This window comes from Mus musculus, chromosome 5, assembly GCF_000001635.26.
Source record: "Mus musculus strain C57BL/6J chromosome 5, GRCm38.p6 C57BL/6J".
Lineage (NCBI taxonomy): Eukaryota > Metazoa > Chordata > Mammalia > Rodentia > Muridae > Mus > Mus musculus.
Window position 1 is genome coordinate 91,502,945 of NC_000071.6, and position 134,260 is coordinate 91,637,204.

General features: G+C 42.8%; 1 protein-coding gene across 1 annotated transcript; it reads left to right on the forward strand.

Moving 5' to 3' along the window:
- The first annotated feature begins 14,755 nt into the window (after positions 1 to 14,755).
- Parm1 (prostate androgen-regulated mucin-like protein 1) lies at positions 14,756 to 121,067 on the forward strand. Its single transcript, NM_145562.2, has 4 exons — positions 14,756 to 15,013; positions 90,874 to 91,557; positions 110,054 to 110,132; positions 119,989 to 121,067. Exons 1-4 carry the CDS (start codon positions 14,971 to 14,973, stop codon positions 120,071 to 120,073), a joined length of 891 nt encoding a protein of 296 aa, NP_663537.1. The 5' UTR covers positions 14,756 to 14,970; the 3' UTR covers positions 120,074 to 121,067.
- The last annotated feature ends 13,193 nt before the right edge of the window (positions 121,068 to 134,260 follow it).

The following is a 134,260-nucleotide window of genomic DNA, read 5'->3' on the forward strand; positions in this document are numbered from 1 at the left end:
GTTCTCCATCCGATCCCTCAGCAGAGCTCTGGGAATCCCAAGGAAGTGGGGAGGGAAGACTAGGAGTCAGAGGGGGATGGGGGACCCCAGGAGAAAATGGCCCACTGAGTCAACTAAACAGGGATAATAATGCTCTCACAGACACTAAAGCAGCAAGCATGGGGCCTACAGGCATCCATACCGGGTCCTCTGTGTACATGTCATGGCTGTTACCTTGGTGCTTTTATGGGACTTTTAACAGTAGGAGAGGGTGTATCTCTGATTCGTTGTCTCCTCTTGGGGTCCTTTCCCTCCTGTTGGGTTGTCCTGTCCAGTCTCGGTGTAAGGCCTTTTGCCTCGTCTCACTGTATCCTGCTCTGCCATGATTGGTAGTCTGTTAGAGGTCTGCTCTTCTCTGATGGGAAAGCAAAGAGGAGCTGATAGGGGAGAGGAGGGGGGCTGGGAGGGGTGGAGAGAGGGAGCTGTGGTTCAGATGTATTGTATGAGAGAAGAATCTATTTTCAATTACAATTTTTTTCAAAAAATAAAAAAAGAGATAGTGTTAGATGCTAGTAATGATTAATAATCTTCGATCTGTACACATTCTAATCACTGGTAACTTAAGAGTCCATATATTCAAGTAGGAAAGTAGATGTGAAAAGGTTTCCCAAACTCATTATTTCTACAGAATGCCACAGCTCAATAAATGTGGACCACCAGAAACATGGTGTTTCGCTCTCAGAGCATCTCATACTCCTTTTCCGTTCTCTCTTGACAGCCATTCCTCTAAGGAATCTCTATCAACCTTTTTAGAACCACTGCCTTTCCAACACGTAGGCCGAAGCACTAATATATTTCTCTACATTTTCATACATTATGTTTTTTTTAACTTGATCACGTTTATCCCTCATTACCAGCCTGAAGGAGAAATAACAAGAGAACAACACATCATGAAAATGCTGAGAAGGTCGGGCAATCTTCCAGGTCTTTGTTTCTAAAGACCTGATCCCTAAAGCCCAAAGACTAGGGCGCAGACAACGTATAGACGCCAGAATCATGAGAAGAATATAGGTTCCCAGAAACAAGGAAATTCCTGAGGTTAGGAGACTGGGTTAAATAATAAACAGAGACAGTCCTAGGGGTCTGAATAGAGTAAGGATCTGGGATCTACTTCCTAGCCATAGCCCTTGAAGAGTCCACGTCTTTCAGTAAGGAAGTAACCATCTTTGCAAGGATTTTGACAACCTTTGCAGAATGACCCTGGATCTGAAGACTCATGTTGAAAACAGGCTAGTTTTCAGGGCTAACCTGGAGTTTAGACGAGCAGATGACTCAACAGTACAACAGCTTCATTTATACTCAAAAGGTTAGCATCATACAAGATCCTGGGACCATTATTTAAAAAAAAAAAATCCACAAAAATGAGAGTAACTTACATTGAGCAGTGTTAAAGTTTTCTACCAGCCTAAGAAAATGGGAAGCTTAAACTGGATATGAAAGAGTTAGAGGAGGAAAAGGAAACAGTAGAAGGCAGAAGGCAGAAAGATAAAGTATAAAAGACATTCACTTCCTTAAATGCAGAATTTCTAAAAGCCCACCTGCTGCGACAAACTGTCTTTAAAATGTCGGGAAACTACTGTAATCTTTTCATAAATATACAGTCCTGGCCTAAAGAAAGCAAGGCAAAACACAGGGGTCCAAAAAGAGAAGGAAAATGGAACTGTAATTAGGGTGGTCAGAGGCTGTTAAAGCTGCAGACGCCCTAGGTTTAATGGCCTCTTGGGGGACAAGAGATAAGAACTTGGCTCTGTGACCTGGAGTCATGTAATTGGATTCCTTGTCTAATACAAAGGCCTATGCATTAAGAGAGCTTAAAAAGAAAAGGCAGGCTATAAAAATATATCGTGTACTTTAGGCAAAAGATAACACATCGAGTATTCTGTTAAAAACTCACCTCAGCTCCATGTAAAAAACAAACTATGTTGGCTGCAGCAAAATACCAGAGATTGGGCAATGCAGAACAGGAGGTTTAAGACCCCGGTCCTGTGGAGGGTTAATGCCCCAGCGTAGGAGGATGCTGAAGTGGTGGGGCAGGAGAGGGTGAGTGGGTGAGGGAGCACCCTCATGGAGGCAAAGGAGAGGGGAGAGAGGGAGGGTGGGGGATGGAGGAGCTTGTGGAGGGGTAACGGGGAAGTAGACTATCATTTGAGATGTAAATGGATGAAATGATTAATATTAATAAATAAAAAGGAGTCTACATTCTGGAAAGTTAAAAGTTCTCTCATGGACAGCCCTATTTGTTCAACACCCCTGATTGAGTCACATCACAGTGGTGACATCACGACGGGGACCTCAGGCATGAGAAAGATCACACAGCAAGAAAGGGACTCAGAAGGACTTAGGCACTCTCTGTTAGAATGACCCAGTTTTGTGGAATTTTAATCTTCTCTAAGAGTAACCCCAACACCAACAGTGGCCTAGCCTTCCCCTGCTAGACCCCACTGTGCAATTTTTACCACCAAAGACATCCACACTGAAAGGCAGACCTTCAACAGCTGAACCAGAGCAAGAAAACTACATCCAAACTCCAGAGAGCACCAACAGAGAAAACAGACTTCTTCACAGGTCAGAGCCCTCGCCCCAACTCCACACTGATCCGGAGTCAGTTGGAATTTGTTATTACCTACTTTAGAAAATCCAGGCTGATCATTGTTGTTACAGGTTTGAACAAATCTAGACAGAATCTAATGTAGGTCCCTTAGAGCACGGGTTGGTAATCTAGGGTAATTTATGCAAAATTTGTTGCATAAATTCTGTGATCCCAGAGTAGCTGAAGTGAACCGAAGCACTTTTCATGACACATGAAAACGACGTGAAATTCAGATTTCTGCTTGAATCAAAAATATATTGGAATAGCCACTCATTTATGTATCTTTTGATGATTTATAATCTTAAAGTTTTGCCCTGTAACAAAGTATCAACATGAAGTGACTGTGACAGCCCTACATATGTCTCACTACTTCCCAGGGCACTATAAGTCACAGTGATAAAGTCACAGCTTGGAAGCATTCTCAATACTTATTTTCATGGACACTGTCTTTGTCCACTTATGCCACTCCCTCCCAAATGCTAGGATTATAGGTTTGCCCCATTCCTACTATCACAGAATTCACTGCTCCTCTGTTCCTGTGAGAAAGTCATGCCTCGTGCAGCCTTACCACTGAACACTAATGCACTAAGGATTGATTTTTCTCAACAGACTCCATTGTGGGGAGCACATTAAAACCGTGGCACCTATCAGTGCATTCTATTGAACTTGTTACTGTGTACTTTCCATGTAAAAACAGGACAAACAACAAAGAAAGTGAATAGAAAACTAGACTGTAAACTAGACTTGAATTATCCCGCTTCTAAGGTACAATGGAAAATAGAGCATTTGTTAACAAAGCTGAAAAACATTTTTATAAACTTTAATATATTCCTGCTGTGATAAAATAATAGAGTAGATAGTCACGGAAGGAGACTAGAGGTCTGCATAATATACAATGTTCTCAATGAGTTATAAAATTTAGAAATGTAATCCTACTGGGTATAATTTATCCCGATGAAGCTTCAACTAAATTAACTTTCTAAGTGGTTCAATTGTTAAGCAAGTGTGTGACTAGGAATGTCCCCCACGGGTTCATTATTTGAGCACTTGGTCACCAGCTGGTGGCACTGTTTAGGAAGTCCATGGAACTCTTTAGGCATGGGGACTGGCTGGTAAATCTAGGGCCATAGGGTGGGGGCTTACGGTTCTAATCAACATTGCTTGCTGACCTGCTGGCATTGAACAGGCCATGCTGCAAGTCTGTACTATCCCTGAGAGAAATCCCACAGCCAAACTGCAGCCATGGAAATGGGAGCCCAGTAGATCCCTCCTCCTGATAGCCGCATCTGCTAGATATTTGATGGCAGGAACAAGAAAAATAAAAGCACAGAAGAAAATCTATTTACCGTGTGTGACCAAATTAAATTATATTTAATTACAGTAGCCAAAAATAGAGTGCTCAGAGAAAGTAAACGTCACTTAGATAATTAGACTCCCTACAAGAATAGTTCCCTGGGAAGTTAAGAAGAAAAAAAAAGTAAAAGTAAGACATAAGCAATTAATTGCCCATGCTTTCTTTGGCTCTTGATGGGTCACTGGCATTACCAATATTGTTTGTACTCTTTGGTTATTGTTTGTCTTAGTTAGGGTTACTTTTGCTGTGATGAAACACTATGACCAAAAGCAAAGAATGGGTTTTAAGCATTGTATTATATGACATCAAAAATAACACATTTGAAAAGTATAATGTGTTTGTGAAATTCTAACCCACATCATCAGATAATTCTTTTTGTGTATAAAAATACCTTCAGAATACTGTGAAGGTATTACCAAAAGATAATTTTCTTTTAAAGATTTTTAAAGATTTATTTGACTTACAGTTCCATATTGCTGTTCATCATTGAAAGAAGTTGGGACAGGAACTCAAACAAGGCTAGAACTTGGAGGCAGAGCAGAAGCAGAGGCCATGGAGAGGGGCTGCTTACTGGTGTACTCATGGCTTGCTCAGCCTGCTTTCTCATAGAACTTAGTACCACCAACCTAGGGATGACACTGCCCACAGTGGGCTGGGCTCTCTCCCATCAACCACCAACTAAGAAAACGCCCTCTAGGCTTTCTGGAGACAGATCTTATGGAGGCATACAGATCTTGTGGAGGCATTTTCTTAATTGAGGTTTTTCTCCTCTCACATAACACCAGCTTTTGTCACATTAAGATGACATAAAACCACCCAACACATTGCTCCTTGAGAATGTAATACTGAATGTTTTAGGAGATTGAAAAATCAGCCCCTATGAATCTTCTGATCAATACTACAGTCAAAAACACTCTGAAACTTGAGAATGCTTGCAGTCTGTACTACTTGAAGTAGAACATGCTAAGATATGTATAACTTGAGGTCAATATATACAAAGCAAAATAAGATGAACTATCCAAGAGAGCTGACTCAGCAGACAGAGGAGAATGGGCAGGGTCCTGATGTCCTGATCTCTATGCCTGGATCCCATAAGGTGTCAGGAGAGAAGCAAACCCTGGGAAGTGTCCTCTGACCTTCATATGAACCCTGTGGCACATGCATGCAGATTATTCCTGATTTGTAAAATCAAAAGAATTTTTACACTAAGACTAAGATGGTACCCAATACTTTTTTTTTCCTAATTTCCAGTGCCTTAGGACAAATGAAAGCAATAAAATGAAGCTATCCTAGTAATCACAGGGTTCCTACCCATGGAGTGTGACCAGTTTAAAGAGAAAAACAGCAAGTTTGATGTATTAATGCTCTTGGTTCAGAAGTACAGGTCACTGATTTTATTAAAATTTGAATATACACCTTTTTGATATTCTATGTTAAAACTGGGGAAATATGGATTTAAAGTATGCTTCTGAAATACTGAAATAAAATGGTGATTTAGGCAATGCCTTTGTCTGATGACTTTTAAGCTACAGTTATTACTTTTTTTCATGAAATATACTGGTTTTGCTCGGAAGAAAAAAAAATATGGATAAACTGTGATTATTTAGAGCTGGCGATCTGTTAGACACGTTCTCATGAACTTAATCCAGCACACCAGGAAAAACAGTTGGTGGTATTTGGTGGCATAGTATGATTTAGTATTTCAAGGGGGAAATTAAAACTTTAAATGACACTTATCTTTTACTAATACCTTCATAGGTTTCTTATACTTAAAAGAAAATTCTGATGATGTGGGTTAAAGATTTTACAAATGTGTTATACATTTCAAAAGTGTTATTTTTGATGTTGTATAATAAAATGCTTTAAAATTTTAAATAATCTGTAAATCTCAGTGAGACAATGTTTTTCATATGGCCAAAATTTAATATTATAAAAAAAATACCCTGTGAGGATGAAAAACGTAGCTCAAGTGTAGATCAGTCTGATGGATTTTAATAGGACATAATGTGAAAATTACATTATCGTGCTTTCGGTTCCATATCATGGATAACTTGTTGGACATGGATATGGTATTAAAAAAAGAACATCTGCAGACACCTGAAGGGATCTGAAGATGCTGTTCTTACAAAAACATTTCAGGGTTCTTAATAAGTTGCAAGCAGTGCAAAGGCATCTTGAGACATGATCTCTTTTGAGAAATGCTGCCGACAACCCTGCATATGTAGCCTTACAGGGATAACCCGTGCTGTTAGTAGCTTTGAGTAGTAATGAATCTAATTTGTCTAACCACTGCAATGATGCCTGTTATGATTTTATTATTGGAGAGGAATTTTAATCCAACAACATGGCTGCCCTGGCAAGGGATCATATCCAAAGACCCAGGTCGGTGTGATCAGGCTGGAATGCAGACACACCACACACCTGTAATCCCTCTGGCTGGAATACAGACATCCCCCTAGTACACACCTTTAATCCATGACAACGTAGGTAAGGTTAGTAGGTAGAAGAAAGCAGCCATGTTTCAAAGTGATGTCTAATTGAGGGTCAGACAAAGCAACAAATCAGAGAAAGATTTGACAGAATGAGTCATCAAAGAGAGGATATATCCAACTCTTCACAAGAACAGACACGAGAGAAGACCTAAGAGATCAGGGCAGAGAGAAAGGGGGATCATATTAAACGAAGCAGCTGGAAAGGTTTAAGTTGTGCACGTGGCCAGTGTTTTATTTTTATTGGCCAGCACATGTGAGTCTAGAGGTATTAACTCAATTAAGTTTTAACTAGTTTGCCTAAGTGGCTCCATTGTGTGCACAGCCACCGAGAAGCCAGCTTCTTCCTTCTTGAGATATTAAAAGAGTTTTAATCCTTAATTAAAAAAATACTGACACATGGTTTATTGTTCTCAGAGTGCTCACGCAGCTCCAAACACTGCTGCTTCAATCAGGTAAACAATCCCACCTCCTCCTACCCTTTAAAAACCTGCTCAGGTCAAGCACTTCTTTTCCAGCTGAATCACAAATTCACACATCTACACAGTTTGTGTGATCGCCTTTAATTTATTTTGTCATTGACATTAAAAGAAACGTGTTTGTGCTTCAGTTCATGGAGACTGAATGAAGCAAAGAGAAAATAGAGCTGTGGCCTAAGGCGGCTGCATTCCTGCCTTAGAACAGGGGTACTGGTGAGAAGGGACCTTAAGAGGAAGAGAGCCTCTCACCCTGCTCAGCTGCAGCAGCAACAAAGTCACCTCCCAGAGCCCGGCACACAGCTGCCTGTGTCGAGAAGAGCTGCGGTGGGCAGAAATATGTTCTCACTGTCCAGCAATGTTCAATATGTTTTCAAATATCCTCCGAAGCATCTTCTCTAGATATTTATTGCCCCTTAGATATCTGTTCTGCCCTTGGGATGAGGTTGGGAGGTAACTCCCACAAGGTTTCCCCACCCTGTGTTTTGATTGCATATAACTGCTGGTTTCTCCGTGACAGAAGAATTGGACTCAGAATGACTCGTATGTTGAGTCTTATCCATACTTGGTTTAAATGACAGGTGAGAACTTGGATGCAGAGCTGGTGCTGTAAGGGTTAAGAATTCTGGATCTGTTGGAGGTAGGCTACATGGATTGTGCTTGTGAGAGAAAATAATTTTTTGGAGCCAGAAGATGGGATTTATGGACTAAGTTAGTGCTACACACCTATTTCAGATTCATATGTTGACTTCCAATGTGTCTTCCAGTATTTGAAGACAACATTTTGAAGGAAGTAATTAAAAACAAATTAGATCGTAATGGTGGTGCCCCAATCTAATAGGACCAGTGCCCTGGTAAAGGAATAAAACATGAATGTGCACCACAGGTTAAAAAAAAAATCACATTTGAATGTATCCAGAAGGCAGGCATTGCCAAACCAAGGGGAGAGAAAACTGATCATAAATCAACCCTGTAGCACTTAGGTCTTAGCACCAAACTCTGGAACTTTGAAAACTAAATATGTAGGTCTATACTCCCAGCTACTTGGAAGGCTAAAGGAGGAGGATAACAAGTTCAAGGCCACAGTGGGCTACAGAGCAAGTTTAAGGCCAGCCAGAGCAACTTAGCAAGACCCTGTCTTAAAATAGAAAATAAGAAGAAGGTGTGGACACAGTTGAGTGATAGAGAAATTGCCTAGGATACCTGAGGCCCTAGCTTCAATCTTTGGTACTCTGGCACTGGTGTAACAGGCCTCAAGACCTTAGCACAACGGACACCATGTTAGAGGCTCCATTTTAGCCTTAAAACCCAGCACATAGGCCCCATCACCTGCCAAAATGAGAACAAAAACTTAATCTATCAAAGACCTAGTTCGTAGTTCCAGGATTTGGCAGAGTCCCTAACTGTACTAACCTTGCTTTTTGTCTTCTGTAGTTTCACTTTTCCCTAACTGTTCTTGCTGAACAAAATATGTCAACCAGGATGTGGGTTTGTACATGTAAGGAAAAGAATGGTCAGGGTCCAGGATAAATGATTTAGGCAAGTTCTCCATGAAACCAGAAATATATAGACTTTCTATTTGGCTTTTAGAGTGTCTGTGTGTTCTGTGGTGGAATTACCTTACAACACTGGGGAAGAAGGAAAGAAAGAAAGAAAGACAGAAAGACAAGAAGACAGAAAGAAAGAAAGAAAGAAAGAAAGAAAGAAAGAAAGAAAGAAAGAAAGAAAGAAAGAGAGAGAGAGGGGGGGGAGGCAAAGACAGAAGGAGGGAGGGAGGGAGGGAGGGAGGGAGGGAGGGAGGGAGGGAGGGAGGGAAGAAGAGAGAGACAGACAGACAAAGGAAAGAAAGAAAAAAGAAAGAGGGGGAAAGGGTATTATTATAGCACCCTTAGAACATTAATACAAAATCCTACAGGTGCCAAGGGAGTGAGGTCCTTGTTTAGCCAGGTAGAAAGACCAGCACCTCACCCCTAGTCACTGTTACACCACCTCACACAGCTCTATAGCCCAGATTTCTCTTTCCTCAACCATGAGAATATCGTTCCAGAAATAATATTTCTGTGGGGTCTGGCATATCTCACCTAACAGTGTCCATGAAGTACAACACATTCAGATGTCAAAAACTAAGTCAGTCAAGGGCAATGTTTTTGTAAAATGTTGAAAGTCCATAACACTAAAAATTCATTTTAACAATGATCAAAAAGAAATGAAGTCAGTAAAAGGCAGGTTTTCTCAGATTTTATCCCTCAGGAACACTATAAAAGGACCAAGAGAAGTCTCTGAAGAAATCAGCTCTTGATATAAAGGCATAAACAAACGGATGCAGGCATGTTTCATCCCTGACCCCACTGAGGAGGACACGTTCCCTGGTACTGTATATCTTAGCATCCTTCAACTTCTTTCAACTCCAAGTATCTTAACTGATTTTCAAATTTAGGATGCCAGTATCATATGAGAGGAAAAGCAATTTTGACTTTGTCATATAAGCTTAGCTTGGAACCCCTCATATGAAAGGCAGATTAACAGGAGAAAAATTTAAGACCATGCACAGACAACGTAGACATGAGAGATGCTCGGGGAATGAGTAGCTTTCACACAGGAGGCTTGAATTCAGTCTTAACAACCATCTTTAACTGAGTCAGTGAAGATAATTAATACTACTACTACTACTAATAATAATATTATTATTAATTAATAATAACAACAGGAACAGTTAATAATGTTAATGGGTGTTGGGGAAGTAACCAGCAAAAGCTTTGGAAAGCCATGTAAGGTTTGTGACAGACTTAACCCACTTCTCTCTCCATGATCAATGCGTCAAGTAACTTTGTCATCCTTACCTCTCCTAGTACCGAGACAGAGACATCCTTACAAATGCATGTTTCCTTCATAATTTCCCTCTGCAAGAGAGTAACTTCTATCTTATTCTCAGAGCTTCTCTTACTTCTCCCTATTTCTCAAAGTAGTTATTATGCCAAAGAGGTATATTTTGAGGATGGCATATCCTGGTCTCCACTAGTACCTACTTCATAAAGTGCAAACAAATGTGTGTGTGTGTGCACATGAGCACACACACACCATAGAAATTCTCCTAACACACAGCAGTGGTCAATAAATGCTAGATAGTTTCTATAACTCTTAACATAAAATTTTTATTATTACATGTCCTGATTCATCATCATACAAGTAGAAGCCGGCTAGTAGCAGAGACAAAAAAACAACTGTGACACATATCACAACTCTTCCCCATTAGACTTTCTCATCTCTGTCTTGTTCCATGAGTAGATTACATTACATTTCCTTGCTTTCTTGAAGTTGCACTTGGCCATTGACTTGCTTTAGCCCACAGCTGAGAGAAACTGCATAGAGGCATGTAACTGGATATGGGGCTGTAAAAGTATTTGGAGAGGTAATTAATTCAAAGCCAAAAAATGGATCCAAGGTGTTTCTGGTAGACCTTGACTGTGCTGCATCTAGAGACATCACTGAAACCTTGGTAATGAACACACAGCATGTGCATCTAGCATTGGGCATCCATCACACCACCTAATGCCAGCCCGCTCTGCCTGAAACACCTCAGCTCATCCTCAAGACGATTGTACATCAAGAATTCTAGTTTTCTTACTATACACATAGCCTTCTCTTACAGACACATAATGGTTTAATTACAGAAAACAACGACTTCCAATACTTCCCTACTGTTAGCTCCTCAATTCACACGGAGAAAATTGTATCTCTTTGGTTTGTATTGTATTCAAATGTTTGATTTTTTTTTAAATTGCATTTTGAGTTGCTGGAGAGTTTCTTTTAAAAATATCATTAAATGAATTTTGGCTTGGGATTTGGACCGAATCGCCAACAACGTTTCAAATGCCCCGACACATGCTGCTGCCATCTTGTGTTGTGTGTTTATGTGAAGGATGTTTTCATCTTTGAAAGAAGGGTTTCAGAAGGAGAAGGGGTGGCGAGTCAGGGAAATAGGAGGTGACAAGGACTAAAATCCACTGTGTGAATGCATGAGACTGTCAGAGAAAGAGCAATAAGTGAATTACAAGATACTGGTCCTCTCAGAAATGCTAGGGGTGCTCTGTAACCAGCAGAACCAATGTTCAGTGATGGTTCGTTATAGAACCAGCTAAACAAACACACCTGAAGTGGGAATTTCTGGTTTTGTTGGAGACTCAGTTGTGTCATGTGACATTTTTCTGGAGACTGTCTTATGAGAGGAGATTTTGCTGAAGCAGACATATGAACAGACACGTGGTGTTTTTCTAGATGCTGCCTGGTGAAAAAGCATGTGATGTTTGGAAAGAGTATAACTTGTCATGACTTTGTAGAGAGAAATACAGCAAAGAACTTCTGGTGGTATTCCACTATTTTGTCACTGCTGTGGACTGGTGCTGGTTGGTGAAGGCTCAGAGTTTCCTCTGAATCGGAGCTGCTACTGCTGATTCGTGTTTGGTGTTTTGCTGGTAGACTGGACTACTGACAATAAAGATTGGAATCACCTCAAAGAACTACTTCTAAACAGGTCCACAACCCCTGTTTCCTAGTAACCTTTCTTTTTTCTCTACCTCTGGTGGGTGGTGGGCTGGAAGGGAGGTGGTTGAAGTGTTAGAGAACTATAATTAAAGTAGGTTTTGAAAAATCTAAGCCTACAAACCTGTGCCATTTCTATGCTACCTTGCTTTCATCTATAACAAACAGCAAAACTATATTTAACCAGAGAATTGTTTTTAATAAATATATTCATGGATTATGATTAGTAAATGTTTGATTTATGTTATATATGTGGGGTCACATAAAACTTTCTTTGGAAGAAAAAAAAAGAATTTTGAGCCATGCTATAGACAAAGTAATATAGTGTCACTTCTTAGCATAACGTTTAAATGGTGCACCTAATCTTTTCCCTTCTCTCCTCCCCATCTTACTAAGTATGTGAGCAGATGTTCATATACTGGTATAACACAGGGTCCCTGACAAGCCTGTCACTAACCTGACTTAGTAACCTGGAGCTGCAGGAAACTTGGATGATAAATTACCTGTTACTGCCTATCGTTTACTTGTTTCAGCAGTAGAACTTAGTCTACCCCGGATATTACAAAAAATCTATTTCCACAGCCAACCTTAAGGTCTAGTGAACAGCAAACATGCTTTGATTAAATTGATCAATTTAAGTTTTAATTAGCCACCAAAATGAACGATTTTAATAAAAGAAATTATTTCAGCTCAATTCCAATACAATTAAAATCCTTGGCAATCATAACCGGTTAGCATGTGGGAATCAGCCAAGCATCACCACAGCAAGGTTAGAGGGCACAGGCTTTGCACACTAGAGAGAAGTTTGTTGTATTTCAAATGGGTAAATTTTTCTGTAATGTCATCTTCAAAAACCTTTAGATCTGCCAGAGTCACTAACTTAAATCAGTTTGTATAAAGAGACCAGTGACCTTAGATGAAATGCTTGACAGTGGGGAGAGAGAACTTGTAGAGCCCACCTCCAACAGAAAGACTGGCCATCAAGTAAAGAATGGAATTGCTATCCCACAGTCAAAACTCTGACCCATAATTGTTTCTGTCTGAAAGAACTGCAGGGATGGAAATGGAGAGGAGCCTGAGGAAAAGAAGGTCCATTGACAGGCCTAAAATGGGATCCAGCTCAGGGGGAGGTCCCAAGGCCTGGCACTACTAAGACTATGGAGTGCTCACAAAAAGGGACCTATTATGAGTGCCCTCTGAAAGGCGCACCAAGCAGCTAAAAGAGTCAGATGCAGATATTTGCATCCAACCAATGGACAGAAGCTGCTGACCCCTATGGTTGAATTAGGGAAAGCCTGGAAGAAGTTGAGAAGGAGGGCGACCCTGTAGGAAGACCAGCAGTCTCAACTAACCTGGACCCCTGAGATCTCTCAGACACTGGACCACCAACTAGGCAGCATACATGAGCTGATATGAGGGACCCAACATGTATACAGCAGAGGACTGTATGCACCTAACTCTCAAGAGACTGGAGGCCCCAGGGAGTTTAGAGATCTGGTGGAGGGGAGGGGGAGGTGGTGACATCCTCCTGGAGACAGGGGGATGGGGAGGAGGTATGGGATGGGGCACAGTCAGAGGGTGGGCTGGGAGGGGAATAAAAAAAATTAAATAAACTTTTTTTTTAAAAATTAAAAAGAAGAGCACCAGCCTTAAAGAGTGTCACTACCAAGCTCTATCCATGTGTGGTTGCAGACTCTGTGACAAGCAAAGCCCAGATGTCCACAAGCTTCCTAATCACACAGGTTGGCTAGACACGGGAAGGACATGAGGCCAGAAGGCTTCCGGGAATGTGTTTAAGACTCTGCGTCTGCCAGTTCTTCTAACCAGGGAAGCAGGAGAGGCAGTTCAGCTTTTGCTTGCAGTATCGTTTGCTTCCTATACCGACAGGAATCAGTACATGTATAGAGAAGAAGGACAATTATGAGCCCAGTGTAGTCTATTGCGAAAGTACTGCCAAGATCTGGGAGTGGTGCTGGCGAGGTGAGGCTGAGAATTGGCCTGGCTGCTGCTAAAGTGATGAACCCAGGCTGAGAGAGAGCGGGTCCTGTTACAAGATGGAAGACGACACACCAAACGACAGGAAAACAGTTCTGCAGAGCTGCTGAGGGCACCAAATGTTCCAATGCCTTAGGAAGGGTCCCTTTTCTCTTACAACTGTCAGCTCTAGTGACCAGGGGCCACCAGGTTCAGACTGCACCAAGCTGAAGGATGTGGCATGCAGCCCGTATGAGGACTATGAATGTCTGAGGTGCAGGGGGCGCAAAAAGAATGAAATGAAAGGCCAGGTCTGACTCCACTTTGGAGAAGCCCTGATCTTTGGGGAGGCATTCAATATGGAGAAGGAGCCCCCGGTGAAAAAGATCTGATTACCCTTCCCTAACTATAAGGCCTGGGCAAGCACTTAAACTTAAAGTTACTTCCTACCCAGAAAATGAGGATACTTGCCTGTATGAGGATACTACGGGAAGTAAATGACTTGGGTAGTATGTGAATGTACATTGTCCAACACATAGCCTATTGCCATTTCTCAGAAATTATTGTTATCTGTTATTATTGTTTATTAGCACTAATTATTATTACATAAAACTTATTTTATTATTATTATTACATTGTTTTCATAGGCCTGATGTACAAACAATTCTTACAAACTATATGAACATGACACATTCCTTAATTTCTAATGCCTTTGATTTCTTACCTGGGAAATAGTAAGGTTTATGTCTCTGGGTTAGTAGAAGGAACTTTAGCATAGTAACTAATCAGACGGCTGGTTCAGTTATCTGGGGATCATATATATCACCTGATAGTGGTATTTCTTCTGGCTAGGAAGTTGAATAGGCACCAGGAAGTGCGGTGAGAGTTTAATGTACACAGAAGGCTGTTTGCAGAAATGAAGGGAAAAGGTCTTCATCCCATACTTGGAAAGAAATGTGTTGATTCTCTGAGGTGACCTCGAGGTCGCCTCTCTAAGGGTAAGGAGTTTTCATAAGCGACCTAACGGCAGGGACCCACTCACACTTTGTTTTGCCTTAGCTTCCAGGACAGTGCAAAGCTCCCTGAGCTGTGGCTGAATCCACTAAAAGCTCAAGTCTAGCTCCCGCTGTCCAGCAGAGGCCGCTCTGGGCCGGGACTCCTGGGACCTGTGCGCCAGGAGAGAGAAGGCCAGGGGGTGGCCCTGTCCTCGCAGGAGGGCCGGGTGGGAGGGGTTTGGCGACGGCGCAGGCGGGCCCTGGGCTCAGGCAGCTGGGATGGAGCAGAAGTGCGCCTGGCGCCGCAGGGCACACAGCTGACTCTCCGCGCCACCTCCACTTCGCCTTGCGCCGCCAGACACCGAAGCTGCCTGGACTCGTCGCGCCTGGCGTCCCCGCTCCTCCCGTAGCCCACCCGGTCCGAAGAGGAGCTGCCGGTGCCCCGAAGCACTTGGTCAGACCCAGGAAACTCTTCTCTAGTCGCATCCAGCTCGGTACCGAGCACCAGAGTAATATGGTCTGCAAGGTGCTCATCGCCCTCTGCATCTTCACCGCAGGTACTTGGCGCGGTCCTAGGAAGAGCGGGGCATGGGGGAGGCAGCACAGGGTCCGGCTGATGGGAAGAGGGGCGACACCAAGAAATAAGCCACCACTGGAGGGTGGTAGGTCTGCAGGGGTGTGCGCACTTAGATTTGAGGTGTGCGGTTTTGGCAGTCCTGGAAGGGAGGGACGTCTGGGTCTTTGCTGTGGCATCCTGGGCCCCCCACAAATTCGTTCTCTGTGAAACAGGTGGCCGGCTAGCTGGCGCCTTAGAACACAGAATTCCGCACGGAGAGGAAAGGTTTCTGTGGTTTCTCCTTTGCTGGGGTCTCCGGGGAGCACCTGCTACAGCCCCAGACATCACTTCTTGCCAGTGGTTTGTCCGGACGTGGGATACAGAGGCCAGGCAGGGGTCCGACAAAGCTGCTGCTAGGAGGGCTTCATCATGGAGTGCGCTCAACCCGACTGGTTAGCGCTCTGGGACTTAGAGGTCTCTGGAACTCCGGGCGTCCCTTTTACTTAGGCTCAGGGATGATGCGGCACAAACAAGTCACAGGGGCAGCGGCCCAGGTTAGGGTCAAGCTTATGATCATTGTTTGAAGATTGCAGGTCTACTGTGGCCAAGAGCCTTCCAAAACTGTGGCCCTCTGTATGAAACTAGTAACTTGGGTAAAAGTAGGATACACACCCCCTTTTGCCCCATCCGGGTCTGTCTATCTATCTCACCCGGGTCTAGGGACTACTTGCAACCACGACCTTGGGCATTCAAGCCAAGCCGACCCGCGGGCTGCAGAGATGAAACCAGGCACCACCTTCTGGAGTTGGGTACCTAGGTTTTTGTCCAGGAAGAACGTAGCCCAATAAGGACTATGGATTCGGGACTATACTCGGGGTCTGAGGGTGGGCGGGGGAGAGTAACCCAAGAGAGTAGTCCGGTCTGTTTATCCAAGAATGCCCCGAAGCCTCCTAGTACAAGCTGATTGGAGATTCAAGCTTTAGTCCGTGTGTTTCCCCTCTTGAATTGCCTGGGTTCCTGTAAATGTGCCTCCCCACCCCCACTCAAGGAAAGTCACAACTCCTTGAAAAGAAGCTAGAAGCTTCCCTGGGGCTCTCAGAGGATAAGACAGTTTATGGGAAAGTTTCCCAGCTGAGCCAATAGCCTGATGGTGTTTTCCCTACATGCTAATGTCTGAGAGAACCTTTCTGCTCCGGGATCTGCAAGGTCTGGAGACCTGCCTGCGGATCTTTCTGGAACATTCGGCTTCCGTGGCGCAGCCCTCTTGAGAGAGGAGCCCTTAGATATGAAAGTGCAATAGCCTTCTCAGCTGGATTGCTGCCAAAGGTAGTTCCCTGGTCCTCAAAGGATAGATGTTTACAAACGGATGCGGAAGGGAACCCATTCAGGAAGCCTAGAAAACATGCACTTGGCTAATGGATAGATTTTGTTTGCTGAATTGATTTTGCCCCTTTATCCATTTATTTATGTATTTATGTATGTATTTATTTATTTCCTTAATATTTTTGAACATCTCTGTTCAAAATCAAAAGCTGGCAAATCAAAAGCAAAAACGGATTAATCCTAACAAGAAGCTCGAATAAGATGATTTACTGACTAGCTGACTGACTGATTGATTGATTGATTGATTGATTGACTGATTGGCGCATGCTTGATTGGTTGATTCTCTAGTCTTACTGTTCAGCTGTTTTCTGCTGAGAGACAAGCATTGCTCAATCCCCTCCCCCAGAGCCAGGTGGCTGCTGTTTCAGAGACTGGTTGAGCAGCCCCAGCTCTGTGCCCTCCAGGCTTCTAAGTGGGAGCAGAGCCATCAGGGTCATAGGCTGCTGTGGCCGAGGAAGACTTACTGCCTCTTTTTCACTACTTATGCACATTGCTGTCCCATACAGGGAGACAAGAGGCTGAGAGCAGCTTTCTCTGAAGTTTGTGAATTTGAATGAATATTTCCGTGGACAGTTTGTTAATAAAGCTGCTTACCATAAATAGGCTGGAAAATCATGTAAAAATTATCATAAATAGCTCCTGAGAGTCTCTGCATTCCAAAGTAAAGGATTTTCAGGCTGACATATTTTTTTTCTAGAAGGCTCTGGATAACAGCAGGCACGTTCTGGCAGCTTGTAGTGGGGCTCTCATGGCAAGCTATTCACCAGAGGATGCCCCCCTCCCACCCCCACCCTGCCGCCCCTGTTTTCTTTTCTCTCCAGCGTTAGAAGATTCAGAAAGAGTTGAGCAAACCCCTGAAACTGACCGTTGATTGGGCCAGAGACAGTGTTATAGCAAGGCTTTAATTTTTAGCTTAACAGATCCTCGTTTGTATGCATAGTGTCGTCGTCCAGTGCATACAATGGGCATTTAAAGATATGCGTGCCTTATCTGCAGCCTTGACAGGAGGCAGCTCAACATTTGTCCCCTGATTTACCTTACCTGGGATATACAGGAGTACCACATGTGAATTAAAGTCCAGTCCTGAGTCTCCAAGGTTTGGCCAAAGAACTATCTACACAGGGAGGAAGGCGGGAGACTGCCATGTGACTAGTATTCTGTCCCAAAAGGCTCCTCTCTGCATTTGCTTTAGCTCACTCCACTGTCATGGCTGCCCCTTGAAGCTGGGTGACCCCATCCAAAAATAATAATAAAGGCTTAAATATATGAGGTATATAGATAGATACATTCAAATGTTTTTTTTAACACACTTAAGAAAACAAAAGAAATTCATTATGTAAGAACAAACAGTCCCCTATGTATAAGAAGCCAGTGGTCTGACTTGTCCTGCTCTGGGTCTGCACTGCTTACCCTAGCCCTGGATCAGGAAGGCAACAATGCACCCCATTCCCAGACACTCTGAAACACTTATTGGTCCTCTGGTAAACAAGACCAGGAGAGCTAGAGGTATAGTCTGTAATATCTCTCTCTCTCTCTCTTTCTCTGTCTCTCTCTGTGTGTCTCTGTCTCTTTCTCTCTGCCTCTCTCTGTCTCTCTATCTCTGTCTCTCTGTCTCTCTGTCTGTCTCTGCCTCTGTCTCTGTCTGTCTCTGCCTCTGTCTCTCTGTCTCTTTGTCTCTCTCTGTCTGTCTCTGTCTCTCTCTGTCTGTCTCTGTCTCTCTCTGTCTTTCTGTCTGTCTTTCTCTCTGTCTCTGTCTCTGCGTGTGCATGTGCGCGTGCGTGCGTGCGTGCGTGCGTTCGTGTGTGTGTGTGTGTGTGTGTGTGTGTGTGTGTGTGTGTGTGTGTGTGTGTTCTGGATCCATCAGCCCTCTTCTCTGGATGACTAATGTCAGATAATGCTCTTTGTCCACACAAGTCCTCATGTGGGTCAGTTTGGCAGCTGTATTACAAAGATATTGAAAATGGAGCCTCCTTTCCAGGAAGGTTTGTGAGAGATACAAGGGAGAGTTGCTTGCGTCCCTTTCACCTGAAATCTGGTCACAGTGAAAGACGGGGCATCTTCCTGTTTATGAAGAGACCTGAAAATCACAAGCTCTTTATGTTGTCCTGTGGCACAAAGATTTTGTGGGAAGCAGGTAGACTCTGCAGCCTGACTATTTACAGAACCTACCTTTGTTCAGGGCAAGTCCTTAACCACCTGTTACCTCCTTATATTTAAAATTAGGGGAGGGGATCCCCTTGTAAGGTGGAGGCAAATGTTAACTGCCTGAGCCTACCTACAAGCATCCAGCGCTGGGGACATGAAAACGCTCGGTAATGTTAGCCCTCGCTCCTATTAACCTTAATAAAGATAACAATATTCAGCACTGAACATACAGGTCACCCCCTCCGAAGGCAGAGCTGATGTGTTTGCACTTGAACTATGCAGATCACAGACTGCCACTAACGTGCTAAGGCTGACTGTTCCAGCAAACTCAGTATGCAAACTGGGAAGACAGTCAACTGAGCCACTTAAATGCCTAATTTAAAAAGGTTAAGAATGCCTTAGTTCAGACATAGCACAGTGATGAGGGGGGAGGCGCGGGGGGGGGGGTTACAATTAAAGTAAAATAACGTTCTCAACAAGGATTTTTGCAAATGGTGTATTTAGAAAGCCCAAGTCAGCTAAATCTGAAAGGTCAGACTCCCCAGAGCAACACATTGGGGGTAATTCCTATTACATGGGTCATGTTGTCTGATGACTGTGGGTGACTGTCTCTAGAACCCAGAGTCCTCAATAACGGCTAGATCTCTAATTGAACCTCGGACCTGGACCTGGTCTAATTGTGTTTGTGTTTTTATGAAGAAAATACTGGTCAAGTATTCATACAGTCTAAAACAACTTTCTAAAACAGTCATTTTCCCTCCAGGGTACGGTAGGGGAGCCCGGCACCTACAAAAATGTAGAGTGGCATTTTTAAAAACATGTAATTCTCTCAGTGAAACCAGTGGCAAATGAAAGATTCATATGAGAGCCATCAGGACTATGTACCTTCTCTTTAAAGGAACTGTCTCTAAATCAGAGGTTAGGAACCAACAACTATTTGCCTGGCTCATGAGACACCAAGTGAAAAAGTTAATGTTTCCTGCAGAAGGCATGCCAGCTCTGAGGAGCAGAGGCCTCAGGTCTGCTGCAGCCTCTACTTGCCTTCTCTCTGGAGATGTGGGGTTAAGAGGTTATCAGCCGGTTAATGTACACGCAGCGTGACTACAAAGCCAGACTCAGGCGTATGCAGTTTATTACATTTGGGAATAGATGGGAACTGATGTAGCACTTTCCTGGCGTGTGTACCTTTAAATATCATAATAATCCTTTACTCCAGCACAGCCCATTTCTTTCATTTATATGTTTTTAACGTTGTTTACAGACCCTGAAAGCTTTGTCATTTTTCTAAGTAGTAAGACCCATTAGCTGGAGTAGAGAAGCGTAGGATTCTGTCCATAGATGCTTTCATGAAGAGGCGGAAGGTGCTCTAGCTTGGTTTTTCCTTGGCCCTGTGTTGCCACATTTAGTAAATAAAAACTGAGGCTGTCCAGTTATATTTGAATTTCAAATAAACAGTGACTCTAAATATAGCCTGTGTAATGTTCGAGCTCACCAGGGAGTACTGTAAGTTTTTGGCAACTCTACTTAGGCCTTTCATCTTCAGACCACCTATGGGATGGACCTGCTGTAAGATGACCTTCAGTTTGACTCTTGTTTCATGGGGCCTTAGCTGGCGAGTACCGTTTCAGTAAAAGTCTGTTTGTGGGGGAAGCATGGAGATTCAACAGCAGTTCTCTTGGTTAAGAACTGCATCCATTAGGATACAGGGTAGTGTGCACTCTAGTGAGATATTTTGATTCTGAGTTGGTGCCCATTGACTGTGTATGTGCTTCTGACCAACTGCTGGCATTTCTGTGGCTTCTTTCATCCTTCATAATGGACCTTTCTGACCCTTCCTTTTTAAAAGAAATAGTATATGTCTAATAGTAGCAATATTTTTGCTTATAGCTGGATTTAGAAGCTGTCTGGAATATAGCTGGCAGCTGATTTAAAGAGAAAGTTATAGAATAGCTTTGGATTTCAGCACCTACTCTCTTGCCAAGATCTTAAGACATCTTACAAATATTAATTATATAAGTTTTACATAATTCCTGCTGGATGGATTTATTGGTATCACTTAAAAAGCTGTGGCTATATAGGCCCTGAGGCAACACATTAGGCAGATTTTAAGGTAGACATTTAAAAAAAATCTTTTCAGCTGTTTAATTTTGGAAGACATTTGCACTCTTTATTCTCAAGGAAAAAAATATCTATGAATAGCTAACTGTTAGTAAGGAAAATTGTGGAAAATTATCGGGTGTGATATTTAGAAAACATGTCTATTTTATATGAATGGTAAGTAATGGAATACAGCTTCTACTTACATTCCAAATTCTGATTTTCTTTTCCATAAGCAAGAAAATGAAGACATAATGTTCAATATGGGTGCTGAACATGAAAGGAATTAGGTAGAGAGGGAATGTTTTTCTGCTCGTGGTTGTAAAGTTGGGACTATCATTGGTTAGCTCACATTGTATTTGCTGACATATAATTAATAAAATGTTATGTCTTACATTTGTGACATTCTTCCCTGCTTTGTACAGTTCCAAAGCATAACCTACCACTGAGTTTATTTATCCATCATTGCATCCATGATGGAAAGCTACTGATGGCATTAGCCTCTTAGGAGAAGATTAGAAAAACTTCTGAGATTTTTTTCATTTTTTATTAGATGTTTTCCTCATTTACATTTCAAATGCTATCCTGAAAATCCCCTATACCTTCCTCCCACCCTGCTCCCCAACCCACCCACTCCTGCTTCCTGGTCCTAGCATTCCCCTGTACTGGGGCATATGATCTTCCCAAGACTAAGAGACTCTCCTCCCATTGATGGCCGACTAGGCCATCCTCTGCTACATATGCAACTAGAGACAGTTCTGTGGGGTACTGGTTGGTTCATATTGTTGATCCTCCTATAGGGTTGCTGACCCCTTTAGCTCCTTGGGTACTTCCTCTAGCTCCGTCTTTAGGGGCCCTGTGTTCCATCCAATAGATGACGGTGAGCATCCACTTCTGTATTTGCTAGGCACTGGCATAGCCTCACAAGAGATAGCTATATCAGGGTCCTGGCAGCAAAATCTTTCTGGCATATGCAATAGTGTCTGGGTTTAATAGTTGTATATGGGATGGATCCCTGGGTGGGGAAGTCTCTGGATGGTCCTTTCGCCTGCCTCAGCTCCAGAAAATGTGGTACATTTACACAACGGAGTACTACTCAGCAATTAAAAACAATGAATTTATGAAATTCTTAGGCAAATGGATACATCTGGAGGATATCATCCTGAGTGAGTTAACCCAATCACAAAAGAACTCACATGAGTGATATTAGCCCAGAAACTTAGACTACCCAAGATACAATTTGCAAAACACATGAAACTCAAGAAAAAGGAAGACCAAAATGTGGATGCTTCATTCCTTCTTAGAATGGGGAACAAAATACCCATGGAAGGAGTTACAGAGACAAAGTTCGGAACTTGTGAGATCTTAATCCCCTCATTCTGGTATAACACCCTGGTCCACAAATTTGGTAACTTATGAACAACAATTTTTCTCAGCAATTCCAGCGTTTGTTGAGTTCATGATCAAGATGTCATTGGTTCTGGGTCGTAAGAGTGTACTTTCTCATTAGTACATGGTGCCTTCTCTTGTGTACCTGCACAGTAGAGGACTCAGGCAGCTCCCTGCGACTCTTATAAGTCCATGACGGTGACTTCACCATTGTGAGTACTGGAGGACTGAGGAGATGGATCTGTAGGTAAAGTCTTCGCTATGCAAGCGTTCAAATTCTGGGTACCCAGGTGCAGAGACACAGGTCTCTAATAGAGAGAGGGAATATAATAGGAAGTAAAAGGGAACCATTCTGTCACTTGCTTGTGCAAGAATCTTTACAAAGTCTGGGAAACTGAGGACCTCTTTCTTGGCCTGGTAGGAAGGGAGTGGTTTGGGTGGATTGGGGGGCAACAAAGCATGGCTGTGTGACAAGGAGTCCTGGAGATTTTGCCTTAAAAGCTGCAATGTTGATGGAGGTGACATCATTAGAGGAAAGCCCCAAAATTCTCCTTCTTTGAAGCACTGATCAATTATATCTAATAGGGACAGAAGGTCAACCTTCAAGAACAAATGATCTTTCATTGTTTATATTCTAGGAAATGCTTAGGAGGGAAGTGTGATGTTATAATTATACATGGAAACAGGTTAAGAACATGGCTTGAGCTAGTCAAACTTTCCCTAGATGACTTGGGCATAACAAGGGCCCAGAGTTAAAGGGAAGCAAGAAGATTATCAGATGCTTCAGTGAAAATAGATAATGTAAATTTAGAGCTAGTAGGCCCTCTTCCTCTCAGCATCCTCCATTCAGTTCCTTAAGACAATTCAGTCAAGCACTTCCATTGCTCTGGTCCTGAGCACCACCACCATCTTTTTTCCTGGAGTACTGCAATGGCTTCCCAGATCCATCACTTCTCAGACTTTTCTTCCGGAGATCTGCTTTGCATAGGGACATGTTGGGTCTGTTGGAAATGCCTGGGCATTGGGTGTCACTGCTCCAGGTTAAGTCCTATAAAGGCCTCCTGCTGCACTTGACAGAAAGTCAAATCCACAAAGAGACAATCAACATCTAATCTGTTTGCTTTTGAACCTGGTTGTCTTCTTTGCTGGTCTCCACTTGCTTACTTTGCCCTAGCAACACACCCCACCCCACCCCACCCCACCCCACCCCACCCCACCCCAACTCCTCCCCTGCCGTCTTCCTTATAGCATTCGGTGGTTGACTCCTCTATCTGGAACGGACTTCCTTCTTGAGTGTCGGTGTTGTTCACGCTTCTGTAACTACACCAAATACTCAACACAACCAGAAGAGAGGGGTATTGATTCCTTTTTGACTTGGCTTGGCAGTTCCCAAACAATAGCTGACTGTGTTGAAACAATACTTCATGGTAGAAGCATAGGGTGACAGAAATCTGCTTACCCTCCGACCGAGCATAGGAGAATGAAAGGAAGGGAACATTTTCCCATAATGCCCTTGGAGGGCACCCCTCCAGTGGGCTAAGAGCTTTCACTAGGCTATTTCTTACAGGTTCCACCAACACTCACCAACAAGGAACTGGGAATCAAACCTTTAATAAGTGAAACATTGAGAGACATTGCAGAACCCAAATGGCACCTTCCCAATAGACCCTAACGCGACTGATGTGTTGAAATTACAGTAGAATTTCCCTGCCAAGTTTGTGTTCCTGATGCAATTATCTAACTCTGGTCTGTGCCTCCTTCACTTCCTGTCTCTCTCCATCCCTCACTGCTACCTCGCACTACAACACAACTTTAAGCAGACAGGAATTTTTTGTCCTCAGAGAAAGAATATGTCATGGAACATAGTAGGTGCTCAAAAGATACTTGCAAGATAGGCAAAACACTCAATCCAAATTTTTTCATAGTTCATCTAAAAATGAGACATGGAAAATTTGCTGACTATAGGGTATTTATGCCAAGTAGTGCTTGCACATAGTGTTTTATAAAGACAGTAGTTAGGTGTTTGGTCCCCACTCTACAGAGAAGAAGGATAAACAAAATCTACCTAAGCTTTTAAATCTGCTATTGTACACATGTGGAATTCTGAAATTCTTTCTAAATTGAAGCCTTTCCCCACACTGCGGACATCAGTTCAGACTAGTTGAAACTTCTTAACTCTCTGGCCAATTAAAAAAAAAATGTTACCTCTGAGTTCAGCTAGAAAGGATAAGGCTAAGGCTACGATAGAGTGCCACTATTTGAACCATTTTGAGAATTTTCTCAATAACTAAAATTAGCTTGGTGATGAAAAGTGATTTGAGTCTAAAGGAAATACAACTGGCAGTATCCCAAGGAAGCCTGAAAAAGTTAAGTAAATTCTGACCCTGAGTGTTGAAAGTGTAAGTCGGTCACTAATATGCTCAAGGATATAATGGAGACTTTCTTGGCCTTAGAGACTCTGAATTGCATCATTCTTGATGAGGCTGAAATATGAGCTTAAAGTTTTATTCCAAGCAAGAACGACACGGCCACCAGTTCTTCTAACAACAGTTTATTCAGCAAACTTCAGTCTTCATCTCTCTCCCTTCATCTTTCTCCCTCATCTTTCTCCCTCGAACCCCGGGCCTCTCACTCTTATATACTCTCAGTCCCCATCCACTCACAGCAGGCCACATCACCTCACCAGACACGCAGCTTCAGCCAATCAGAGTGGCAGGGGCATGTCTCCACCAAATATGGACTTGTTTAAACCACCAGCATCATGGTGCACCTGTGCAGCTCTCACGATGGTCGTGACTTATTTTCAGGTGTATGAGGAAGTCAGGTGCAAGTCATAAGACTTAGCTGCAGTCCTGGGCGCCATCTTGGAACTGCTGCCACACCCGCTCCTCACAATAGGTAGAACTAATGCTGAAGTTCCAGCTACAATCAAACCTGTGTCCTAGAATAGAGAGGGTGGATGGAAGGGTACTTGGGATTTATCCTGCAGGTAGATAACAGCTCTTGACATGTTTGGTGTTAGAGTTACCCATCATGTTACATATGTCACATGTCACACGCTTCATTTTAGCATACCAAAATTGTCTGTGTTTTCTTGCTTATTCAAAACTGGAATGACTGCTTATGTAGGAGCTACCAGAAAGAGATCTTTAGAAATGTAGGAGTTTACTGATCTTGATGATATCAACTTGGAGAAGTAACTTGTGAGGGAAAAACGATGCTTTATTTAAAACATATGGCTTGTTTACTTCATGAGTTCCATTTGTCCATTCTTGAGAAGTGCAAACTCACCGCCATCTAAGTTCAGCAGCCTTGACTATGTACAGAGAGGTATCAAGCTCAAGTGGACCTAGATTCACATTGCAGTAGTAGTGTTAAGACTGCCATCGCAATACAGGTGATCTGCTGACCTCCCATCCCCCACCCCCTCTGCTCCAAGAGCAATGATGTGAGAAGCACATGAAATGACCAAGATGAGAAGCAGGGCCAAATATCTTCCTGGATGGAAAAAGAGCACACCATAACAAGAGATAGTTGTGGGGCCCCATATCTCAAAATCAACTGTGGCTAAAGAGGGAGTAAAGCTGCGAGCAGAGCATCTCAGAGAAGCCTACAGTCAACATTCATCCAGAGCAGCATTAGGGACTGCTTTAAAGAGCGGTGGGACTACGCTACTGTGTAGACATGGCTACAGTTTATAGTTGCCAATATATGGAAATATATGGAAAAAAAAGCTTTAGAATACATGTGTGCCTGCATTAGAAGGAGTTGGAAGGATACAGTGAGTCTCTCTCTCTCTCTCTCTCTCTCTCTCTCTCTCTCTCTCTCTCTCCATTCCCCCACCTTCTCTGAATTTTTCAATAACATTATAAATATTTCAAGTCCATCTTTTGCAACAGTTCATGCGGCTACAATAACCACAAGATAACTGTTGGAATTCTCAACACAGTGACTTAAAAGTCTTTTTGATGGAGCCTTTAAAAATAAAACCATAGAGAGGCAAGTCACCTCAGAAAGGCTTGCAGGGCAGCACTGATGTAATGGGCAGAGAAGGTTCTGGAAAAGAATGACAACATAATAATGCTACGTTTTCTAAAGCTCACGTGATATATAAGGCATTCCTGAGGACCACCATCTTGGATCATCAAGGTGCTCTGAGAGCTATCAGATCAGCACTTAAGGAATGTTAGAGTTCTCTTCCTCTAAAAACTAAAATCTCTTCAGCATATGGGATCTACTTTTTTCAAATAAACATCCTAAGTTTCTCAAAGTGAAAGTTGTCGACTTAGATATCAAGTAAGAAAAATATGCCTCAGAAGAATATATTATTTATTTATTTCCTTTGGCAACATTCAATATATGATATCATCTTTTCAATAAAGCAATCAATAAAATGTGGTTTAGGAAGATGCTAGAGGAGCCATTATTAATCCTCTGCAGCATTTTTAGAGAATAATGCAGGTGTGCTGGAGACACTGCTGGATAGGCAGATAGGACAAGAAGCAGCAGAGGCCTGATTCCAGCCAACTCTTTCAATTTCGACAAAACTGTGCACATCGATTGGGACCATCTTGTTACATTTTTAGCTTTAGTGGGTACCACGTATCACTCTGTGTTTCTCTCCTCTACAGTATCATCTGATCCTCCAATAGCCTTATGAAGGATGCAATACTTGTACCCATTTTTTAGTTGAGGGTACAGAGCTTCAAAACTTAAGTAATAAGCTAGTCACATGCAGTTGATAAGAAACAGAGCTAGGATTTGAACCTACAGTGTTCACCTTTACACATCTCTACCCTTACCATCTTGAACTGCCAATATAGCTGCTACGTCATTTTGTGTTCCCAACTTTGATCCTCACAGTTACAGCCTTGGTTGTAAACCTGCCTTGTATCATCTCTTCTTAAGGTCACTGTCTTCACACAGGATCATTAGTTTTTGGAGACCCATTCAAGCCAGGTCGGATTGACTATTCCCCTACTAAGAAAAGGGAACAGACTCAAGTTTGCATAGGACTCTCCTAGATATTTTTATGGTGGAGTCTAAGTGCCATTTTCCCTAACAGAATGATAGCTCCTCATGGAGGTAGCTAACTCTAGCATGCCTGATTAGATGACTGCAGTATTTTGTTAGACCAGGAAGTAAAGACCTTCTCATGACTTACCGAAAGGACTCAAAGATGTTTAATGAAACTTACTGACCAAAGATTGTGCAATTTGATCATTGATGAGAATAATAATTGTAATAGACTGAAACTTCCTAAATATGTTTGCTTGTGAGTACAAAATGATCTTGAAACTGGAACAATGAGATAATACAGGTCTTATTGATCTTCACTAGAGGATGCTAATAAACCAACAAATTATTTTGAAAAATAACACATAACTACAGAGAATCAAATATTGTTCACTGATTGGTTTCTGGATCTCACCATGTCTCTATTTTGTGAGTGCACCAGTGTGTGAATGAACATTTGGTGGTGAGATGCCAGCTGTCTCTGTAGAAGTATTGAAGCTAGGAAGTCCAGAAGGTACAATTGAAACAGTCACCTTCGTGCACAGCCTTGTGAGTCAGTGGCTTTTGATCATCAGTGGCTGCCTACATCTTGAAGTGTGGTGTCTTAGTTAGGGTTTTACTGCTGTGAGCAGACACCATGACCAATGCAAGTCTTATAAAGGACAACATTTAAGTTTCAGTCCATTATCATCAAGGCAGGAGCATGGCAGTGTCCAGGCATGCATGGTGCAGGAGGAGCTGAGAGTTCTGCATCTTCATCTACAGGCTGCTAGCAGAATACTGGCTTGCAGGCAGCTAGGATTAGGGCCTTAAAGTCCACACCCACAGTGATACCGACTCCAACAGGGCCACACCCACTTCAATAGGGCCATACCTTCTAATAGTGCCACTCCCTGGGCCAAGTATATACAAACCATCACATGTGGTATAACTAGATACTGTCTGTCCCACACCATCCCTTTTGATATAGCCCTGTCACATTTAAAAGGACCTACATCCCATGGAGCTTCTTCAGTCAACTGGGGAAAGTGATAGTGAATATCATGGGAAGTCAGAAAGCAGCAGACAACAGGAGTGTCGGCAGAATCAACAGCCTGGTTTCTCCAATAAATAGATTATTGGGAATAAAAGAAAGAGGTTGAGAGGGAGATGTGCAGGGAGAAGAGAAGTCTGTAAGACTAAACAGAGAAGTATGACTGGGGCAGCCAATTCCACCTGTGTGACTTATTCAGATTTGGAAGCAATCAAATCTCTAAAATTAAATCATGAAGATTAGGACACTATTGTGAAAGAGAACACTTACTTGCTGTTTAACGAGGCTAAAGTTTTGTTTAGTTTAACCATGATAATAATTGTTGGAAAACATTGTTTTCCAACAACCTTATCATAGTTGCAGAAGAAATGCTGTTGTTCTTAAGATTTGCTTCAAAATAATATGGGAGTAGAAAAATAGGTTGTGATAATTATAAGAAGAAATGGTGGCCAATTAGTGATTGTTGAAATTATGTAAAGGTTACGGAGGGATTCATTACAGTCTTCCATTTGGTAGATGATTAAATTCTTGTTAGAAAAAGGTTTTAGACAGGATCTCCATCCTAACCCAAAGCCTATAGCCAACTGACAATCACTTGCAAAGTAAAATAAAATAAAATAAGGCATCTCACTGGGTATATAATCCACACTAACAGGCCCCATGCCCAGCAGGCGTTGGCCAAGACAAAATGAACTCAATAGTACCTTTAGAGATATGTTTTGTCTCATAGTGCTTTGTTTGGGCCTTTTTTTTTAACATTATAGATCTTTTCTTATATGCTACGGCTTTTATGTTTTTATGGGATTTCTATGTGTGTATTTCTGTGTCCGTATGTGTTTGGTTCTTTTGTTGTTGTTGTTTTGTTTGTTTTTTGGTTTTGGTTTTTTTTAGTTGCTTGTTTGTTTTCTAATAAGAGAGATAGATAGGAAGGGTACATATTTGAGTGCATGGGAAAATGGGGGATTTCTTAGAGGAATTGGTGGTGTGGGGAGAAAATAACCAGAATATCTTATGTGAAAAAAACTATTTCCAATAAAAATTAAAATTATTTTTAAAAGAGCTCATAGAAAGGAGGTTTGCCAGGCCTCCCTGTTGGATACAGAGATAAGATCCACCCTTTTAACAAGTGACTTGGGATTCTTCTAGAGAACAAGGCAGTATGGGTAATCATGTCATGAAAGGCAAAGAAGCACATACATCATCCTTGGTGAATCAGTCTCTAGAAGGGAAGACCTGCTGAGTCCCTCCAGGACTCTGCTATTGCTACTGCCTCGTGCTGCACATCTCTCTCCACTGTTTTCTACTGACCAGAATTTGCCAACTTGAAAGCTCTCAGATTTCTTTGAGTTGCTTGAGTGTCTCAACCACTACAGAACAGATGCATGTCATAGCTTCATGCCCCTCCATTCCATGAACCCATGGGGCAAATGTTCAATGCTTGTCAAGTTGCACTAAAGAAACTGCAGCTCAGAGATGTGGAGTCCAAGATCTCACAGCTGGTTGTTGGCAGAAGGTAGACTCATGTTTTCATGTAAACATTAAATTCCCTGACTTCGAGGGTGGGAGGGAAGCCCTTCCAACCTTGCCCTTTCTCCTTCAGAGTGAGGTCTCAAAGGCTTATAGTCACTTATTTAAATGATATATTAACACAGATCAACAGAAAGACATTGTCCACTGCCACTCACAGGGATATAAATGATCACAGAGCATCGGCTTTCAGGAAAAGTAACACCTATATAGAGTAAACAGCCAATACATACAATATCATAAGCATCAAACATACAATGTCAATTGTGTGAATTTAGAGTTGCTCAAAGATGGGTACCCTACGGACCTAGAAGATACACACAAGACAGAGAGGAAGCTTGGCAGAGCCCAGTGGCCTGATGACACAGGAGCAAGCAAGATTTAGAAAGGAATTATAATTGCTTTGCAAAGATGCTTGCTATGTTTGCACAGTCACACCACCAGCACATTCTTAGGGAAGAAAATTCCACTCTGTCTAGTCGCGTGAACACAGCAAGGACTGTCTCCTGAAGACTCAACGAGTAGAGCTAGTGCTAACCTTTATGGGAATTTTTCGAGAAAAAGGCAGTCCAGGCAATCCTCTGAAAAAATACATTTGTTGGGGAAAGGGAAAAAAAAACGTTTAAGTTTTGTTTCTGTATAGGTGTGTATTCTTGTTTAAACACAAGATTGCTCTTGCAAACCACAGCTTAACCTTTGAAATGTATCATAAAAACAGCCTATAAACCAGCCTGAAATTCCGGCATGCATGTGAGTCAGGAGGGGAAAGTATTAAGGCTCCTTAGCTGCACACATAGTGAGTTGGGAACCAGTCCCGGGTGCGTGAGACTCAGTCTCAAAACAATAAAACGACAAACAGACAAAAATCAGTTGATGATATTGTTTTAAAAATACACAGTCATGTACATATCTCCAAGGTAAGTATAAATGATTCCTCCAAAACTAAAAATCAAACAAACCCTCCAGAATGTAGCAGGCCAGCAAATGACAGCTTTTGATAGCAAATTTCCTTATGGAGATGGAGGAAGGTGCCAAACCTAGTGGTTGTCATGGGTGGCCCCTCTCTCCTCAGCCTCACCAGCATCTGTGGTGTAAGGGATATATCAAAGGAGCTTTCCTTTCTGGGTTTTTAATGTCACTAAAAAAGACACTTTCCTCCTTTGAACTTGGGACACCAGAGATTTGTTCTGGTGTCACCAACTAAGACTAGAGTCATTCAGAAGGAAGTAGGCCCTCCTGGGGCACTGTCGTCTATTGTCTTCATTGTCCAGCAACAGAGGTTGCAAAAATCAGTCTGGTCCCTAAACATTACTCCCTGCAAACTCCTGGGAGCTTCTTGTCCCCCTGTCCATGCCAACCTGCCAAGCTTGGTATAAATATAAACTAGCTTATTGTCTTCGTTTCCTTGGGCTGTGTAATAAATTACCACAAAAAAATTGTATGGCTTTAAACAACAGCCATTTATTCCCTCACAGGTCTGAAAACTGGAAGCTGGAATCAAGGCTTCTGCTCTCTTGGAATCTTTCTTCCCCCTTCCAGCTTCTGATAGCTCGGGGTCTTACTTGGCCTATGCTTGCTTATTTATTTATTCCTCTTGATGGCAAAAGACTGAGGCTGTGTAGATCAGATATTTCTCCATCTCAATACAGTGGGGATTAAAAAACAGTATTTTTTTAATTTTTAAAAATTTTTTTAGGTATTTTCCTCATTTACATTTCCAATGCTATCCCAAAAGTCTCCCATACCCTCCCCTCCCCCACTCCCTTACCCACCCACTCCCACTTCTTGGCACTGGCATTCCCCTGTACTGAGGCATATAAAGTTTGCACGACCAATGGACCTCTCTTTCCACTGATGGCCGACTAGGTCATCTTCTGATTCATATGCAGCTAGAGACACGAGCTCCAGGGGGTACTGGTTAGTTCATATTGTTGTTCCACCTATAGGGTTGAAGATCCCTTTAGCTCCTTGGATACTTTCTCTAGCTCCTCCATTGGGGGCCCTGTGATCCATCCAATAGCTGACTGTGAGCATCCACTTCTGTGTTTGCTAGGCCCCTGCATAGTCTCACAAGAGACAGCTATATCAGGGTCCTTTCAGCGAAATCTTGCTAGTGTATGCAATGGTGTCTGAGTTTGGAAGCTGATTATGGGATTGATACCTGGATATGGTAATCTCTAGATGGTCCATCCTTTTGTCTCAGCTCCAAACTTTGTAACTCCTTCCATGGGTGTTTTGTTCCCAATTCTAAGAAGGGACAAAATGTCCACACTTTGGTCTTCGTTCTTCTTGAGTTTCATGTGCCTTGTATCTTATATCTTGTGTATCCTAAGTTTCTGGGCTAATATCCACTTATCAGTGAGTACATATCATGTGAGTTCTTTTGTGATTGGGTTACCTCACTCAGGAAGATACCCTCCAGGTCAATCCATTTGCCTAGGAATTTCATAAATTCATTCTTTTTAATAGCTGAGTAGTACTCCATTGTGTAAATGTGCCAAATTTTCTGTATCCATTCCTCTTTTGAGGGGCATCTGGGTTCTTTCCAGCTTCTGGCTATTACAAGGAGATACCCTACCTAGTTCCTGACCATTAAATAACAGTAGCACACTATGCATTGTGTTGGACAAAAGGAAAACTAGGAAAAAGGACAAGGAAGGAAATACACATTTCTAAAATATGAGGCTCACTGGAAACAAGCAGTCTAAATTAATCAGGTTCTCAATGCCTTCCACTCCAACTCCAGATAGAATAGAGTGTACTAAACCAATAGCAGCTTTGATTGGCAGGCCAGCCTGCCACGTGTGAGAGGCTATAAGGTGGTTCTAGAACTTTCTGATGTGGACAAGGCAATAGCAATAGTGTGTGTGCTATTTTGGGTGGCCATGGGAAATTCTCAGCATCCTTTTACTTCTTCCCTAGGCTTTTAATACTGTATAGCTGAGAGAGGGGCCACAGGGGATGAAATTCGCCCCTACTTGTTCTCAGTGATGCTCACTGCCCTGTGAAAACAGGGAACCTGCACTCCGTGTGGGACAAGAAAGCATCCCTTTCTCAGCTCTGCACAGTGCAGCGTGAGATGTGGGAATATGAGAGCCATGAGAAGCCTCTCTGGAAAATGCACAAGTTGTTACACTTGAGGAGATTGGGTGTCTGTTTGTCATTGTGAAGGTTTGGTGTGTGTGTGTGTGTGGGTGTGTGTGTGTGTGTGTGTGTGTGTGAGTGTGTATGCCTGTGAAAGTATATATGTGTGCACTGTGCACATGTATGTGCCTGTGTGTGTCTGTATGTGAATGTGTAGGTATGTGGCCCTATGTGGGGGTAGGGGGGAGTTTGATATGTATGATGTAATACATTTCTTCTGTTTTCCTCCTTACTAAAATAATTAGAATTTTCTAAGGACTCTCGAGTAACATAAGATGTCTCATTAGAGAAAATTAATATTCAAATGATCCACGTATTTCCAGAGAATCTAAAATTTACTTTCCCTCCCACAGACAAGTAAAATAGTTTATACTATAAGACCCATAATCATATGTCTCTTTTCTGAGTAATAACCACAAACAGAAATATTTATTTGGTTCTGAACCTACATACTTGAGGACCTTTTTTAATTACAGCTATTCAGAATGAAAATTAGCACTTGAAAGTCCTTTCTCTGGAAAAATATAATTTTATCCATAGAAGATTTAATGACTTACGCTATTGGCTTATGTAGGTAAGAGAAGAGAGGGATCAAGTCCTGAGTCTATAAACAAATCTCTTTGATGAGAACCAGGTTCACGCAGAGATAAGAAGGTGCAAAGTAGGAGAATTGTGTCGTTATATTTCGAAAATCTCAGAGGGAGTCATGGAGTCACCAAAACAAGACAGAAAGATCCTAGTGCCTGAGCAACCAGGAGCAAAGAGGCTTAGTAGCTTTCAGTGTTTGTCGTTTTTACTTTATTTTTTTTTTTATTCTGAAACATCTAAGATGAAAGAGTTAATCTAGAGATCTTGGTTACATAAGAAGTAAGCAGGTCAGGCAGCTCGTATGTCTGCTTTGGGGCACATGTTTTGGTTGACCAAACTTTTCCATGGGAGATTGGACTGGGTGATAACTCTCAAAGAATAAAAGAAATGACAAGAAACGTGAAAGTTTGAAAGTGAGCTTTTCTACTACTGACATCTGAGAACATACTGGCCTCTCCAGAGACATATGATCTGGGGAAGCAAGCAAACTGGGGCCCCTCCAACCCTGGAGGGACTGATGAAGCTGGAATTGGGTCACAGCTGGTGACGGAAGCTGCTATCTACTTTGTCAAGCCAAACTAACTTAGAAGTTTACAAGTTCCTCCGTTTTTGAACTGGCTACCTTTTCAGAGGTAGCATTCCTTACAATTTGAGACCTGACTTGAAACATCAGGGAAAACTAGAACTAAGTCCTGAATAGACCCCAAAGCTCCAGGTTCAACAGCCACAAGAAATGTCTCTGGAAATTACTGAGAGGACACAACCACTGTTCAAACAAGAACTACCCAAGAAGAACCAAGAGCCTTCTGACATGATTGGAGTTCCAGGGGAAATGACTAAGGAGTCCTTGACAATCAGGCTTGGGTTTGAGGTTTCTGGGAAGTTGTGGAAAATTTGAACCAGAGAGTCAAGATTCACTGGCACATGCTATTTACTAATAGGAAGAGTGTTTGTATTTAATGGTTTGTGTGTGTGTGTGTGTTTGTTTGTTTGTTTGTTTGTTTGTTTGTTTGTTTTGATCTGTTATTTATTCTGGTCCAGCCTTGCCAACAGTAGCAGTGTGGATTGAGGTGTGTGCCTATATTCTTTGCTATATAATCATTGACAGTTGTCTTCTTCTTCTTCCTCCTCCTCCTCCTCCTCCTCCTCTTCCTCCTCCTCCTCTTCTTGTTTCTTTGTTTGTTTGACTGTTGAGAGAGGGTCTCCTATATCCAGACTGGCCTCAAACTTGCTATGTAGCCAAGGATAACCTTGAACTTCAGATCCTCCTGCCTCCACCTTCTGAGTGTTGGGATGACAGGTGTGTGTCATGTCACCAGGTCCAGTTTAGATGGTGCTGGGGTCCAACCATGGGGTTTTGTGCATTCTACTCATACCCTCTACCAACTGAGCTGCATCCCCACCCCAACCTCAAGGGTTGCAAGCACCCTAACCTAACCTAACCTAACCTAACCTAACCTAACCTAACTAACCTAACCTGTGTTTGACTACATGGCTTCCCCTCTCAAATGCAGCTCCTGCCTTAGACTACAAGAACAATGCAGAGCTTCGTCCTTGTTATGCACTGAATAGTCCTGGCTGCCTGTTTTCTTAACGCATTTGATGCAGATGGCCTACCCTAGAATATTCAGAAGACCCCACCAACCCACCCACCCACTCTGCACCTGCAAGAGAGCAATTTCCTCTGGCTGATTATAAAGGAGAGGTAGTGGGTCCCATTAGCAGTAGTCATATTAGCCCTCATTGTGCTGAATGTGCAGATTATACTGTTTATTTATTTTCTTAATTTTATAAAAATGAATTTTAAAAAAACATTACACCTAAGTAATGCTTGTTTTTTGGGGGGGGGGTATTTGTTGATGTTGCTGTTTGTTTGTTTATTTGTTTTTGCTTTTTTTGGTTTGGTTTGGTTTGGTTTGGTTTTATTCTTTGTGGTAAGAAATTCTGTAGAACACAGGAAATTACCTGGAAGCTGTGTAAATTTGGTCAACCTGATTAACAGATCAAAATCCATCATAAAAATTGAGGCTGAAGTCATGTAATGTTAGCTAAAAGAGTCAGGCCATGGCTTTCAAAGGGATACTAGGTTAGCTGGGTCAGTGCTTTCTCCTTGTATGGCACCATTTTGAAATAGAAATTCAGCTTCTTCTATGGAAAATGATTAAGATCTGCATAGGCTTAATTTAATATAGATTATAAATGCCATGTCCTGGTGACTGAAATAAAGTTTAATGAATGAACTTACAATGTTTTCAGGAACCTAATTTAAAAATGTATTCCACAGTTGGAATAAGGTCACTGAGAAGAGCATCGCCCCCACAGCCATCCACTAAGTAGATGGAGTAAGTGGTCATTTGGGCATCTGTTGTTTGTGATTGAAAATGGCTTCTTCACCTGAGGGTTTCCCAAACTCTGCTGACTCCCACATAAACGCTTGGAAGTCAATTAAGTGCCTGAATTGTATCAAATGTTGGGTGTGTTCTGATGGTCACTGCTTTGTTTGAGAGAAGACCTGCAGATGTTACCCAATACCTTGATTCTGTACTTCCAATGACGTCAACCTCTGACATTCCTTTTGTGATACTGACCATTAAACGATTTAGACTTCTTTAAAACAACAACAAGAACCTTGCAGGTCTCCTCAGAATGTTTTAGTAATCAATTATTCAAGCTCACTTGGGCTGTAGCTTCCATCACTCCCATTCATTTTGTCCTTATTCTGCCCCATAGGCAGAAGCTGACCTTTCAAGTTGTAGATCAGGAAATGGAGGAGGCAAAATGGCTGAGTCATGTCAATGGGCACAGAAGTCAGCCATGGTTGCTTTGACTTCTTGGTCTTTGTGTCATTCACCAGAGTCCAATATAAAGAGTATCACAAAAGACCCAATTTAAGGGTAGACAATGTGATAGAGTGTTTATTTACCATAGTGAAGCCTTGAGATCAATCCTCAACTCAAAAATAAACAACTACAACAACAACACCCTCCTCCTTAATACACAAAGCTCAATAGTTTAGAAGCCACTTCGAATAATAGAAGCAGGGAGAGATAAGCCAGAGACACAGCTCTACACTGCCTCTGACAGTCTGAGACCTCTTTTCAGAGTTCATTTTCTGCTCAGGTGAAGTCAAGATCTTGATTTCACTGCAGAACAGAATTTCAGAACAAGAAGTAAAGTTGGAGTTTATTGAAAAGATTCTTTGACATAGATTTAAGCAGAGAGTTAAAAGATGGGCTGTCTGGATTTTTATCACAATGATGAAACACTGTTCAAAGTCAACTTGGGGAGAAAAGGATTTATTTGGCTTATAGATTAGAGTCCATCATCAAGAAAGTCAGGACAAGAAGTGCTTGCTGACAGGAGCCTGATATAGCTGTCTCCTGAGAGACTCTGCCAGAACCTTACAAAAACAGAGGAAGATGCTTGCAGCTAACCATTGAACTGAACACGGGGTTCCCAATGAAGGAGTTAGAGAAAGGACTGAAGGTTTGCAACCCCATAGGAAGAACAACAATATCAACCAACCAGACCGACCCCCCCCTCCAACCCCCAGATCTCCCAGGGACTAAACCACGAACAAGAGTACACATGGAGGGACCCATGGCTCCAGTCACATATGTAGCAGAGGATGGCCTTTTCAGGCATCAATGGGAGGAGAGGCCCTTGGTGCTGTGAAGGCTTGATACCTCAGGGTAGGGGAATGCCAGGGCAGGGAGGTAGGAGTGGGTAGGTGGGGAAACACCCCCACAGAAGTGAGGGGAGTGAAGGGGGATGGGTTAGGAGGTTTTGGGGGTGGAACCAGGAAAGGGAGTAACATTTGAAATGTAAATAAATATCTAATAAAAAGTTATTTTAAAAAATAATACATTGAAATGTAGTATCTATTGAATTTCCAGTATAATCATTCCCCTTCATGTTTTAGTATAGATGAAAAGATAAAGAATCACTAAAATGTATCTATAAAAATGTAGACAATTTTAGTAAGAATAGTTGTAGTTCAATGTTGAACTAATTTTATCATTTTAATTCCCTATGTTCATAAATCATATGAAGTAAAAATCAGTGATGACTAAAAAAATAATTTGAGCAATTTGACATTGTATATTCTAGTGTAATAACTGCCACATAGCAATTTCAATAAAACACATTTTTCTCATAAAAAAGAAAGAGAGAGAAAGAGAGAGAGAAAGAAAGACAGAAAGAAAAAAGAAAGAAAGAAAGAAAGAAAGAGAAAAAGAGAGAAAGAAAGAAAGGAAGGAAGGAAGGAAGGAAGGAAGGAAGAAAGAAAGAAAGAAAGAAAGAAAGAAAGAAAGAAAGAAAGAAAGAAAGAAAGAAAGAAAGAAAGAGAAAAAGAGGGAGAGAAAGAAAGAAGAAAAAGAGAGAGAGAGAGAGAAAGTCAGGACAAGGACTCAGGCTGAAGCCATGGAGGAATACTGCTTACTGGCTTGCTCCTCCTGGCTTGCTCAGTTTGCTTTCTTATATACGGCACAACTAACTGCCCAAGGGCAGCACTGCCTGCAGTGAAGTTTGGAACGGGGCATTTTCACAACTGAGGTCCCCTTTTTTCAGATGACTCACACTTGTGGCAATGTGACAAGCAAACAAGCAAAGCTAACCAAGAAACGGATGTTTAGGAAAAGAAGAGTACACTCCCAAGAGCTTGAGTGTAGGTGTGTCAAGAGTGAGGCGTGATTAATTGTCTTTACTATAGCTATATATACCATTTTGGTGGCTTCTGGAGTTACAGCTCACAGGGTTGCTTAGGAACCCGGAAGAGATCACAGGTGATTCTTAAGGTACACTGAGTGTGATGGCAGCTAATAAGGAAAAAGTGCAGGTCACAAGGTTTGCACAAGGGAGAAATAACACCTTGCTGCTGTAAACAAAGTTTATATTGTCATTATGAGATGCCTAGGAAATTTCAGGTTCATACCTGAGGAAGGAGTAAGATCACACTCAAAGGTCTTCTAAGCCTTGAGCATGTGTCATTGCTATTTTAATATTCATATTTGAAATACATTATTTTAGAAGGAATATTGTCTCAGGGTATTGTCACAGCAGATCTTGTTAGCCCTACTGGAACTCTTGACTCCTGACTAGCAAAAGATCTTCAACTAGACTCTGGTCCTTTCTCTTCCAAATGCCTCTGACTGTCTGTCCCTTACTTTTTCATCCTGCCTCAAAACAAAAGGAATCAGACTAGTGGAAAGCATGAGATTTTGTTTATAACTGGGAAGTGCATCTCAGCCGACAGAGTTCGTCAGCTTGATGCTCTCTAAATTCTAATAAGAGAAAGAAATTATTGAACACCTTGGAGCTTCATCAGAGAGTTCCGATACAATAGGCCAGTCTTCACAAGATTCTGACTATCAATGAGAGCTGCCATTACAGACATGAGAGAAGCCACGACACGGAATCGAAGTGACATGTGCAAAGGTACAGAGCAGAGCCAGGACTCCATGACAATCTTAGGACCCTAGCTTGTGCCTGCCCATTGCATGACAGTAATGGTGTTCTGAGGGCATCAGACAGAGATGAGGTTGAGTGCATCGGTGGCCTTCATCCTATGGGACCATTTTCATACAAGTCTGTGGCAGAGAGAGCTGTTTACAAAAGAAATTCCAAGCTAAGGTAAACAGGCCATTCCCGAGTGTCTACATTGGAAGGAATTTTCTAAGAATACACAGAGTATTTCTTCTCACCAAGCAAACAGAGGCTAGCCAGACCTGTGACAAGCAAGAAAAGTCCCAAGGATGACTTCTTCATCCCTGGAAGTGCAGACGATGACATTGTGACATACTTTGTTTTGGTGTGTTTGCAGGTTTTTCCTTCCAGAAGCAAACTCAACCAAAAAAAAAAAAAAAAGACAGCAAGACAGATGCACCATGGAAAAAGTATCCCCATGCCCACCTTGGCTTTTTGCAAAATCCCATAGTAACTGTAGCACAGTAATTATATTCTTATTTCTGATATTAAGCCTTTTTCTTAGATGGGACTTTGACATAAGTGAAACATATTTTAAGACATATTTGTTTGTTTGTTTGTTTGTTTATTTTTGAGGCAGGGTCTCTCTACATAGTCCTGGCTGCCCCAGAGTCCTCTATGTAGATCAGGTGTTCTCTAATTCACAATAATCCATGATCTGCCTGCCTCTGCCTCCTATGCACTGGGACTAAAGGTGTATGCCACCATATCCAGTAAGATTTTTTAATGGTTTATCTGTTCACTTATTTTTTTTCCATTTTTTATTAGGTGTTTAGCTCATTTACATTTCCAATGCTATACCAAAAGTCCCCCATACCCACCCACCCCCACTCCCCTACCCACCCACTCCCCCTTTTTGGCCCTGGCGTTCCCCTGTACTGGGGCATATAAAGTTTGCAAGTCCAATGGGCCTCTCTTTCCAGTGATGGCCGATTAGGCCATCTTTTGATACATATGCACCTAGAGTCAAGAGCTCCGGGGTATTGGTTAGTTCATAATGTTGTTCCACCTATAGGGTTGCAGATCTCTTCAGCTCCTTGGATACTTTCTCTAGCTCCTTCATTGGGAGCCCTGTGATCCATCCATTAGCTGACTGTGAGCATCCACTTCTGTGTTTGCTAGGCCCCGGCATAGTCTCACAAGAGACAGCTACATCTGGGTCCTTTCAGCAAAATCTTGCTAGTGTATGCAATGGTGTCAGCGTTTGGATGCTGATTATGGGGTGGATCCCTGGATATGGCAGTCTCTACATGGTCCATCCTTTCATCTCAGCTCCAAACTTTGTCTCTGTAACTCCTTCCATGGGTGTTTTGTTCCCAATTCTAAGGAGGGGCATAGTGTCCACACTTCAGTCTTCATTCTTCTTGAGTTTCATGTGTTTAGCAAATTGTATCTTATATCTTGGGTATCCTAGGTTTGGGGCTAATATCCACTTATCAGTGAGTGCATATTGTGTGAGTTCCTTTGTGAATGTGTTACCTCACTCAGGATGATGCCCTCCAGGTCCATCCATTTGGCTAGGAATTTCATAAATTCATTCTTTTTAATAGCTGAGTAGTACTCCATTGTGTAGATGTACCACATTTTCTGTATCCATTCCTCTGTTGAGGGGCATCTAGGTTCTTTCCAGCTTCTGGCTATTATAAATATGGCTGCTATGAACATAGTAGAGCATGTGTCCTTCTTACCAGTTGGGGCATCTTCTGGATATATGCCCAGGAGAGGTATTGCTGGATCCTCCGGTAGTACTATGTCCAATTTTCTGAGGAACCGCCAGACTGATTTCCAGAGTGGTTGTACAAGTCTGCAATCCCACCAACAATGGAGGAGTGTTCCTCTTTCTCCACATCCATGCCAGCATCTGCTGTCACCTGAATTTTTGATCTTAGACATTCTGACTGGTGTGAGGTGGAATCTCAGGGTTGTTTTGATTTGCATTTCCCTGATGATTAAGGATGTTGAACATTTTTTCAGGTGCTTCTCTGCCATTCGGTATTCCTCAGGTGAGAATTCTTTGTTCAGTTCTGAGCCCCATTTTTTAATGGGGTTATTTGATTTTCTGAAGTCCACCTTCTTGAGTTCTTTATATATGTTGGATATTAGTCCCCTATCTGATTTAGGATAGGTAAAGATCCTTTCCCAATCTGTTGGTGGTCTTTTTGTCTTATTGACGGTGTCTTTTGCCTTGTAGAAACTTTGGAGTTTCATTAGGTCCCATTTGTCAATTCTCGATCTTACAGTACAAGCCATTGCTGTTCTGTTCAGGAATTTTTCCCCTGTGCCCATATCTTGAAGGCTTTTCCCCACTTTCTCCTCTATAAGTTTCAGTGTCTCTGGTTTTATGTGAAGTTCCTTGATCCACTTAGATTTGACCTTAGTACAAGGAGGTAAGTATGGATCGATTCGCATTCTTCTACACGATAACAACCAGTTGTGCCAGCACCAATTGTTGAAAATGCTGTCTTTCTTCCACTGGATGGTTTTAGCTCCCTTGTCGAAGATCAAGTGACCATAGGTGTGTGGGTTCATTTCTGGGTCTTCAATTCTATTCCATTGGTCTACTTGTCTGTCTCTATACCAGTACCATGCAGTTTTTATCACAATTGCTCTGTAGTAAAGCTTTAGGTCAGGCATGGTGATTCCACCAGGGGTTCTTTTATCCTTGAGAAGACTTTTTGCTATCCTAGGTTTTTTGTTATTCCAGATGAATTTGCAAATTGCTCCTTCTAATTCGTTGAAGAATTGAGTTGGAATTTTGATGGGGATTGCATTGAATCTGTAGATTGCTTTTGGCAAGATAGCCATTTTTACAATGTTGATCCTGCCAATCCATGAGCATGGGAGATCTTTCCATCTTCTGAGATCTTCTTTAATTTCTTTCTTCTATCTGTTCACTTATTTAATTTTAGTTATTTTCAAAACAACTGTTCAGTTCCCACATGGTTTTTATTAATGAATATTAATTACCTGTAAAAATGGTTTTACTATGACATGTTAATACATGTGCATACTCTAGTATTTAATTGCTGTTTAAAAATCATTTGTATTATTTTTCAGATTTTGAGATTATAATATAAATTATGTTCTTTACCCCTTTTCTTTCCCTCCCTCCAAATCTCATATTTCAAATTCATATCCTCTTTTTTCATTAATCTTTGTTACATGATTCTTTTATATACATATATATCCCTTACTGTAACCTTCTCAGCCTATATAATGTCACACACACACACACACACACACACACACACACACACACGTTTCCACTGTTAACTGTTGGTGTTGTATAACCAATTGGGAAGAGCATCTCTTCTGCTCTCCTTAGTCCTTAGTTGTCTGTAGCTCTTTGTCTATGGTTAAGGACTTGCAGTCTTACTCCATGCCCTTTAAAGTGACTCTTATGATTGTACTTATTGAGCTCCTGTTTAGGCATTCATGTTCGTGAGACATTATGGGTGTAGCTTCTGATATTAATGGGAGATACTCTCACAGCAAACTCTTCGGTCCTTTTGCTCTAACAATCTTTCTTCCCCCTCTTTTGTAATGATTCCTGAGTCTTAGATAAGGGAATTACAATATAGATATATCCCTTGGGATTAAGCACTACAGCTCTGCATTTTGATTGGTTGTGGTTTTCTGAAATAGTCTCCATCTGTTGCAAAGAGAAGTCTCTTTGATGAGGGGTGAGGACTACATTTATTTGTGAGTATAAGAACACGTATTTAGAAATAGTTGGGACTTATGCTGGTTTAGTAAAGTTGTCATTGTACATTTTCCTCCAAGACCAGTGTCTGTACTTGTCCTGGGTACTTAACAAGATGTCCAGTACTGGCTATGATTTCCCTCTCATTGAGTTGATCTTAAGAGCAGAGAGAGAGAGAGCTGTTGGTTATCACCAAGGTATGACCACCACTATTCCACCCTTAGAGTTCTCTTGCCATGCTAGTAGTTGCTGTGGAACATAGGCATATTAGTTGATTAACTAAACTGCACCAAGAGTACCAAAATGGCAAAAGAAAAAAAAAAAAAGGATATGTTCTTCAGTAAATGAAGTTCATTGCAGCAGTGGTAATCATGTTTTGGCAGCAACCAACTGCTCTCTGGTTAGACTTAAGACCAGCTCAGAGAGAGGGAAGTACTGGAAATCAAGCTAAATGTTGGTTGCTTCCTTCCTTTAGAAGTTTGCTTGTAGAATAGATAGTTTTACAATCAGGCTTTGCTGAAGAGTCACATATTAAAATTCACTGGGACATGCCTAGTTTATGTGTCTCAGTTTTGACTCCTAAGAGATTTACATCTGTGACGTGGAACATAAAATAATGGAGAGCTGTCTGCCGACACAAAAGAATTTTTCATGTTGTCAGTCTGACAGGGAGCTATGGTGATGAAGGAACTTCTCAGAAAAGACCCTATTACAGGTGTACAAGGGATGTGGGCTTGAGAGTCATGGCTTTGAATTGCAGCTTTTCTGTGCCACAGACAAGAAAAGAGGAAACCCAATGCATATTAAAGCTAACAACCTACCACCCATTGTGTTGGGTAAACATGTTCATATTCAAGCTTGGTACCACTGGTCCTGTTTCTGAATGAGAAAATGGACTACATAAGGCACAATAATCTGCCCACAACTGCAACTAAACACAGCCTTTGGTTAGTGCAAACCCAGTAAGCAAAAATAAGAAATGAAGAGTAATGAGACACTTTATAAGTAATGCTGATAAGGAATAAGTTCTAAAGAAGTTTTTCTCAACCAACCAACCAAACAAGCAAAGCAAAGGACTCACATCATGGTGTGTGCCTGCAAACCCAGTTCTGGAGAGACTGAGAGACAGGAGGGTTGCCCTCGTTTCCCTTGGGTGAACTGAAGTTCTCAGGGTGGGGTGAGGGATACCTACTTTAAAGATTCTGTAAGGCTAAGTAAGTAACTATAAGTTCTGTGAGTTGTGGTAACTTAGAATGGTACGGATTCATAACCAAATTACCATGCTGTCTTTAACCCCTTAATATGGGCCACTCATTGCCTATCATTGTGTCTAACTTGACATCAATGTGGCATTTATATAAAACTTTTTTGGTGTTAATAGACCACTAGTGTCCACCAACACTGAAGCTAAGATTTTTGTCAACAGTATTTAAACATACTCTATTTTGCTGCAGGCTTAATGTTTCTACCAATGTTTTTGAAAATTGTGTTAAGTTGCAACTTTCTTTTGTTTTACAATTAAAGAAATTTCATAAAACTACAACCATGCTGGATAATGGTATTTTAGGTACCTGAATGTATGCTCCAAGGCTGTTATCACTCATATTTACCACTAGAATAAACTAACTCTCATTCTGTTTGAAGTGCAAGGCCCATGTTTTTGCATCAACACTAGTAAGTTCTAGCCTAGCCTGGGCTAGAAAGTGAGACTGCCACAAGAGGCAAGAGCAAAGATAGAAGGGAAGGGAGAGCGGTGTACAAGAGAGGAGGGAGAGAGAGGAGGGAGAGAGAGAAAGAGAGAGAGTGAGAGAGAGCACACACAGGGGTTCTTCAAGGAGGTAACGTGTGCTCATTCATATGGGAAAGGTTCATCATGACTAGTAAAGATAGAAACATTTCTGAGCATGCCCAGTTTAAGGTCACGCCTCTGTAAAAACAATGGACAGGATCACCCCTGGGCAGAGAACTTAGCATTAATATAAAGCTATAATGACCATACTTTACTCTAGATCATGCACATGTGCACGTCAGTGACTTAAGATAAGTCCTTGTGCTTATCTCTAGAGATCGTTATATGGAACAAAATGAATTATGAAAGATACCCTGCTCCAACCCCATACACACACATAGGAACCTGCCCACAAAAGCTTAAAGGCCACAGAGCTAGGATCTACCACCTTGAAACTGATGTCTCTCCATCATCAAGCCTGTGTGTTTCCTATTGTTTTGTGTTTTGAGAGACAAACAACAAAATCTCCACATGGACTGTTATATGATGGGAGATTAGTCTACCCAGAACCATCCTGATATGCGGTGACACCTTCATAAATAAATTCTGTCCCTTCTTTCTCTATTTTGTGTTGGTGATGGCATGATTTTGTTATTTAATTTGCTCGCTAGGTTGATAAACTAAATGGCTTTTTATTTTCCTTTTTAGTATTTGGGTCCACTCAGCTTTGTTCTAAAGAGCATATCCAAAAGGATGACGTAGAGATTACTGTATGAATATGAGAACAAGGATCGCCAGAATAATACTTTGTTTCTATAAACTGTGGCCTAGGGAATGGAGTGGTGTTGATCTCTCCCTGGGAAACTGAGTATGACTGCCAGGTGTCTTTTGAACTGTGTCCCAAAGTGTGGTGGACAACTTTAATGTCCCTTCTCTAAGCAGCTGTAATCCATTGCTTTGGGAGAAGTTGAGGTGAGACAACAGTCAAGTTCCACCCAAATCGCCCCATAGTACTTCCAAGGGCCTCTGTCATTGTAAGCAGGAAGCCCAGATACTGTCCAAGCCTAGGACATGGTAGATAATACAGATAGAATGTCATCAGAACTGATAGGGGGTGACAGTATTTCATTGGTTTAAGTGACAAGCTGCTTTCAAAAAAGCATAGAGATGACTTTTCAGAGAAATGCTTGGTTTTCTTTGTTTTACTTTCCTCCATAGCTAACAATAATGAGCACCATCCAAACTGCATGGTATGAGAATAGCAAGCATACTGATAAGCTACACTGGTGGGAAAATGTTTCATAAAAATGAGAAATGGTCTCAACCTCAAATGGTTGTGCGGATTGAGTTAAAGTAGCCTCTAGTTCATTCTAACATGCACTCACATTCTGTAAGTGTCATTTCTTGGCAGCATTCGTGACAGCAAGAGCTACCTTTGCAATAAAATCAAGAGTAGCACATACATAAGTAATACCCACATGAAACCTCCCAAGAGTTTCTTTGAAAGAAAAGGTCTACAGCAGGGCTGGCCAATAAAACTGTCTGGGATGTTGGAAATCTTCCCTGTGTTGTCCTACTTGGTAAGCTGTGGGCTGCACCTGATGATGGAGCATTTGAAATGCAGATACTGAAAATGAAAAAACTAAATTCTCCTTTTATCTAATTTTAATAGCTACATATGTGACAAGTTATCTCTATACCAGACAGTGGAGGTCTAGCATCATGAATTCATAAGATGTTTCACTTATGAGACTATAGCTGGCATAATGGTGGAGCACATTTTTAATCCAGAACTTGGGAAGCAGAGGCAGGTATATCTCTGTAATTTTTAGATCACCATGGTCTATAGATAGAGTTCCAGGACAGCCAAGGCTATACAGAGAAGCCCTGTCTCAAAATATATAGGCAGAGAGACAGAGACGGGAGACACACACACACAGAGACAGAGACAGAGACAGAGAGTCATACAGAACGACAGAGAGGCTCTAGCTAGTACAAGTGGGCTGCAGTGTGTGTGTGTGTGTGTGTGTGTGTGTGTAGGAGAGAGAGAGAGAGAGAGAGAGAGAGAGAGAGAGAGAGAGAGAGAGAGAGAGAGAGAGAGACCTTAGCATAAGCCTTCATTTTACCTGGCTGTGACCATTTTATAGATATGGCTGAGAAATACAGTGGAAATGGACTTGGCCAGGGTCACATAGTAAAGAAAGGACTAACAGACTGACCTGGTACTAGAACCCTGCATTTCTGGTTCCTGGGGGGGAAATTCCCAGCATTCTGACATCAAGTTGGCTTATCCTTTCCACCTGGGAGCATGCCTGCTGCCCAACATCATGAGCTCGAGGGTCCTTCTCATCTTCCTCCCTTCCTCCTCCTCTAGTGTCTGTGTGGTGCCTGGTATGATACACATGCTGTTTCCAGGAGGTCTTCAGTCATTCACAACTCACTAACATGTATTTACTCTTTTATTTGACAGTAGTTCACTGTACCATGCCGTATCCTAGCGGCTGGTCTGTGTCCGAGTGCTCAGCATCACTGCTCTCACAGATCATCCTTTCCACTGTTACCTTTCCTGAGTGCTCAGCTCGTGCCAACAGTATCTTAGGTGTCTGTAAAATAGGAGATCGGATACTTCATCCTTGGAAAGCTGAGGTTCTCAATCTCTTTAATCAGATTAGTGGTTGAGAAGGAGTCATCATGGGGGGAACTTAGGGTGATAGAGGGGAATGTCAGAAGTCAGTCTCCCCGCACAGATGGCCATCATGCTGGCAAAATATGTCTGAGGTAACCCTCTCTAAACTCTGGAGACTATGAGAAGGATTTTAACTTCCAGGAGGATGATTGGATGGTAAACTATGGTGAATTCCAGCTGATGCCAGCACCTAGGCACTAAGGAGTAGCTCTCCAGAGCAACCGACAGGAAGCAGGAGGAGCTGCAGGGAACAAAAAAAAAAAGATTCTATCCTCAAATAATTAGGAATTCATTATCTGATTGCTACTTCACCCTTCTGACCTTCAAGGGCACCGTTTCTCTTTAGTGATGTAAGTCCTGTTCACACTGCTAAAGCAACTTCCAGGGAATCAAAAGGACAAACACACTCTTCATCCCCCCCCTCTTCATTTTTGTCCTTTTCCGTTTGGGGAGCAATAAACATTTAAAGTCTTGGACATGCAAAAACAACTATACACATACATATATATACATACATATACATATATATATACATATACATATATATACATATGTATATATATGTATATGTATATATATATGGAAAATTAGAAAATATGACCAAGAAAAGACATAATACAAAGATGTCAGTGCTTATAACACAGGCTAACAACCAGCACAGCAAAAGCCTGCCCTGCTCGTACATCAGAGCAGCTTAGTAAACCGAGAGGAAGGGAAGGATGTACTTCCCAGAGTTCCTGCATGAATAGATTCAAACATCTGATTCTTACCTAAAGAAAAGTTACACATGTACAAATAAATGAAAACTATGGTCATGAAAAGGAAGAGGTAAGGCAATAAAACCCGTCCCTGAAAATGACCTGGCTGAGGCTCTACTTAACATGTCAAAGCAGTCGCCTTAAATACATTCCAGGAGCTCAAGGGAAATATGGAGAAGGGTGAGGAAACAAATTATAAACAAGTAGAACTGACAACAAAGAGATTGAAAGCCAGGAAGAAAGGAACCCTCCAGAGCTGAAAGGTCCAATAATAGAAATGAGAAGTTCCTAGACTGACTTAAAGACAGTTAGGCTGGCCAGAACTGAGCAGTGGGATCCTGAAGTAGGCCAATAGAAATGATTTGATCTGATAAGGTACAATTTGCTAAACACATGAAACTCAAGAAGAATGAAGACTGAAGTGTCGACACTATGCCCCTCCTTAGAATTGGGAACAAAACACCCATGGAAGGAGTTACAGAGACAAAGTTTGGAGCTGAGATGAAAGGATGGACCATGTAGAGACTGCCATATCCAGGGATCCACCCCATAATCAGCATCCAAACGCTGACACCATTGCATACCCTAGCAAGATTTTATTGAAAGGACCCAGATGTAGCTGTCTCTTGTGAGACTATGCCGGGGCCTAGCAAACACAGAAGTGGATGCTCACAGTCAGCTAATGGATGGATCACAGGGCTCCCAATGGAGGAGCTAGAGAAAGAACCCAAGGAGCTAAAGGGATCTGCAACCCTATAGGTGGAACAACATTATGAACTAACCAGTACCCCGGATCTCTTGACTCTAGCTGCATATGTAACAAAAGATGGCCTAATCGGCCATCACTGGAAAGAGAGGCCCATTGGACACGTAAACTTTGTATGCCCCAGTACAGGGGAACGCCAGGGCCAAAAAGGGGGAGTGGGTGGGTAGGGGAGTGGGGGTGGGTGGGTATGGGGGACTTTTAGTATAGCATTGGAAATGTAAATGAGCTAAATACCTAATAAAAATGGAAAAAAAAGAAGGAAGCAGAGGAAGAGAAGGAGGAGAAGAAGGAGAAGAAGGAGGAGCAGGAGGAGGAGGAGGAGGAAGAGGAGGAGGAAGACATGGCAGTATGCTTACCTAAAGCATTAACAAATGAAAAATTAAAATCTGTTTAAAGAAATCAACATCCAGATTTAATGAAATAATTAAATCTTAAAAAATAAATAAATGAAGGCCATCATTGTGCTATCAGCAAAGCCTTACAAGCCAGAAGACATCACAATGAAACCAAGAAGGGTCTCTTGGGAAAACTGTCAACAAACATTTTAAAAAGAATGCACCAAACCAAGACACAATTGCATATGCCAGAAAGATTTTGCTGACAGGACCCTGATATAGCTGTCTCATGTGAGGCTATACCAGGGCCTGGCAAATACAGAAGTGGATGCTCATAGTTATTTATTGGATGGAACACAGGGCCCCCAATGGAGGAGCTAGAGAAACTATCCAAGGAGCTGAAGGGGTCTGCAACACTATAGGAGGAACAACAATATGAATTAACCAGTACCCCCAGACCTCGTGTCTCAAGCTGCATATGTAGCAGAAGATGGCCTATTAGGCCATCATTGGGAAGAGAGGACCCTTGGTATTGCGAACTTTATAGGCCCCAGTACAGGGAAATGCCAGGGTCAAGAAGTGGGAATGGGTGGGTAGGGGAGCAGGGTGGGGGAGGGTATAGGGGACTTTTGGGATAGCATTTGAAATGTAAATGAAGAAAATATCTAATAAAAATTGAAAATAAAAAGAAAAAAAAAGAAATGATTTGATCTGGAAAAAAAAAGTTACCAAAGAAACTTGATCAGAGTCTAATTTTGTGTGAAAAAAATCACTACTAAACCTGCATATACATTATGGAAATCCCAGAAGAAGAGAAGAGGCATTATTCAAAGAAGAAATGCTTCCAAACTATCCAAAATTGCTATAGGGTTTGAGTCCAAATATTGAACTCTAAAAAGGATAAACTAAAGAAGAAAAATAAAACACCCATGCCAAAACACATTATAATCAAACTTCTGGAAGATGGAGATAAAAAGAATCTTGAAAGCAGCAAGAGAGAAGTGACTCATTACACAGGGAATTGAAATCCTGGATGTCAGTAAGCAGTGTTTTACATACAATGTGCTACAAAGACATACTGAATTCTGTATTGAGAAGAGCTATCTGGCAAATATACAGGAGAAAGACGTTCCCAGACAGACATATGCAAGGAAGTTCACTATAGCTTGATCTTCACTGTGAGGTCCTAGGACCCCTTTATGGGCAGACCTTCAATGAGGGCAAGCAGAAGAAACACAAAGAACTTCTTCCATGTCCTTTATATAGGCTACAACCAGAAGCTATGTCCCTGATTAAAGGTGAATCTTTGTACCTCAAAAGTTTCAGATTAAAGGTGGGTCTCCCCACTTCAAATAGTTTAATAAAAATAAAAAACAAACAAACAAAAGAGTCACAAGTGTACCCAGCAGCTTGGATTTTAGTAAATTACAGATGTAGTCAAGTTGACAACCAAGAATAACCATCACAATGAGCAATTATATAAATCATTTTAATTTGATTTGTTATTTAACTCTGTGTTCTCCCTGATTTAAGAGAAAATGTGCCAGTCAGCTTCCCATTGATATAATGACATAGTAGAGACCCTTGACTTATAAGAAGATAAGACTTTTTTTGGATCATGGTTTTAAAGGATGCAATCCAAGATGCAGTACATCCTTGTTTGGGGCCAAATACAAGCCACTTACTTCACAAACCAAGCTGTAAAGAAAGAGAGGAACATGAGGGGGTCCTACAATCTCTTGAAGGCTGTATTAGTCAGGTGTTCTAAAGAAGGAGAGTTGATTGAGTGACTATATATATTAAAGAGAGATTTATTAGAACACTCACAGGATGCAGTCTGATTAGTTCCACAATGGCGGTCTCACACTGGAGAGGTCAAGAATCCAGTAACTGCTTGGTCCACAAGGGCAGATGTCTCAACAATCGCAATCTGGTCCTGAAGGTCTGCAAGATTCCTAGGGAGCTGCTGGTCCTCAGGCCACATTATAAACCTAAAGCAGCCTGTTCTAATAAGAGCTAAAGAATCCTCCAGACACAGGATGCATGGACTTACCAGCAAGAGTGAACTCAAGCAGCCAAAATGCAGTGTCTCCCTTGTCATGTCCTTTCACGGGACTGCCACCAGTCCTGTCTTTCATGTAGTGTGGGTCTTCCTGCTTCAAATAATCTAGTCAAGAAAGTCTCTCATAAAAGTGTCCACTGATTCCCATTATATTTGATTCCAGATCCAGTCAAGCTGACAACTCAGATTAGCCATTGCAGAACAAAACTCTAGTACCCTAAGGACCTCTCATAGGCCTTGCCTTTTGAAGACAGTAAGTGCAGTGCTTCCCAGAGCAGCCTCCTAAACACATGGTCCTTTGGAAGACTGAGGTGGGCTGAAAAGGTTCAACCCCCCATAGAATGCTGTTTGTCATTCATGTGTTTGAATGGGAGGCTCATAGGGAGTGGCACTATTAGGAGGTGTGGCCTTGTTGGAGGAGGTGTGGCCTTATTGGAGGAAGTGTGTCACTGTTGGAGCAGGCTTTGGGGTCTCCTATGCTCAAGATCTGCCCAGTGTGGAACACAGTCTCTTCCTGGCTGCAGATCAAGATACAGAACTCTCGGCTTCTTCTCTAGCAACATATCTGCCTGGATGCTGCCATGTTTCCCACCATGATGATAATGAACTAAACCTCTGAAATACAAGCCAGCCCCAATTAAATGTTTTCCTTTATAACAGTTCCCTTGGTCATGGTGTCCCTAGACAAGAATAAAGCCATAACTAAGATAAGACTGCTAAAATACTATACAGTAGCTAGTATTGTTGTACTTTTGGTTTGCAGCTCTAGATTTTGTGTAACATTATGCAGAGATTGATGTTTAAGCTGTTTTTATCCCTTTGTGCAATTTTATAATATCAGTAATTGAAACAGGTGGGGATGAAGTTCTATAGGAATATAGTTTTCATAACATTCCAGGGTTTTTTGCTTATATGTATGCATTTCAAATTAGATGTCATAACATTGAAATATTAAATGTAATTCCCATTATAACCATAAAGAAAATACTTCTAGAGTACATAAATCCTTACAAGGACTTAAAGCACTATCCTGTGAAATATTTCAAGTAGGTACAAAGAAGACCTCGAAGTAGGAAATAAAAGACAACAGTATATAAGGCACAGAAGAAAGAAAAAACAAAATGATATGTTCCTCATTGCCACTACTTATGTTTAATATAAATGCATTAAGCCTTTCAACCAAAATACAGAGCTTGGGGGAACAGATTCAATAATGTTCCATCTATAAGAGATGCAAATAGGTTGAAAGTGTAAAGATAAAGAAGAATGGAAATAGTCACCAGAAAATGCTGAATTATCTACATATATGAAGTATATGGGTGAGTCAGATTCATAGAGGAGAAATACTGATGGTCCCTGGACATTAGAAAGCAAACTGTTATGTACTGATGAGTAAAGACTTCAGGTTTTACAAGGTGGCATAGCTCTGGAAATGGATGGTGCTGATGGTTTGAACAACATGATTATATATAACCACTAAAACGGTTCAATTCAAAACAATTAAGGCAGTAGATTTTATGTTTTATGCACACCCATGCTTTTAAAAATGTTTCCTTTTTAAATGTTCATTATCTCTGAAATAACTCTGTGTGTGTGTGCGTGTGCGTGTGCGTGTACATGTGTGTGTGTTTATATAAATTTTTAGGCCAGCATTCTTAGAAGCATTGTTCATAGTAGTCAGAAGATAGGAACCACCCAGGTGTCCATTAACAGGAGGATGAACCAATGTGGTTTATCCACGCAATGGGAAAATATCTAGTCATAAATGGAATGAAACTCTGATATGTGCTTCAACGTGAATGAACTTTTAAAACTTGTGTGCAGAGTGAAGGAAATCTAAGGTGAAAAGTCATATATTACATAGTTCTGTTTTATAAACTATCCCGAGTAGCCGAACCCACGTAGACAAAACGGATCACTCTGGTAGGGCATAGCATGGGAAGCATGCTCACTGGGTTCAGAGTGTCTGTTTGGAGTGACAGAAACACTTTCACAGTACCGTGAATGTCATTAATGCCACTAAATTATAGACTCAAAATGGTAAGTGGAAATTTTTATGTTCTGTGTATTTATTCCACTCCAAATATTAGATATCTGTTCATGAAAGTTGGAGAGTAGGGGAGGGAAGGGGATTGAATGAAGGGGAAGGAAGAAAGGATACAAGGAAGAGATATGGGGGTCAGTGGCAGACACAAGTGTACAGGATCCAACTTAGTTGATTATCCTTGAACTAAGAGGTAATGTGTCCTGACAGGGTTATTACATCTGATCCATACAGAGTTATATCCTTCTACAAGGAGAAATCCCAGCCTCTCATTTATGCAATATCTAGTCAGAAAATGGCAGGTGATATTGGAAAGTTGGAGAGGCCATTGTGTTTCCACCTCACTCTCTTCCTTCCCAAGACACTGATGTGAAGAGAAAAGGAGCAAGAATCCATAGCCAAGGAGAGAGGTGTAGTTGGTCAGCACTGTATTCTTGGTACAACCAGTTCTGTGACATCAAAGGAGTCCTTACCTCCAGTCTCCTGAGCACTACCCCATGTTACCCTGCATGGAGGACAGCACCCACAGTCATAAACTTGATCTTAACCCAGTAATGGTCACACCAGTTACTCCACTCCCTAACTAACCACTATCTTCTGCAACTCACAGCATATTCCTGCAGGCCCTGCTTTCAAGTCAGGTCTGCATTGCCTAGTGCCACCATTAGCTAACTCTTATTCTTAAGGCCCTTTGCAAACATTGCTCCCTGGAGCAGTTTTCCCTGACATGTCACTTAAGAAGCAAGCCATCTCTCCTCCTTCCCCACACATCCCACATTATAGCTATATTTTCATTAAACTATTGATTTCCTTTGTAAGTAGAGATTGATACTATTTGATTTACTATTGTATCACTGGAGGTTAGACCAGTTCATTCCAGTCTACACGCTTAGGGAGACCTCTGTAAATATTTACTGAATTAAAACATAGATAAAAGAATATATTAACAGGAAAGGACTAGCAACTGAACACATACATGCTATTGAGTGAGTAGAGCAATAAATTACCACAGAGAACTCTAAGCTAATTCCTACTCTTCTGGAGTGCTTGCTAGACTTGGTGACAGTTTTCACTAAAGACAACTTAAGACACAGAAATGCAGAGGAAGGGGCAAATATCACAATTATTGGGGCATAGGTGATTCCCAATGAATGTAACTGTAAGGAAAGTCACTCGAAGTAAACCTTACCATCCAGTGCTGTGGAAGCCAGGAGCCTGACAGATTGCCTCTGCTCATTTTGGATGAGTGGACCCTGTTTGTGAGTAGTGTCTGAATCAACTTGGTGTGAAAGAAAACGAATTATTTGTGATCAAAAATATATTTCTTAGTCACTGACCCCATATGACTTTTGTGCAGGTGATCTAAAAAACAAAACAAAACAAAACAAAACATTGCTGAATCAGATGACAGACATATAGATATGTAAGAGGAGGATGGTGAAGGCAGTTCTGAATGGAGATGGATGGGAGCTAGAGGCTTCTGGAAGATGCCTGGGCATGTGAAAGTTATGGATAGATGGTGCCTAACGACAAAAGTCCTCAACCTGTGGGTCACGACCCCTTTGGGGGTCAAAAGATCCTTTTATAGGGATTGTCTAAACCATTAGAAAACACTTATAGTTGCATTAATATTCATAACAGTAGCAAAATTTCAGCTATGAAGTAGCAAGTAAGTAATTTTATGGTGGGAGTGGGGGTCACCACGACATGAGGAATTGTATGAAAGGATCGCAGCATCAGGAAGGGTGAGGAACAATTTATGAAAACCATTTTATGCTTTATGAAAAGGGAGGTAAATATAAAATGAGATTTTATTAACCCGTGCTCTATTACAAACAACGTAACTTCCCTCTTCCCACCCCCACCTTCCACCTTGAGATCTTTGATTAAATTCCTAACTCTTTCGAGGAGTCGGGTGTTCTTTGGATGGTGACAGAGTTTGAAGGGATGGATGAGGTTTATCAGGGCTAGCTGTGAGGCTAGTGAGCAAAGCAGACACATTAGAAATAAGTAGAACAATCCAAACTATGCAGAAAAGACCATCATGGGGCGTGCCAGTCCGCTCACTCCTGTGCAATCACTTTCCAGTGGGGCTGCTCTACTTGCAGAGGGAGGGAGTCAGTAGGACGGAAATCATGGAGGAGAGACACTATTATTATTAGCAAAGCGTCAGACAGAGACACCCTGGTGACGTCAGAGACGCCCTGGTGACGTCAGAGACGCCCTGGTGACGTCAGAGACACCCTGGTGACGTCAGAGACACCCTGGTGACGTTCTGCAGAGCTGACTAGTATTCTCCAGACTATCGAAGCAGCACAAACAAGAAAGGCCACAAAACTAACACAAACCAGAGAAGACTGAAAGTAAACAGCAACCGAAAGCCATGTGCTACCTAGATCAAATCCTAGATCAGAGGGACGACATTAATGGGAAAACAGATGAAATCCAAATACAATCTGGAATGCAGTTAATAGCAATGTGCTGATGCTAATCACAAGGTTGTCAGTAAGATCAACAACAGGGGACAATGGCTTCAGCAGATGGCAATTTTGTATTAGTGCAACAAAGTTTCTGCAAATCTAAAATTACTACAAAACAAATAGATAACTTAAGAGTAGCCTCACAGCTTGGTTTGGCTTCTTATTAAGTGAAGGGAAGCAAATAGATAGAGAAATGATTTAAATCATTCAAACTGACCAGAATGCAAGGGTTGGGAAATGCCAGTGCTCACCTGACCTTCTCTTTCTTTCCCCTTTTATCCAATCCAGTACCCCACCCAGGGCCTAGAGACACCCACATTTAGAGTGGGTCTTCCTCACTTAGTAAGTCTCTCTGGAAGCACCTTCACAGACACACCCATAGGTGTGTCTCCTCCGTGCCCAAGCTATTTCTTAATCTAATCAAGCTGACAACCAAAGTTAGCTATGGAAGAATAGAGCCAAGAGCACAAACTCAACCCCAGGTCTGGCAGCATGAAAGAGTGGGGACTTATAACCAATGTGCAGAGGGAGGGAGGGAGTCAGTAGGAAGGAAATCACTGAGGAGAGACATCAAACATGGAGAGAGCTGCCTAATCATTTTAACAGGATTTTCCTTCAATGATGGCCAAGGACTGGCACTGCAAAAGTGGAAGGGGCGGGGGGATAAAGAATGGGATCAGCTGTACATGTCATGGATAACAGGGTTGTCATTAACCTGATATGGGAGGATTCTCATTAAGACTGGGCCAAGCAGGCCAAAGACAGCACAAGGGCCAAAGTGAAGGCCTGTTTGAGACTATGGCTCCGAGGATCCTAATGGATGTTTGATGGAAAAGAGAATGTGTGCCATCACTAGTCACTGTAATGTCATTTGATTCGAATCTGAGTGGCTCCCGCAGTGCCAGCATTTGTTCAGTAGTGTGGCTCCTCTCTGAGTGATTCAGTCATATCTGTTGGCAGGGAGTAGCCTGGGCACAGGTCCACCTGTGATTTCACGTCCAGCATCTGGATCGTGGCCTTGGCATTACTAGCACTGGTCAATTTCCTCTCAAATTGATTGGCAGGTGGGTCTGAAGACAGCAAGCTTTGCCCGTTTTGCATGTGATTTTGCAAATAACCTGGGTACCTCGAAGCCACCAGGCAGCTCTTTCTCAGCCAGAGGCCTGGAAATCATCTTTCTTGCCAAAGAAATGATTACACAGATGGAAGAACTTTATAAACATGAATTCCATGAGCCTGCCAATGTAGGTCAAGAAGATTAACAATAATAAGATTTCATATCCCTGTACGTTCTAGGATGGCATAAATACAAAGGGGGCAGAATACGTCACAAAGACAGCAGGCCCAGTCTCTCCTCTTAGTGCAGATTGTCACATTTGTTTGACATTTGGGTTATTTCTGGAGTGATGTCTTCCATGCAGAGACATCTCATGTAATGAGGAAACATTAGGTAGAACAAATTCTGGGTTTGGGTCAAATTCTGACCTAAAGTGATCTGCACAATAGACCCATTTCTCCAGGTTTTGGCCATGGAGACACCTTAGAATTCTGTCTGAAGGGAGGCAGATTGCATCATGGGGAATGTCCATGCAGAGAGCTCGTTGGGGGGAGGCCAGCAGAAGTTGACATTGGCATGAAGGCTGAGCTGTTGAAAACTCAGGTTCAAGGTTTCCTGGGTATTTTTTTTAATGGCTTAAGTTCAAAAAACAAATTTCATAGGCTAACGTATCCTGACTCTCCCAATTGTATAAATAGCCTGAAGAGACATGAAAAGGGGTTTTAAAACCTAACTAAATTCATGTCTACTTGCAAGGTCTTTTTGTTCTGCAGTCACTTAACTTGTGACTTTTCCCTGGGGAATATTTTGATATATTGAGGAGGCAGAGTTTTGGGCAGGATGAGCCGCTCTTCACAAGCAGAAGTGCAGACAGACTGCCAGCCAACAGCCCAGTGCTTAGATGGCTTCCTCGATGAGGCTGTTAGCACAGAACTCTGCTGTCTGCCCAGAAAACACAATCTATGGTTCATTGTTTCTGAAATATTGAATGTTTTCTCCCTCCTTCCGTCTCTGATCCTTACAAAGCCCTTTAATTTTAACACCATCCCCTAGCCAACATTCATAATAAAATTAACGTATGCCATGACTTCATTTCTTTTCAGCAGTTTATGATATTTAAGAGCAGGCCAAACATGATTTATTTATAGAGTTTGATCCTGTTTCTGCTCCTCTATTTCCTCCCCTGGAAAGCAGAGGGAAAGAACTGTAAATTTATCAAAGAAATTAGACAGTGAACTTTACTTCCACCCCCCAACGGCTGCACATACAATTAAAGCATTTGTCTCAAGACAAAATTAAGAGAAAAGAACATTGTGTCATCTGAAAATCAGATTATAAAAACATCAGGTCTAGATAACGATATTTGTGCAGGTCAGGAAATAGAGAAGTTGATTTATTCGGTTTTGAGCCCTATTAAGTTTCAAGCTCTTATACTATGCCATCTTCAAGTAAAATGAGAAAATTTTTACATTTCTCATCCTGATTATTTGTTACTGTGTATAAAGTGAAGAAGAAGGAAGGTGGGGGGGGGGGCTAAAACTGGAACTTTCATTAATTGAAACAGAAACGAAGCATACAGTGAGATCAAGATCCCTTGACATGGTCCTGCTAACTATAGATGAGAGACAATTTGAGCTCCACTGAATACTGTGTATTCTTTTATCATTAATCATCTTTCTATCCACCCATCCATTGCAAGAAACTTTTCTTTTTGATCATTTGCTTCTGTTTCCCTTTTTGCCCAAAAAGTGGCAAAATACATTATATAATGTCCTTAGAAATAGTTCATAAACTCTGAAGGCTCTTTGGTTTCTAGTCATTTTGAGAGTAGTGGTTCTTTCCCATAATGAAGATATACTTTGAGAGACAAAAGTAAATTGTGGGCCTCTATTCCTGATCAAAATTACAAATATTTTCCTGACATAAGAACCCACCAAACTGGACTGAAGAGAAACACTAAGGAAGCCAGGTTTGGGCTCCCTGTCATGCTAGTGGCTACTGGGTAGGTGACCATGGCACACATCTTGCGCTTGGGCTTCTCCTAACGTTGAGGAGTGGGTAGGGAAGAGCTACTGAGGTTCTCTTGCTGTTCCCTCTCAGTCCCGGAAATTTCCTGGGTCACAGGACCTTGACAGTTTGGCTTAGTTACTTTTCTATTGCTGCTTGCTGTGAAGAGACAGCATGACCAAGGCAACTTATAAAGCAAGCATTTAATTGGGGCTGGCTTACAGGTTTAGAGGGTGAGTCAGAGACCTTGATGGCAGGGAACATGGTAACAGGCAGCCAGGCATGACACTGGAGCTGGGGATGATAGATTACATCTAATCACAAGTTAGAGGCAGAGAGAGAAAGGGAGGGGGAGGGGGAGAAGGGAAAAGGGAGAGGGAGAGAGGGAGGGAGAAAGGGAGGAGAAGGGAGAGAGGGAGAGGGAGAGAGGAAGAGGGAGAGAGGGGGAGGGGGGCGGGAGAGGGGGAGGGAGAGGGAGAGAGAGGAAGAGAATATTAACTGGGGATTGCTTGGGATTTTGAAACCTCGAAGACCATCCCCAGTGACACTAATTCCATCAAGACCACGCCTTCTAATCCTTCCTAAACAGTTCCACCAACTGGGAACCAAGCATTCATACATAAGAGATTCTCATTCAAACTACCACACAGTTCTATTGGGGAAAATCAAACACCAATCCTGGCCTCATTTGTTATTTCATCTGTTACTCTAATGGAGGCATCTAAACGCTCTTCCTAGCTGCATTAGGTTGTACAGGTGTTGCTTTTGTTGTTGCTATGACCAAGTATTTGACAGAAACAACTTAAAAGGATGATGTTTTTACCTTGGTTTATGGGTGGCTAGTGACTTGAGCAGTGCAGCAGGAACATGGAGCAGATGCTAGCTGCTCAGTTCACAGTAGATAGGAAGTAGAAACTAGAGAAAATGAATACAGACACCAGACTCTTTCAGTGGCCCACCTCCTCCAAGTAGACCCACCTCCTACCTTTCAGAGTTTCCCTGTAAATTATGGTAGTGTTATAAGCTAATAGAGGGGGAATACATTCATTAGACCAGAGCCCTGGGAATCAAGCTGCTGAGAGACTGATGAGAGACTCATCACAGACATACCCAGTGTTACTGTTTTTTAACTTCTCCACATAATCAACTTGACGGCTCATCTAAACCATCACAGACAACCTAAACTTTAGTTTCAGAAGCGTTTCCAGACCTTGAGAGAAAAAGCACAAACGTTAGCAACCACACCGGGCTCTAGTGCCAGGGAGTGTGGAGCCACACCCACAATGTCATATTGCTCAAGCTGAGTGTGATTGCCACCACCGTTTTATCCAACATGACGGGTGTATCTTTCCTCCCAGATCCACACAGCGACCCTGAGCAGCCACAGGAAAGCAGTAAGGGCATACAGGGCCTCACATTTCATCAGAACAGTTAGTGCCCCTCTGGCTATAAAAACAACCCTGTCTCCAGAGGGCTAGGGTGTGTTGAAAGCTCTCTATTAGAAGGCACATCTCTGTGACTATTCCTTCTTTCCTCTGGCAGTAAAAGCAAAGAAAGGCAAGGTCAGCAGATCCACCTTGGTGTGATAGAACTGAATCCCTCCTGGGAAGGCAGGGCACCTGACACCTTCCCTCTCAGCTGCTCCTCTATCTTGCTATGTCCTCTGGGCAACAATGACGTGTAATGCCTAGCCGACAGCCAGAGCTTTGTTTTCCACTTTCATCTTGAGATTTTTCAGATGAGCTCTGGGCCCCCGCCCCCCAGGAGTCAGGGGAGCCTGGCTGCACCTTTGGTTATTGTCAAAGTCTTTGGCTCACTGCAAAAATCAAGGCAGTTCACAGCCAGATGCCCAACCCGGGTGCAGAAATGATTATTGCAACAATCTCACTCAAATGTATTTCAGCCATTGTTCTAGTTCTAAGGCTCAAGTCAAAGGAAACTTCTCTCCATATGAAGAGGCCACACTTTCTGTAGGTGAACTTAGAAGTGACTGTCTTAATTTGGGTCCCATTGCTGTGAAGAGATACCATGACCATGTGACCATGGCAACTCTTATAAAGGAAAAACATTTAATTGGCCCTGACTTATAGTTTCAGAGGTTTAGTCCATTATCATCATGATGGAAACATAGCAGTGTGCAGGCAAACACAGTGCTGGAGGAGCTGAGAGTTCTACATCTTGACCTGCAGGCAGCAGAAAGGGGTAGATTGAGCATAGGAGACCTCAAAGCCCACCCCTCAAGGTAACACACTTTCTCCCACAAAGGCCACACCTAGTCCAGCAAGGCCACACTTCTTAATGGTGCCCTTGCTTATGGGCCAAGCCTTCCAACACAAGAGTCTATGGGAGCCAAACCTCTTAAATCCCCACAGTGACAATCTCTGAACAGGAGGTAACAGTACCCAGAGACTTCAACCATATTAGACATTCCAGATCATTCTTTTCCAAACCTTACTCATGCCTGGATACACTACTCGGGAGCCATTTAACTGTGACCCTGCCTTTCTCAAGTTCTCGGAGCTTCTGAGTGCTAGGGGACATAGTCTTCACATGTCAATCACCAAACCAGTAAGATTCGATCACAGAAGACCCTGCCTTCTAAGTAGGGGACAGCTGGTATAAAGGGAACCCAGGGTTCTCACTGAGTAGTGAAAGGAAAAGAAAATAACTCCCACTCCTGTCCCTGACTCCAATAGGTTTAGATCCAGTAGGCATCCAGTCCAACTGTGATGAACCTATTTAATCACCTGGCAGGTGGATGCCCTGCTATGGAGATTTACAGTGCACATTTGGTCTAGAGACACACAGTCCCCCATTGGCAGACGTCTAGCCGTGCTGTTTCCAATCTGCCTGCATGTATTAGTGCAGCCATTGAATTTCTGTGTTATCGAAAGTAAAACTTGGTCAGGGGCCAAATGCTCTGCCTCATAATTTGCTTCTATTTTCCACAGCCAAAAATAAACCTTTGGAGTGAGAGGCCACTCTGAGTCTTAGGAGGCAGCACTCAGGAATCAAGGGTCTGTTCTGAGCCCTCCCTTTGCTTCCCATCCTTAGCACAGTGGCTCGAGGAAGTCATTCAACCTCTGGATTTGAGGTTTCGCATCTGTAGTGCATAATAGGATACAGAGATCTCAGAATTGAGTCGTGGACATTGGGGGCAAGTTGATTATGCTTATCAATTCTAAAGTCGTCTTTCAAATAAGTCCTTAGCCTTTGTTTTACCTTTGCACACCTTTATGACCTATGAAGGCTGTGTCTCAGCTAACACGTCATAAGTTATCTTCAGCACTTTGTCTCTCCTTTTTACTTTTTTTTTTAATTTTTGAGATTATATCCTTCCATCCCTTCCTTTTCCTCCCCCCCCCCCACACTTCATTTTCTTCCCTCCAAACTCTCTGATGTATTCCCCTTTCAAATTCATGGCCTCTTTTTCTTTCATTGTTATAACATGTATCTTAAACATATAAATACAACTTGTTCAATATATTGCATGTATATGTTCATTTAGTATCACATAAGCGATGCTCTGCTCTTCCGTGGAGAAGGCTATTTCTTCCATTATGAACATCCTTTAGTTGCCTGTCCTTTGTATAAGGTTAACACCCCCTAAGCATTTCCCATTTCATATTAGTATGTCTGTTGGTTTTGTTGTGATTATTGGTTTTACTGGTGAGACTTCATTGGTTTAGCTTCTCTGACAGTTGTAAAAGACACAGTCTGACAGCAAGCCTCCAGTTCTTCTGACTCCTACAATCTTTCCATACCCTACTCTGTGCTGTGGATGTATCCGTTAGAACTGGGTTTCACAACTCTGCAATAAGACAGGTTATGGTTTTCTGTGATAGTCCCCATCTGTCACAAACAGATATTTCCTTGATGTTTGTCTCTCCTCTCAATAACAGATGGAGTGGAGGTACATCTGAGAATTATACATCCTAGATTTTGGTTCTTAAAATGAAAATGCTTGCTGGGAAACCTCTGAGGCCAGCTAGGCCAGTTCTTAGGTCTCCTCAGAGTTTCTGAGTTCTGCTTTGTGGGAGTGTCTATTCCATGCCTTCTTCCGTGGTGGGGTAAACAAGGAACTTGCTTTGACCTTCAAGCACACTTGCCTGTCTGATCCTAATCTTCCTCCAGCCTAGTCTAGATTCTTCTTTCAGAAAAAAAAATCCTCAAGGTTTCTGGAATATGAGCTATTACAACACATTTTCTGGATGGTGTCCACCCCTCCCAGAGTCACAGGACACCTTGTCCAGCCACAGCACAATGATTTTATGTCACTGGTATTTTTGTGTGCCCATAGAATTCCTTGAGGTCACAGTCCTGATAGCGATGGTGTCTCCGGGGATTGTGCAAGGATGAGAAAGAATATGGAATGAATGTCCTATCTCTGAGCAGGACAGAGATGAAAACATAGGACTCCCTGAGTGGATCAAGGCTGGCTGCGCTCTGTGGACAACCAGAGGCAGAGAGATCCATCACTCAAGTATCTGTAAGGCCTAGTTCTGCAGTTGAGGAGTCCCTGCTTTTCGGATTAAGCATTGGGATGGTTTAATTTTGCATTTAACAATGTAAAAAAAAAAAACTATCAGTGAGAATAGTTTCCCATTCAACTATATTTGATTTAGAAACTTCTTTGTGTTGCCTCCATAATTTCCCAATTAAGCCCTGAGCTGGAGGTAACTTCAGAAAGAAACACAAATCCAAGTTTTAAACGTTTCCAAACACTTTACCTTTTACATACTCACAGATGAACCTGGATGGTCTTAGAAAATCAGCCACTGTGAGTCACTCTCCAATAGCACTGTAATCCCTGACATTCTGTGAAGAGCTTCTCGGCGTCCAGAACATCCCGAGCTTTCAAGGACTTGTCATTTATATAACATCTTTGTAAAAAGCTTTCCAGTTATGACATAGCATAGTACTCCACCCCCTCCTCCCTTGGTCTGCAGAGACCCCAAGAAAGCAGCAAAGCCTCCATCCAAAAAATAACTACACCCCCCCCTGGTTTCTTTCATTTAAAATGTCATTAAGTCCTTGACAGTGTAACCTAGATGATTTCCTGGATGCAGACAGGGACACAAAATGAAAACCAACAACTTGGGGACAAGGACTCACAGACAACTCAAGGTGGTTGTGCAGGGGCTACAAGCGTGAGTTTCAACAGAACGACAGTTGAAATTATTGACTCTGCCGCATATCATCAGCCATATGAAGTTTAGTTCATTTTTGTTATTTACAGATAATAAGACCATCATGCCTGCTATGTGACTGTACCTGAGGAGACTCAAACAAATGATAACTCATCCCAGATAGAGTCCTGGCAACGCTCCAAGCAACTAAGTCCAACTTGCTGAACCAATTGGTTTATTGTGTTTGCTTATAGAAGTATGGGCTTACTTGCAGAGTATTTACAGAAGCAGTGATGACTCAAAGAAGGCTGTGTCACTGAGACGCACACCCTGGTCTGGGTGACAGTTCATGGGAGCTGTCTCCCTGGCCACTCCCTATATGATTTGCAGGCATCTGGAAAGGTCAGAGGGTTTCTTGCCAGAAGTTGTTTCTGCTTACCTAAACTTGGAGAGGAGTCTCGGGGATGCTGTTTTATGTCAGCAGCTTCCTGAGATTTGAGATTGTTCCTGAGCCTTGTAAGTTTTCTACATTTTCTGAGACGAGAAGAGACCCTCTCCTCCCTCTAAGAGGGAGTGTTGTGATTTAGAGACAGTTTCTATACAACAGTACTGCACAGTGTTATTCTAAAGATTAAGCAAAACCATGTAAGAATGTATTCTCTATAATTACATCACATTTTTAGATACTAAAAATTATTACTTCCTACTTTAATGTTGCTTTTAGGAGCTTTGCTTAATACTTCTTGGGTTTGGGGGGCTAATTTCAATGGTTTTTTCTTAATTCTACATTGGTTTGTTTATCAATTTGTTTTTAAACCCATATTACATGGATCATAAACTTGAAATTTTAAAAAGAAATCAAACTTTCTGCCTTAGGGTTTTATTGCTGTGAAGAGACACCATGACCACAGAACTCTTATAAAGAAACATTTAATTGGAGGCTGGCTTACAGTTTCAGAGTTTTAGTTCATTATTGTCATGGTGAGAAACATGACAGCGTGCAGGCAGACATGGTAATGGAGAAGGAGAGTTTTACATCAGGGTCAGCAGCAGCAGGAAGTGAACTGGCTTGAGCTTCTGAGACCTCAAAGGCCACCCCCTCATGTACCTCCTTCAACAAAACCACACTTACTCCAAGGCCATACCTCATAATAACGCCACTCCCTAAAAGCTTATGGGAAACATTTTCTTTCAAACTACCACACCAGCCATCTAGGCAACACAGAAGAATATGTTGAAGAAAGTCACATTTCCCCTATTAAATAAAAATAGGCTTTTCAGGTATTTCTGTTTCCTCCACAGAGGGTCTGGCACCTTGAAAACCACCAAGAACAAGAGAGGGGACCAATAGAGAGACAGAGACAGCAACAGAAAGAGAGAGATAGAGACAGAGAGACAGGAAAGAGAGACAAAAAGAGAGACAGAGAAAAAGGGAAAAGGAGAGAGATGAAGAGGAAGAGAGGAGAGAGGGGGGGGGCTAATAAAGTATAGTTGAAGGGTAAAGTTGAAGACACTGTACTCTGGATTCTGATAGAGAGTCAAGCCCCTCATCTTTATCCTTGCCTTCAAAAAGAGTCCAAGCTAAGTAGGAAGTCCTGTTCCCTAGGATTTGGACAACCTACTTCTTCCCTTATCATCTGCTAGAAGTATAGAATTCAAGATAGCCATGAAATTACAAGGATAGGAAATGCAGGCTGTCTACAAGATGCAGATTCTGGGCATCTAGTTTAATAGTTTCCCTTTCACTCATGCAGCCTGGTGAACTGAAGGTGTGCCTCAGGGCCTTGGAACGTTTCCAAGGTGTGCACCACCTAGGCTCCTCAGTCCCAGAGGGCCAGAGGGAAGGATCCAGTGCTGAATCTATGAATTTGGGTTGGGGTCTTGATTTCGCTGAGGCCTCCAAATGTTAGTCTCAAAGATGGGAGGAGGAAGACAACCAATCCAAATCATCATGGCCAAATAAAAGCAAGCAATTAATTAAAGCACTTAATTCAGGTATATGAGCTGTCTCCCCTAAGGCAGGGTTCAAGAGGTCCTCATTGGATATGAGGAAGACAGGCTCTTATAGAGCTCAGGAGTAGGAGATTTCCAAATGGAGGTTTTGGAAGGCAAAATAACCAGGGTTATGGGAGCAGAACATAAGCATCACATGTTAGTCTCTCCTGAAATAGTCATGGTTGCAAGGTGGGCATAACAAGGTAGTCATATAAATTTTTGAATCAAAGGTAGGGTTTCAAGATGGTTATAAAGAACTTTTAAAACAAAGTCGTGGTAGCTATTCTTGGAACATGCAGTACAGAATCATTTGTAGTTAAGGTTACAGGGAGGGCATGGCCCAATTGAGAAACAGAGGCTTAATAATAAATAGAATTGAACCTAGTTTATCTTTTCTAAAGGATGACTTTTAAGACTAAGATGGAAGCAGAATGATTCTTCATTAGCAAGCTATGAACAATCCAGCTTCCTTCCCCTGCAGAGTTATTAGTACGATAGCAGACTGCTTGTATCATTGTGACACGTTTCATTGGCTATGTGAGTAGCTACATAAATGGCTCAGCTTCAGAAGACAGTGGGGCACACTCAGCAAAGATGCACACAGATGCTTGGCCCATGATAGACTGCCATTGCCAACAATGAGTTGAGTTTTCCATCCTCAGCACAATCATGGGAGGAAGGAACTATTGTAATCCCACCTTAAAACTGACAAGACTGTGGCTGTGGAAGAAGGAAGCTTTGCCTAATGTCAAAAGTAATATTCCTGAGGCTCAGAACCAGTATGTAAATTTCACCCAATGCAACACAACAGCCTCATATAATTTACCAGAAGCCAAACACTACAAAAAATAGACCTGAGAAAATTATCTTTTGGTGTGGTTTTCTTTTTGCCTCTTTTTAAATAACAATAATGCTTGAAAGATGGCATTTTTATAATGCATAGGACCTGAAATGCATAATAACCCATTTTAAGATTTATGTGTGTTTGGATGCCAGCAAAGCCTGCCAAAAATACTTTCCTGGTTAAAATAAATAAATGGATTTGGCTAGCTTTCACCTTTCCCAGTGGTTTTGAAAAGTTTCTTTTGCAGTTTGGAAGACAAAATACAGATTTAATTATCTTTTTCTAGATAATGTTCTAACTGCCTAATTACACTAAAAGCATTAATTGTAGACATTATGAATAGTGGTGCATGATAAAACATTTCCTCATGATTTAACCAGGCTTACCAACTAAATAAAGTCCTAAACATCTTCCCCCAAACTCTTATTAGCTCTGCATTTTCACAAACAAGTAGTTCATTTGCATGAAGTCTGCAGGTGCAAGATGTGTTACACATGTGCTTATATGTGGGGAAAAAAAGGATATAAACAGCAGAGAAGACACTAAAAGGAGAATGTAAGCCAATAGCAATAGCTATTCATGCATGCATGTATGTAAGTGTGTGTGCATGTGTGTATGAATGTATGTACATATTGTGCAGGTACACATGTGTGATGTGTGTGTATGTGCACAACATGTGTGCATGTCTGTTCATGTGTGTGCATATGTATTGTGTACATGTGTGTGCACGTGTATATATGTGTGCTTGTGTGTGTGGTATGCACTCACATGCATGTGTGTGCATGTGTGTGCATGTGCACTCACATACAGACATGCACAGCCTGGAGTGAAAGAGTCAGAGCAGTTGTAGGTGACTTGAGACTGTGGATAACTGAAACCTCTAAAAGTATGAAGCAAATGGAGACAAACTTGGTGAAAACACTTGATCTCTGCCAGAAACCTACATACAAAAACAGTGGGCTGTGGATATCTGCCATTTACCTACACATGGAAACAGTGGGCTGTGAATCTCTGCCATTTACCTACACATGGAAACAGTGGGCTGTGGATCTCTGCCATTTACCTACACATGGAAACAGTGGGCTGTGGTGTCAGATGGTCACTGTTGTGCTGCTTCCATGCCACTCTCATCACTTCCATGTCTGTCTCCCTCACTCCAGATGCTTGGGGAGGTTGAGGCCTTTAAGACTCTCCTGAGAAAAAGCCAGATGCTCACTACCTGCCCAGTTAGGCTTCCTTTTTTCACCTGTTTCATTCTTTCCCACATACAAGTTAAGTTTCCTTTGTTCTTTCCTCAAAATTTAAATATTAATTCTGACAGACTCTTCAGAGTTTCAATCCCCAGTACAATCACTTGAAAGAAGAAATCTAATTGGCCTATCTTGGGCAAAGTCTACCCTGTTTTCCAGCTATGGTCAGAGAATAGGAGCTCAGCATCAGCATCTGGGGATGATCACAGGGCCCACTTCTTTGTAGGTTGGGGTTGTGAATTTTTAGGAAAGAGGTTCAGTTCAGTACTCTCGTAACTTTTGAACTAATTATAAACATCAGTAATTGTAAATAAGTTATGTTGAGTGCTTTAGCAGTCCTTGCTATAAATGGTATTTACTCTAAGGAAAAAGAGTGTAAGCCAAACTCTGTTGTAAGTGGAATTCAGTAAGTATATAAAGTAAAATCATTTGAAAGACTCCTTTTAAATTTGCAATAGCAGATACGCTGAATATTTTCTAAAAAAAAAATAGAAATATTTGAAATATTAGCTAATCCAATTTGTGTTGTCAAGGGGTAAAATTGAGAAGCTGTAAAGTTTGCTACTCAGTGTCTTTGATTAGTTCTTGAAGAAACTAATGTTGAGAGATTCTGTGGTGCTTTCTGATGGTCGCTCACTAAAGGCAGAATTATTTTCTGTTTTGTAAAGGATTAAAGTCCAAAGAAATGAGCCAGCCTCTTCTGGAGATAATAAGTGATCTTAGTTTTTCTTTCAATTATTCAAAACATAAGCAGGTGTTTGGAATGCCCTTCAAACATCTTGCCTGAGTGTGCAGTATCTGTAATTCAGAGGAGAATCGTTTCTGTTCAGCCCACCATTTACTGTATGTCATCTGAGGCTATGGGATAAATCCTGGAAGTGAAACCAGGTGGATGGGATGTGGTTGGTTACTTGAAAGACTTCATTATAGGAGAGATGGCAGGGTATGCACCAGACACATTTACCCAATGGGGGAACAAATGGCCAAGAGCACAGATAGCATCTATGCTGGGGGAGAAATGTGTAATTATACAATATACAGGGCACATTCAACTATGTGTGTGCTGGCCGTGTACACACTTATTTGACACGTGTATGCATAGAGATGACTATGCAAAAGATGGTCATATTGATATTTAAGCAAAACTGTTCATTGTGAAGATATTAACATACCTATAGAAGATATATACAAGTAGACAATGGACATATTTGCATGACTGTGGAAGAGGTTTGCACATATACAATGTAAAACAGCTATGGGCAGCTGTCTAGGTATTCATTGACACATATACACAGTGGTAGGATCAATGACTTTGTATGTGAGATGTGAAGGAGTTTATTAAATAACTCAATGGCATAGAATCTCGCATGCTGTGGATGTCTACTGACTTCTTGTTGAAGGAGCGAATTAACTGGTGCATCTAAGCAGAATAGCAAAAGTGCCACCAAACACTATCTGACAAATACAAAATCCTACAAAATAGAGAAGAACAAAAGTCATTTGATCACTAATTAAATACATCCTGCAGGCCTACTGTTTACCACAGTCTGCTCTAAATGAAACTATGTGGTTACTACATATGATTTGAAAGAATATAACACAATGAAGATGGCCCCTATGTATTGCCTCTCAAAGTTGAGACTTCTGGCTATCAGCAGGCAAACAGAAGTTTGAAAGAAAAGCTTCAAGAAAAGCTAAAAGTTGAGTTTAGTATGGCAAAGAGGAATGACAGGAAGGCTTGCAACTGTAGACTAATCTAAAGGCACTGAGGAAAAGGTTGTCATGCTGGAGGATAGGTTTGAGCTTGGTGTCTTAGTTGCTGTTCTATTGTTGTGATGAGAAACCATGACCAAGGCAATGTATAAAGGAAGGCATTTAATTAAGGACTTGTTTACAGTTTCAGGAGGTTAGCTCATGACTATCATGGCAGGTAGCAAAGCAGCAGGCAGGCAAGCATGACACTGGAATAACAGCTAAGAAGATACATCCTGGTCTGCAGGCAAAAGGCAGAGAGAGAGAGAGAGAGAGAGAGAGAGAGAGAGAGAGACTGGGCCTGGTGTAAGCTTTTGAAACTTCAAAGCCCATGACCAGTGATGCACCTCCTCCAACAAAGCCATGCCCCCTAATCCTTCCCAAGCATTTTCATCAACATGGAAGTATACATTCTAATATACAAGCCTATGGGGGCCTATGGGGGCATTCCCCTTCAAACCACGACACTAGGTGTTGGAGACAGAGATGGGGTGTTAAAATGTTTGATGTCCTATTAGCAGGCTGCCTTTTGGAAGGTTTTAGTCTAGAGTGGAGAAGAAAGTGTTTTCTTTCTCTCCCTTACTATTCAGCATAAGGATCACAACAATGTGTGGGTGTTTCTTCACCCCACTCCACCAGGAACACATCTTCCTTGGGAGCGAATGGGTACCAGCTGACTATCATCACTCAATTCAATTCAGTTCAATTCTGACACCATGTACTTGGAAGAAACTTCATGTTCCACAAGTCTCAAGAGCTCTGTCACACAAGACTACCTTCTACCTCAGATGCCAGTTGTAAACATGGGTTGTTACACTTCTGACCAACTGCTGTAAGTTGGGGGTCTCCACAGCCACCTCCTGGGATTTGGTTAACTTACTTTAGCATATCTCACAAAACTTGGAAATACATTTATTAGTTTGAGATAAGGGTTAATACAAAAGATACAGACAATGGAACACACGTGGAACAAAGCACAGAGGAAGGAGCCCAGAGCTCCCCAGTGCCCTCTGGGCATGCCTACAACCTTCAACAATCTTCACGTGTTCATTTAACAGTAAGTTCCCCAAACCCTGCCCCTTCAGAGAGGGCATCATTATGTGAACATGATCAGTGAAATCACTGACCATTGGTAATCAGCTCAGCTGCCTCAGGTTAAAGGTCAGAGAATGCAAACAGAAGTCCCACCTCTCTAATAACTTTCTGGTGGACTATGCCCACCCTCCTGCTATTTTGAGCTTCCAACTAGCAATAATCTTACTACCATTAGAAAGATGGTCATATTACTTTGGAGATTACCAAAGTTTCAGTCACTTTTCATCAGAAAAGGTCAATTGTGTGTTTTTTAATGTCACCTGGTAATGGGTGGTCAATGAAGCTAGAAACAATGGCATACAGGACAAGGACCATGCTATCAAAGAAGTGATAATGGGAACACTAAGAAAGAAGATGAGAAGAAACAACACTGGAGAATAAAAATTCATAGCAAACAAGAGACCACAAGCATATGAAGGTGTTATATCAATAACAATAGGGATGAGGGAGCCTGTCAGAAAAAATGCTAAATGGAAATAATAAAAGATCAAGATGTCAAAGATGACTTCTGAATTCCAATTTTACCAATTAGGGAACTGGAGGTACTAACTAAATGGGAACTGTCACAAATGAAAATCAATCACAGGAGAAAGATCAAACAAAACCACATTTAGGATATGCTGGCCTCAAAGTGCCACAGAGCAGAAATGGGCAGATGCCCACCTGCTAGAACTTTCCAATTAAGCAATCAACACCTGGGAGCAGCTGCAAAGTATCCTGATAGCAGAGTCTGTCACTGGTGTAATATTTAAAAAAAAAAAAAAAAAAACAAAAAACAAAAAAAAAAACTATCTTCCTCTACAGGACCAGTTTTTCTAGTTAGAAAGGGAGAGCTTTGCAGCCAAGTGCAGCCAAGGTATAAACAAGGATTAGTGAGTTTCTTCAGAATGCTTTTGGCCTCAATACAGACCAGATCTGGCCAGACATGAAACTCAGATGTGTTGGGGCAATATCAGAGACAGTGGAAAAGACTCTAGCCTCTGTCTGTGATCCAAGAGACATGAACTTAATATGCTCTAGGCAAAGTCTTGAGAAGTTGGACATCAGCAGTGGCCAAGTTAGAGGCACGGATAATCCTAAGAGAGGGTGGAAGACTGAGATCGGAAGGTGCATAGAAAGACACAACAATGACTGCCAATCAAGCTTAGCACTGTAATTAACTAATTAGAATAATTTAACCCGATGGCATGAATTCTCACCTCAACTCACTTTTTAAATACTTGGTGTATTAATGACAGTTCAAGGCCCTCTGGTATTGTGATGTTGCCACCAATACTTGACAAAGATAATAGCTGAGACTGTCAGATCAGAGGACAGTTCAGCAGGAACCCTGGGTTGTGGATTGGTTCCAGGAGCTACAGAGATAACAGGGGCCAATATGATAAATGCATTATTTTAGAAACCATAAGAACAAGCTTCAGAGCCAACTTTTCTGAAATACAATGTAAACAGTAAGTTTATATAATATATATGTATGTCCAGAGGCCTTTTTCATGGGCATAAGGGCTATATGAAACATTTACTGGACTATTGCAGGTCATTAAAGCTAATATGTCAGGATTCCACTTTATACACACACCTGAATCACACATACACAGACAGACAGACACAGAGATTATATATGTACATATGCACACTAAAGGCCATACCTTCCTAATCTCTCTCTCTCTCTCTCTCTCTCTCTCTCTCCCTCTAATCTCTCTCTCACTCACACACACACACACTTACACAGACAGGACTGTAGGCAAGGCTGAACGTTATCTCTGAGTTAAATACTCAGTATTGAGGAGTTTAGAGGGGCAAACGCTTCTTGGGGCAGAGCATTCTTCAGAGCATCCATTTTCAATCTAAGCTAAGTTCTAACAAGCATTTATTTATGTGCAGAGTTCTTGAAGTTGAAGACAGAATCATTAGAAATGAGTTAACAAACAAACTCCTGACATTGATATAAGACTGAAGCTAACCCATGTGCCATGAGGCAGGGGAGGAAACCTTCTAATACATGGGATGTTGGGTTATTAGTAAAAAAAATTAATTAATTAATAAAACATTGTTGTGAACCCCACATCACAGAGCCACTGCAGATGTCCCAGAAGTCAGAAGGACCTAGAGTCAAGCCTTGCTGAAGAGGGAAACACAGGGAGAGAGGTACTTAGGCAGGAGACAGAGAACCAGGAAGCAAAGAAGCAGGAATTTGTCTGCTGTGTGGAAGAGAAGAAAAAAATAAAGCAGAGAAAAAGTCATCCTCCATTTTTCCAGAGTGATTTCTTCTAGAAACCCCAATGAAGCAAACTCCTGTAAGTTTAAAAACGTAATCACAGCTCACTTCAAGAGGTGCCAGGGTGAAGCCACTGATGCTAGAAGAACACCGAACCATTTTTGGATATTATCATGCCCGTTGAGGACACTAATCATCTAGTCAATCTAGTGTGTAGAGGACACTAGTCATCATAATGTGTCCTCCCGGGGCAATTTCTTGCATTAATTATTCTGCAGCAATACTGAATATCTTAGTTTAGTTTGTTCATGAAGGTCGAGTGCCATGAACTTAAACCATTTTAGCCAACCACCAACAGTAAATAAACCAATAACAAACGATGCAGATAAGGCACAGACTGTCACTTGCAAGGCAGGAATACTAGGGATACAGCACCACCGGGAAGATGACCTCACAAGGCTAGCTGTTTCCTGATGATAGATTAGTGGTTGCCCAAGGACAGGCTGGGCATGCAGGATGTGAAGAACCTCTTATAGACAATCTGTTCAATGTAGCTCCTAGAGGACACACACAATCCAAGACAGCTCTTCTGTAGATCCGGATGAGATACACACCAAGCCAATGCAAACAGTGGGTGAAAACCTAATGTCTTTGCAGACCAAAAAGGCATAATGAGAGGTAAGCTAAGGGGAAAGTATGTAGAGCAGTTAAGGGAGGTGTTTGAATGATGGCTTTAGGGTTTGAATTTCAGCAAAAAACTTACAAGATCTAGAAAAGTAGAGTGATCTTGTAAGGGATGTCTTGAACTTGTGCATACAGTAGAATTTGGCAGAGGATGAATGGCATAGGAAACATATTTGGACCATCTGGGGAAGATAGGACATGATATGAACTAATGACACTACAATTCCCAATACATCTAATACAAATGGGTGCTTAAAGCGGTGGGTGCTTCTCATGTGCCTGGTATTATGGATATTTTACTTACTATGGAACCTGTTCTATTACTATCTATGTTTCACGTCTGAGGAAACAAAGGAACAAAGAGATTCAATATCTCTGTGGTCTCAAGAGCTACTGACAAGCTGAGGTGAGGTTTGGCTACACAGATTCATAGCTCTCTGCTGCCCTCCAACAGATACTTGGCAGATCATATCATGGCTGCTGGGAACATCACTCAAGGAGCCAACACTAAGGATGATTCTGAGTGTGTCCCCTTCTCTTCACAGTCACTGCCATAGCCCAGGAGAGTCTTTTCTCTGCAGTGGCCCTGCTTGCTCTCTCCCTTTCCGCTGGTGCTACTCTGCAGTCACTCTGCATTCCAGTCACATCTCTACTCTCACCAGGTTTTTCAGAAGCACGATCATATGACTCTTCATCCAAAGCTCCTCCACGGTCTGGCCTCTCCAACCTTGTCTCAGTCCTCATTTGCATTTTAGGTTCTAGACAGAAAGCTTCCTCCTCTCACATTTCTAGGGCTTTGAGGCTCTTTCTTTTGGGAATGCTCTTTTTCCCCTCTGTCCAGCCTGTCCCCAAACTCACTTCTACAAGGATACCTCTTTAAGGAAAGATGCTATAATCTGCCAACATTTGCCCCAAGCTCCCTCCAATGTGCTTGGACAGGACGAATCCCCTCCACCGTGCAACCACCGATCACACTGCATTCTAAAGTCATTCTTAGTGAGTGGCCATGCCACTGACTCTGAAGCTCTGTGATGGCAATGACTCCTGGTTATTTTGTTCCCAACACTCAACACACTACAATGCAAGGAGCCTGGATGAATTCTTTCAGTTGAAATATACATGAATATGACAGAATATAGAAAAGAAATCCAGCTTTCTCTGAATGCTTTAAACCTGGCTAGTGTTCTTGGGAGAATTGGGGAGCAATTAGGAAACTTGGTTTTGGAGGTGGTTAACAGGAAGATACTCAGTTGATGTGTTGAATTTGTTGATAAAATGCCATCCAAGAAGAAATGTCCTGTCTGTGGCTGGCATAGCAAGACATGGGCTCACGTGGTGAGGAGACGGGAGGGTTGGCCTTGCTTATTATCATTTTAGAGATTTTTCCTCTCATTGCCTCGTTCAGTCATCTTCACCCAAACTGAGCTTCACTTTATTGCTGTGAAATGGAAACCAAATTAACACCAGGCACATTCCACACGTCAAGGCAGAACTGATCTCTGCATCCTTAAAGAAAGTTTGTTCGTGTCTTATGTAGTTTGCTATTTCTCGCTTGGATAGAGAGGCAAAGAACAGGCTTATGAGATAGGAGACCAAAGTGAAGTGCTCTTGATTCAATTACACAGCAAATAGAAATGCCATTTCTGATCTTGGAAAGAATAATTTTGGCCTTTCTATACATCATTATTTGATAAGGACTCAGAAAAAGGTAGATTTTCTGGAACGAAGAGCTGTGAATGCAATTACAGCCTCAACTGTACCCAGCCACAGAGCTCCTGCCTAGCCTGCCGAGGCCTAACTAGGGAAGGATCTTTCAGCATAAGATGAGTATCTGTCCTCCTGAAACAGCCTCTGAACATGTTGATAGCCTGGCTATCAGAGTCCCTACCAGAGGACCTGTGTCTATCCCACAACCTAAAAGAACGAGCCAGTCATTGCCCTCGATGAGTGATGATATGAGGAATTTGTGCAGCTGAGCTGGGCCCAAATATTCCTTCCTTTCTGAATTGTTTAGGGAGAGGGGAAAGGAGAGAAGGGAGGGGGGTTACTGATTTATTTCACCCTGCTGCAAAGGAGTTCCCGTAAGAACTCCTCTCGTCTATAACTCCCTGTCTATAGGGGGAAAAAACGATGATCTTCACTAAAGACCTGAAACACCCCTGGAAGTCATAAACCTCTGGACACAAACCACAGTTTTGCCTCTTGCAAACTTTGGATTAGAACTTGAAAAGGGGGAAAGGATTATGGCTGAAGTAAAGGGTGCTCAGGGGATTTGGTTTGTATCAACACAAACCCCTGAAAGGCAGCAGGGAACAGAGGCTGCGTACTCAGACCTGGAAGTGCTTTTCACATAAAGATACCTCAGATGTCTGTGAAACTCTGCCTTGGATTACACAGGGATGAGGGTGTCACCCCATAATCCCACTAGTGCCAGAGGGAACATGAGAATACAAGAGGCAAAGCGGTACAGAAGACTGAATACGGGCAGTTCTTTTTTCTTTCTTCCCTTTTTGAACTAAGCCACAGTACTTAGAAATTCTAAGTATACCCAAAGCAAAGTTATTCTTTGGGTTGAGCTATGAACGGAGCCAGTTTTTATATAGCTTCCAAAATTTCTCCAGTTTAGCTCACGTTGCCAGAATCTGTCCTTCCAGACTGATGTGTCTAATAGCTTGTGTCGGCCACGGATACAGAATCACATTGTGATGGGTCCCAAAGACTCTATCAGAGTATGCTGTGTTCCAGCAGCAGCTCCGGCGACTCCTTCCAGCTGGCAGTGCGAAGGGGTCATTAGCAGAGGAGCCTGGGCTCCAGGTGCTTGAGAGACACTCATGGTGACAGCAGTTGGGGGCTGGTTAACAAGTGGAGCATTGGAGGCTGAGGCAAAAGCTCACTGGGTTAAAGTGCAAGTCTCTGAGAATCAAGGAGACCTCAGTTCAATACCCAGAACCTACATAAAATGGCTGGCTACAGTGCTGTGCTCTTGTAAGTCCAGAGCTGAGGAGTTACAGACCAGTGGATATTTGGGGCTTGCTTGCCATCTACCCTTGGCTAATGGACAAGCTCTAGATCCAGTAAGTGACCGTGTCTCAAGAAAGCACACTAATTGATCTTGTGGGGGATCTTCCGACTGATACCTTAGGTCGACTTCTACCAGGTACCCCACACACGTACCCCCGTGCATACATGGGGCACACAAGATGTTTGTGTGGTTGTGTGTGCTTGAGTAATAACTAAAATCATTTTAGGCACAAATTCAAACTCTGAGAAAGTAGCTGTTATCTTTCTGGAATCGTGAGGGTTGTTAGGTAACAAAGGCAGAAGAGAGGCAGGGATTTTAGGGGAAATTAAAAGTCTGAACGCTTCTGGCACAGGTAACAAATTGGGAGGTGATTAACTACATTAAATGAGGATTTGTCACAGAGTTTCTTCAAACAGGCCATTTCCCTTGTCACTTGAAGTGTTTGATGAAAATTCATTACCCACGGCACCTCTTAAATAAAGCATGATCTTGCCTATTGATCGCAGCTGATTTACTTCATTATGGGCAATTTTTCTCAAATGGGATTCACCCCTGCAATATTAATAGGCTACCTTGACAATACCTTATCTACATCTGCTTTGCGCTGCTACAACAGAGTGCCACAGCCTGGGTCATTTATAAAGAGCCAGTGCTTTGCTTCAGTTCAGGAGGCTGGAGAGGCCACAGTGGAGGTGCTGGCATCTGAGGGAGGGTCCTCCCCATGGTGGAGGGGGAACGGGTGACAGAGGGAGGGTCTTCCCCATGGTGGAGGGCGATTGGGTGACAGCACATGTGCACATGCACACACGCACATATTCACACATCTGCATATGCATGCAGGTACATGCTAGAAGGGATCTTGAGAGGACTGCAGCCAAACGTATGTATTCACCGGAAACCCACCCACACCATCACTAACCCACAATGCCAGCATCAAAGGTCCCACCTCCCAACACAGCTACACCAAGGATTTGTTTTCTAGCACTCAGACTTCAGGAAGCACAGCAAAGGCATAGCACGGCTGGAAATAAGATTAGCCTCACTCCAGTCTTCTGCAAGTTACAACTTTGTGCAAGCTGTAAGTGTGCACATGTGTTGGTAGCCTGGCGATGACTGGGTTTCCATTCTTTACCCAGGGACGCGACGGTATCATGGTTCCCACTTCCTTTGGGTGGCCTGCATATCCGTGACAGTGTTGAGGACCCAAAAAACTACAACACAAGGCCTTTCCTGTATCCCTGCTAACAAGGAGGGTTGTGCTGAACACAGGTTCAATCCACAGCTTCCACCTTCCCCTCAGTTCCATCTCGGAAAAAGCTGGATATTCCCAGAGAAATAACTTTTGTCAGAAAGAAGGTTAATACTTAGGGGAACTGAGCTTCAACAAGGGGAATCACGTGACTCAGGAGATCTGGCCTTGAGGTCCACACCCCCTAAGCTACAAATGTTGCTTCTGTACTTCTAGCCTGGAGCATGCAAGCCAGTGACAAGCCTAGCTCTCACTTAGATGTCCTTAGAAGGTGGAGCTCATCAGGTTCTAAGCATAGCATCGTGGTGCTCTCTTCAAACCTGAAGTTTAGGAGGCCGTTAGAGAGGAAGGAAGAAAACTAAAGGATGACATCCTAATGCTCCCAAGAGGTAGAGGCAGACAAATCTCTGTGAGTTCAAGGCTGGCCTGGTCTACATTGTTTCAGGCTAGCCAAGGCTACTTACTGAGATCCTGTCTAAGTAATAATAATAATAATAATAAATAAATAAATAAAATGAGTACCTTGTCTCAGTATTTCACTTGTCCATTTGACTTGCTTGCCTGCCCCAGTCTATAGCACATTTGACAAATGGACAATGTATATGAAGCGAAGCCTGATGCCCTAAGAGCAGAGGGCTTTGCACACAGCAAGGCCAAGGGGAGATATTAAAGATCTACATTCAGGAAGGAAAAGAGCTGAATTTTTGGAAAGACTTCTTGGATGCGAAGCAATCTCTCTCTCTCTCTCTCTCTCTCTCTCTCTCTCTCTCTCTCTCTCTCTCCCTCCCTCCCTCCCTCCCCCTCCCTCCCTCCCTCTCTTTCTCCTCCTCCCTCCCTCCTCCTCCCTCTCTCTTTCCTTCCCCATATTGTTTTGATACCTGGGTGCCCTGCTAATAGCAGGCACCACAAGCACCACTGTTGAAGTAGACCAGCCAAAGGTAATCTGACAAATGATGTTTACAATTTCCAGTTGATGCTGTGATAGTGACTTGTGACTATCAACTTGACTGGCTTAACAACTGACAAAGACATGTGTGAGGTACACCATTGCAGGGAATGAGGCAGCATTTCTAGAGAGGACTAATTGACGGCAGAAGACCCACTGTGAATGTAGACAGCATCATCCTAAGGACTGGAGTCCCAGACTGAATTAGAGAAGAGACAGGAAAAACTGAACTCAGCACCAGTGTGCATCTCTCTGCATCCTAATTGGCTGAGATGTGAGCAAGAACCATCCCTTGCTCCAGCCACCAGAGTTCCAGTTACCTCTGCGCCTTGCCTACAGGGACAGGCTATGTCCCCTCATCGTGAGCCGAATCAAACAGCTCCTCTCTGATGTTGCATCTTGTCAGGCACTTGGTCACTGAGGCAACAACAAAACAGAAATGCCATTCTAGTGAGTGTGTTCTAGCTTGCCCCTCCTTGCATTGATAAAGCCAGGCCATGAGGCCTAAAAATAACAAGGTGTGGGCTCCAGGCTATTGCTGAGTGTTATTTCCTAGCCTGATATAAGTATCAAGGCTCTTTAAAGAACGCTTTTAAAGTTTTTGAATATGTTTGATAAGGTAAAAAAGAGAGCAGGTCACATTTAATGTTTCCTTTTCTTGACTATGTCCTTCCTTCTTTCTGTCTCTGTTTCTGATGTATGTTTTGGATATATGGGGACAGCTTATATTTTACCAGAGAGCACCTCCAGCCTGCATAGATGTACAGCCACTCATTGCTTTGTTGAAGGGCATAGGAAACACATCCCCTCAGCTCACAGCTGAGGCCAAAGGGAAGAGTCCATACAGGGCAATTCTTGAAAACCATCATCAGATTAAAGGACTTGAGTACATTTGGACCCAAGTTCTAGTCACTGATGTCAGCACAAAAGCTTAATGTTTATTGAGCTCTTACCTGCTGCCAGGTACTGCGGAAAGTATTATTTAAATGATCGACTGGGTTTAGCCGACATAATGGAAACTGACCAACAATGCCTTCATTCTCAACCTGTATTTCTTTCTTTAACAGGAAGTCTAAGCTATGTATTTTTAATTAACAGGAAGCCTAGAGTCAGTCATCTCAGGCTTAGCTTGCCAACACAGTAATATCATTAAGGAGAAAAACCTCTTATCTACCCTTATATAACTCTTAGTGGGTTGACTTTAATCCTGGACTTTCACAAGATGTCTACTACTGAGCCAGAAACTGTATCTTCATTAAAGACAAGAATAAAAAAAAACTAATAGTAACCAAGAGTATTTCCCCTCATGCTTGTTCCTTTTATAAGGAGGCAGAGAGTTTTCCAGCAATCCCTTAGCCTCTGTTCAAACTATTTCACAGACCAACACAGGCATACATTGATTGCCATTAGCAGGTCAGGAGACTAGGAATGCAAGGGGCACCTTTTTTCCTCCTCCAGAAGACAGGCAGTAAGATGATTAAGACTAGCTGTTGGATTAGTCAAGCAATAGTGTTTACCTTCCATGAAGTATCAATTTAATCCTAACTATAAACCCCTTGAATGTAAGAACTTGGATCATCCCTAGTTTGTCATGTAGTGGGTAAGACAGTTCTACAAAGTCACCCAGCAAAGCAGTAGTTTGTCTTCTAGTTGGAACCATTCCACACAGCTGTGCAGCATGGATGTTAGAAGAGCAAGAGGCATGAGGAAAGTTTTCTTGAGTCTGAACTCAAGGTGTGCTGCTCCAATTGGAGGTGTGAATGAAACACTGGACCACCCCTTCATCAGGCCAGAGACCTTTGCTTTTTATAAACACCCAGACAAAAAAATTCCTTTTTCATCTCTTGACAGGAAGGGACAGAGAGCTGGGCTTACCTTGTAAGCTTACAAGTGTGGCCCACCAGCCCAGGATGAAGGTACATAGGGAAAATGCCCACCACCGTTCTAGAAAGTCCTTCTCTGGTAAAGCACCTGAGGCGATGTCTGCATGTTCTCCTCGCCCTCTACTTAGGAATGTCTGGGAAGTGCCAGGAAAGTGAGGTGTGCCAAAAGAGATTCTGCCTACCAAGGTTGCCTGGGCACTCCATTCAAGCCAGGTTCTGTTGCAGGCACTACCTCAGACCATCTAATTCCCAATGACTTAGGGGTCAGTAAAGGGAACCCTGAGGGGTGGTTTACAAAGCCCTAGAGGAAACACAGACTAACCTCAGAGACATCTTCATTTTAAACAATGGAATGTTTGAAGTCAGCACTTTATGTGTGGAAATGTGACAGACGTGTCCAGAGCCCCACAAATGTTAGGATTGAACATATGGAAGGAAAACACCAGAGTGTGATGCTGCCCCTGATAACCAAGAGTCCTTAGAGTTCCTTTTCTCCTTTGATGCTACCTACTGTGGAATGCTTGAGGGCCACATTCAACCCAAAGTGATCCAACAGAAGGTACCCTACCTCTCGCTGTCCATGTTCTTTCTTCCTACCATCCTCCAAAAAGCATCACTACAGTGTCTTTAGCTTGAAGCGCTTGTCAATTATCTGATGGTACCATAGCCACCAACCAAAGAGTACACATGGAGGGTCCCATGGCTCCAACCGCATATGTAGCAGAGGATGGCCTTGTGGGACATCAATGGGAGGAGAGACCCTTGGTCCTTTGAAGGCTCCATGCCCCATTGTAGGGGAATATGAGGACAGGGAAGTGGGAGTGGATGGGTTTGTAAGCAGGGGGAGGGAGGAATGGGATAGGGGGGTTTTGGAGGGGAAATGAAGAAAGGGGACAACATTTGAAATGTAAATAAAGAAAATAGTTAATAAAAAAGAAAAATAGAATTGATATTTTAAAAGGTAAAAAAAAAGAGAGAAAAGAACAGGAAAGAAAAGAAAAGCGAAAAGAAAAAAGAAAAAAACAAATTATGTTCCCCCCAAACCTGTTTACACTAGTGGGTCTGCATGGAGCTTCTGGGAGTCTGCCCCAGTTGATTAGTAAATAAAGATGGCAACAGTCAATGTAGGGGTGGGGTAGACCAGGCAGCATTTTAGGATTCCTGGGCTTGGGACCAAGAGGAGGAGAGGAGAGAGAGATCTGCCATGATTTTGGAGAGTGTGGAGAAAGGAAGAGGAGAGATGCCATGCCTGAGAAGAGTGCAGGACAGAGAGGCATGGCCACCATGGAGAGGGGCCAGGAGAGTGCAGCCCAGAGGGCTGCTCAACTGGGCCAGGAGCAGCCAAGATGGAACAGGGTTAGTAAGTAATAGCTCCGGGTTAACAGTGTGCATGTTAGCCAGTGGCTGGTCCAGCTACTGTGCTGTTTGAGGCATATTAAAATATAAAGGCTGTGTGTGTGTGTTTCATTCAGGAACACAAACCATAGGCCACGTCGGGGTTTATTAATTAATAACCACTACTACAGTTATTCTTTCTCAGCGGTGCTTCCTGGGACTGAGCATTTCAGGCCTTCTCAACCCAGAGGAAATGAGTTTTGGTAGGGGCTTAACTGGCAACGTCAGATGTTAAAAAATGAAAATAGGATGTTTTCCCCCAAGAGGTACAACATGCTTTATAAATGTTATTTTCTCTTTGGTGTAATAGCATACATAGCAGGGATAGGGTCAGTAATGCTGACTGTGTGAATGGAGAAGTCAAGTCACACAGTGTGTCCGCAGACTCCTATGTAGTATTGATGTAGCAGACACTATCTGCCTACCTTTTGGACCTAATGGTGTCTCATTTCCATAAGCAATGCATTCAAGATAATGTGGTTTTCTACTAAAAACAAGTGTCTTCTAAAACAGTTTGATGGCTTGGGGGCACAAACATTCTGTCTAAACATATGACAACTTCAAATTTTAAATTTTTAAATTTAAATAAAAATAAATAAAAATTTAAAAATAAAGATTTTAAATAAAGTTTTAAATGTAAAATTTAAAATTGGGCCACACCCCAATTACCACTGGGTTTCCAGATGCTACACGAAACTTCTAGAGCACTGGATAACCTGAGCAGTCCCAACCAAAGATAGCATGAGTAACGTGTAGGTAGTGTCACTTGCCCTAAAGAATACAAAGCCCCAGCTTTGATGCTGAAGGAACAGTCAATCTCCCTCTATCCCCTAGTCCTAATTCTCAGCTTATTTAATGTGGTGATGATGAGGTCTGCTTGACATTAAGCCAAATCATACCATAGTATTTCAAGAGCTGATGACTCTAACCTATATTATTATTACATAGAAGAAATCCTGGACTGGAGATGTAGCTGAGTTGTTAGAGTGTTAGCTTAATGTGTACAAGGACCTGGGTTCAGTCCCTAGAACACACAAAACCACATAACTGGGCGTGGTGGCTCACGTCTGAAACTCAGGAATTAGAGGCAGGAGGATTGGATGTTCAAGGTCATCCTCAGCTATAGGTTATACACATGCGTGCGTGTGTGTGTGCGTGTGTGTGTGTGTGTGCGTGCATGTGTGTGTAAATAAATAAACAAATTAATAATTTTAAAACCTTCAATCTCTAAAAATAAGTCAGTAAAAATAATGAATGTCTGTTTAAAACCCATCTGAAATTTCTTGTTATCTATTTTTATGGAACTTACAGGCAAACCAGAGGGAGATAGGGAGGTTTACCTCTATTAGGACCCAACATTTAAATCAGAAAGCACTCTGTCTTTAAAGGATAAACAATCCCTGTTTCTCTCTGTCTTTACTGGGCACGTTCCCTGTATCAGGCACTAACACATCAAGGACGAGGTTCTGTCCCATCAGCTCTGTGGGAGAAAGCATAGAAGGAATGATTGTGCAGTAGAGTGTGCACTACAGTCCATGCCTATATGGAGCCTGAACAAAGGCTTTTTATAGCTCGAGTACACTTCACAGAGGAGGTTGGGATGGAGCCAGAATAGAAAGACAAGGAGCCAAAGAAGGGATGCCTTGGGACATTTCAGAGACTCAGGGTGATTCAGAATGATTGACAAGGCTCTCATGGTCCATGAAGAGACAAGAGGTGTGGCACACTGTGCCTAAGAGCTCAGTCTATACACAGTGAAGACTGTGCACTAAAGTTAAGAAAGCCATTTTTAAGATCATCCTAATGACCCACACTAGACAGCATATCTGGGGAAGGAGGAGGAAATTTTTTCTTTCAAGCATTGGTTCCAAAATTTACAAATACTCCTGCATTTTCCAATCATGGAACAGTTAAAAGGTGAGATTTGAGCAAGATGATATAGTTTTAAGTTTGGGCTTAGAAAACTTACTTTACTTGTCTGAGTCTGGCCTCTGGTCATTTGTGAAACTTGAGGTAGAAGGTGCCAACCTTGTGAAAATTTCACTAAAGTCAATGGATATGATGCATAGAAGGTGTTCAACCTAGGCCCTGTGCACAGCACTCACACATTCCCTCCAGTCATGTGTGCATGCCTGCATTCTTGCATACATGCATTCATGTGTCTGTGTGCACATGTGTGTGTGTGCATGCATGTGTGTGAATGTGTGTACTCTTGAATGTGTATGTGTGTGCTTGCATGTGAATGTGTATGTTTGCATGTTCGTGTGTATATGTGTGTGCATGCATGTGTGTGCATGTGTGTATGCTTGAATGTGTATTGTGTGCTTGCATGTGTGTGTGTGTGTGTGTGTGTGTGTGTGTGTGCATGTATGTGGAGTAGAATGTGCATGTCACTGGTCCCTCTGAAGCTGAGCTAATGCCATGTAGCATGACCATAAACATTTAATATGCAGGCCTTCTACAGCCCAGGCCTCTGCCAGGGAACCAGAGCCAGCAACCTAACTTGGCAGCAGAGAGAAAAGCTAACTGTACTTTTACTAAGTTTCACCAAATTTGTCAAAGCTTTGTCTTATCTTTTCTTGGATACTTAACAAACTAAGGGCAAGGAAGGACAAGGAGAAAACAAGGAATGAGCAATCAGGAAACCAAACTGCCCGTGACTCTGGCACCAGCCCACGTGGCTGCTTGTAAACTTTAGGGACAGGGGACAGAGATTAGGACAGTGAAGCATGCATGTGTCAGGAGGCTTAGAACAGACTCTCTAGCCCACAGTGCCTCCCATTCAGTTGGAGAATATGCCTGAATGCCCTATGCATCAGCCCCAAATCTCTCTTCCTCACAAGGTAGGAAACCAGGGATCAAGCCAAATGCCCAAAGATATATAAACATCGACTCCAACATCTCATTTAGAACAACACACATGGGAACAAGTAATTTTCTCCTCAATGAAGAATCTGCATTTTTCCATGACAGCAATCTGTCAGATCTTATTGCAATATGAAACTTGAGTCTAGCCAAGCCAGGACCAGCTGCCACTTGCAAATACTAACACAGTAACTTAAGATTAAGTTGGCTTTGTGTCCTTTTACCATACAGTGACTGACATTGTCCAGACAGAGCACATCATGCCTGCTAATGTCATCGTGTCCTAAAGTAATGCTGGTTCATTTCTAAGTGAGTAGTAACTGAGTTTAATGTCTTCATTCTAGTAGAGTCCATTTTTCTCAAGGAAATATTGACACTGCTTTGGTTTTCCAGAGTAAAAATGGCTCTGCTATAGAAGGAGGTTGGGTGGAGTACTATGCTTTTCAAACCTTCTCTGCTATCTCCCAAGGGCTCTTGCTTTCTTACTCTGTAATGGCAATTGGTAGAGTTAGGTCTTCCAGCCATGTTGAGGTTATGGCACAGTGTGCCTGGAAAAGTTAGACATCAAGTGCTCAGTTTCAGACTCTGTCTTCTGCAGAGGAATTTTAATTCAGCAACCTGGCTGCTCTGACAAGCGATCACATCCAAAACTTTCTAAGTCGGTGTGATCTGGCTGAAATGACACACCTATAATCACTCTGGCTTGAATATAGATATGCCCTTAGTAAACACCTTTAATTCTAATCAATGAAGGTAAAAATGAGTTTGTAGAAGGAAGCAGCCATATTTGGAAGTAGCACCTAATTTGGGGATGGCAAAGTGAAAAATCAGAGAAAGATTTTGATAGAACGAGTCAGCAACAGGATATGCCCAACTCTCATGAGAGCAGAACAGGAAAGAGGGGCTACTTAAGAGAGCAGTACAGAAGGAGAGGGAGAGAGAGAGAGATAGACAGAGAGAGAAAGACAAAGACAGAGAGACAGAGACAGACAGACACACAGACACACATACAGAGGGAGGGAGGGAGGGAGGGAGGGAGGGAGAGAGAGAGAGAGAGAGACAGAGAGAGAGAGAGAGAGAGAGAGAGAGAGAGAGAGAGAGAGAGAGAGAAAGAGAGAGAAAGGCAGTTTTACCATGAGGATTTTACAGAGACAGGTTGCAGGTAAAGACATGGTGAGCCAAAAAATGAGAACTAGCTAGAAGATTAGGACAGATTGCCAGAGTTAATTTGAAGCCAAGCATAGCAATTCAGTCAGAAGCCAAGAGAAGCCAGTTTGAATCAGTCAGGTTAAAGAGATGTTTGGCCCAGAACAGCAGAGTTGACCCAGACAGACAGTTCAGAAAAAGCTAGAAGGGGTGAGTTTATTCAGGAGTAAGTCTCCAAGATGACAATTATAGATGATGAGTAAAAGAGACATTTACAGTCTTCGGAGACACGGCCTGTTCTTGCTCATAGATTTCAAAGGTGGATCATGTGACTCCCCCGTCTATAACTGTTCCTTTGTTTGCAGATGAGAGGTTATGCTCACTCTCTAGCCCTGATTCTTTTCTTAAAATGCTCTGAAATTATGCACTCCTAGCTGTTACACTCTGTCAGTTTGGTGTGCCCATTATACAAGTCATTATCCATATGAAAAAACCAGAAAACATAAGTCATAGAGGATCTGAATAGTGAAGCTTTAGCCCCCAACTGTGATAATCCTTAGAGACAGGGATTTGGGAGCTAATTACAGTTATAGGTAGTTATGAGAGAGTGGGATCCTACTGATGGGATTAGTGCTCTTTCAAAAGACATTGGAGCACTCAAGAAGATGAAGCATGTGGTCCACAAGTTCAAGATTGGCCTGGGCTACAACGTGAGACTAAATCTCAAAAAGAAAATAAAAGATAAGGAAAAAGGAGAAGGGAGAATGGAATACTAGCTATGCCTACTCTGCTCCCCACCCAAATTCCTAGAGGAAGGACGTAGGAGAGCATGGAGAATTGATAGCCATCTGTGAGTCGGGAAGAATCCTTACCAGAACCTGAATGCCTAGAACAGTGATGCTGGGCTTCCCACCTTCTATAACTGAGGTACATTGCTTTAAGCATCTAGTCTGTAGTATTTAGTTATAGCCACCACCCCACCTCATACCCCAGAAAACATATGTAGGGGCATTCTCTAAGATAGTCATAGTAAGTCTGTGAAGGCTGTCTTTATGCTAGAAGAGGGTCTTGAGGTGCAGGCAATCAAATACAGCGAAGCTGGGGTTCTTAATACCTTATCTAAGTGATGGTAACCAACATTGTCAGACAATTTCATGCATTGTTGCTTGGTTAGAAATAGAAATTGTCTGACCTGGACTATAAAGTGCTGTAAATAGGTACACAGAAGGTACTATAGGAACTAAATGGCCACCTCCAGTCCTCTTTAGAAGCAGGATGGGAGAAGAAAAGTAAATTAGTAAGAATGGCAGAAGAAAGTGGAAGTCTCCAGCAATAAATCAGCTCCTGGAGCAGTCCTTTTTAGACCTATAACAGTATAATAGAACAGCACTTGGCTCTGCGTGATATAACAATGCATTTGAGGCAAGTACATCTAACATTCAGCCTAGCCTCTCATCAATGCTTTTAAAATCCAAACCCACTGGAGCGATGGCACAGCCATTAAGAGCACTGATTGCTCTCCTGGAGGACCTGGGTTCAAATCCCAGCAACCACATGGTGGCTCACTGTCATCTGTAATGAAATCTGATGCCTTTTTCTGGTGTATCTGAAGACAACTACAGTGTACTTACATATAATAAATAAATAAATCTTTAAAAATATACAAATACATATTCTAAGCTTAAAGTAGATTATGTAGCACATGTTCCATTAGCCCCTGTATCTGTCACTTGGCACCAAAGTGGCAAATTCTATCCTAATGCCTGGAATGACTCCCCTTGAGTCTTTCCTTCCCTTTCTCTGAGGGTACTGGCCCATGTTCTCTTCTTTCTGAACACTGCTTAAGGCCTGGCCTTTACCTTTCTGCATCCTTGAGAGAAACTGTCCAGGAATGGAAGGTTAAGTAGTTGAAGTCCTAACAATACATGAGTCATACGTATACATTATGGTGGAGAGACAGAGGGAAGCAAAGGTGTGGACCTCACACAATACTGGAAACTGTCCTGAGGAAGCTGTAGGGGACACAGCTATAGGCAAATGGCATGTAGAATAGATGAGACAGATGTCAGGATAGTCAGGTCTTTATTTGTCTTTCTTTTTAAAATGGGTATGGCTGTTTTTTCTGCATGTATGTCTATGCACCACATGTGTGGGGTGCCTGTGGAGTTCAGAAGACAGCATCAGATCCCCTGGAAATTGAACTTACAGGCAGATAGTTGTGAGCTGCCACCTGTGTCCTCTGGAAGAGCAGTCGGTGCTCTTAACTGCTGAGCCATAGTTCCAGCCCCTCAGGGAGGAAGGTGTCAGTCATTTGACTTTTCCTTCCTTCTTTGCTGCCTGCCTTCTACAAGTACTTGTTTGCTATTTACTGTGATTCGGACACTGTCCTTGGAAAAAACAACAATGAAAAATACCATATCTTTGTACTGTCAATAAGCTTGCATTTTGGCACACATGAAAATTTGTTATTTCAAACACAGAGACAAGTATACAAAAAAAAAAAAAAAGGTGAAAATTAGGTCAGTTCCTCAGAAAGTTAAGCAGGTTACCCTGTAACCCAGCAATGACACTCTTGGACAGATACCCAAGGGAACAAAGCAGGGAGACAGCAGATATGTATGCACCCATGTCCATGGTAGTAGTCTTCCCAGTAGACCAAAGACAGAAGCAGCTCAGATGTCCATTGTGATGAGCAGATAAACACAGGTGGGATAGATAGATAGATAGATAGATAGATAGATAGATAGATAGATAGATAGATAGATAGATAGATAGATTAGGTAGACAAAGAGATGATAGATAGATAGATAGATAGATAGATAGATAGATAGATAGATAGATAGATAGATAGATAGTATATTAGACAGACAGATAGTGAACAATATATGGGTCATTCTAACCAATGCTATTATTGCACATGTGAGATTTGAAGAGTTTAGGCCGCGTGAAATAAACACATTATAAAGGATCAAGTTTACGTGACTCACCTTCCATGGGGCCCCTAGACAGTCAGTTTCCCAGAGAGCACAGAGTGGCCCTTTGTGCACAGAGTGAGGGAAGAGGTGCTGCTTAATGAGAGTGTGAGCCTGAAAGAATGAAAAGGTTGTAGAGATGGATGGTGACACCTCTGAGACAATGTTAATAAACTTAATGCCACTAAAATGCATGTGGCGACTGTTGAGTGGGTAAACATCAGCTGTGAAATAGCTACAGCGGTCTCATTTTCCCTCTGGAAACATGGACAAGGGTCTGGAGTGGGATGATCTTAATTAGAATTGTCTGAGAAGGGCTTCTGAGGAGAAGCTAATCACAGGGAGAGAAACATAAGATGACAGAGGAGTCTCTGATTTTACTCTAAATACAACAGAATGCTTTTGAAGTGTTTTGATCGATCGAAAAATGAAGCCAGACTTGACGGCACACGCCTTTAATCCCACTACCCAAGGAGGGGCCGGGGTAGAGGTAGGTAGCTCTCTTGAGTTCCAGGCCAGCCAGCGCTACATGAGTGTCTCAAACAAAAAGTAAAGAAAAGAAAATAACAACAAACACTGTAAATATTTGTAAAGATTTGTCACTTAAAATATTTTCTTTGTTGTGTGTGAAAAAAAATCACACAGAGGGTTCTTCTGGGAGAAACCCAGAAGTCAGAATGTCACTTAAGAGGCTTCTGCTGTCACGTGACTAGTTAACTAGGGGAATGTAGAGAAGATGGTTATAAGAAGAGGGGCAGATTGGGCTGTGGTTTAGGGAGTAACTAAAGGAGTTGATTTGGGGCGTGGAGGACAAAGGGTGGCATCTCTACTCTCAGCTGAGAACTTGGCAAGCAGGAGGCCCCACATACTGAGATAGAAATGGTCAGAGGCAAAGCTGGCTGCAGGACAACGAATGGTACAGAGGGGCGGAGTCAAGACACAGGTTACACAGTAAGAGGGAGGATGAGCCCAGTGTTTGCTGGGCCACCGATTCAATGATATCATTGGTTCAACAATTCATGAACAATAAAAGTGAACAGAGGCTAGGAACAAGGGACAGGAGATAAGGGAAGAATTAATCCTAAACTTTACAAAATGTAAAGGCAAATATGACTCAGCAAAATCATGATTGTAAAAACACGGGGCTCGAGTTTCAGTGATGTTCCCAAACCCCTGGTGAGGCTTTCTCACAAAACTCTTCCTCCTTCCACAGGAACTGTGCTTAGAAAGTCACTGAGTCCGCCGTGTGCTCAAAGGCAGAAGAGGGGACAGGTTCTCCACAGCCCCTTGGGTTTTGAAGCAGGAGCAGGACACTGAGGCTCCCCTGAGTCTATCCCACTCCTTCCAATCAGCAGGCACCAACCAAGCGTTCACATCCTTGCATCCCCACTGTGCAGCTGAGATGAAATGGTACTCAGTCTGCAAGCATAGGCCTAGAGTTTCTGCAGATGGCCTCCCCCTCCAAGGACAGCAGTTAAACCTGCAGGAACACAAGCTTGTTTTCTTCTGCCTGTTGCTGGTCTTGAGTTGACTGATCCAGTCATTGCCCTTATGGAGCCTCAGGCTGGTTCCTACTGGGAATCACAAATCAAGGGGGACAATTAGTTAAAAAACAAAACAAAACAAAACAAAAACAAAAACAAAACAAACCAGACTTTAAAAGCCACTTTCACCATTCAGTGTCACCTACAGAGTGGAGAGAAATGAGCAATACCTGGAACCACACTGTAAAACTGCTCTGCAATTACACACACACACATATATAATATACATAATGTATGTATATATAGAACATTTGTGTATATAATATATATGTATATATAACATAAGTATATATGTAATATATGTGTATGTTTATATAGTTTATGTATATGACTTATATGTGTATATATAACATAACTGTATACAATATATAATATATCATGTATATATAATGTGGTTTACATGCAATTAACTGCATTTGTTGACTGTTTTTTCTCATAGGACTGAGGGTACAGGGTTCACCAACAGTCCCATTGCCTGTCTCTCTCATGACAAAAAGTTCAGCACCTGTGGCCACCTGGACTACCTCTGCTCCACACACTGCTAGGGCCACCACCCCTGTAGCCAGTGCCACTCACAACGCCTCAGTTCTCCGCACCACTGCCGCATCCCTGACATCTCAGCTCCCCACTGACCACAGAGAAGAAGCTGTCACCAGCCCACCTTTGAAGAGGGATGTCAACAGCACAGACTCCTCACCTGCCGGGTTCCCCTCAACAAGCAGTGATGGCCACTTGGCACCCACACCTGAGGAACACAGTCTTGGAAGTCCTGAAGCAACTGTGCCAGCTACTGGGTCACAGTCACCCATGCTCCTGTCTTCTCAGGCTCCAACCTCAGCAACCACATCCCCCGCAACTTCCCTATCGGAGTCTCTCTCTGCCTCCGTTACCTCTAGCCACAACTCTACGGTGGCCAACATCCAGCCCACAGAAGCTCCAATGGCACCTGCGTCACCAACAGAAGAGCACAGCTCTAGTCACACACCCACTTCCCATGTCACAGCAGAGCCAGTGCCCAAGGAGAAATCACCCCAAGACACTGAACCTGGCAAAGTGATCTGTGAGTCTGAGACCACCACCCCCTTCCTGATCATGCAAGAAGTGGAGAATGCCTTAAGTTCAGGTGAGTCCCTCTCCAGGTGAATTAGTGACCTTGGTTATGGGGAGATGGAGATCCTGTCCGTGGGAAGCTGGTAGAATGTGCAGTAGCTAAGAGTGATGATTAGGCTCAGTAGCTGTAACAAGAATGCAAGTTCTCAGTCACTCATAGTTGACATTCTTCATAGTCGTTGGCCACTGTCTGATGTGTCTTTACAAAAGATCACAGGGGTGGTACTGAGGAGAGATCATGGAGTGAGTAAAAGAATTGGGCCGAGGTCTGCTTTCCTAGGCTTTGCTTCTAACAACTTCCCAGCCCCCTCTCAAAATGGTGAAGCAGGATCTTTCCCCCTTGGGTATCACAAAGCCAAACAGAAACCAAATGAGCATTGAAGGTTCATGTCTGTTCATGGCAGAGAACAAAGCAGGAGTCTAGGCTCAGAAATCAGTCTACCTTGTTTCAGGTGGGAATGCCATGCATACAGAGATTTAAAATAAAAAGAGTCTGATGAAGAGGAGGAATAGTCACAACTTTTCCTTTAAGAGGGGAAGATTCCACTTTTCCTCCTTTTACGGCGAGAGATAAACATCTTTTAATGAAAATAAGCAAGTGCTCTGAATAGAAATAGTACCAGAGAGAGGGCGGAAAGAGAAAGCTAAAATTAGCCAAGCAGTGACTTCTATTGGAAGAGCCTGTAGGCCAGTCAGGCAAGTAATTCCTGAGAACTATGATTGGTAGACACAGTCTACTAGCAATAAATAAATATGTCTATCAAATCTATATTATTTATGTTCTAAATATGAGTATAATATTTATATATAATATAACATATTATATATTATAATACAGATATTATAGACTATTATATAACATATAGATATATAAATATGTATATATTATATAATAAAAATAACATATTTATTATATTTACTATTGATGTAATAAAATACATTGCATATGTATATAATATGTATATAAAATAACATTGTATATATTAATATATGTAATGTATGTATACATATTATGTATAATATATTATATCTATACATGTAATCTTATTTCAAAAGGCTGGGGCATATCAGTGAGGGGAGCAAGAATGAAAGAAACATTCCAGTTGGAATGAAGGAGCCTACTACAGAGCCCTGACTGGGGTACAGGAGGCATACTGGGGGTCAGGCCTGAGACAGAAAAGAGCTGAAACCAGAACTTACTAAGCCCTATGAAAAGACCACCTCCATGACAGAAGAGCCTCTCCCTTGAGTGCAACACTCTCCTCTGCTAAACAGCCTCCCATCCTACCTGTGGCCAGAAACCAGGACAAGTGGAGCCTGCCGTACAGTGAAGAGTCAGGTGGCGACGGGTGGAGGGCAGGCCTGCAGCGGGGTGGGGAATCTGTATCTCCTTGGCACTCTGTTCGCGACTCTAGGTCAGCTAAAGCAGAGTGGGTTTCGTGAAATCCATCTCTCATAGAGGGATCATCTACATTCATGCCTGTGGGCGTGGTCCTGTCCACCTTTCCCTTTGGGCCCTTAACACCGTTGCCTGCATGTTCTCTTCCCTTTATCCCTCCAGAATTCCATAGATGTGACAGGTTAACACGCCAGAATACAAAGCCTGTACTCGGCGAAAACTACTCTACATGATCTGATACATCTACTTCTTTCTAAGATTCCCTAATTTTTACTGGAACTTTCAGGAATGTTCTGGTATTTTGGCTTGATCTTTAGATCACATATCTTCTCTTTAACCCAGCAGGGCCAAAGGATCAAGATTAGTGGCACAGTTGGGTCATGGTCCTTTGTGATTCAAGAGAATGTGTGCACACAGGAACTATTGAATGAAGGGAAGCTTGAAAGATGGGGGAGAAGAAGGAGTGGCAGGAGAGCGAGATGATCAAGTCCAGGCCAAGGTACCTCTGTGCATAGAACTCAGAGGATTTGTCCCCTACGATCTCTCTCATACAACATACTGTGCATCCACCAGGACACACTGTCTGAAACTAAAGCAGAGAGGAAGAACACAAGTGACTCTTAATTCTGCTCCCAGCTTCTAACCTAAGAACAAACCAAGATGGCTGGGGTGAGCACGGGGGCAGTGAGATTCAGTCTGTTCACTGCATACGTGAAGAGTCTGGAGGAGGGATGCACCTTGCTGAAGGTCACGTATCTCTCTCAGGAGCAGAGCTGAGCTGGGCCCAGAATGATCTGGCTTTTTGTCATCCCAGCATTGCTGTAGCACACCATCAGCCCTAGGGTCTCCTGCATTTCTGCTTCCAGGTACAGGGTTGCTCTTTTTGAGAGATTATATGCTGCCTTTAGATATGCCAGGGATGGGCCACACTTTGTATGACAGTCAGTCCTGTTCTGAAATATGCTATTACACAGCATATGTCTATGAATCCTTCTGTTCAACAAACACCTAGACCCAGGCCATGGATTAATTCTTAAAGTAAATGTTTTATGAGTTCAGAGACTGTTGGATACTCCCTGGTAAAGGGAACTGGGAGCTGCAGGGAATAAAGGGGGTCTGAGTAAATAGGTCTGGGAGGGGTGTACCCAGGTGAGGGTCCAGAAGTACTACAGGAGAGGTTGAGAATCCACAAGATCTCAGTGAGGACACCAGTGCCTTCCTTGCCACCAGCTCCTTTGGCTAATTCTCAGGCCTGGGATGACCTAACCACGGCCCAGCTGTGCACCTTGGTGGCTGTGGTCAGTGCCCTCATCTCTAAGGCACTGTCTTTGCTTCAGCTCCCCCCCACCCTTCTACTTGTTCTGTCAGTGCCTCCCTCCCTCCCTCACCTCTCACAGACCACCAGCACTCCAAAGCCAGCTGGCCCTTTCTTCTCCTGCTGTTCCAATCCCTCTCCTTACCCCCTTCTCACATCCTGATAATGCTGAGACACACAGCCCCTGTTCTGTTTTATAGAACTGAACATAAATCTAATCCTGCTGTCAGCCAATTGGAGATCTCCCCGAGGGCAACCCGTGAGCTTCTTGCACTGCAGATGTTTGAGAGATTGTTAATTTCCGCAGCCTGCGATCTGCTCCTCCCTCAGACATGCCCTCTCTTCTTCTGAGTTCTCAGGCCAGAACTCTGGGGCTTCTTTCTCCCGTGCTGTGCTCCACATCCAGGCAATCCAAACATCAGGCCTGGTCCCTTCTTGCCTCTCCCTCTCCCTCTCAGGTTGCTACAGTATTGCTAAAAAGTGACCTGAACACCCATCACATCCTGTCAGAGAGCCTCTTTTAGCATTGGAGTGTTGAATCTTTTGGGTTGTGTTGTCCCCATTGGCTCATTCCTAATGACTGACATTTATCTAGTCAAATGAGGACCTCAGAATCAAACACTTCTTAGACTTGCCCTTTTCTGTGCAGGGATATAAGCTGAGGCTTCCGTCAGCCTTCATCTTTAACGCTGATGATATCATAAATGAAAAGACAATCTTGTTAGACTGGTCCTTATACTTCCAATACAATAGCCAGTATCCAAATGGGCTACTAAGCCCTAGAACTGTGGCTGCTCCCAGCAGAACCTGTAGTTGGAAAAGCATTTGCTGTGTTTCAAAGATCCAGTGCAAAAGAGAACAGGAAACAAAATAATTTTATATTGTTTGCAGGCTGGGGTGGTAATGTTTTGGATTTATCCAGTTAATTTAAAATGATTACTTAACAGAAAAATGAAGCCACCGCAGCTCCAAGCATGGCGCTGTGACTCTGATGGACTAATTGGTTCCCCTCTGAATCAGAACAAAGAGGCCAGGGTTCCGGTCATGTCCACAAAGTTCAGCATGTCCTGAACTTGCACAGGCTCTCTGCTCTCATTTTCTTATACCCTCGAGCTCCGTGGCAACTTTCTTATTAGAACTCAGAGAACTCAGAGAATCCTCCTGCCTCAGGGCCTTTGCACTCACTGTTCCCCCTGCCAGAAACAGCCACCCTCCCTCTTTTTAACGATCAGTCCTGTTCCTTGTCTGGACTCTGTCATCCCATCAGCAGACCTCTGCTCTGCTAAGTGGAATGATAACGGCCATTAATGTGGATCTCTTTCCCACGCTTCACTTGTCTTGTTATTGCCTGTCATTTTCTGACCGCATCTCCTTTATCGGGAGACTGCCTGCTTTTTTGTTAGGCTAAAGGAAGAAACTTGATTGCAGAGAATGAAGAGGTTGCATTTCCAGCCCTCTGATGTGACAGACTCTTAGCATCATTGGTTGAATAAATAAAAATAATCAGCCAGCACCAGAGACGTTGCTGCATTTATTGAGACCTGTTTTATCAATAAGATGGAATAAGGGAATCATCTGTAGGATGGGACTATTATAAGCTTTAGGTAACACAATTCACTTGGCTGTTGGACGGTGTCCCAAACAATGGCTTTGATCGGTATGTCACTACTATTTATTAGTATCATTATTGCTATTATTACCTTTTTGATGTTGTAACTGTCATCATCTTTATTAACATATTTGCCATAATGAAGGATGCCCACAATCTTCAACAAGCATTTATTAAGCTAGGTATCTGGCTCTATACTAGGGATACATGTAGCTGTGAATGATATTCATTTATTTCAGGAAATTTACAGTGCAGCATGTGTATGACTTAGGAAGTAATAGAGTCCCAAGCTGTCTACATGGGTACATCCTAAATGACAGAGGGAGGAACCTCAGGGTGGATGCCTGAGGACCTAGGTCATGAGATAAGGTTGTTGGCTGTACCTAGTAGTCTACTGGTAGTCACTGACGGGGAAAATAGTCTAAGGGTTATATTTAAATAGTATTATTCATCAGCAGGAGAAATGTACATGTTAAGTTGTAAGCAGTTGAGGATCAAAAAACTATACCAGCTCATACCTGGTTTCTGGTTGCTCATCATCAGTGATAGATAGATCATGTTATTTAACTAGTCTCCTGTTAGTGTTCTTCACTAGTAACTGAATACAGGAAAGACTATCTGCACACTGTGATGCTTGTCATACTATGACAATTGTTACTGCACTGATCCAATGCCTAAGAAATGAGATCCTTGTTCGTGAGATGCTTGTTGGAGATCGGGCATCACCGTCACAGTCACAGGCTCCCCTCAGTCCTCAGAATACACCAGTGAGGCAGGATCTAAAGGTGAAAATTATATACACAGGGTCTGACTTCCTCAAGTCCTCACATGTGTGACAGGGCCATGGTTCAAACTCCGTTCCTGAGACTGGTCTTAAGTTTCCTGCCACTGAACCCATCCAGTCTGACAGAATGGAGACAGAGAGTCAGGAGAGCTAGCCAGCACATTTGAATGAGTTACAGGAGATAATGTCTGATCCCACCACCTGGGTCACCAGTGGGAGGAGGAGCAGGTGGCGTTGGCAGCCATCGAAAGTCAGCTGCACAGAAGACAAATGTTCTGATTTGCAGCTTTTGTGTAGCTAGTTAAGGAAGAAAAGGCAACATGTGTTAAACTGGGGCCATTCTGTGTTAATAGCCCAGAGCTTATCGTGTGTGCACACTATGACATGCTTTTCATGCTCTGAGCAAACTCAGTGCAATGCACATCTGGACCGAGGCAAGTGTGGGAGGGAGGGGCTGAGATGAAACCGAGTTATACTCCCACCATCTCCAGGCGTCTGTCTCTCTCTCTCTCTCTCTCTCTCTCTCTCTCTCTCTCTCTCTCTCTCTCTCTCTCTCTCCACGGTTGCATTCAGACTGCTTGGTGCTATGTAGACTCCACATGTTCCCTGGGCCACATGCACACACACACTCCACATGCACACACACTCTCCAGGGTTGCATTCAGGCTGCTTGGTGCTCTGTGGACTCCACATGTTCCCTGGGCCTGCACTGCTTTGCAGTTTCCATTACAATGAGCACATGCCTGTGAACACTGGTGGCATCCTTTGAACTTTACTGGTTTGAACTCTAGCTTTTCTTCCGTGGGAACTGTGCTAAAACACCCTTAAAGGGCACTGGTACAGAGACATCTGGATCTCTCTGTTTCGAACCCCAGGAATTATCTTTGTAGAAGATATCCATACCTTTGAGATAAATGTAGACTTGAGAAAAAAAAAAGAATTATCTAATAAGAAAGATGAACGATCCATTTAAGATGTACCTAGGAAAGTTTTATGAGTAAAAGAATAGGTATTGTAATAAATTAATGACCATTTTTCAAAAGCATATTAAAAATTGGTGAAAGGACTTAACATTGACTTACTATAAAAACACATATATAATAAGACAGTGTAAGAGGGATATTAAGCCCCTCCTTAACATATTTTCAGAATGCTTAGAATGTATCAGAAAGCAATATTCCAACAGATTCCCATATCCTATCTTCTCTTTTATCAAGTATTTATTTATTTATTTATTTATTTTTATTTTTATGTCCATGAGTGTTTTGCCTTCACATATGTCTGTATACCATTTGTGTGCAATGGCCTCAAAGGCTAGAAGAGAGAACTGGATCTTCTGGGACTGGAGTTGTGTGCTTCACAGTGGGTGCTGGGAACAGAACCTGGGTCCTCTGGAAGAACAACCAGAGCTCTTAACCACTGAGCCATCTCTCCAGCTCCACCAAGTATTACAGAGATTGCACTATAAGTAGCTCCTAAACTCATCTGCATATTTCCTCTCACTCTTCAGTCGGAGCTCTCAAAATCCCACAGCAGAAGCCTCTCCATTGTGCCTTTCCCCCATCTTGCTCGTTATCGACAGAGCAGCCAGAGCCGTGAAAACAAATGCACGTCACCAGCATCCATCAACATCTCTGCCTTCAGCGTGAAGCCCCTAAGCCTTCACTTTAGGTGACCTCCACCTGCCACCCCTGTGGCATCCAAACCCCTTCCACTCATTCTCAGCACCTCTTCCCCTGGCTGACTCCCAGGTTCTTAAGTCTTCCTCTTGACTTAGGGCCATCTTCCACAGAATGTTTCTTGCTGGAACCTTCTTTAGTACCTCATTGGTTCATTCCAAACCAGGTCTGGAATCTCAGCTCAAACATTGCTTGATCTGGAAGCTTCCTATGGGACTCCCAATCCAGTCCCTAGCGTTCAGTTACAATTTATCACAACTCATGTGAATCCGTTTTCCACAGTAGGATGATAAACTAAGCTGCATAGCTCTTTGTTTATGGCCATCACTGTTTCTCAGGACACAAGTGGGTAGGAAGAAGCTCTTCTGACTCAGAACTATATTCCTAGCACCTAATTGTGCCTAGCTCAGTGTAGGTGTTCAATAGATACTCAACAAATGAACCTTTTTAGTTTTATATAGAAACTGTAAATTCTGAGCTTTGAATTGAAAATTAAAAAAAAAAAACACTATTGAACACCCCCACCTGTGTATGTAAAGATACCTCTGATGCCCCCTCAAGACCACAGTCCATTTGAAGTGATTTCTGCTGTCGTGATGAGTTTCCATCCACTCTCACCCGCAACACACCTGTTTTTGCCCACATCCTGATGCCCACCTTACGCCTTACCATGAGCATCGTGGCTGCTATGACTGTTCTTAGGAACTGTTGTCACACTTTCTTCTTACAGGCCACGTTCTTTGAACTCATGCTCACCTTCAAACCTTGCTAGTTCCCACAGGAACTCTATTAGACTCTATTTCAGCTAAAACACAATCTTGCATTGACTTGCCTTCCATGCTTAAACCCTGATCTAACTTTGATGTATTTCCAAGATACCCTTTGAAAAATATATGTCAAGGTAATAAAATCAGCTATTTCCCATTTATATTGCCATCCAGTAGCAAGACAACCATTGTGCATTTTAATTGCCCCAGTGCTGTCTCTGATTATGTTTGGAGAATTTCTGCCTCTGTAGAACACTTTTTCTTTTCTCATTTAGATTTGACTTTCATGGGTGATAGCTGAGCAGTGGTTTTGAAAATGCTCCACTGAGAAAATGAGAGTGAGCGTATAAACAGAGACGATGCCATTAGGTGGCTCACTGGGAGATGTGGGTAAGGATAAACCCAGTCTCCTCTCTGCCCTAAACCATCAGAAGCTTCTAACTGGGAGAGCATCTTTCTAGCTGCAGAATAACTAGTTGGAAAATGGAGGGTAGCCCATCATCAATCAACCCATCAGCTTTGTCAGGAAAGATTCTAAAGTCTCATCACTCGGGAGTTGAGTCTCGACTATTGTGCTGGGAACATATGTAAGTGACGCTGAGTTGAGGATATGCCTGCTTGCTCAATCCTAGGAAAAACAGTATTGTCTATAACAGATGGTGTTTTTTACAGTGTCTTTCATTCATGGTTAGATGGATGACCTTCAAGGAGTAGACCATTGGCCTAAAGACGATGGCAAATTTTATGCTAAAATGAAAACATCTCACAAAGTCCGTGGAAGTGACCTATCATACACTGTGTAGCACATTTCCATACAGAGACAGTATGGAACAACTCTGAGGCAGGCTGCAGGGATACAGATGATGGTGCAAACCCCACCATCAGACTGTCTGGTTCGGCTCTCTCCAGTGCCTGTTGCTATATGAGGGACTCTGGGGTAAGAGTCTGAACATCCCTGAACACCATCTTCAAGATGAAGGCACACATGGAACTGTACCTATTCAGTAAGATGCTTATTAGCATGAAATATGATCGCTGAACCGTTGTTCTTCTAATAAGTTAGCAGTAAATTATGTCAGCTGATATTATTATGGTTGGACCCTTAATTTGGGGGGAGGGGGTGGCTACTGCTAGCTCAGATGCTTGTAGACAGTTTTCTTAGCTTGAAGACTGTTTATAAACCGCTTAAAGACTCCCAAAGGGACACTTACAGTGAGTGCTGGGTAATAAAAGCGCGTGGAAGTACCTGCGATCCGGACAATATAGAGAATGATAACCCAAATCGTGTGATAGAGAATCACTGCTCCCCTCGGAAACAGTGACACTTTCACTTGGGAAACTGAAAGGAATGGGGCTGAAATGCAGCTGAGCAGAGCAGTCTCGGGCCGAAGGGAAGCAAGCAGTGAGCTACAAGAGAAAACCCTGGTCCTGGGGCCCGAGGAGGCCGAACAGGAAGGAGCTGTACCCTCCCCTGACTTGCATCCCAGTTGGGAAATTAGTTTTCTTTCCAGAGACCCGAGTCTGGGAAACTTTAAACTTGGTAAATACAGTGTCTGAAAGCAGGCCTATGGGACCCGGGTGATTAATTACATGGGGAACAAGAATGAATTTAACTAATGGTTCTTAGGAGATTGCTGACTCCTTGGGATTACTGTAATTATGTTGATGTCATTGGCCTCAAAGCTGTTGGGACAAGTGACCTGAGACAAATGACCTGAAACAGTAATAATTAAAAACAATAAACAAGTGCATTACTTAGCAAAAGGGGAGAATTCTGCCCACCCCCAACCCCTGCAGGCAATATTCAAAGAGATGAGCTGGGAGTTTGAGACACCCAAGCTGGTCCCTAATAACCCTCATTCCCTGCAGACTGGGTGTGGAGCTAACCCTCTGGTCAACTGAACGTGAGCTGTGCTCCCGACAGCCCTGGAGTTGCTCTGTGGCGATCAGCTTAGACAGCGCTATGCTCTGAGAACAGTGGATCAGCAAGACCATTGCTATTCTCGGAAGCCCCAGGTAGCTCGAGTTACAAATGTCAAAAGTGAGCTGAGACTGAGCGATCGAAACAGGTAGTTAAAATAAGTTCCAAGCAAGAAGGAGGTCTCATTTATCTTGGAAAAAGACTGTAATTGTAAGTGAAGTGAAGAAACTTTAAAACCATAGTAACAGAGAGCCGCCCAGAATGGTTTCATTAATTGCAAGCCTGAGCTCCAGTGAGTGCAGGGCTGTGTTCCCATGAGAGAATGAGGCTGGAAGGAAAGAGCGTGAATCTGGAGTTCATGCTTTTCGGCATCCTATCCAAGATTAACATTTCTGCTACTGGTTTTTAGCTGTATGCTTTATGCAGAACAGTGTTTGTTTATTATTTATCGGGATGGTATATGTGTGTGTATATGTATGTTTGTGTATGTGTGTGTGTGTGTCAGTGTGTGTGTATTGTGTATGTGTGTATGAATGTGTATGTGTGTGTGAGAGTGCATGTGTGAGTGTGTGTGTGAATGTGTATGTGTGTATGTGTGAGTGCATGTGTGAGTGTGTGTGTGAATGTGTATGTGTGTGTGTGTGAGTGCGTGTGTGAGTGTGTGTGTATGTGTGTGTGTGTGTATGTGAGTGAGGAAACTAGAGGTCAGAGTCAGTTCTCTTTCTCAGTCACTCTCCATGACTTTTCAAGACATGGTCTTGCACTGAAGCTGACGACTACCTACTTGGCTTCAGTGGTTACCAGTGAACCAGGGATGCACCCATCTTCTGCTTCTCTGGCACTGAGATTACAGGTGTGCCCAGCTGTTTAATGTGGATGCTGGGAATCCACACTCAAGTCTTCCTCGTGAGGCCATGCCTTAACTGACTGAGCCGTCTCCCTGCCCAGAACAGAACTTTTAGGAAAACTACTCTCCGAACCAGATCCCCAAATGATGTGAAGTGTGAAAGTACAGTTGTGACCCGGGCCTCCAGGCTGAAGCCAATCTGCCCTCTTGCCCAGTTCGCCAGCAGTTGGGTAAGAGTAGAAAGGAGGGACAACACTCCAGATAGATAACAGTTGCCTAGTTTGGATCAGTTGGCTTCGTACCCTGTGTCTGAGCAGATGACAGAGTAAACCAATGATTTAAAGGTTTGGAAAGAGTCTGGTGGAGAAAAGGAAGAGACAAACTTAGGTTGTATTCATTAAAACACTTCTATTGATTTTCATGCAAATCATATGATGATAAGGAACTGTCTTCCTTATAGCATAAGTACTAACAAAGTGGGATTAAAAGCAGCTCTGAAGCTGGGGAGATGAATCAGTTGGTACAGCACTTGTGCACAAGCATGAGGACCTGAGTTCAAACCCAAGCACTCACCTAAAACAAAGGGCACGGGGGTACATGTTTGTAATCTCAGTGCTAGAAAGGAAGAGACAAGCAGTCCCTAGGGCTCACTGGCCAGCTAGCCTCATCTAATTATTGCACCTCAGATCCAAGTGAGAAGAGACTGTCTCACAAAGCAAGGTGGACACCTCCTGAGGAGCCATACCCAAAGTTGTCCTCTGACTTCCACATGCATACATGAGCAGACGCGCACACACATATACATATGAACATGCACATGTCTCCATACCTGCTCTGAAATTAGTTTTTAATTAATTAATAATAAATTAGCTATGTTTCAGAATAAATCAGAATTATTTGGTGAATTACTTACTTTAGGCCTAGACAAATCAATGAACCTGGCTTGGTATTTCTGGCTTTCAGGGACTTCCAATCAAGAGCAGGCAAGACCTGTGAACTTGAATCATCAGCATAGCATACATCTCATGGTGATATCTTGGATATAAATATGCAAACATGTATAACTACCCACAGCTAAAGATATCAACTACACCAAAGTAAAAGAAAATATCTAGAAAATGGGGTTCAAGATAGTTCTATCCTTTGAGAGGACTTCTGGTGGGGATTATATTTAAAAAGTTTCTTGATAAACAAACAAAACAAACAAACAACAACCAAAAAAAAAAAAAAAAACTGTGTGCCTCTTCCCAGAATGCTCCTGGGGTTCCCACACCTGTCTAGCACCATTAAGATCAAATACCACCCCTTCAGAATTCTCTGAGACTTTTTCCTGGGCATATAGAACTTTTCACAACCTCTTTTAATTTCCATTGTGCCTTCTTATGGGTTCTGCGGTGGTATAAATATGCTTGGCCCATGGGAAGTGGCACTATTAGGAGGTGTGGCCTTGTTAGAATAGATGCAGCCTTGTTGGAAGAGGTAAGTCACTGAGTAGGTGAGCTCTGAGGACTGCTAATGCTCAAGCTCCAGGTTTCTCCTGGCTACCTTTGGGTCAAGATGTAGAACTCTCAGTTCCTTCTCCATCACCATGTCTCCCTGGACACTGCCATGCTTCCTGCCATGATGACAGTGGACTGAACCTCTGAACCTGTAAGCCAGCCCCAATTAATTGTTGTTTTTTATAAGAACTGCCTTGGTCATGGTGTCTTCTCACAGCAAAGGAAACAAAAACTAAGACAGCTCCATTTCTGTGAATCATGTGACCTTGGTAAAGTCACACCACCTCCTAGTTCATGAAGTAAAGAGATTAGCTATGCAGATATCAGTTTAACCCCTCTCCCTTTGTGCTAGTTCACAAAACAATTCTGTGTATTCTTCTCTGGCTCTAGAGGCAGAAGGCAAGGATTTGATCCTTTTTAGATAAGACATTGGGTCAGGGTGCTTCTGTCTCCAGCCTGTTGCTGACCCAGAAATGTTAGCTGTCTGTTCTTCCCTAGCTAGCTTCTACCACACACCTTCATTGCTGTCTCTCCAAATCCTGCTCACCCAGAGAAATGATTCATTCTCTTCTCAAAACTTGTTCCAATTTTTCTAGACCCACTTGTCTGCTAGAGGTAGAAATACAAAGTTTGGCATTGCCTACCTCCCTATCTGCCAATCCAAACCTGGACTCTCCTGTGTGACTCCCAGACACTTATGCTTGTCTCTGCAAGCCACTGGCTTGATGTCTCTGTATTCCACATTCCTAGATCAAGAGGAAATCAAGAGTCAATCCAAAATGGCTCTGTGAGACCAAGGAGTTCATTCAATACAGCCTTCCAAGCTTGTAAAACCAGTGCCAAGAACCCTCTTATTTTTAACTTGCTATCCTGTGACTTGTGGCTGCGTCCTTTTAATTCTCTTCCTAAAACACACACATCACCACCAAAGAAATGCCAGTTACCATACATGCAGGCTTATTTACTATCGAGATATTACTGAGCTTTGACTCATCTTCATAGTGTCTATAGGCAGACCCAGACTACTGCACAGTCCTGAATTGCACTGTGATTCTTGAGAGCCAACAGAGAGCAGACAAGATGTCCAGAGCAAAGGCTGTGACTTGGCACAGCTCTATAGCCAAGGTGGCAGGAACAGTAGCAAGCAGTGTAGATGCCAAGCCAGCATGTCCTGTAGCTGGCCCTTCTGGTGATCAACATATTGTGGGGCCTTACACCTCTGTCCTCAGTTTCTCTATCTGTAAAATGGAGATAGCAAAAGTATTTAGTTTACAGAGTTCTTACGAGGGGTAAATATACTAAAATGCTGAAGCTTATGGACTTACGAGCAGAAAAGCATTAGTTGCTATTGTTTGTACTATTGTTGTTTCTTACTGTTATTATCATTGTTATTAAGAAGAAGGATGTCACTTCTGTAAAGATGAAGAGCCTACCGTAATGAATGGAAATTCAGACACATGCGGTTCTGGAACTAAACCCTTCCCCCCAACACATTCCCAGACAGACACTCTGAAAGAGAGAGAACTCAGGGCAAATTGTCCCTCTCTTCCTGATGACCTTGCCTGAAGGAGCTGCTGCACACTCTGGAGTGGCCACCTGTTCCTTTCTATTTCTTCCTGACTTTCTGAACCAGGAAGAAGGAAAGAAATCATGATAAGACTGAAGAGCCATTGAGAGAGTTGTTAGCAACATTTCTTAAATACGGCAGAAGTGTGTACATATACGCAGAACCTTGGTCAAGTGCTCACACATATTAACTAAACACTCTGTGTGGCTCACGTGTCAAACAAACAGTAGCCAAGCACTTATCTTTTCCTCATCCTCCGACACTCCTCCGTTGCCTGCTCTACTTGCTGTGTTCTCGAACAATGCTTGTAAAATCACTAGTCGAGTTTATTCACAGGATGCTTAGCTCTACCCTATCTGCCCCAGCATTCTCACTCTGGGTGCATTTGGCAAATATTCCCAGCAAAAAGCTCAAATGAAAGGCTCCTTTTGTATTTAATTGAGGTGGGGAGTTCTCTACTAAGAAGATTCTAAAAGTGGACACTTCTGAGCCAACTGATACAGGAGGCAGCAAGGACATTTGTAGAGCCCTTAAGTTTGAGACAACAGCTCACACATCTGTAGTTTAAAGGCATGGGGAGTGGGCACCCTTGAAATGTCAATTCCAGGACTGTCTCTGAGCATTGACAAACAGAGTAATGGCTGGCCAGCTCTGACCTGGGGCAGGTCCTTCTAGGAGTTTGCTACACAGCTCAATTCCTAGTCTAACCAGTTATTACTAAATTAACTTCCTTCCAGTCAACCTAGTAGGTCATTCATAGAGTGTCGCCATTAAATAGTGTGGAGGGTGAAAGTCTAGGGTGGTGGAGCAGAGACAGAGTCCTAGAGATAGGACTCCAGGATGAATAGGTGTGAAGCTTGTGTTCAAGAACTTTCTTAGTACAGTGACTGGGGTCAAAACTTCTGGTTATCATGATTCTTGTCAATAATGCAATTAGTGGTTCTACACTGAAGGACAGTGTTAAGAACCCACTGTGGGCTAGAGACTGCACCTGGTGCTCAAGGCTTACAAAGGATGGGAGGAGATTCAAGACGGATGTGATTAGAATTTGCCTAGGGTAGCTTAAAAACACAATCCAGTGTTAGAAAAAAAAAAAAAAAAAAAAAAAAAAAAGGAGACACGGAGATGCAAGAACATCCAGACACAAAGTCAGGTATTCAAATCATCTGGGAAAACTTCTCAAGAAGCATTGGTATGTAGTTATAAAGGAAAAAAAAAAAGAGGGTGGCAAAGGAACACGCCAAAAAGACAAGTCTGTGGAACAGGCTATAGGAAATAACTAGCACAGTAATGATTAAAAAGCACAGGGCAAGTGAAATAAGCCTGGGTGCAGATGTTAGCTCCATGATTTACCAACTGTAAAACTTTAATCAAGACCTCAACTGTTCTCACCCTCGACTTCCTCATCTATAAAATGTGTGTGTGTGTGTGTGTGTGTGTGTGTGTGTGTGTGTGTAAGTCTATTCGGCTTGTAAAGAGAGTTAAATGAGAGGTGTAACCTTCATGGTCAAGAGCTGGCCCAAAGTCACTGCCTGCAAAGGATAAGAGCTGTGAGCCCGTTTATTCTCATTCTGGGCCATTATGAAAGTCACAAACAGGGGACTCTGAGAAATCTCAGACTTTAGGGGTAGCAAGAAATTTAGGGAGGCTTTGGTGTTTGGCTCTTCAAGAGCCCCTTGGTTAGGCAGAACATGTTGGCACAGTGCAATATGCTGGCACAGGGGGATATCTTGAATCTTGGCTTACACAATATACAGATAAGTTTCTTCCAGTTCTCTTTTAAGGTCTGCCCATCCCAGAGCTTTATGGCATGAGTCACACCTGGTCTGAGAATAATGGGCCCTGAGGCGGAAGAACTAAAATGCCAGCAAACTTCCCCATAGCCCTTCCCAGGACAGCCCAGGAGGTCCTCTGCCTTCCCTGTAGGCAAAGCTATCCCTGAAACCACACCTTCTACCTTTTTCTTCTTCATGCCCCATCTTGGGAAAAAAAAAAAAGTGAGAACAAGATGAGAAGGGGAATTCCAGGTTAGTTTAAACAAAAGTCAGGGGGCACAGCATCTGTTTTCAGAATCTAGAAAAACAAAGGCTTTTAGTTGCCACAGAACACAGTGCTTGCTTTCTGGGGCTTAGAGGCTGATACACAGGCACGCACACTTGCATGAGCACACAAATCCCGGCAGTAGGTGGGGCTTCTCAGGCCAGACCTGACTGGACCCTGAGGCCACAGCTGCTAAGGGAAGGCTCAGAAAACAGGATCTTCTGGGCTCCAGCTGATAAAGATCTACTTCCAGAAGACTCCAGCTCCTGGGGTAAGAAGTGGAGCTGGGAAGGGTATTGTACTCCCTTTGAACAGCCAGTTGGTGACAGAAGAGTTCATGAAAAGGTCCCAAATTTCAGCACAAACTATGTTACCTCATACCCTTTGCCTCATACTGGTAGAACCAACCCTCTAAAGAACCATTTATCCAGCTTCCTCCAGAAGACTACCAGGTAAAATGTCACATTTAATCTCCATCTCTGATAATAAGGATGAGGTCACTTGTGGTCTGGGATAGGTAGCCTTTAAGACGCCCATGAGGAGACTGGAATAGCTCCTGGAGTTGGAGAGCCACCATGAGCCACTGTGACATAGAGAAGGTACAGGCCACTCTTTTGATTGCTGCCTCCTCATGGAAAAACACAGCTCTTGAGTTGGAGCAACTGCCTGCTTTACTTTTAAAAGAGGTGGTATATAAATAAACTGGGGAAATGGCAGAGTTGGAGGACACCCAGCTCCTTAGAATTAGGCAAGAAACTCTGAAGAAGGTCAGGCCTACAACTTCCTATATTACGTCATCCTTAGGGTCAGGAGGTATGGGGAGAGTCTTTAGGGGAGCCACCTAGTTTCCTTTCCTTGCGTTAGAAGAGGGGAATTAAATGAAGAGGCTAGTATTTAACTGTTCCTAGCTGCAATGGCTGTGGTGTTTGTTTTTTTTTTTTTTTTTTGAATCTTCAAATTGCCCCCTCAGCTTACCTTGTGGTTATAACCCTCCCTTCCAAAGCTCCTAGCTTTTAAGAAGCTTCAGTGAACTTTGAATTGTTCTAATTTAGCATAGTTTGGAGGCCAAGAAGCTAAGAGCTACCTTTCAAAATAGGAGTGGAGGTTTTTTCATAAGAGGATCTGTCTGACCTCAGGCTTTCTCTGCTTGACCAAATCTAGACATTTCAGCAATCAGCACCATGATCTATCTAATACCATAAAAAGGGGAAGATAACTATGCTGTTAAATACACTCATCTGGCTCGAAAGCCTTTTAGAAGTAAAGAAATAGATACGCACTCTGTCCTGGAGTAGGCAAGCTCTGAAATGGTTGACTATGGCCAGTCTCCATGGAAATAGCAAACTCTTCTCATTATCTTCATGTTAGCAATGACCCTTGACCCTCTCCTCTAATCATGTAGATGCCTAGGGTTGCCTTTCATCTAAAATTTTAGGGGAATTACTAAAGAGTTAAGAAATAGCTTTGTCTTTAGACTCTGAGCTTCCTCTTTTGGTAGAAGGGATGAGAGAGAAAACAGCACAAGCCACACATGGAAGCAGGGTGGAAATGAAAAGAGATACCATATGACTTATAAGTGATAAATCTTTAAGAATGTGAGAAAGATTCCTGTACAGAAGATAGGAAATGGCAGGATCGTGTGTTTGGACAATTCTTCAGATTGGTGCGTGTGGCATCTCATTTACCTGTATTAAAAATCGTGTGAGATGGGCAGAACCCAGATAAATGAATAGCTTATAGTTGCACAGCCAATCATAGGCATACACACACACACAGGAACATGCACACGCACACATGGATCTATATATTTCAGTCCAGATCACTCAGCTCTTTTCCAGGCATTCGAGAACAGCTCCCATTGATTTGTTTAAGCAATAAGTAGTGTACCTACATAGGAAGCAGGTGAATTACACCAAAAGTCTTTTGCAATATTTGGGGACAAGAGTCCAATTGATCCTTAACACTTCTATGGTATAACAAAAGCAAAGTGTATATACTCCATTAGTCCAAAACACACATAGAAAGAGTGCTGGACCTCAAAGATATATTTAGAGTGGGATGGTTATTTTTATAGGGACGCATGCTTGAAAGGTTCATCTCTCTGCCTGTCTCTTTACCTTCCATTAATAATCACTTTAGGGACCAAATTTTAAGCTATGGCATAAAGCATTTGTGTTACTTCATAAGCAGTGGTTTTCAGCCTTTCTAATGCTGCAACCCTTTAATATAGTTCCTCACACTGTGGTGACCCCACGCCCCCACCAGCTATAAAATTATTTTGTTGCTACTTCATAACTAATTTTGCAACAGTTATGAACCACAGTGTAAATATCTGATATGCAGATTATCCGATATGAGACTCCTAAGGAGTCACAACCCACAGGTTGACATCGCTGCTTTGTAACAGTGTTGTTACAACAAGGACAACAAAAACAGTGCTCCCTGAACACTTGACCTTATTTTGCATACATAACTTGACTTAATTCTCTATTATCCAAATGGACCATTTGAATGTAGAAGCTGCTCACACTTCTCAAAGAGGAACAATGAGAATCTGATGAGATCACTGAAATTTGCACATCCCCTACCGAAGTGACCTGTTTGGAGTGGATACTACTGATACAGCTGTGTAGTTCCAGTTTATTGAAAACTAGGATGCCTTACCTCCTAGTAGCACTTGAGCAGGACGCCTTTCTCACAATATTTCACCTGGGACTCAACAAAACATGAAAAGAAAACCCTTGGAGATTTAAAATCTTCCCCTATAGACAAAGTGCTGGTAACTGACCTCCATCATTCTTCAAAGGACTGTGACGTATTACTGTGTACTGCCCTTTGCATTCCAGAGCATCCAACAAGTCACGATAAATGCTAAAAGAAATATTGACCATTTGTTGAACCTCACTTTGTGTTTTTGTTTGAAGTTCAATAACAGAATTGAAACCCTAGGTTTTGTTCTCGTTCTGATTAGAACAGTGTGAGGTGCATCGCATCCTTCAAGGGAGACATGGTTAGGCACTGTGTACTCTAAACCTCCTAAGCTAGCCCTCATTGTCTTTTCTGGGCCTTTCCCCCTTCACAGGCAGCATCGCCGCCATCACCGTGACAGTCATCGCCGTAGTGTTGCTGGTGTTTGGAGGTGCAGCATACCTGAAGATCAGGTGAGTCATGCCTTCCTCTTTGAAAAGAACGGGATTCCGTTTGTGAGGCTCCAGGCTGAAGGCTGTTTTGCCATGGGCTTGTTTTGTGGTGGGCATCCCATCCCTCAGAAATCCTGGCAGGGAAGTAATGTGCCCAGTAAACCAACCGCACAGCAGTCAGGGGCAGACAGTTTGAAGAAGAAAATGTTGAGTAGATGGCATGATGACATCATGGGATAAGGCTTACCTAGAGTCTGGAGACTGTGCAGACGTCTGCCCTGAAATCACTCCATTGCTCTGGGAACCAGAGCTTCCTGTGGGCTGGGGCAGAGGGCAGGATCAGCGGTTACTAAGTCCCGGTGTCCTGCACACTCATCATTTGATTGGCAATCCATCTATTCAAAGGGTGTTTATTAATCTAATCAAATATACTCAAGAGAAAAGGGAAATATAGCACTTTCAAGAAAACTGAGCCCTGGCCCCCAATTATGTTTTTATATTGTTAGTTTTCAAAACACGTTTCTTCTGTAAAGTGGTCAACATACAGAGTGGTTGAGAGTTTGCACTCCTTAGCCAGACAGAAAGTTACAGTATTCCTCAAACTCCGTCCTTGTTTCCTCTCACTCTAAAATCCAGAAGTCCTCAACGCCACTTTACCCACGTGGAGCGGCCTTCCAGCTGTAAATGGCGGATGGCCTGTGGCAGTCTCACTCACCAGCCAGCAGAGTGCAGTAGCACAGGACAGGAGGACATGTTCTGGGGACGAGCATGGCCTCCTCGACCTCCAGTGCATCATCTTATAGCAGCTGGTACCAGCTCTTTGGAAATGCCTTCAACCCCATCACCCCACCCCTCAAAACGCCCTTGGAGCTCCTCTCTGTGTTTGAATTAAATTTTAGCTCCTCTGGCTGGCCTGGAAGTCCTTCAGACCTGGCCTTTGCCCTCCCAATGGTACCCACTGCATCTTGGTCACCCTCCACTAGTGAAGTCCTGACTCAAGCTACCCTTCAGTTCTCAGAGCAAGCCACTCCTGCTCTCCCAGACCCTTGGTCTTCAATGCCCCCCCCCAACACCCACTGTTCTTGTGCCCTGGCTGTGAACGCACATCTCTTTCTTAGAGAGATTTCCCTTCCTTAGTTTGGGGTCCTGTCATTTATCCTTTCTGTTCCTTCATTACTTCAATCCCAATGCTGTCAATGTTTATTATATGTTTCATATAGTTATTTACTTGTTTATTCCCTCCCTCACAAATATTCGAGCTTCGTGGACTAGATCTCATGTATAAGCTCAATAGACACAAAGGTGGTACTTCAAATAGTAGTGAAAAAGATAAGATCACACTGTCGAATGGCACTGTGTGCATGCACACACACATACACACCATACACCAAATCATACATATACATACACACACAACAAATACACACATCATAAACCACACACTATACACACACCATATACATACGAACAATGTCAGACACACATTCATCATTCAGACACACACATCATACACAAATACCATATACATATACACCAGTCACACACAGAGCAGACACAAATACACACACACACACACACACTTCTGTTTTACTTCCTTTTACCATAGCTGTGTTCCTCACAGAGCATCTACCTCTCCTGCCTCCCCTGAGTTTGCTCTCTATAGTGAACACATCCACTCAGCAACCCTTTCAGCTCCTGTGGTCACCCCAGCCCAGCCCCAATCGGAGCAGTCCCCCTCCTCCTTTCCTTATATTACCTCATTTTCTAGCATGTGAAGTCAAATCAGTCTAATAATGGCATCAAGAATGAGTGGCTTGTCACATCGCCTCCATCTACCAGGTACAAAGGACAGTTTTCAAGGAAAAAATGGAAATGCCCCAAGAGCAGGCCCTCTGCCATCATTGGCAAAATGGTAGGCTAGGAAGAATCTTGGTAGCACAGTCACAGATACACAATACACACACACACACACACACACACACACACACACACTTACTGAGCACCAGCAGGCATCTCTCTGAACAATGGATGGAGACACGTGAGTGAGGTAACAGCATCCTACCATCACAGAATGTACCACACTTAGAAAATTAGCAGGCCATCACTGTTTGCACTGTGCACTTATGAAAAAATGTACAAAATGTTAAATTAAAACACTATGCTCCCCAGCTCGAAGGCCAGATAAATTCAGGGCTACAATTAAATGAGTTTCTGCTTCTCTCTCCCACGTCTCTCCTTTTCAAATAAAGATGGTCCACAGTGATGCAAACAGAAGGATGCTACTTTCTATTAATCGACTCAGATTAGGCACTATAAACATAAGGATAAGGTAGTCACACACAGGCCTTAGAAACTCCCCCACAGAAAGCCCCTTTCTACTTCTCCGTTACATTTTGGGGGGAGAAATGGCGATACAAGGAGGTTAATTGTTTTCATGAGTTTTAGGCCACGCTAAGTCCCTTCAAATGTCACTTTGCCAGATTCTTGGGAAATGCTTCTCATTAATCCTCCATCAAACACATAGACAGCTCCATTGATGTCTGCCTCCCTCCCACTTTGTGAGTGTGCATGTATGTGTATGTACATGTGTATGTGTGTGTGTGGATGCACAAAGTGAACTCGTACTTGCGGGTATGACACTACTCGTGTTCTGCTTCTCTCATCTCATATTTCTAAGAACAATACCACTCAACTGTTCTCTTATCAGATGAACTCTTATCAGTTGGCCACTAACTGAGCCCCAGGTCATAAGGGAGCTGTTAGCTTATGGCCTAGATCCTCAGACTAGAGCCCTAGCAGAGCCAGTGTCCCTATGAGTGCAAAGTCACTGCCAAATGCCCCCTCACCTCCCAAACATGGTGCCCCTTGCAAGCTCTGCTGACAGGGCTTGGTGCCTTTCCCTTTCCCTCCAAGCCATTGATGAACTCATCAGCCATCTGCTTAAACACTCAGCTCTCCAGTGGCCTATGACCTCGAGCTTTGTCACAGAGTCTTCTGCCTGGAGAATTGTATCTTTTAATAAGCTGAGCCATCAAGGGCTGTGGCTTACACAACTGAACTGCCCTGAGCATCTTTGAGCTCTCCAGTTGTGGGCCCACCTTGACCAGCAGCTGTTTCACATGAAAAGGGGAGACAGGAGCTCTTCCTTCAAGTTCAAGACCACACTAGTCTTTTTGCTGTCACTGTCAAGATTCATTTAAGGTTGAGGTGATGAATATAGAATGTTCAAGGAGACCACAGCATGGTGGTAAGCACAGGACCTATGGGCAAGTGTCTCAGTCTACACTGTCTCCTTCTTTAAAATGGGACTATAACAAAACACTTACCTCCAGAGTGTGGTAAGGATTAAATTAGGACAGCCACATATGTTCAGTGGAGAGGCTGAGGGGCACCACTAAATGAAGTTGCTTGCTGTGGCATCTGTTGGTTTCAGAACTGTGCATGTCATGTAATGTGATACATGGTAAGCTTCAATATGAGGCTGGAAGAACAACTATGTCCTTGGCATCCCCACTTGGTGGACACATACACACACAAACGCATAGGAGAAAGGACGAAGAGGATGGAGCAGGAATGTCACCCTGTGTTGTGTGGCAGCTTTCATGTGATGCTGTTTATAAATGAGATTGCACTCGTGCTAGACATTCGTAAGCAGAAACAGTCTCAGGCAATCTCTGCTCCAAGGCTCATTTGCAAATTTAACGGGAAGCAAGCCCTCCCTACCTCTTGCAAAAGGGTGTCTTTAATTAGTGATGATTGAAGTACGGTACAAAAGTCAGTTCTGTTTTGTTTAAATTGCTCAAATCTGCTCAGGTAGGAGATAATCTCCCCACACAAGAGCCCGTATCTGCAGAAGTGGATGAAGCTGTGACTAGGTAGCCCTTCACAAAAATAAATGTGAACTTGATTTTTCAACACAGCAGGGCCTGGCTCTTCAGATGCCTTTGTTAGAAGTTCTCTGTCTTGCTTTGTATCTCACAGTGGCTGCAGATTGCTTCTGCTTGTTGGGTTTAATGACTAGCCCTGGCCAGCTGTGACGGTCAGGATCTTTTAGAATTTGTTGTCCATATGCTGAATATTTTCAGATTAGCTTTTGGAAATTTTGGGTGGCTAGTTTACTTGATCCCCACCTCCTTGGCTCTCTGGGCTCTGCTGTATAAAATTGCTATTTGGGGAGCATATTACAGACGATTTCCAGAGCTCCTGAGTCTGAGTCTGATTCTGAAGGTCTCTATGGGGCCCTTACATCTACATTCTTAGCTAGCCCATCAAGGATACTGGAGCTGAGGGTCCAAGAACCATACTTTAAATCGTTCCGCTTTGTAAGAGATACTTTGCTGTGGAGGTTCCCCCAGACGTACAGCCCTATCCCTTCATGCTTCTGTGACTCTGTACAGACCAGGAGGTATTTGATTCATCCCTTTTTAAATTCCAAAGTGATGACTCCAAAGTGGCCTCCTCCAACCCTCCCTCCCCATATCGAGTTCCTGGATACACCTCCCTGTTCTGTTCCATGTGCTTTCCAGAAAGTAGCCATGTGTCCCAGCCTCTTCCACCAGAGCCATTTAAAGCCTCTAGTCTGGCCAAAGCTGACATGCTGTAATTCCATTGGGACATTTCTTGGATGAAACAATGATCTGGGTGAGAAAGTTGGGGTGTGACAGCAATATTTATTTCTAATGAGGAAGAACTAAGAGTGAGGAAGTGGGAGCCATTCTCTGATCACTGTTCACACTGGATCTGTTGACAGAGGCGGAGGCCTCCAGCCCTCTTCTGTGCCAATGGTCAGACAGGTGGCCTCTCACAGATAACTAACTTTAAAAACTAGAAGGAGGAAATGTGAAAGTGTGAATGAAGGGGGCTGATTGTTGAAAGATAGTTTTGAAAATACTAGCTTGGAAAAAAATGGACTGTGAGAGATACCGAAAACAATGTTTGCTTGGAAATGTGCCCACCATTGGGACTTTGGTAGAAAGAGGCAGGACTGCTAAAAGCTGAGCTGTGATCATCAGCCACCAACTTGCTATCGTGACTGCTGTTGAGTAATTCTGGTCCCCGTGGCCTCGATTTCCACAGCTTTAAGACCATGATGCAGAGTGTTAATGCCCTAACTTGGACAGACAGTTATGCGAGCACTGACCTTAAATGACGCTGTGTGGTGGACTGATGGAATCCACCGTCAGTATTGCCTGCAACCTTTCCATGGATTGAAACATCCAACATGAAAAGTTGATTTTATTTTTATTAGGGACATGGTAGATCCCACACAGATGTCCTGGCTCTAAGACCTTTGCCCTCATTGCCACCTCTGTCTTTAGAATGTGTTCCAGACAATCCACAGGACTCATCCCTCACCTCCCAGGAGTCCGCTAAGTGATACCTTCATGAGGCCTTCATGAGACCTTCTCTGGGCACTGTTCAGAACTGAAATCCTCACCTCCCACTGGGGATTCCTCATGCCTTTCTTTAATTTCCCCCATACATGGGGGGTGGGGGGAATTACCTTACTACCACCTACCTTGTAACGTGGCTATTGTGCCGGCATCCCAGAATGTAAAGTCCCTAAGGACAGGCATCTGAGTGTATTCAGTTGGTAACGGTGTCCCCTGGTTTCCCAAACAGGGTCCCTTAGACTAATTTTTCAGTGAAGGGAGCTAGGCAAAGATAGAACAATTAGCAACAGGGAGCCACTGGTAGAAACAGAAAGAGGACAGAGGGACAGTCTCATGGACATCTTTGCTAATGGAAGATAAGAGTCTGATGCTTAATTACTAACAGCTAATGACTGCAGCACTCTCCCCTGAACTAAGTCCGGTCTTAATATCTGTGTTTCCTTCCTGCTCAGCTGTGATAAGCACTAATGATTGAAAAGTGAGGTCTCCTCTGGCAGAGGAGAGGACTGGGGGTGAATTCATCAACCTAGGTGGAGGTTTGCCAAGAGCTGGCCTGTACCCGTGGACAAACATCAGGTGTTCTCTAAAGTCTGTTTAAACACAAAGAAAGCGTGAAGCTACACTCGCCTACAAGGACAATTAGGTACTAATAAAAAGATTAGAGGATAAAATAAGAGACTGCTCCCTATTTCCCTCTCAGGTTCTGCATTTAGCTAAGGACACTGTACAGTACAGGAGGCATAAGGTGCCATTGAGCGGGACACTGTGGGCACTGAACTAAGTGCCGGAAAACCACAGCATGGCACAGGGTCCGGCCAGCATTATTATCCTTCCTCTCTTTAAGTCGAGAGGAGCCTTTGCCCTCTGGCTTTCTTTACTGAGATTTATTATTATTATTATTATTATTATTATTATTATTATTTTGCCAGTGTTGCCTCAAGCCGTAAGAACCCTTTCTAATATTGACCAACCTTAACATCTGCTATTTATATGCTACTAGACATAAACAGTCACCTTCAAATATTTACACTATAACCACAGCATCAGAGGCAACACATTAATCATGCAGATATTTAGAGAGAAAGTAAGATGTAGTCTGTCCCTAAGAAGTTCGTTTAAGGGGAGACAGTTTGCAGCAAATGGAAACCATTGTGATGTAAGGCAGGTACCCGTCTGTATTGATAAATCACATGAGCAAGATGGCATCACTCATACCAACTGCTCTTCAGGTTGAGATAAAGCAGTGCTGACAGGGGCAAGATGTGCTTTTATTATTGAATCTCCCATTAAATACATTGACAAACCATCTAAGTTCCTTTATGCCTACTTTCCTAATTTTGGAGTAGGGGGAAGTTTCCCTTTTTCCGTCTTAGACTCTGCTTACACAGGTCCATCTGGAAACTTCCTTGTGTCCAATCACCTCATGCCATGGTTTAAGAAGCGCTGGCCCAGACCTTCAGAAAGGTTCAAATGCCCCCTAACTAGCCTCCCCATGTCCCATACCCACAGCTATGTCCTTTCCTCCATCCACAGCAACATCAGATTTACCCGTCTACCTCGAACCCCAACATATCCAGTTCATGTCTCGGCCCCTGAATTTATTCAGAGTCAACCCTGTGGGTTCAAAGCATTTCCTATTTTTCTCACTTTATTTCCCCCCATTTTGGCAGATCCATCTCCCTTGCATCTCTTTCCTCACTTAGCATGCACTGTTCAAATGTAAAGAAATGTAAAGAAAAACGGAAGCCAAGGCCAGTGCTTTTCTTCGTGTTTGTGCAGCAGATGCTACTGTCAGTACAGCAAACTCAGGTGTAGCCCTGTCCCAAATGCCTAAAATAACCACAGACTGTAAGGCTTGGTGACCAGAGGAGTTTTAACCCTTTCGCCTCACTCTGCCTGTAGTGATATTTTATAAGATTCAAATAACAGTAATATCAGAAACTGGATTTATTACTATGCCTAAAGCACAGTTTCAGTAGTTCAATTTTACTGTTTGCAGATTTAGCATGGGCTTGTGTAAGTTTCATTATAATAAAAAGTTACGAAGCAGTGTTGGCCAATATTTATTGTGTGCCAAGCCTTTAAAATGCATTACCTCATTGAGCCCTTCCAACAACTTTAATGCATTTTTTTTAACTCACCATTTTGTAAATGAAGGAACAAAGGGGTCAAGAAACCTACTCAAGTCGTACCTCTATTGACCAAACTGGCAGCTTATGAGAATAAAATTATAAGAAAGAGATTAAAATGCCACAAGAAGTTAAATTAACTTCAAAGGTGAAGCAGGGGCTCCCCATGAATGAAGGCATGGGGTTATTGTGGACTGCTTGCCAACTTACAGCAGTAAAGACGAGCTGGAAGAGAGGGTGCAGCCCAGGGTGAGATGCCTGGGATGTGATCTTCTCACCCAGCAGCTCCCACTTCTCAGCTATCCCATTCAGGTCTGGTTAGAGCTGGAGGCTTTCAAGTAATTGGAGAGTTGGCCGTGTGCAGCTCGTAATCTTCACCTACCTAAATGACCTCTGCTCTTCCTGTATGTAAACAGGCAATAGTGTGTCTGGGTTGCTCCTTATGCTCTCTCTCATTCCCTCCACTCACACACATATATACACACACATATGCACACACACAAATACACATATACATACACACAAACACACACACTTACACACATATACACACAATACACATATACATACACTCACACACAGGCATATACACATACATACACCCATACACACATACATATGCACACACACATACATACATATTGTGAGCTAGTAGTGTAAACCAATTATTTTGTGGAACATTTTCAAGTCGTCAGGGATATAGACGGGAGCCACTGAGTTAGCTTGCAGGAGCTACGTCAGAACTCTGAAACGGGTACAGCACAGACCTGGTTCTTGCTAAATGCCATCCATCTCTTTGCCAATCCCTGGCTGATGTCAGTAAGCTGCAGGAGGGCAAGAGCAAGTGTTTGAGCAACCGACCGAAGTGGAGTGGATGCTTTCTGTGGCCCTTGGATTGTGTTTCTGTCTTGCTTAATACCTGGCTGTGAGAAGACTACATGGAGTGGGCATGTCCAGGACTGCATTTAGCATCCATGATTTCTAGTCAGGTCTCAGCCCCCTGGATCTAGATTCAGCTCTTATGCCTCAGGTTTCCAGAGTCTAATTGGCACCTTAGCCCAGCAAGGGTGCAGTCTAAACAGACTCTGATGGACACTGGAACTGTGGGAGGCTATGACACACGTAAGAATTCGTATACTAGCATGGACCTCAGGGTCACTGCATGCTTGTTTATGGCATTCTTCCAATCCTGCCATTCTCTTTAGTCCTTAAATGACCATGCCATTCCCAGGAAATCTCCCACCTTTATGAACAGATCGACTTCGGTGAGAACTCAAGACATGTCTTTTTCGATTACTGTATCTTCCACAGACAATTCTGGATGACTTACTGCATGCGTCTTCTAGAAGCTAGAAATAGAACCATGAATAAACATAACAGGCAAATCATCTCTACCCTCATGAGACATACAGTCTGGTTGAAGAGGAGAAGTAATTACAAAACAATTATATAAACCATGTAGCGGTTTTTTTGGAAGACGCCTGAGCAAGGGAGGAGTGTGTGCAAAGGCCCAGGGGTGAGGGTGCTCATGGAAGACAGAAAGAGCAGTACACCTGGAGCTGAGGGAGCAAGGGTCTTTGGTAGCAATTAATTTTTCTCAGAAAACTAGATGCTCTTGAGCCTTTATGACTTCGCGAACCATTGAAAGGACTTTGGCTTACATGAACAGCCATTCAGAGATCTTAAGGAAAGAAATGAGGGCAATCCGATTTTAGTTACTTAAGTGTCCTAGAGCCTGTTGAGACCATGTTGCTATTGAACTAGGGGCTAACCAGACCCAGGGGAATCCAAGGTCTGAAAACTCCAGTTTTAGATGGAGGTAAGGATCTAACACATAGTTTGGGTCACGTCAATCAAACTTCCCAAATACCATTTCCCTCATCAGAGAAACACTTCTTTCTCTCAGCCTTGATTCTGAGGATCTACTAAAAGAACTAATAGAGACAGCTTTTACAAATGACAGCAAAGCCCCACCATCTGTGCTAACCACGATAGTGGCTGTGGCTGTATGGATATTACTTCACAGAAAATTAGCCTCGGGACCTACATCAAGACCCTGGGACCCAAGTTCCCATTCCCTTTCTTAGTGGGCAGCTCTGGAAATGGACCCTTCTCCCCACTCCCGCACTTCAGTGGAAAGAGAGACTCAGGAATTTCAAGAGAAAGGGATAGGCAAGCCCCTAGACAGAAGCTGGTTGGTAACTAGGGCTTATGTGGTCCAGGGTTATCTTGCTGGGATGATGCTATCTTTCCCTCCCATGAACCTGTGAGCGTCCTAGGTTCCGGCTGCAGGGTGTTATTGTGCCCTCAGATTTGCATATGCTCAAGTAACCCCACCCTCTTCTTCCCACTCAGGCACTCCTCCTATGGAAGGCTGCTGGACGACCATGACTACGGGTCCTGGGGGAACTACAACAACCCTCTCTACGATGACTCTTAACGAAGAAAGGTGGCTGAGGACAAGAAGTAGCGGTCCTTTATTTATAAGTGCTTATCCAGTAGAATAATAACAAGTACCTGATGTACACTGAACGACAATCGCGAGCCCTCTTTTGTTGGTATGGTTGTTTTTGTTTTTTTTTCCCTTCCCCTTCTCTGGCTGCTACTACAGAATGTCTCCCTTCTGATACAAAAGAACCATCTCGGAAAAGCCGTTGGTGGAGGCCGGTTTGCAGCTGACACGGGCCATCTTTGCACTGACCAAGCCAGATACCATGAGGTGGGGGCTGCAGAGTCCCCCCGTCATGGAAGCCACTTTGGAAAGGACTGAAGGAAGGGGCTGGGAGTTGCTTGGTGGGGGATTTAATTTTAGGGGATCTTTTGGTTTGGATTATTTCTTAACGTTCGCTACAGGAAATGACATTAAATATCAGTGAGGAGAAAGGAACGCATCCCGGGCGACTGCCACTCTGTGTGGAAGGAGCAGGGGCTTCTGGATTCCTTTTCAATCCTTGTTTGCCTGGTTGTATCTGACAGGATGCCTACTTAGTCCTATAAGCAGAAAGACCATTCTGAGCTGCCTAATTGATGAAAGATAAAAGAGGCCGTGCCCAGGAGGAGAGCAGCGGGCAAGGGCAAGGTGGCACAGCAGGCTGTCAATCAGCAGGCTCTCAACCTGCTTTCCCCATCTAGGCCACCCAAAGGCAACAGGAATTCCCAACCCACAAGCAAAGCTGGGAGGTGAGCTTGAAGAGCAGACAGGGAGAGACATGCGGAGTCTAAGGGATGGGATTGAAGAGAAAGACAAAAGCTTACATGCACCACCCACTCTCCTGAAGCAAGCAGGAGCCAGCTCTCCATGGTAGTGGGAGATATCTAAAGCTTGGAGGGACCCATAGAACTCTCGCTCCACACCTATAAAGCAGCAACTGCTTCACTGCCTTGCTGTTTGTATTGGGTGATGGCTGTATGCTAGTCAAAAAAAAAAAAAAAAAAGTTAAGAGAGGCACAACGCTATCTGCAACTGTTCATCTAAAGCACTGGCTTCCATAGGACGGAGACATCGAGAACTATCTGTGTGTTCTCCCTCATTCTTCCTTTCAATAAGTGAATATTGACCTCCAGGTGTGCAGTCTCAAATCCTGTACAACAAATTTTGAGAAGCGATCGTTCTTCTTTGCCAATATCTGCTTCTTTCACTTCTGACCCACCAGGAGGTGATTGCGTAACTCTCAACCCTCCCACCCCCTACCCCTATCTGAGATGTCTAGTAGCATTTTTTTTATTGTTACTTTGTTAGTTGGGAGCGCTAGTAAGGGGTAGAGACTATGGATCCTGCTAAACACCCTACCTGGCTCAGGACAACCTTCCTACCCAAAGAACGTCCTAGTCGGAAATATCAAAGGTTGAGATTGAGACCATTCACTGCAATGCCCTTGTGATGTGGGGGGCAGGGGGGAAACAAACAAACAAACAAACAAACAAACAAAAATCCCACTCTGGCATCAGGAAGACACTTTCATTTTTAACCAAGTGAAACATCAATTTCTTTCCCCCAAGTGTTCAGTTTGCTGCCTGATAGGTTGACTTCTGGCATGTGCTGTTGTTACCTCATTTATATCTATGTTTCTAGAGAGCTTCATTACAGGGCTGCGCTGCTGTTCTTTGGTAACAGCTGATGATGGCACCTAGCATCTTAAGTCCTGATTTCATGGAGGAGAAAGTATGTTTCTCAAACTAGGTTGAATTTTCCTATGATGACACAGGGAACAACAAACTATCCATTTTAATTCCTCAGATAGATCTTCCCACCTCTTCCCCCACTACTCTGTTAAAGAAACACACTCTCATATTGCTATCTTGAACCCCTCTGGTGTAAAGTCCACAAACAGGGGTACTTCCCACAACCTACCACCCCAGGCTTTGAAGTAAGTCCTTCCTAAATCTCAGAAGTGCCAAAAGGAAAGATCAGTCCTTAAAGGGAACCTGTAAGCAGAGTGGGTAACAAGGAATGGGTTTGCAGACATTAAGATATCCCTGAATATGAAACACCCAACAGGCAACAGACAGACAGACAGACAGACACACCTTGCAAGGGTGTGCCCTCTGACCACACTTGACCTTCCTACCCTGACCCCTTCACGAGTCTCTGGTTAGGCAAAGAACAAACCAGTACACACCAGGATTCTGCGTGTCATTGTCCTCTGTCCGCCAAAAATCATTTTTGACACATGACACAAGCTTTCTCTAAAACACCTTGGGGGGAAGTATACTTCAGATATGGCTTCTGGGGTAAAATAAATCCTAGGCCAGAGAAACCAGCTTCCTCTCAAGACCCCTTACCTGTTAGAAACCAGAGACACAGCAAGAATTTTTTTTACACCAAAGGATGCCATTGTCTATGAACATGTGGTTGTCAGTGCTCTGATTACCTTCTAATTGCTTTCAGCAAAACACAGAGCAGTCATATACAACAAAGTGACCAGCATGGTCCCCTCAAAGCTCCCTAGCATGTTTGTTACTATAAAGTGTGTGAGTGTGAGAATGGACTTTGCCAAATACATTTTTCTGCTTTTGAATTGGCCAAAAGGTTTCAGCATATTTATTCTACAAACATTGCGCACACACCTCTGAAATATATGCCAATAATTGATGTCCTTTACCTCAGGGAGAGTTAGTTCAAGTCTACACAAGGGAAATTAGTGGCCCCCCTAAGTAGATCCAAACAATTGTGCCCCATCATGGATAGGACTGGCTGGAATGCTTTGGAGAGAAAGTCAGAGCAAAAAAGAGAACTGGAGCCTCTTCTCCATGGACTGCAAATGGTCAAAGAATGGTAGGCAACTATGCTTTCTTTTCCCATGGCCCTGATGGGCCCCTATCTTCCCTACACAGCTGTGTCTTCATTTATAAAATGGGGGTGACGCTTTCATAGTGGCTTTACCCCTTCCTACCTCACAGATGTGTTGTGAGGATTAATGAAATTGTGTATACAGTGTTTTCAGTTTCTGGAGAAAAACTATTTATGGACATTTCGAGTATTATATAGATATATAAGTGATCTCAGTTTCTTACTCACTGTTATACTGGTGTGCTGTTTTTACTTACTCTGTAAAACTACAGTTAATGTCACGGCCACCTCAGATGGCTATCAGAGCTCTGAAACTTCCCTCCCGCACACCTGACTGATGTTGAGTTAGCTGTTTTGGGGACCACAGAGGATGTCTCCCTCCAGCTGAAAAGGTGGTCCAGGACACAGGTCTCACAAACCTGCATCAGGATCCAGGTTAGCATGCCACACCTGGATGCCTCAGCACTTCCAGAAGAAGGCCTCTGACTTTCACACCCCGAGGTCTCGGAGGAGTAGATTATGATCTGATGTCATCTGCCCTTCGTCTTGCTTGCAAGGGTGCATGGTTCGATCCTATGCATCTTGAAAATGAATTTTGTGATTGGTCCAGATGCTAATTTGCACGTCGATTCACCTTCATTGCCTTTAACCTTCTTTTGAGGGCAAATGGATGTACCATTTCAACTTTGATCTCAGAAGCGTTAGTTTGTATTGACTCATTGTCACGTTGCTCTCTTGGAGTAAAGTTAGCTGACATCGTTTAAAGATGGGAAGGTGTGCAACTTCTTTGATATTTGATGACATCATATCTACATTTGTTGTAAGACATATTGCATACCAATTATAACTATGCCAATTAAAGTGGTTAAAAGCTTGTGTCTAGCTGTGGTGATTCACATTTTGAGATGGTCTATTACCCAGGCCACTGGGTTTGTTCTTATTGGTCACATTAAGTAGCTCTGACTTGTTCTTAAAGAAATTGTATCTCTCCCCCACCCCATCAATAAATAATAATTTCTGTAGCGCAGGAAGGTCGCTCTGATCTTGAAACAGGCTGGGAAGCTGCCAGCGTTGAACAAACCTTCTGAGCAGTGATTTCACTCCCAAATATTCTGTGTACCTCATCCAGCAGAGGTGCGAGCAAACATTTCGATTCAATGAGTGAGACGGTAAGCATAGTCAAGTCACATTAAAACACATTGGCATTAGCAGTACATGTGGTGTTTGCTCCACTCCGTTCCAAACAAAATTAAATTCAGCATATTCATCCTTATCTGACAGCTAATTAGCAGGCAATTTCAACCATCCAAAGTATAATTTCAACCCCAAGAAGCTAACCAAATATTATTTTGATTTTGAAGAAAATAGCCACGGCAGATCCAATGCAGTCTGTTCAATGGGGAGGAGGGAACCAGCTGCAAACTGGGGGTTGGGGGAAGTTTTATTTCCACTTTTTCTTTTTTTAACCTTGAGACAGAGCCTAATAGCGTCCTAGCAGGTTTTGAACTCACTACGTAGCCAAAGCTGGCCTTGAGCTTCTAATCCTCTATCACCACTTCAGAAGTGTTAGCATGATAGCCAAAGACCACCTAGGCATTACTGACTAAATGATGAATGTATACTAAGACTGGGTTGGTTTGTTTAGTTGTCTGGCTACCAGTAACACAACATCAAAGACTTGCTAGGGGTTCTTAAGGAATGGCTTCCAAACGTGGAACAAGCCCCTTCTATTGATTGTTCTGGGTGACATAATCTGAATATGCATCCCTCAAAGGCTGTGTATTGAGGGTCTGGTCTCCTGTCTGTGGTACTACTGGAGGTTATTGTGAGATCTTTGTGAAGTGGGGGTCCAGTAGAAGGAAATTAGGTCATTGATTTGGGGGGACCCTTCTCTGTCTTGGGATTTTCAGCTGCAAGAGGTGAGCGTCTTCCTCTGCTTACCACTCCCATCACTGTCCCATGAGAAACAGGACCATGGGCTGACACCTCTGAAAACATAAACCAAGGCAAAGCTTTTCCTGATCAGCTGTTTCACTCTGACAAGCAACGGACCCATGAGTCGTGACCTCTTGAAGACCTACCTTGGGCACAAAAGCAACAGGAGATTCCTATTTGATGTTTCTCAGGCCCTAAAGATACCTTTCTAGAGGACTTAATTTCAGTTCCCAACACCCTTGATAAGTAGCACACAACTGCCTATAACTCTGGCTCCAGGGCACCTGACACTTCCTTCTGGTTTCTTTGGCCAACTGCACTCACATGCACACACACACACACAATTTTTAAAGATAGCCATTTATAAACAGTGAAAAATAAAAAAAGATAACCATTTCATAAAATTAATGATCATAAGATAAAACAAATACATAAATAAAATAAATAAATTGTTGAGCTATTTAAATTTTTTAAAGGCTTTCCTGAATGGAGATAGTAAGAACGTGCTTTAAATTTAAAAGTAATCAGACGCCTAATGAGAATATATAGCTAGGCTAGGGTGCTGACTCAGTCAGCAAAGTACTTGCTGTGTAAGCGTGAGAACCTGAACCTGGTTCCCAGCACCCACGTAAAAGCTGTGAATGGTGGTGATGTCTGTAACTCTGGAGCTGGAGGTCAGGGACAGGGGGATCCTGAAGGTATGCTGGATAGTCAGTCTAGCAAAAATGGTTCATAGAGAGTCAGAGGACAGGGGGAAAGAAGGGGGAGGAGGAGGGGAGAAGAAGAGGAGGGGGGAAGGAGAAAGGGAGAGGAGGAGGGGGAAAGAGGAAGATGAGGAGAAAAGGGAGGGGAGAGAGAGAGAGAGAGAGAGAGAGAGAGAGAGAGAGAGAGAGAGAGAGAGAGAGAGAGAGACCTTGTCTCCAAAAGTAAGATGAAGAGTGATAGAGAAAGATACCGGACAACAACCTCTGACTTCCTCCTGCATTTAAACACACGTAAGCACACACAGGTACACCCGTAAACTAGACATTAACACACAAAGAATGTGTAGCATTAACACACTCTTTTTTGTTTTTTTGTTTTTGTTTTTGTTTTGTTTTTCGAGGCAGGTTTCCCTGTATAGCCCTGGCTGTCCTGAAACTCATTTTGTAGACCAGGCTGGCTTCGAACTTGCATTAACACACTCCTAAGTTCTAATGTCCAAATCAATATCTTTCCTTATGTGACAATTTGTCAACACTAAATCATGATCTTTTCAAGTATTTAGTATCCAATCTAAAACAGTTTACACATCTACAATTGGATAGTTAACATTTGAGCTTTGTGAGAGAGCACTGAATCAAAAGGCACTGGTCTTGTGGAAGGAAAGCTTCAAGAGGTGACATCGCACCCTTAAAGGATCTCATCTTTGTCCAGGGCAGAGCCAGCTACATTCACTTCACCAGAACATCTCACTGCATGATAACAGCATCAGTTTGTATCAACAAATGCAGTCCGTTTCTCTGTGAACCAATAAACTGAGTGGTTACAATACATTGGGTAGCTGAGATGCTGGTGGGGCTTGTCTATGTTAGCTTTAGAGGTCATACTCCCTTTCTCATGCAAATGCTAAGATGTGAAGCTTATTCATCAATACACTAAATCTGTCCACATGCTCAGTGATGGATAACATGAACTAGCCTTCCCGATAGTTTAAGTTTAGTTACTGTCAGGGTTGGGACTCAAACCAACTGTCTGCCATCAGAGCTCTTTCCACACAAGAGACTAAGCCTAACCCTGCCACCTCCTGCTAACACGGGACTTTCCAGCCCTTGAACCGGCCCCCCTAAGCTATTTTGAGCAATCTCAAGGGGTCTGGCATGTGGCCAACAACAAGCCTGGTCAGCTCCCCAGCACATGTTCCCTTCCTGGCACTGTCACCTTTGTGCTAACTCCTGCTGTCTGCCAAGCTATCTTCTCTAGGGGGAAACTACTTGCCCTCCTGTACTGAGAGGACACCAGCACAGGGCCGTGGGCTCTTGAAATCCAGTATAAACTTTTTCGTTTCCCTGATATCCATGGGAATCCTATCTGAGTCCCCAGCAGAGTCACTCCTGATACTACCCAAAGGTACACCATTGTGTCAGCTTGTCCTCCCTTAGAACAGTAATGATACTGTTTCCTTACTTAGCACCTACCATGAGCCACATACTGTTTTTGAGCACTGGATTCGAGCTTAACATCCCTGTGAGGCAGATATTATTAATATCTCCCATAGTATGGATGAAGAAGCTAAGGGCCAAACGTGTTATTTTAGAAAAATAGCCTGTGGACACAGGTGGCAGGGTGGTCAGGCAGAGGAAGTGTTGACCCATGGTCTTCAGAATCGATGCTCTGTGGCCCTTCCAGGCAGAATCCTCATCCCATGACAGATATCTGGGTACCTGTACTCTGCCAGCCATCAGACAGGTCTACCTATGTGGGATAGCCTGCAGCTAGAGCTGGGTACTCAGCATGAAAGCAAGGTCCTCCCTATAGCAAAGGGTTCTACAGAGGCCCTACACAGTAATTCTTGCTCTTGGCGATGCTTTGGGTCTTTTGAAGGCAGCACAATCCCCAGGGCTGGTCACTTGGCAGTTTCTGTGGTGTCTCTGCCTACATCCTATTCTTGTGCTCAAGGTCACAGTGTATTTCTACATAGAGTGGAAACACATATAGTAACACAACACCTCAGGCTAGGAACGCTGGGAGGAGGTCCATTTTGACTCACACTTCTTGAGATAACATGGTCAAGGCGCCACATTGGGTGATAACCTTCATACTCAGTCTCGCCATCTCATAAGGTATCATATGGCAAAAGACAAGGAGTGTGTGTGTGTGTGTGTGTGTGTGTGTGTGTGTGTGTGTGTGTTCTAGTCTCTTCTTCAAAAGGCAGCAACATTCAGTTATGAGGGCTCAATACTAGTGACTTCCTCTAATCCTGATCACCTCCCCTAGGCCCTACCTAGAAACATAGACAGATTGTGTATACTATCACTATACAACGTCATAAAGAGGAGTAAATCTCACCATGGGTTCTGAAGGGCAAATCCGTTGGGGTATAATAGTTTGGATCTCAAATGCTCTGCAAAGGCTTGCCTGTTAAAGCTTGACCCCTAAAATTGCACTTTAGAAAAATGGTTGACTCGAGACTCGAGCCCCGGGCTACCTTGCCAGCAGAGTCTTGCCCAACACCCGCAAGGGTCCACACAGGACTCCCCACGGGACCCTAAGACCTCTGGTGAGTGGACCACAGTGCCTGCCCCAATCCAATCGCGCGGAACTCGAGACTGCGGTACATAGGGAAGCAGGCTACCCGGGCCTGATCTGGGGCACAAGTCCCTTCCGCTCGACTCGAGACTCGAGCCCCGGGCTACCTTGCCAGCAGAGTCTTGCCCAACACCCGCAAGGGTCCACACGGGACTCCCCACGGGACCCTAAGACCTCTGGTGAGTGGATCACAGTGCCTGCCCCAATCCAATCGCACGGAACTTGAGACTGCGGTACATAGGGAAGCAGGCTACCCGGGCCTGATCTGGGGCACAAGTCCCTTCCGCTCGACTCGAGACTCGAGCCCCGGGCTACCTTGACAGCAGTCTTGCCCAACACCCGCAAGGGCCCACACGGGACTCCCCACGGGACCCTAAGACCTCTGGTGAGTGGAACACAGCGCCTACCCCAATCCAATCGCGTGGAACTTGAGACTGCGGTACATAGGGAAGCAGGCTACCCGGGCTTGATCTGGGGCACAAACCCCTTCCACTCCACTCGAGCCCCGGCTACCTTGCCAGCTGAGTCGCCTGACACCCGCAAGGGCCCACACAGGATTCCACACGTGATCCTAAGACCTCTAGTGAGTGGAACACAACTTCTGCCAGGAGTCTGGTTCGAACACCAGATATCTGGGTACCTGCCTTGCAAGAAGAGAGCTTGCCTGCAGAGAATACTCTGCCCACTGAAACTAAGGAGAGTGCTACCCTCCAGGTCTGCTCATAGAGGCTAACAGAGTCACCTGAAGAACAAGCTCTTAACAGTGACAACTAAAACAGCTAGCTTCAGAGATTACCAGATGGCGAAAGGCAAACGTAAGAATCCTACTAACAGAAATCAAGACCACTCACCATCATCAGAACGCAGCACTCCCACCCCACCTAGTCCTGGGCACCCCAACAAAACCGAAAATCTAGACCCAGATTTAAAAACATTTCTCATGATGATGATAGAGGACATCAAAAAGGACTTTCATAAGTCACTTAAAGATTTACAGGAGAGCACTGCTAAAGAGTTACAGGCTCTTAAAGAAAAGCAGGAAAACACAGCCAAACAGGTGATGGAAATGAACAAAACCATACTAGAACTAAAAGGGGAAGTAGACACAATAAAGAAAACCCAAAGCGAGGCAACGCTGGAGATAGAAACCCTAGGAAAGAGATCTGGAACCATAGATGCGAGCATCAGCAACAGAATACAAGAAATGGAAGAGAGAATCTCAGGTGCAGAAGATTCCATAGAGAACATCGACACAACAGTCAAAGAAAATACAAAATGCAAAAGGATCCTAACTCAAAACATCCAGGTAATCCAGGATACAATGAGAAGACCAAACCTACGGATAATAGGAATTGATGAGAATGAAGATTTTCAACTTAAAGGGCCAGCTAATATCTTCAACAAAATAATAGAAGAAAACTTCCCAAACATAAAAAAAGAGATGCCCATGATCATACAAGAAGCATACAGAACTCCAAATAGACTGGACCAGAAAAGAAATTCCTCCCGACACATAATAATCAGAACAACAAATGCACTAAATAAAGATAGAATATTAAAAGCAGTAAGGGAGAAAGGTCAAGTAACATATAAAGGAAGGCCTATCAGAATTACACCAGACTTTTCACCAGAGACTATGAAAGCCAGAAGAGCCTGGACAGATGTTATACAGACACTAAGAGAACACAAATGCCAGCCCAGGCTACTATACCCGGCCAAACTCTCAATTACCATAGATGGAGAAACCAAAGTATTCCACGACAAAACCAAGTTCACACAATATCTTTCCACGAATCCAGCCCTTCAAAGGATAATAACAGAAAAGAAGCAATACAAGGACGGAAATCACGCCCTAGAACAACCAAGAAAGTAATCATTCAACAAACCAAAAAGAAGACAGCCACAAGAACAGAATGCCAACTCTAACAACAAAAATAAAAGGGAGCAACAATTACTTTTCCTTAATATCTCTTAATATCAATGGACTCAATTCCCCAATAAAAAGACATAGACTAACAGACTGGCTACACAAACAGGACCCAACTTTCTGCTGCTTACAGGAAACCCATCTCAGGGAAAAAGACAGACACTACCTCAGAGTGAAAGGCTGGAAAACAATTTTCCAAGCAAATGGACTGAAGAAACAAGCTGGAGTAGCCATTTTAATATCGGATAAAATCGACTTCCAACCCAAAGTTATCAAAAAAGACAAGGAGGGACACTTCATACTCATCAAAGGTAAAATCCTCCAAGAGGAACTCTCAATTCTGAATATCTACGCACCAAATGCAAGGGCAGCCACATTCATTAGAGACACTTTAGTAAAGCTCAAAGCATACATTGCACCTCACACAATAATAGTGGGAGACTTCAACACACCACTTTCTTCAAAGGACAGATCGTGGAAACAGAAACTAAACAGGGACACAGTGAAACTAACAGAAGTTATGAAACAAATGGACCTGACAGATATCTACAGAACATTTTATCCTAAAACAAAAGGATATACCTTCTTCTCAGCACCTCACGGGACCTTCTCCAAAATTGACCATATAATTGGTCACAAAACAGGCCTCAATAGATACAAAAATATTGAAATTGTCCCATGTATCCTATCAGACCACCATGGCCTAAGACTGATCTTCAATAACAACATAAATAATGGAAAGCCAACATTCACGTGGAAACTGAATAACACTCTTCTCAATGATACCTTGGTCAAGGAAGGAATAAAGAAAGAAATTAAAGACTTTTTAGAGTTTAATGAAAATGAAGCCACAACGTACCCAAACCTATGGGACACAATGAAAGCATTTCTAAGAGGGAAACTCATAGCGCTGAGTGCCTCCAAGAAGAAACGGGAGACAGCACATACTAGCAGCTTGACAACACATCTAAAAGCCCTAGAAAAAAAGGAAGCAAATTCACCCAAGAGGAGTAGACGGCAGGAAATAATCAAACTCAGGGGTGAAATCAACCAAGTGGAAACAAGAAGAACTATTCAAAGAATTAACCAAACGAGGAGTTGGTTCTTTGAGAAAATCAACAAGATAGATAAACCCTTAGCTAGACTCACTAAAGGGCACAGGGACAAAATCCTAATTAACAAAATCAGAAATGAAAAGGGAGACATAACAACAGATCCTGAAGAAATCCAAAACACCATCAGATCCTTCTACAAAAGGCTATACTCAACAAAACTGGAAAACCTGGACGAAATGGACAAATTTCTGGACAGATACCAGGTACCAAAGTTGAATCAGGATCAAGTTGACCATCTAAACAGTCCCATATCACCTAAAGAAATAGAAGCAGTTATTAATAGTCTCCCAACCAAAAAAAGCCCAGGACCAGATGGGTTTAGTGCAGAGTTCTATCAGACCTTCAAAGAAGATCTAATTCCAATTCTGCACAAACTATTTCACAAAATAGAAGTAGAAGGTACTCTACCCAACTCATTTTATGAAGCCACTATTACTCTGATACCTAAACCACAGAAAGATCCAACAAAGATAGAGAACTTCAGACCAAATTCTCTTATGAATATCGATGCAAAAATCCTCAATAAAATTCTCGCTAACCGAATCCAAGAACACATTAAAGCAATCATCCATCCTGACCAAGTAGGTTTTATTCCAGGGATGCAGGGATGGTTTAATATACGAAAATCCATCAATGTAATCCATTATATAAACAAACTCAAAGACAAAAACCACATGATCATCTCGTTAGATGCAGAAAAAGCATTTGACAAGATCCAACACCCATTCATGATAAAAGTTTTGGAAAGATCAGGAATTCAAGGCCCATACCTAAACATGATAAAAGCAATCTACAGCAAACCAGTAGCCAACATCAAAGTAAATGGAGAGAAGCTGGAAGCAATCCCACTAAAATCAGGGACTAGACAAGGCTGCCCACTTTCTCCCTACCTTTTCAACATAGTACTTGAAGTATTAGCCAGAGCAATTCGACAACAAAAGGAGATCAAGGGGATACAAATTGGAAAAGAGGAAGTCAAAATATCACTTTTTGCAGATGATATGATAGTATATATAAGTGACCCTAAAAATTCTACCAGAGAACTCCTAAACCTGATAAACAGCTTCGGTGAAGTAGCTGGATATAAAATAAACTCAAACAAGTCAATGGCCTTTCTCTATACAAAGAATAAACAGGCTGAGAAAGAAATTAGGGAAACAACACCCTTCTCAATAGTCACAAATAATATAAAATATCTTGGCGTGACTCTAACTAAGGAGGTGAAAGATCTGTATGATAAAAACTTCAAATCTCTGAAGAAAAAAATTAAAGAAGATCTCAGAAGATGGAAAGATCTCCCATGCTCATGGATTGGCAGGATCAACATTGTAAAAATGGCTATCTTGCCAAAAGCAATCTACAGATTCAATGCAATCCCCATCAAAATTCCAACTCAATTCTTCAACGAATTGGAAGGAGCAATTTGCAAATTTGTCTGGAATAACAAAAAACCTAGGATAGCAAAAAGTCTTCTCAAGGATAAAAGAACTTCTGGCGGAATCACCATGCCAGACCTAAAGCTTTACTACAGAGCAATTGTGATAAAAACTGCATGGTACTGGTATAGAGACAGACAAGTAGACCAATGGAATAGAATTGAAGATCCAGAAATGAACCCACACACCTATGGTCACTTGATCTTCAACAAGGGAGCTAAAACCATCCAGTGGAAGAAAGACAGCATTTTCAACAATTGGTGCTGGCACAACTGGTTGTTATCGTGTAGAAGAATGCGAATCGATCCATACTTATCTCCTTGTACTAAGGTCAAATCTAAGTGGATCAAGGAACTTCACATAAAACCAGAGACACTGAAACTTATAGAGGAGAAAGTGGGGAAAAGCCTTGAAGATATGGGCACAGGGGAAAAATTCCTGAACAGAACAGCAATGGCTTGTGCTGTAAGATCGAGAATCGACAAATGGGACCTAATGAAACTCCAAAGTTTCTGCAAGGCAAAAGACACCGTCAATAAGACAAAAAGACCACCAACAGATTGGGAAAGGATCTTTACCTATCCTAAATCAGATAGGGGACTAATATCCAACATATATAAAGAACTCAAGAAGGTGGACTTCAGAAAATCAAATAACCCCATTAAAAAATGGGGCTCAGAACTGAACAAAGAATTCTCACCTGAGGAATACCGAATGGCAGAGAAGCACTTGAAAAAATGTTCAACATCCTTAATCATCAGGGAAATGCAAATCAAAACAACCCTGAGATTCCACCTCACACCAGTCAGAATGGCTAAGATCAAAAATTCAGGTGACAGCAGATGCTGGCGAGGATGTGGAGAAAGAGGAACACTCCTCCATTGTTGGTGGGAGTGCAGGCTTGTACAACCACTCTGGAAATCAGTCTGGCGGTTCCTCAGAAAACTGGACATAGTACTACCGGAGGATCCAGCAATACCTCTCCTGGGCATATATCCAGAAGATGCCCCAACAGGTAAGAAGGACACATGCTCCACTATGTTCATAGCAGCCTTATTTATAATAGCCAGAAGCTGGAAAGAACCTAGATGCCCCTCAACAGAGGAATGGATACAGAAAATGTGGTACATCTACACAATGGAGTACTACTCAGCTATTAAAAAGAATGAATTTATGAAATTCCTAGCCAAATGGATGGACCTGGAGGGCATCATCCTGAGTGAGGTAACACATTCACAAAGAAACTCACACAATATGTATTCACTGATAAGTGGATATTAGCCCCAAACCTAGGATACCCAAGATATAAGATATAATTTGCTAAACACATGAAACTCAAGGAGAATGAAGACTGAAGTGTGGACACTATGCCCCTCCTTAGATTTGGGAACAAAACACCCATGGAAGGAGTTACAGAGACGGAGTTTGGAGCTGAGATGAAAGGATGGACCATGTAGAGACTGCCATAGCCAGGGATCCACCCCATAATCAGCATCCAAACGCTGACACCATTGCATACACTAGCAAGATTTTATTGAAAGGACGCAGATGTAGCTGTCTCTTGTGAGACTATGCCGGGGCCCAGCAAACACAGAAGTGGATGCTCACAGTCAGCTAATGGATGGATCATAGGGCT

Coding starts and splice junctions, on each gene's coding strand:
- Parm1 (NM_145562.2), top strand. CDS start 14,971: ATGGTCTGCAAGGTGCTCATCGCCCTCTGCATCTTCACCGCAG. Junction 91,558..110,053: donor GGAGAATGCCTTAAGTTCAG/GTGAGTCCCTCT, acceptor CCCCCTTCACAG/GCAGCATCGCCGCCATCACC. Junction 110,133..119,988: donor GCAGCATACCTGAAGATCAG/GTGAGTCATGCC, acceptor CTTCCCACTCAG/GCACTCCTCCTATGGAAGGC.